We start from the raw sequence: 141,038 nt of genomic DNA on the forward strand, positions 1-141,038 counted from the left end.
GCAGGTGCTGAAGACCAGCGGAAAGCCTGTAGCTGCTTCCATGTGCATCGGACCAGAGGGCGACATGCATGGAGTCACACCTGCAGAGTGTGCTGTCAGGCTGGTTAAGGCCGGTTTGTACTTCATCTAGCCTGAATTATCTTCTTTTCTTCAGATTTAAATCCATCTCTTGTCTAACCGGGAGTAACCGGGAGATGAATGACAGAATTGCCTCACCCTCACCCTTGTGACTCTTCTTTTTTTAATTGTTTTGTTGAAAACTCAGAACTCTGAACATATTGATTTACCTATTAACCAACAAGTTAATAGTTAAATATCTCTCTCTCTCCCTTTTACCTACCAAACGCTCATGCTTATATGGGTCTGTGTGATTTGAAATGGTGGCAATAGCGTGTGCTCTCCCTGTTCTCCAGGTGCCCAGATTGTGGGAGTCAACTGCCACTTTGACCCCATGACCTGTGTGAAGGCAGTTAAGATGATGAAGGAGGGAGTGGAGAAGGCCGGGCTGAAGGCTCACTACATGGTGCAGCCTCTGGCCTACCACACCCCCGACTGCAACTGTCAGGGATTCATCGATCTGCCAGAGTTCCCCTTTGGTAAAGCACACTGTTTGGACAGTCATCAAGCATAACAATCACAACAGACAAGAAAATATATATCATCTGATGCAGCTTTGCCATTGTCTCCATTCCCTCCCTCCTGCTCTCAGGCCTGGAGCCCAGGATCCTGACCCGTTGGGACATGCACAAGTATGCCAGAGAGGCCTATAATGTGGGCATCCGCTTCATCGGTGGCTGCTGCGGGTTTGAGCCTTACCATATCAGGGCCGTGGCAGAGGAGCTGGCCTCCGAGAGAGGGTTCATGCCTGCGGCCTCAGAGAAGCACGGACTGTGGGGTTCAGGTCTGGAGATGCACACCAAACCCTGGGTCCGAGCCAGGTGAACCATCCAAAATTATTCAATTCAAATGCGCTGAAATGCACGAAATGTTAGGAATACATTGCTAATACTAGGAATTTTTAACCTACCGTAGCTGTTTTTAAGAATTTTTATGCGGCTTATGTGATGTGTTTTATTTGTTTGCACTGAGCAGCAGCACTTTATGTCCAAGAAACAAGTTCATCTTATCTTACCTCACTGAGTTGGAACCGCTTTTAGATAATCCATGTCTCATTCGACTCAAAGCTTAAAATTCATCCAGTCAGTTATGGAAAAATGGTCCCTATATTTCCTACATTCAGTGGATACTGAGGTTTGCTTGAGGACAGGCACTGTGTCACTGTGTGTATGCCTTCTCATCTGTGTGTGTGTGTGTGTGTGTGTGTGTGTGTGTGTGTTTGCGTCTCCCAGGTCCCGTCGTGATTACTGGGAGAAGCTCCAGCCTGCATCCGGCCGGCCCAACTGCCCGTCTCTGTCCACTCCGGAGGGCTGGGGCGTGACCAAGGGCCACGCTGACCTGCTGCAGCACAAAGAGGCCACCAGCACCCAGGAAATGAAGCACTTGCTGGAGATGCAGAAGAAGGCCAAGTCCTCTGCATGAGCGAGAGAGAAAGAGGGAGAAATCCAAAGCACCTTCCCTGACAGTGGGTCAACAAGAGAGGGGAGGGAAAGGGACGGGAGGAGGGAGGAGGGGCGGATTCTTTCCCAGTTCAGTTTGGAGACAACAAGCACTTGTAACAGCGCTGCTCTTGGAGAGGAGCATACTGTGTAAACCCCAAAATAATAAACTGAGTTTGGTACCTCATTTTACTGCTGTGTTGTCAATGTGGAATGAGTCTTACTTGACTAAGCAGCACACTTTACAACACCAAAACACACACCATACAAAAAAACATGAATGAATGAATCTCTAATCATTTTGTTATTTACCTGCCAGAGAAATATGTCACACATCCCATACATGAACTGCTTTTCAAGTGATACAGTCCTTATTAGTGTGATACAGTCCTTACTAGTTTATGGAAATTATAGCTGCCCACTATAAGAACTTGGACCTAATGAATAGCATTCTGTCACCCATAATGTGTCTATTCGGGGGCAATAAGATGGAAACCCACAAGCTAACAGGAGCACATACGAACACATCAATAACCATAATTAAACCGGGCCAAACTAGTAACACTTACAATACACTCATTCAGATAGAGAGGGGAGGGTAAGGAGTAAACAGAGTTGTGAGTTGTGTAACTTGCCTCTTGCCAATCAGAACAGCTCCTACTTAGACCCCTCCCCTACTTGAGAGGAATATATAGAGGCCCTCTGCCCCATACTAATGTCGCTTCAGCCTCTCAAAGACACAGCAGTCAGGGGTCCACAGAGCTGCAGGATTATGGCACCATCAGGAAAGGTAGGTGTGAACTTTAGAGTAAGCAGGTCTACACGTTGGACAATCCTGTATTCAGACTCTCCAGGCGGCATTAGCATTATCAGAAGATCTGATCACCTCCATTAATTTCCAATTTCACCCGGTCCTGCGCGACAATCAGAGATTTAGTGGAGATTTTTTCCGGATTTCTATGCTGAAAAGCAATTTTTTTTTTTTTTAATTTTTTTGTATAAATGTCCAGTGCCATGTCAGTAATTTCAGCCACATTACGATTACTAGCTGGTAGGCAGTTAGATAATTACTTCTTTTTTATTATTATTATTAGGCTATTATTATGAATTAGCTTTTAATGCAAATAAGTTTTGCAGGCACACAATCTAAAGTGGCACATTGTAACAGCTAATCTTGGCCTGTTGGAATCAAAAGGTGCAGGTGTAGGCTATCCGTCATTGCGCGCAGCGCCGCTGTTTCCAGACAAGTTACAAGCGCAATATCTGGTCTTAATATTACAGCCGTTCAGATCGACTTCTGAAACTGATTGCAATGTAGACTTGCCATCAGGCCAAAAATAAATGCACAAGGTCTCTCTCCTGCATGCACCCCCTGAATTCCTTAATAAGCCCACCGGCTGGAGGGGGGGCAACCATGTGCCATGGAGGGCAAAGAGTAACCTGCATACTTTGCCTAGCTTGCCTGTAAGCGAAAATTCATTATTTATTTGTTGTTGCTGATATGTTTTCATCATGATGTTGGCATCCCAGTGAGTAAGCCTGTGACTCATTATCACAGGGAATCTTGGAGCGTCTTAATGCTGGAGAGATCGTGATTGGAGATGGAGGTTTTGTGTTTGCCCTGGAGAAGAGGGGATATGTGAAGGCTGGTCCTTGGACCCCCGAAGCCGCTGCAGAATACCCTGAAGCTGGTGAGGACAAGCTCGTATTTTATCCAGCAAGATGGCCTGTATCAATCCAACATCTGTTTCTCTGTGCAAATGTTCCACCTTTCCTCTTGTATTGAGTGTCCAAGTCGAGTGGATTCACAAGTATGTGACCTTTAACTATCACAGCAGTGTCTTGATAATGTGCCACTCAAGAATGTGTTTGCCTTTATGGTTTTCAGTGCGTCAGCTGCACAGGGAGTTCCTGAGGGCCGGGTCCAATGTTATGCAGACCTTCACGTTCTACGCCAGTGATGACAAACTGGAGAACAGGGGCAACAAGCTCGGTTTCACAGTAAGTTAAACGGGACGTTGCACCTCCTCTGTAGGAACAGGACATATTAGCTGTACCTGTAACTTGGTAAACTCACTTGCCACTCCTGCATCTCATTGATTTGTATTTTGGAAAATGCTGTTTATCTTTTACTTGCATCCAGGGTTGCCTGTTTGATTCTCTCCTGCTGCTTGCATCACCCTAATTCAGTATTTCTCTGCAGGGAGCCCAGATCAACGCGGCCGCCTGCGATTTGGCCCGTGAGGTAGCCAGTGAGGGTGATGCTATGGTTGCTGGGGGCGTGTGTCAGACTCCCTCCTACCTGAGCTGCAAGAGTGAGACAGAGGTGAAGGCCATCTTCAAGAAACAGCTGGATGTGTTCATAAAGAAGAATGTGGACTTCCTGATTGCTGAGGTACAGTGATTATAATAGACCAGGAAGGGTAAAACTCTGGCTATAAGGTTCCCTTTTTTTTTGGGGGGGGGGGGAGACTGAAACAGAGGAAAAGTAGAGTAAAAAGTAGTAAAGATGGTAAAAGTGTGTTGGAGTGGTTGGTGTTAATTGAGTTTGGCAGCACTTTCGTATTCACAAAAAACTTGCTGCCAAAGTTTATGACCACATTGACCCTAATCAATCTACTAAATTGAGATCTCTGGCCATGCATTTAAGAGAAAAAACAAATTCAGCTTCTCTTGGAGGCCGATGGATGTTCTAAAAACCCGTCTCTTAATGCAGAAAAAAAACACAATAACCCTGAAGGCTTTCTGCTGAAACGCGTTGTTTTTTCTGTAGCAATAAAAACTTTTTTTTTTTTTTTTAGAACATCTATCAGCATCCAGGAGTGGCTGAATTTGTTCTTCCTTTCTAGCTTTTCCTGGTTCATGTACTTTGATTGTATAGCAAGGTAGTGACAGTTTTAGGTTTTTTCATGCAGTTGAGAGGGAAAGGTGTTTTGACTGAATGCCAATGTCTCTCTCCTGCAGTACTTTGAGCATGTTGAGGAGGCGGAGTGGGCTGTGCAGGTGCTGAAGGAGACTGGAAAGCCTGTAGCTGCTTGCATGTGCATCGGACCAGACGGAGACATGCACGGAATCTCACCTGGAGAGTGTGCTGTCAGGCTGGTTAAAGCTGGTGGGTATAGTGTTACGCCATAGGCTAAAGGAAAAGGGGCTCAATAGATAAGTCATTTTGTCCTGGTGTGACCTCTCTGTACTGTGACTCTGCCCTTATTTTATCAAGATGGCAAGGGCAAGATTTCCAACTTCTAGACACATGCAAATATGACATGACTCTCCTTAGTCTGCTAGTATTCATGACTGGGGCCTACAGGCTGTACTCTTTTATTATTAAAAAAAAAAAAAACTATAAATATTCATTGTCTTAATGTTAGAGACTCAAACACATGCAGGTCATGCACTTCTGAACTACAAACCCTCCCTAGGCCCACAGTAGAAGTTGTCTCTCTCGCTGGTGTATTCTCTTTGCTTATCTGTAACAGTCAGATCACACTTTCCTGTTCTTCTCTAGGTGCCCAGATTGTGGGAGTCAACTGCCACTTTGACCCCATGACCTGTGTGAAGGCAGTTAAGATGATGAAGGAGGGAGTGGAGAAGGCCGGGCTGAAGGCTCACTACATGGTGCAGCCTCTGGCCTACCACACCCCCGACTGCAGCTGTCAGGGATTCATCGATCTGCCAGAGTTCCCCTTTGGTAATGAAATACTACATTGTATTTAAACTGTGCTGTGGAATTCAAAAAATGCACACTATAAATGTGCTGCACATGCACATACGCCCTCTACTGGAGTACCACATGATGTATGCAGTGAGAGCACCCATTTAAAACGTGTGCATGTAAAAACGGCTCATGCAAATAAACATTGTCACCACCAGCAACTAATCTGCAATTAAATGTGTTTAAAATTCTTCTCAGGCCTGGAGCCCAGGATCCTTTCCCGCTGGGACATGCACAAGTATGCCAGAGAGGCCTATAATGTGGGCATCCGCTTCATCGGTGGCTGCTGTGGGTTCGAGCCTTACCATATCAGGGCCGTGGCAGAGGAGCTGGCCCCCGAGAGAGGGTACCTCCCAGCAGCTTCAGAGAAGCATGGCAACTGGGGCGCTGGTCTGGAGATGCACACCAAACCCTGGGTCAGAGCCAGGTCAGTCGAAACTTTTCCCATCTGCTGAAATCTGTCAGTGAAAACCATAAAGGCTTGACTGGCACTCGCATTACATCAGTCAGATAGCAAATCTTTACTCTTTCTCAACTGTGACCCTTGGCACCCAACTGAGCATTAACTTTTATGACGTGTATCCCTCTTTTCCCTTCCAGGGCCCGTCGTGACTACTGGGAGAACCTGAGGCCGGCGTCTGGCCGTCCACAGTGTCCCTCCATGTCCGCCCCTGATGGCTGGGGTGTTACCAAGGGCCACGCTGACCTCATGCAGCAGAAAGAGGCCACCACTCAGGACCAACTCAAGGTGCTCTTTGAGAAGTCAAAGACCCACTGAGTCAGCCCGTCTCCTTCAGACCCAGAGACAGAGCTGCCCTGTCGTGAAGCTACTGACACTGCACATCGAGCAGCATCTGTACACAGTGCTGCACCTACTAAACACAATGTGCCCAAAGGCAACGCATCACCCTGTCCACCTCTGATGTGCAGCACCCATCCACATTCACATGTCACACGGGCCGGATCCTCACTTGAGATTGGCACTTTTCTGTACATCTGTTGATTGTTAAACTGTGGTTTATGTGAAGTTCTTCACAGTTCCATATGTGGTGTGTATCTCAAGTTAGGAGTCAGCTCATGTAGGCTTGGGACCTTTTCCACCCTTCTGGACCAGTTTGTTTAATAAAATAAGACTTAATAAAATATTGAGTGGGTCAGTTGATTATTGTGGTGTTGTAGTTTCCTGCATGCTGTGCTACCTGTGTGTGGTCTGAACTCTGAGGCAGCTCTAGCTTTCTATTAAAGAAATTGAAGCCATGTGTTGCAAAAATGTCAGAGTACTGCTTATCTTCAAAACACGGCACACAAGGTGATGAATAATGATTTGCAGCCCTTTGGTTCGGAAACCCTTCGGTTTCAGTCCAGGTAAAAACGTGCCCTCTTCTTCCTGGTGACAGGGAGTCTGGGCATGTTATGGGAGTATCTCTGCCTCTATCTCCAGTTGCCTGGTGTGCAAAGACGCACGGTCAAGTATAGTTTCCATCATGCTGCTTTCCAGACATTATCAAGACCATCAGCTGTAGGCACGTGGCCATCATGGCACTGCACACATGAACAGATTTATTAGAATAGGAAAGGACAACATTCCACAAATATGAAGAGAACCATGAGGAACATGGGATAGCGGCACTCCAAAAATCCAGAACACATTACACAATACATTTGAATTCCACAAATATATTGGTATGTAGACATGGACCTGAGGTGTTTGTGCAAAGGTGTCATTGCAATGAGCAATGCAATGGAAAATGTTATGTCAATGTATAGAAAGCAGTTGTCAGTAAGAAACTTATGATATAAAATGTATTCTTGGAACAGAAAAAAACACTTTCAGTGGTTAATGTCCCACTGTAGAATACAGTGGGATAGAATAAAGTGCCACTGAACCTTTGAAGAGATGCATGATCAATCTTATTCGTAATTTAGTTTATTTACTCTGCAAAGACCACATTTTAACTAGATAATCAAACACATCAACAGCCATGTGACAGTGTGCACAATATAGTTTCAGAACCTGCCATAAGAAAGTTAGGAGGACAATCCCTTGTTTAGCCCACCTTACATTCTTAACAAAGTCCAGTCTATGGCCCAAATGTCAGGGGCGGAGATGAGGTTTATTATAGTTTATAGTAAGAATACAGAATTTCAAATTGCTTAAGATGGAGAATTAACATTACCAAGTTTTTGAAGAAATATTGTAATGAGTTAGGAATCCAGCAGATGGCGATGATGTGACTTACATGCCAAAACACCAAGAAGCGTGACCCCATTTCCAAAGAGCCTTAAAGGAAAGAGGTCAGAGCAGCTAGCACTAATCGTAACACTTCGGGAATGCATTGCAGTAGGGTTCATACACCGTGAAAACATAAAATTAGCTCAATTCTGCTTGTTTATCTTGTTGTTCTTAGATTAGAGACTTTTTTGGACAGTTTCATGGCAGTTTCCCAACGTTATCGGACGCGCATGCACCGTCACAGCGGTTGAAATGTGTTTACAGTGCGCTATGGTTTTCCGCTGGTGACACATCTCCACCTATTTAAACAGTCTCTGCTGCGTCCCTCCGCTTCTGATGGACGTGCACTGACCACGTGATCAAGTTATCCTTCGCCAACCCCCCGCTTTTTTTTTTATTCTAGGCGGAGTGAAATTAAAGACAGGTAGGCTACGTTATTCGTCTTTGCTAGCACAGCTTGTCATTGACATTTTCTGTTAACACACACACACACACACACAAACACACCGTGTTGTAGCCAAATCAAGGCTTTATGTGGTGTATAATAATGCCAGGTTTGCTGTAGCGGGCTCGGTAGCCGAATCGATCCTCGGCACCTGCTATTTTTTAATTCGATTAAGGTGTTTTATTATTCTATTCTTAGATATCCTGTCTTGAAACATAGGGGTAGCATGGCCTGAGCACTTGACCTGGCAGGACAGGACACTTGGGAACAACAGATCCACCGGCTGCCTGCCATAATCGCCAGAAAGGTACAGACATGTTTGTTCTAAAATAAACTTCAACTTTTTTATATTGATGTACGCCTCATTGTGTAAAGTGTATGCGTTATATAGATGTATAGCCTTGCTGTATCACCTTGACAACCCGTCTGCTTTTTGATGCCTCTCATCATCGGGCTTTCACTGGGATGTTGGATGTTCCCCCTGCCCCCTTTACCGCAAACAGTATCCTATGGACCATTGCATGCTATGGTATGGACTGTTTTAAAATTACAACAGCTCCCTCTTGTGGTGTTTTTAGCAGCTGCAGTTTTTTTTTTGTACCCGGAAATAAACCTGTGAGGTCGTCATGGGGAGCAAAGTCAGTTCCAAAATGGCAGCTCCCACCGCCCGAATAATTCAGGTACGGTTATCAAACAGGTTCCACTTCTCAACCACAGCTGTATACTGTGCTCAAATGAACTCTGTGAACGATAATGTTGTTTATTTTTTGTCAGTAAATGTTGATGATTCATTTTGGCGTGGCTTAATTTTAGTGTCAAATCCGTTGTACCCTTGCTAATGCCCTTGTTGTTGATGGCAAAACGTTAAATCATCCTGTTTACAGTTGATGTTGAGACTAGACCCGACAAGCCTTTTACTAACTGAAGTAATTGTTAACGGTAAATTACATTTCTGTTGTTCTGGAATCGGCCACCACGGCAGCTTTGTTTACGAAGTATAGTTACCCAGAGTTGAAATGTACCTAAAAATAGCTGTTCGACAATGACACCTTATTGCCATGTTATTTACTCCCTCGTCCCCTTCTACCACCCAAGACACAGAAACCTGACAGTCTCTATCGGCCAGGGTGTCACTTGTAAATTTCACCCTAGCAAACCTATAAGCATTAACATTTTTATGGGTTAAAACTACTGTCATCCTCAACTGACATGACTTGGTCTGATCTGGATGTTGTTGTTTTCTCAGGCTGTGCGGCCTCATGCTCCTCTGATCAAGTTTCCCAACAGACATGGCATCCCCAAGCCAAACGGTGAGTATGTTAGAATGTGAATAATAGGCAGATATTTGCTTGATGTTATGACTTCCAAAAAAAATCCACCCTTAAACATGATGTAGCTTGTATTTCTGGGCCCATTTTGTTGTTTGGTGATGTGTTTTTCATATTCCTGTGGATAACTGGCCAAACGTAGACAAGTAACTTCATGTTGAGATATTTGTAGTGCAGCTACAATGGAGTTTAATAGCAGAACATTTTTCAGCTATCTAAAACATCAGGTGCAAGAGCTTCTTTCTAGACTCATCAATTTGCACCGATGTTCAACAGTCATACAGGTAGAAATCCATGGCAGAAGAGGCAGAGAGACCAATTTCTCCACCAACAGTAGCCTCAATAGACCAGAATGCAATGCAGCCACAGCTTGCATCTTTGCAGGTCTCTTGTCAGTAGTGTGTGAAGTACAATGCCCTTTTCAGTGGCTGTTTTGTACTTTGACCAACTGGGCACAACGCACCACAGCATTGTTCTCTCTCCAGTCCCACTTTTTCTTAACCTGAAAAACTTACTATGCTATTGCTGTCGCTCTCTCCACCTACACACATACAGCGCAGAGGAACCCCTTCTCTGGGGGTTTTCGAAAGTCACTAACTGAAGTAGAAGTAGACAAGGCAGGTTGAGGGAAAGTGGGTACACCAAAAAAGTGAATTGAAACTCTTGGAATGCATTGAACATCACAGATTGATGATATATAACAGTGTAAGAGTATCCGAGGGTGGATTTTTCCTTTAGCAATCCTTCTGTGAATCTACACCTAGGCTTGTCACACATTAATCAGTATATGTAAATTATTTGGGACAAACTGGAATGGGTCCGTTCTTCACAATGCTCCGAATGATGGAAAACCTGACAGTCACAGTGAGAACAGACAGCAAGCGTTGACTGAATGTCCCTCTACAGAATTTGCTTCAGGGCCTGAGCAGTTGGGTTTTTATTCATTTCTGCTTCTTGAATTGCTTTTGCCGACAGTGTTGTTCTTTCTTTCTTTCTTTTCCAGCCCAAGAGGCGTTGAAAACATTAGCAGTTAACTTTCCACAGCAGAACTCTCCCGGTTCCCCCTCGGCTGCAGCGTTTCCTCCACTATCAAGACCTGCGGGACTTGCGACCCGACTTCCCGGCACACCAGACACCCTGGCCTCGATCCATCTGCTCCCTCAGAGATACCGCAGGAGACCGCTGGCAGTGGAGGAGATAGACTACATCCAGGTGAGGGGAGAAGCTGACTGTCTACATCCTAGACGGAGCTCAGAGCGTTTGCTGCAAAGCTAAAGAGCGGCAACTGTGTGAGGAGTGAAACTGAGAAAAAGTACTTCAGATTTTATCCGTTGTCTGGCCAAAATGATTGCTTACATTGTTTGGTAGCATTTATCAATTGGGTTTTTGTTGATGAATTTTTCATTTAAACCCTCATCATGACCTTTGACCTATAAAACACTCACTAAGTAGTTACTACTGTTTGCCTTTGTAGGTATAGATATCATATTCTGTTTCAGTGCTCTACAAAAAGTACATACTGGTGAGATGGACTGGATCACAGCAGAGTTTCAATTTGGTTTGACATAAGAGTTTCCAGCAGGAAAACATTTGACACTGAACAAGTTAATCATAATGGTAGAGCCTCACCTTATGTAGATATTAATGACAAATAAATATGTTTTTGCTATTCTTATGTAGGCACGGCTGGGATTTATATTCCTAGAAGTAATTACTTGGAAACATAAACCTAAATGAAGCGTTAGAAACCGTGTGCATTGCAGTGTATCGAGACATATCAATTATCTACCTTATCGATATTATGCACCACTGACATCTTACATTTTTGTTCTTTTTATTTGATCTCTTTTCCGCAGCGTGGTGGACCAGAGTGACACACAGCGACTCAATGAACACAACCAAAGTCCTTATCTGTGGAAATCAGTACGTGTCTTTGCTTAATCCTGTTCCTCAGCACAAGAGGACCTACTGCCACACCACATCAGGCATTATCTAGAATAAAGAATTACATTATTCATGTTGAAGATGTACATATGAAGTTTATTTTTAAACATTGTGTAGATGTTATGCTTGATTGTACTGTATCTTGATATTAAGGGACATCTTCACTGCACTCTGTGTTGTATTGGACACAGCAAAGCCATCCCAATAGCTTCTTGATTGTTATTTATAAGCAAAGCAACCATGCACTTCATATGTCTTCTGTTTTCAAACCTTGACCGTTGATAGGATTACTTTGACAAACATTATACCAGCACAGCACAACATTGTTCTCTGCTTTTTGTTTTGTGTCACTCAATTTGTCTTTGTACTTCACTTGTGAAGTCACTGTACGCAGATACAAGGGCCAGGCTGGAGCGCATAAAAGATGGAAGAAATTTACCCGAAGGTCCCTTTTCCTTTTTATGGCTTCCAGTGCAATAAATTGACTACTCTGTCTTGTGGAGTGTGGGGCTGAACAGGGCTGCAGGGATGCGAGATATCAAGCTACAATAGATACTGAGTGGAATGGTATTGAGTTCATGTGAACTACTGGGTTTGAATGATTAAAAGGCTCTTATAATTTACTGTGTTGTTCTTCATGTCACACCTGATATAGACATCCATGTGATGCTTGATGTAGACCGACAGGTAGAAGACCAGCACAATTTTATAATAACTGGACATGATTGTCTTCAACAGATGAATCAGACCACATTTCCAATTAATTTCAGGTATTTATTGTACCTACCGAGTTGCTGACATGCAGTATATGGTAAACATTAACAACAGAAATTTCACAATAGTGCAGTATGACTGGCCACCATGAATGTGTTCTAACAGTGGGAATTCAGAACCGATTTTCATTACCTAGAACAATATTGGCACAAGTAGTACAGCATTACAGACACAAGACAAAGGCCAAAAGAAACTATGCATTGGCTGTCTGACAGGCAGATTGTCTTAGTCTCTACTACAACTGTAAAAAGCTCACCCAGATTTCATGTTTTGTTTTTTTTCTCTTATTGCCATTATTACGATTCTTAAGGAAAAGTCTCACACCCAGTCAAACACGTATAAGAGAAAATAATTCTCAACAAGTTCTTTTCTGCCTTTTGGCAATGGGTGAGCAGCCAGGTCTGAAACACATCATGGACTGATAAATGGCATGACAGAACAATTCACTGCTTTACAAAAATACCTTTGAATATGCAAAGCCTAATATCAAACACAACCTATAAACTCGTTACGAACAGGAAAATGCAATATATTCATAGGAACACAAACGGTAACGAGGGCCTGTCTAAAGTCACAACTGGGCACAACACTAGAAGCAATACTGAGGTATTATTATGCACTGGGATACTCTGAAATCTTGTGTGGAATATTCTGTCCTAGGTGTGTCCTGTTCACAAAATAAGTGGACAATAAAATAACACACCACCCAATACCCTTACTAAGTCAATATCTTAAAATACATGGGGCATTCAGTTACATAAACAGCGCCATGTTATGGGGAAACAGAAACAGCATCCCTTTCGATTCTGATAGCCTTGGATGAGATTGTGCTTTTTGCAAATACAGGAACAACCATTGCACTTAGAATGTAATAGAAGTAATCTAATGTTCCATACAAGAAGCAACAGCGACACTAATCAGTTAGTCCAGTTCCTCAAAAGCAGGCAGGAAGTCTGCGATGGTGTCCACCACGTAGTCGGGCACCAATCTCTGTTTACTGGAGTGCTCACTGTCTCTGTACTCCTGGGCCTCCTCCATCTGAGACACACCGGTCAGGGTGAGCATGGTTTCCAGGCCGCAGTTCGACCCGAACAGCATGTCCGTCTCCAGGCGGTCCCCCACCATCAGGCACTGGGCCGGGTCCACCCCGCTGAACTGGCTGGAGATGCACTCGAACATGAAGCGGCTGGGCTTGCCGATCACGGTGGCCTTGCGACCCGAGGCCACCTCCAGGGCCGCAGTGAGGCACCCAGAACCTGTCAGAGAGGGGAGAGGGGAACGGGCAGGTGGTGGGTGGCAAGCTGGATTCAAGTTAATGCGAGTGACATGACACCCCACCCCTGTGTGTGTGTGTGTGTGTGTGTGTGTGTTCCTGTACTTCTATCTTTGTGAGAACCAATCTTCAGAGTGAGGACATTGTTAAGAAGTGAGTCCTCACTTCTTCAAGGGGCTATTTTAGGGTTAGGACTTGGTTTTAGGGTTAAGATTAGAATTCGGATTAGGTTAAGGTTAGGGTAAGGGTTAAGGTTAGGGGATAGGGAATTAATCTAGTCAATGGATGGTCCTCATCAGGATAGAAGTACAAGAATGTGTGTGTGTGTAAGTGAAAGAGAGAGAATGGATTCCATTTTGAACATTATTTACTACTGTAGGGACTACTGATAGTGGTGGAGGGTCGCAGCAACCCAGATCCTCCACTATCCTCCTTCACACACACACACACACACACACACACACACTAATACAAGGGAGGGGATACAATTTATTTTCTGAAATGTTGATCAGGGTTGGGGTCAATTCAAGAATGAACTCATCAATTCCAATTCAACTGAGGAACTGGAATTGGAAAAAAAACCAAAACCCTACAAGAAACAGAACTGGAATTGAACTGGAATTTCAGGAAGTTTAATTTAATTCAATGAAATTCTGTGATAGATATGTGGTAAGAAATTACTTGCCACATATCTGAGCTTACACATAGTGTCATATATTATCAACACTGAATATCATAAAATGTTAAAGGTACCTTTCAGTTGGTATTTAATGCACAACATAATCGTAATGCATACATTATGACTGAATGCATTTGATTTTTTTGTCTTTTATGTGATTCATAATGTAATGCAAGTCAAGAGAACCTCTCTTAGAAGTGGAATTTAATGGAAATCAATTCTGTTTCATTTCAATTCAATTCCAATTCTGTTTCCTTGAGCTGGGTGCATTTCCAATTCCAACTCCAATTCCAGGAACAGAATTGGAATTTACCATGCATTCTCAATTCGATTCATGAACGGCCCCAAACCCTGATGTTGGAATTGGCAATATTGCTTGTTTTTGTAAGCTCTCGTGCAAATAAAGCCCACCGAACTGGGGCTCAGCAGCATCACCATACCTGGCAGTATTCTTCCACCTGACAGGGGGTGCCAAGGGTCATTGTCGGTGGCCAGAAACAGACAGTCCGGGTCCCTCAAATAGCACGAAGCTTTGGCTAATTTGAGAAAAGTCAGTGTATCGTCATGTCCAACCAGCACTGCCTTGACATCTGGAGCCAAGGCGCAGTTATAAATGGTGGCGTCTGGTGCGTCGACCTCCTCCACGAAGGGGACGCCGGCCTCCCGCAGCTCTTTGCGCATTCCCTCGCATCCGATGACAAACACCTTGCCCTGGACTTTGGCCACGTCTCTCAGGTAGAGAGCCGAGCAGTACGAGGAGCTGAAGATCTGCTCCTGCATTACGTCGGTGAAGCCCAGCCGGTAGAACTTGCTCACATAATTCTCCCGCGGCCTGGTGCAGTTGTTGGTGACGAAAAACACATATTTACCGTGTCTTATCAGTGAATTTACCACATTCGGCGCGCCCGTTATCGCATCTTCTCCGTGCCATATTACCCCATCACAGTCGAAAAGGAAAAACTCCTTTGCCTCTAGCAAATTTCTAATCTGAGGACCGCGAATTTTCTGACACCCTTTGAATCCTAAAGCGCCTGCCATCCCGACTGTCTCCTCGGTCTGCTGTGCTTCACCTGTTAATGATTCCCCATGTCGAAGGCAGCTGCATACTGCTGTTAGGACAACGGGTAAAATATTGTATTTAAAAAAAACAATGTCAGGAAATCACATTGCAGAGTCCTTGGTGCTGCTGCTGTTACGCACGGTCAGCAGGCTAGGCTACATAAACACTGACGTCTAACCCCGCCCCTTTTGTCATTACTGACCAATCAAACTGCAGCGCTCTAACCAATCAAGATCGTTTCGATTATAAACCTGTTAAATCAATACACTCCCAGTATTAAATGGTGCCTCGTGGTTGCCAGTGGACAGGTTTAAGGATGGCACTAATAAAAATCAGCACCCAACTCATAAAGTGGTACGACGACTAACAAGCAACAAATCAAACAATACTTACAGTATCAGTTGATATATTTCATACAGTAATAGTGAAACACATTACATTTACAAGAGGCCGTTGACAAAACTCTATGACAAAATATATGTCAAGGCATGAAATGATGTGAATTTTACCATTTTATTTTCAGTCTACTGTAAAAATACCATGATATAGCGTTAAATAGATAGTAATAGCATGATGTATAGGCTCTACCTACATACTGTATTATGGAGAAAGACATTTCAAGTGGCGTAAAACATTGTCCTTGTGTGTTTATATTTATTTATTTGTGAGAGCATTCATATACAAATGGTATGGTTTGTCAGACAATTTCACAGTCAGTTACTGACAGAGAGAAGAGGGGATGACGGCACAGTAAAGTCACAGTAAAGTCACTCTTAAGCCTGTCTGTCTGGTCACTAGATGGCGCTCTAACCCACAGAAGATGTATTAAGTTTTGAACAAGGCTGGTTAGAACTTCAGAGCACAACACTGCACTGGATTACACTAAACTAAACTAAACTAGAGTAGACAATATAAGAGAAATACAGAATAGAATAGAATGCTGAAATGGATGATGAATATTTCTTAATTTCCTAATATTACTCGGCAAAGATTATTATTTAAGATCATTTTACACATCAACAGATTAAAAGGGATGGAAAATGGATTTTACACATCAATATACTAGACCAGACCAGACCTAGAACAGAATAGAATAGAATAGAATAGAATAGAATAGAATAATTGAGGTGTAACATCTATGAGATAGATCTTTGACTTTTGTTTTTCCTATGGTGGCTCACATAAATCTGCAGTCTAAATCTTTTTATGTATTCTCTGCTTTAAAATTCCCAACTTACAAATCCAAAAGAATAAATAAATAAACAGAATTGTAAAAGTGCAGTTCCACCATTCTAGTTAATTCATTCAAAACCTAGTTACAATTTTGTGCACATTTGTCTTCTGCTATGCTGTCTGTGTTATTCTGTGCTATTCTGCCCTCTTTCTCTCCTCCCTTCTGTTCCTTTCTGCTTTGTTTCGTCCTGTCCTTTCTCTGCTGTACTGCTCTGCTCTGCTTTGTTCTGCTTTGTTTGATCTGTTCTCTCCTATTCTGCCTTGCTCTAGTTAGCTTGTTTATAGTCTTTTTCTTTTTCTTTTTTTTGTCCGTTGTCCGGTCTTGTCATGGACTCGTCTGTTTCGCCCTGCTCGTTTCAGATTGCGTGCGAGACAGAGGAAGACTCACTGGCACCTGCAACTGCCAGACAAACAGACAAATGAAAAGCAGAGAAAGAACCAAGGAACAGACAGCTGAATAGGCAAAGAACAAGCCGTCCTAATTGGTCATTATTTCCTTGCTAATCTATATTTTCCTCCCTGCTAACCCCCAACACAGATGCAGGGAGAGGGGGGGAGGACGGAGCGGGGAGCGGAGCAGAGGGGGTCCTGCAGGCCCGGTCAGGCCGGAGCGCTGACCGTGAACATCGGAGTGCTGCTGCCTTTGTGCTCGTGTCTCGCTGAGGAAGGGGAAGGAGACTCGGAGCAAGGCAGCAGAGGGGGAGTGGGGGTCAGAGTTGGGATTTGCAGGTGGTGCTGGTGCTTAATAACTGAAGAGCCAGTAGACCATAATGCTACCCAAAACACACACACACACACACACACACACACACACACACACACACACACACACACATATACCGGCCTTTGCAATGTAGAGCAGATTATAGAAGGGTCAAGTGTGTCCTGTTACTCACATACATATACACACACACACACACAAAGCATGCAAGCAAGCACACGTACACAAACACACACACACACACACAGTCACCCTAACCGAGCCATGCTTCTGTGTTGTTGCTTGCTTCAAAATGGCATCAAGCCATGATAGGGTAGTGTGTGTGTTGTGTATCTGTGTGTGTGTGTGTGTGTGTGTGTGTGTGTGTGTGTCGGTGTACAGCCAGCCACCCCTGGCTTGCAGCACAGCCAGGTCAAAGCAGCAGAGAGGTGTTGGACAATGTGGCGCTGCAGTACAAATGAGGCGACTGGTAGACACAGTGGCGCTGGGAAGGGAGAGGGCAAGACACTTGGCATAATGACTATTTCACTGAGAGTGAATGTGGTACAAAAAGTGCTCAGCATTAAAGGAAAAGGTTTCAGCAACACTAAAGGTTCTGAAAACTGTTGTTTTTTTATGTTGACTTTTTTGCAATAATAATAAAAGTGCCTTCGCCTTTATATTTTCAAGTTAGATTCATGGAAACATTTTCTTAATTGTTTTTGCATCTCAGCCCTCTGTTGCTTTATTTTTCATGCTAAAAACTTTGTACAGTGTATATGTATGTATGTTACTTTGTATCTATGTATGCATCTATCTCAAAATGGGGACAGAGAAAGGGCGACCCTTTCCCTAAGCTTAACAATGATCAGAGAAATGACAAAGCTGACCCCAGATCAGAATTGAAGGGTAATTTTGCTCTATGCTGAACGAGGGAAGAGGAACGGAAAAAAAATCCTTACTCAGTAATAGGCCAGTAAAAGTAATCTTACTTTAACTCTTACATGGATCCGGAAAATCGTTTGCAGACTGTGGAACACTTTTACCTGAAACCAAAAGCAGCTTTTTATGGTTGTTTTTTCCCCCTTAACATTTGTCAGAAGAGAGCAGGCCCATTTCATGTAACACTGTATTGATCCCTTAGGGATTTTTTTCCCTAAGCTTCCCCCAGGTCAGAGGTCAGGGTCAGCTACAGAACAGGACCCTTGGACCTGGTAGGGATCCGGTGTTTTGCTAAAGGACACTTCAGTAGGGCAAATGCTTGCTGACAAGGCAGCTTGATCCCAGGTCCTGTGGTAAAGGGAAGGTCTCCCAAATCATTATCCCACCCTGCTACCCCTTTATTATTTGATGATGAATGAGTGAATTATATGATTCAACTACTATTTATCATCAAGCATGGATTTATTGATTGATCGCCTACAGCATTTTAGAGCAGCAACAAATTAGATTTTAAAAACAGTCATAATTTATACAGTGTTCATACAGTATGCAATACAGTCCCCGAAAAACAAGTCACACAAAACTGAGGTATAGATTTGAACAGTGTCCCTGAGTGAGAGCTTTGTGCCATTATTGTAGTTTTTTGTGTTCAACCCTGCTATTCCTGCTCCTACATAGAGCCCAGCAGAGAACTACAGGTCCCAGCAGCACCAGGGAGAAAAGCAGCACCACGTCCAGCAGGCATCTCTGGTACCAGGACTGAGTGAGTGAGATGGGCCGCAGGTGAGTCCCACCTCCACTGTGCAGGATGTGCTCCACCCACTGGGTGAGCCGGAGGCCTGGAGGGACAGGATGTGATCGGTGGATCCTGCTGAGGGACAGGGCTGAAGACTTGAACCTAGGGAAGGGGAAAGGAGAAGGAAGGAGGGAGAGAAGAAGAAGAGAGGGGAAGCAAGTGGTTACAGACTTCTCTATACTTCCTAACTGCATCATGAATGGCACCCATCCATCCCTCTATCTATCCATCCTCCTCTATCTATCCATCCGTGGCAGTTCCATACCTGTTGTCCTGTGTGAGCGTGTGAATCGTGGAGCTGAGCAGTTCCCTGGTGATGTGTGTGGGACTGATGGTGACGCCCAGGCCCTTTGCCTCGGCCCTCACCACATTATCAAACTGGTCTCCAAACAGAGGGATTCCCAGCACAGGAACAGCATGGTACACCGCCTGCAGCAGGCTGTTCTGACCACCGTGGGTGATGAAGAGACGGGCTTTAGGATGGCCTGAGAAACAGAGAGAGAGAGAGAGAGAGAGAGAGAGAGAGAGAGAGAGAGAGAGAGAGAGAGAGAGAGAGAGAGAGAGAGTTTCATTAGGAAGTAGATGCAGCAATACTTCTCTCTATAGAAAGCCAAATGGGTCGTATTTTGCCTCTCTTCCTTCACCATATTAGCTTTTCATAACTCACTGGTCTGTTTTGTCGAGAAAGAGAGAGAGAGAAAGAGAGAGAGAGAGAGAGAGAGAGCGAGCGAGAGATGGGGTTTGCAGTTTATTGATAACTTTACAGGACAGAATGTCTTTACTAGGAAGAAGTTACATTACTGAGTAAAGGAAGAAAGAATATTTGTGTGTAGTACAGACTGATAACAGCTCATACACTCATACAGATGCAATCGTCATAGAAATCTCACTGTTTTCCTGCATGTGTTGCAGTCGCCCAATACTAGGCCTACTGCAATCTGCCTGACAGGACACATTTCTAAAATTCAACACTTTGGTCCCCTCTCAATCGTTAGAGGCCACATTGAACAGTGTGGTAACTAGTATTTTGAGACGTGAGTTTTGCATATAAGCTGCCTATCTAGTTGGAACCAGGAGCTAAGTTTAGAAGAGTTGGCTGTTAAAAGAGTAAAATGCCAGACTGATTCAGAAAAGATGTACAATGGTGACTTAGACAATGACGCCTATTCCCGGCCCCTATTCCTACCCAGCAGGTCATTCAGAGGCAGCCAGTCCACCAGCCTGAGGTTGGGAGGAGTGTCCAGGTGAGACGGCCATCGCTCGGGGTCATACCTAGGTTTGGAAAAACACTGCAAGTTATGGGAACTACCTGGAACCCTTAAATAAATAGGAATACTGAATTTGTTTCTGTCTTTGTGGGACAGATTTGATCTTGTCATAGTTGTCTAAGTGGTGAAAAAAAATCAGATTCTATGTGCTTTTTTTGGGTTAAGGTTAGGGTTAACAATTAAAAATCCAATTTCTTCGTATCTGTGTGAATCTCATAATGGTTTTACCTCCAGATGACGCCCTGAGGGACCCTGGAGAAGCCCGCAGTCAGATCCACCAACAGACGGTCCACAGAGACGGAGGAGACCATGGACCCCAGGGTCACCACAATGAAACCTGCCTCGCCATAACCTGAGATCCACAACTCCAAGTCCTGAAGTGTCAGGAGGGGACGGGGAGTCGGGGATGGGGGGTGGAGGGGAAAGGAAATGAAGGAAGTGTGTAGAGGGAAGCAGGGTGGGAGAGAAGGGGGGGGGGGGGGGGGGGGTAGTGCAGAGAAGGAAGGGGGGGGTGAGAAGTGCAGAGGGAAGTGGGAGAGGGAAGGAGAGGGGGAAGGAGGTCAGTTAATTTAAAAACTTGACTCTGACTTCATATCAGCTTTTCTATGTCCAAATCTTACTGACACAAATAGAATAGAATAGAATAGAATAGAATAGAATAGACCTGATCCAGAGGCTTGGCAGGTTTGTTCAGCAGGCCTCCCACCAACACAGTGTAGGGCATAAGAGGCTGGGGGAACTCCAGGGAAAAGTCGGTGTTGAAGGCCCAGAGCTCGGCTCCATGGTAAAACTCCTCCAGACCGCCGGGGGGCGAGCCTGAACCTAAGTGGCGCTCCGCTACTTCCCTAAACTTCGACCACACCAGTTCTTGGCCTTGGGGGGGAAAACCAGGAGGAAAGGTAGGCAATTAGAAAGCACAATATCTAAACAGAAGTTGCAACAGTAAGAAGCCTCCAGTCACTCAGATTTGACCTGCTATAACTATTTTTTTGTCAGACAGTATTAGCCTCCACGTACTTGCTAGTTGCAACTAATGCTTCACTGGGAACTCTATCAGGATGCATTGGAAACTATATGGGTGACTCAGGAAAATGCCATTAACAGTAAAGTTTAATCTTTAATGATCTCCATGGAGAAATTGGGCTGTTGCAGATGCAAATAATAATGGGATAGATCAATGATAATAGCACATAATAGAGCGAACGGGGGTAATGTAAACATTCACAATGTACACGCAACCAACAACCATCTCATCTTTGACAGTATGTGATCACCTCCTCAGTAGCACCATTCTTACCTATGGGAGCCAGGAGAGAGTAGAGGAGGTTCTTTGCACGGTCCAAGAGGTCCATGTGGTCGGACAGCTGGGAGTTGAAGACCGGGACACAGGAGAGCGGGCTGGGGAGGGCGATGGACAGAGGGCCGTTCAGAGTGCCGGGGTAGAAGGCTACATAGTAGACACCTGGAGTAAATAGAGTAAAAGACATAGAGGATTTGAGCTGATGTTGCTTTATTCATGACTGTTGATCAGGGATGGGACGATATGTTTATTTCACGATACGATTCGATACACAATATGGGCTTCACGGTTCGATACAACCACGATACGATGTAATAAAAGCATTGCATTTCAACATATTATCCCAACCCTACTGTTGATAGACTATCAGCAACCTTTGAAATTCAGAGAATATGAATCTGTACAGTAGATCTACCAAGTTTGCGTGCCAGGATGAAGGAGCAGGGGTTGAAAGCATCGAGGATGGCGATGTCATAACGTTCCCCCTGCAGGAAGGCCATCATCTCTCCATCCCCCAGCAGCCTGTCACACTGGTAGGACAGATGGCCCATGAAGTTTAAGAAGTTAGTGAAGTTATCCCTGAGAGAAAGAAAGAGAGAGAGAGAGAGAGAGAGAGAGAGAGAGTGAGAGAAAGATGAAGACAGAGGCAGGCGGAGTGAAGAGGGACAAGAGTCGGGTGAAGCTAAAATAGACCATATGCTCCACTTATAAAGGCAGCAGGTGGATACTCAAGCTTGGTCTACTCAGATAACACAATATTATCACCTCCTTAGGCTACTATCATATTCATAATACTAATCATCCTGGTTGATATAGTAGACAGGCAATTAACTTGGACAGAAATATCATGAAAAACCTATCAAAGAAATGTAAATGGAAGAATGTAACACAGCATGAACAGGCTTTACTCACAGCCACTTCCTCATTCAGGCCAAGATCATTTGGGGTCAAATCCAAGACCAGAGCAAGTATTATTTGAGAACGAAACAAAACAGTTACCATGTCATTCAAAACTGATATGATAATATGATAATGCTGCTCTGGAGTGCTATAGTTTTTGAAGCAGAACTTATATCTCACAGAAAGATCAATAGGGAAAGTGCATCTTGTGATTTTCACATAATTGTTTGAGATTATTGTCATTGGCTCCGGCAGATTCAGGAGTAAAGTCCAACAAAGACACAAACTAGGTCAAATCAGGTACGAGTTTCAAAATGCTAATGCAAGACCGGACTCAAGTTCAAGACCAGATTTGAGTAGTAAAGTTACAGCAGTGATAGTCAGTGTTTCTGAGCTACAACTGGGGCTGTAAATCAACCCAAGTCTCCTATCTCTACTAACATAAAGCTGTGTCAATGTACCTGCCCAGTAAAAACTGTGTTTGTTGCTCCAGGAACCAGCCATTGTATTCTTTAATGTAGCTCTCTCCTAAAGACCAGGTGCTAGTCTGGTAACTGTCTGCACGGCCTGCATAGGAAAAACCTGGGAGGAATTCAACAGTTGTTGCCAAGTCAAGGAAGTGAATGTAACTGTGTATCTGCATTATGGATGAATATGATTAGGACACAGAAAGAAACAAAGATCTGTATGGCATAGTTGCAGATACTGTAGGCTAAATGTAAGAATGTAAGAGAGACAGAATCAGAGAGAGAATGAGAAAGAGAGAAAGTACTGTAAAGTGTGTATGTGTGTTTGAGGGTGTGTGTGTGTATGTTTACCCGTAATAAGAGGGTTGCCCAGCTGCAAGAGCATGCGGACCTCATGGCCACGCTGGTAGAAGTTATGAGAGATCTCATCCAATAACAAGTAGTGACTTCCCCCTGGAGACAAGAGGAGACAAGAAACAAGAAGGGAAATCTCTAACAATCATTATACTATCACTCTGCCATCTAAAAGCCTTATTCACTGTTTGTAACATATTATTTTAATACCCATGTCATACACATCGTCTCATTTCTTTCATTTCAGTTCTGCTACAACAGAATTTACCCAATCTGCTCTACTTGATCAGTAACTTAAAAAAAAAAAAAAAAAAGCAGATCACCTGCTATACCTGTCATTGTACTCTCACCTTATATAAGATTAAGTGTGTGCATTCACAAAAATGCGTCTGGGAATGCAAAGCCAAATAATAAAGTTGACTTTTATTACTTGACTCACCAGTCTGGAAAGTGCATATGAAATCTTTGTCATATTTTTGAACAAATATTTGATATCAGTATTACTACACTGCTCCCCTACTCACCAATGAGACAGACAGTCAGGATCTTGGCAGACTGAAGGAAAGGGAGAGCCAGGAGAGAAAACACCAAAAACACAATCCCCATGTTGTTATTACAGTAACACACACTGACAGGCAGCCAAAGCCCTCTCAAAGTTCCTAAAATAGTCTTCCAATGGGATGAACTTTGAAAAAAGAAAAAATACACTTTCCAAAAATAAATTGAAAAGCTTTCAAAAGTCAATTGAAATGATGTGAATGAGTAAGTGGGAGAGATGTGAAAGGTTCCTTGTGTAAAGAACAGATATGGGGTATTCTCTCTGATAATATGGAGCTGGATATAAAATAGAGATGTGATCCAGACAAGGCATATGAAGTAGGAAATTATGGAGGGAAAAGCAAGAAAACTAGAATCCCCAAAAGAGATCAATAGGCCTGGTGTGTACAAAGCCCAGGATTACCAACATAAAGAAAAGAAAATCACATTCCTGCTAAAATCGTTCTGTACGAGCGGCAGGTTCGGTCTTGAAAGTCTTCTCTCCGATGGAGTGGTGGGATCTCAGATCCTACTCAGCCAGGAGTCCAGGTTCTTTTACACACTCTACAGTGTCAAGTTGGCAGTGAGGGAAATCCAAAATCCTCATTTAGTGCACTTAAGATGGATCCAAAATTTTAAGTTTAAATGTAAAAGGTCCGGTGTTCGGGTGTTGTTTTAATCCTTCTTTAATCAATCCCGGTTTTGAGTGCAAGTTTGCGAGTATGAATGTGTCTGTATATGTGATGTGTGAGCAGCTCTGTTTTCTCTAGAAGTCAGAAGTCCAGGAGCACTGGACCTGCAGCGATAATGAAAGGGAGGGAGAAATGGAGGGAGGGAGAGAGAGAGAGAGAGAGAGAGAGAGGGTAGGGTCCCACCCCCCTTTGTATCAGAGAAAAGACAAAGGGAAAAGTTACACTGGAAGAGAAGTTACACTCTGTCAGGGGAGCTGTCACTGCAAAGGTGCTTGTTTGATTTGTTAAAATGAAGTTGTCTGATCGTTGTACACTCTGCAATCACACTCGACAGAAAGTTCAATTTCTAATTCTGATCTTGAGTCAGTTTGACACAATCTTACCCAAAATTTGAACAGAAAAATGGGAAAAATCACAAATAATATAATCACATTTGTTTATAGGGATGATGGGCATCTGCAGTATTCCAAACATGTCTGCAGAAAAACAGACTTTGAAATTATCTCATGTAGAGGATAACCATATGGTCTAGGGCGAGAGTGGAGAGGGTTAGAACAGAAAGCCCTGAGTTACAACTGGACGGCTCAGAAAGGGTGAGATAGATGTTTCAGTATCAACTGTTTGTGGTAATACTGAAATAAATGCATGTATGGATGACTTCAATCACAATATAGTATACAGTAGCTAGCTAGTGAACTGAGAGAAGATGCCACAAGGAATAAAGTAGAAACTATTTCTCACATCACATCTATCTATATCTCTGGAAAAGGAGATCCATAAATGTGGGATTTGATTGACTGACATCTGTTTATGGCACCCATACTCAAATTAGCAGAATAATGATGCAATAATGCCTTTAGGAATAAGCAAAGCCAGCTGATAACATTAATAACATTTTTTTCCAATCAACATGCACATTGGGTTAATTGGGTGCACAGGCAGCAGTGACTGCTAAATAGACTAGCTAGCATAACACATCAATGCTGAATGGGCTGTGGTAGGGTTATGGGAGTCCTGGCAGGCCGTTGCTGGCAAGTCAGGCTTGACATGTAGGTTAGGCTGGACAATGAACTCATTGTAGTCGAACCAATGTTTGGCTGCGTCAGAGAGGTCATTAGAAAAACAAGTCAGTCAGAAAGACTGCTGGAGTGTATCGGAGAGAGAAAAAGACTCAGAGGGGTCAATCCTGCCATCACTGATGTTATTGTTGTCATTTCAATCATTATGTTGTCATTCCAATCTTCATCAATCATAGACTTTTCTATAAAATGAGACAACTGAATTAGGTCAATATTGAATTACTATGGCTGCAAATTTATTGACTCAATACTCAAATACAGAATTAAAAGAACAATAGTAATCATTTCAAACAAATCATGAGAATATTTTCAAACTTATTTCATTTCGTTTCAAACTGGCTAAATTATCATCTTATTCGTTATTTTCTAAATCAAAGACTATGTATTTATTTTCAACCATGTAATTCTGTGCAGAAAGATAATGCCAGGCCATGATGTGGAGAACGGTATGTGCGTCTTATCGTTCAGCAAACTGTCGAGCTCTGCACCTCTCCTTCATCCTGATGGGCCCGCAGCACTCTGTGAATGTCCTGAGAAAGAAAGAGAGAGAGAGAAATATGGAGAGATAGAGAAAGAGAAAGAATAATGGATGGGGGGGGGGGGGGGAGGTGAGAAGAGGAAGGTGAAAAGGGAAAACACGAAAAGAGAATTCCTTTAGGACTCCAAAATGGAGGTTTCTTAAAGACTTCTTCTGTAGGGCAGAGGTTCTTGAACGTTTCCAGAAACATACCAGACACCATAACCCATTATAGGTCCAAATACAACAAACCCTGCAGTAGAGGAATGGATGATAGATGCATACAGAGACTTACTATGAGCTGGTGGTGTGTTGAACCCTCCATTAGGCCCTGGGTAAAAGGATGCTGAGAGAGGACTGAGAACGGGACATGGTCTTCAGGCCTGTAGCCCAGCTCTCTGAATATACGCACCAGGTTCTAGAGGCCAGCAGAGATGGAAAACAATACCATGAGGACAAAGTAAATGTAATATCAGCTGGTTTATATACAGTAAATAGGTCCACAGGCTTGTAGCCCAACTGTAAATGCATACAGCAGATACTAGATAACAAAAAATAAAAGAGAATGTAAGTAAAATATAATGTAAATTAGTTGAGGTCATGTGGGGTAATTTGGGGTTTTGGGACCAAAGTTTACTCCTGAGCCCATTCCAGAATAACTTGTAATAGGTATTGCATTTTAAGATTGGCTCTTATTTTGATATTTACAGCCTAGAAAAATGACTTAAATGTTTATCTCTTGCCCCAACAAAAGAAGTGCTGGTACACAATTGGACTGTATATCATTCAAAAGCAGATATGGTTGTATCTTTGCTGAGATGAAATCTAAACCCTGGTCATAACTTTTCACCTTTAAAAGACACAAAAAAGTAGTTACTCCTATTCACATTTGTAGGGCACTGCTGGTTCAATGTCATCCCAATGAATTGTTTACTTCTGTGAAACTACTTGGCTCAGCGTTCTACCTCAGTGTGCTCCTCCCGGCTCTCGCAGCCTGGAAGGAAGCGGTTGTATCCTTTTGTCTTGGTGCCTTTGTGGCAGATGACAGTGAGGAGAGCAGGGAGGGACACTCCTTGCTCCCCCGACAAACTGCTTGATCCACCGAGAGTGTCTTCCTCCTCTTCTTCCTCGTGCTCTCCCTCTAGTTCTGAGGACCCAGACGCTGCAGCCTCTTCGATATTGGGCATAGACTGCATGCACAACACAAACACAATAAAAGCAAATATTGCACAGACACAATAGTTTGTAGGGCTGAAGGGAAGCACTCACATGCTTTATATACATGCTAACATACAGTGTGAAGAGTATGAAGACATCAACCACTTGAAAAATCTGATACATACAAAATCATTGCTGGCATTAAAGTAAATGGCTGCTATTAAAATTCTGAATGATCTGAAGACCTTTGCTTAGAAAGTCTTCTAAGTCAACTAAGTTTTTGAGGACAGAATTATCTATGTTTTTGCTAAATTAATTCTATTTCATTCACTTTTCTATGTAAACTCATTTGCTCACCTTGACGAGATGGCCGGTTGAGGGGTGCTTGAGATGCTTTCCCAGCACCACGCTGAGCGCTCTGATGAAGCCCTGGGCAGGGTCAGGGTGGGCCGCCAGGTACTGCAGCATGGACACATAGTTCAGACGAGGAGAGCAAGAGTGGTCGGCGAACAACTGGAAAAAGAACTGAGAAGGGAAGGCAGAGAAAAACGATACATTATTTGATTTATTAATTCCAGTGTGGTTTGTTTATTTGAAGGTACATATGAAGTTTAATGATCCCAGGTTATTCAAGAGTTCAGCAAGCCAAAAGGATGACATGTTGAAGACCGTATCCTCTGCAGGATTGCATTTTAAGGTTGAAAACAGGGAACAGGGAATTTAAAATGTAGTAGCTGTAGAAATGTAGTAGCTGTGGAAATTGTAAAGCTCCTAGTCCTTTCTGTGTGGATGTTCTCCCTGCGTTCACGTGGGTTTCCTTCCACATTCCAAAGACAGGCAGGTCAGGTGAACTGGAGACTCTAAATTACACAAAGTGTGTCTATCTGTGTTAGCTGTGTGGCGACCTGTCCAGAGTGTTCAACCTCCCTGAAAAGCTTCAATCAACCATCCATGATCTACAAGCTTGCCAACCGCTTGCAAAATTATACTACTGATGCTGAGATACCATAAAGGAAACCTATGGTCTGACAGCTGTGTGCATAGCTGTTTTGTTTTTTTTAATCTTTTTTGGCCCAGTGAAGTTTGAGTGGGCACAAATGCTCAGCAGTGCCATGCTTCACACTCACATTGTTGCACACATTCACACCTGGGAGCTTTCCAATACCACCACACTTTTCTACTGTTGGCTACTGAGCAGCTGCACTGGACAAATTGTGGGATAAGTACCTTGGCGTTTCTTACTCACTTTCCCACTTTCTGTTAGTAGTGTGTACCAGTGTTTCCCCAAGGATTTTTCCCTGGTAGGGTGGAAATGCCTATGAATCAGCTTGTAAACGTTGTGACACTGAAGCTCTCTATCGAAACCAATTCAAATTGAAGTGTTTTAGGTGGAGTAAGGGCTTTTCAGGGTAGGATGGCCCAGGGAAAACACTGGTGTGAACTTTGTTTGGCAAGGCAGACTTAGGGAGTGGACGTTAGGTGGTAAAGTATCGTAAGTAGTTACCTTGTGTAGGTTTGCCAGGCGGTCATAAGGCAGAGGCTCAGACGGGTCTTCAGGGACAGGCTGGACTCTCTCATTAGGAAACCACAGCTCACTCTGGTGATAAAGGAGGAGAGAGGTATGACCCCGGGCCTTCTGGCTAAAGGAGGGTTTCCCTACTTGCTACGCCACCCTATATAGAGTTCACTCTTTGTGTGTGACTCTGTGTGTGTGTGTAGGAGACTAACCTGTAGATACTGTTCCTCACTGATATAGCCTGTGTTGTTTGCATCTGCTGTCTGGAAGCGCCGCAGCACGACCAGCAGCTGTTTTAGGGAGGGAACTGGCCAGGGGAGGGCAGCGCTGAGCAGGAACTGACGCCAGTCTAACAGCTCAGAGTCTTGAGATAGTAGAGAGATCATCTCCATCAACTGGGCAGAGGAGAGGAGAGGAGAGGAGAGGAGAGGAGAGGAGAGGAGAGGAGAGGAGAGGAGAGGAGAGGAGAGGAGAGGAGAATGGTCCACTAGGCAGTATAATGTATATTGTTTGTATCCCACACACTTGTATGTTAGGTTGTGCAGTGAAGTAACCAGTTAGCAAGGTTGTAGGATTTGTTTGTGTCGTACTTGTGAATTCCTGTGCAATTTGTTATGGTCAGCAGAATATGTATTATTTGGTTAGAAATGTGTTTCAAAACGTTTTGACCCACATCTTCAACATTTTTGTTATGACTCAAACCGCTTTACAGCTTAGAGGGTCACTTAATACAAGGCAGATTTTACTGGTCGAAAAAAACATCAGCTCGTTCTCCAGAATATATTTTGGGGCACCACTTTTATCTTCTTGTGACCCAGCTTCGGGTCTTGAGACATTCTCTAGAAAACACTGTTTTTAAGTAGCACCCAACCTGTGTTTCAGCCATGCTGATCCAGGGCTCAGGCAAGGAGTTGCTGCTCATGCTGACAGAGATGATGTCCTGGAGCACAATGGAGAACTCAACACTGGGCATCAGACCTGAGAGGGAGGGAGGGAGGGAGGAACAGCCAGAGAGGGAGAGAGAGGACGAAGATGAAGATGAAAGGGAATTGCTTTACAAAATAGATTTTAGTCAGTCAAGTAGCAGGATGGGAGGCTAACGTTTTCATCTGCTGGCTGGTGGATTAAACAATGCACAAACCACTGCAGCAATTTACCGCTCAGTTTTAGAATAGAGAAGAACCTCCAAAGGATAGCTGGTTTCCCACTAAAATGATTGATAGACTAGATGAATTCAGCCACACTGGAATTTCACCTATCATTGGTTGGTATTAATTTCTCCCCTTGAATGTTAATGAGTTGGAAGCATTTGTGTGTACCTGATGGAGCCACATTGCATAGCTGTTGGTACAGTGACTGTAGCTGAGCCACAGTCAAGGTGGAGTGTGTGGGTTTCTCCAGAGGGGCGGGGCGAGGAGGGGGAGGGGGGCTAGACACCACCCGCAGGTCTCCATTCACATAGAAGTCAGTACTTTCCTGGTGGGAGAGAACAGGGGGATTATTCAAGGGGAAGGGTGATGGATTTTTGGGGTGGTACAGGCGGAATGGTGGAGGGGTTTGATTAGTAGGGGTTGTGTCCTGCGTCCATGTAACAGTACACCTGCCCTGCATGTAACACTTGTCCTGCATGTAACAGTAAAGCCTTCTGGAGTTTTGGAGGAAAAAATAGCTCTCCTGTATTTAGTACCACGCTAAACTTATTTGGGGTATACATTTGTCTAATTTACAAAACACTGTACAATTAAAAAGTCATTACACACCAACACCAGCTCATTCTGCAGCTTAGCGCCAGACTCGATGTGGTGGCGCACCACTTCTGCTAGTCGGTCAATACTGGAGACAAACAGACAGACAAACAGATAAACCATCATACATATTGCCTATGTACAATGTGTCTATGTGTATCAGTGATACTTCTAAATGACATGAAATGACTACAAAATACATCTAGCACACACTACACAAACACTGCTCTCTCTCTCTGTGTTTGTATTAAGTGTTCTTCACTTCTTTGTAAACTTCTGCAGAAACATTACAATAGGAAATAAAATACAAATTCAATCTGCCCGCACATGCACACACACACACACCATACCTGTTCATTTCTGCAAGATAATGTGCTGCTAGCCAGTTCTCCATGTTGCTAAAGGTCTGCTCTGCTCTGCTCTGCAGGGAGCGCACCACCACCAGAGCACAACCTCTCACCAGGTCAATACGTACTTTTACTGCATGCTCTGGAAAAAACACACACACACACACACACACACACACACACACAGAAACACACACATACACGGGCATACAAATATATAAGCATATGCAGCATGTACACATGCACGCATGCATATGTTCGCACACATGCAAATATACACACACACACAAACATACACACACACACATATATCCTTCGTATTACACAGTTTTCAGAATACAGGACAGTGTGGGAATGTAACATCTTGATAATATGTTAATATAATAATGTAGTATATTGTAATGCCAAAAACTACTGTGTGCGTGTGATTGTGAGTGTGTGTCTGTATTTGTGTGTGTGTGTGTACCCTCATGGTTCAAGGCGGCAGCATACTCCTTGTGTATCTTGGTTCTAACTTCTCGTTTCTGAATCTCCTCTGAGCTTTTGTCATTGACGGGTGCGGGGCTCGGCTGTGGGGGAGGGGAGGGGGGAGCTGGACGGAGAGGGCGAGGAGGAAGACAGTGAAAATGGAAGAACAGGGGAAAGTCATCATGATAAACTAATACCTATACAAGTTTATCATGTTCTAATGTGACAGCAAACTGTGAGTTTCTATTATTTGCACCATTGGGGATGGTTTGTTTTGACCAACATCTTGATCTAAGCAGAACAACATTGAGCTGACATTTCATTCTGTTTCCAATATGACTTCTTTGATTTAATACGGCAACATCGCTGGTTCAATTTTTTAAAAAGACCTTCCTGTCCACACTCTTTTACTTTTTGCCTCCTTTTCTCTCTTTTTTGTATTGTGGTAGCTAGCAAATTCAGAATGATTTATTAAATGCACTTTTATATGTATTTTAAGTTTTAATTTTTCTTGTGTTCAAGTGCACTGCTCCATAGTGTCCCAGTTCTCTACAGAGGACCTGCCTTTATTTTTCCCTGATGACTTCTTGTTTTTATCCTTTGTGGCACTTGCAGAGGCCCGTGAGGCCTTCTCCATCCTCTCCTTCTCTTGTTGTCTCTGGTTCTCCTCACTCACCTCCACCTCCTTCTGGTTTGCCTCTGCCGACACCTACAAACACGTACAGCACATGCGACTTAGAAAAAAAGACGAATGCATGCATATGCCCATGTACACACTCACAAACACAATGTTACCAAGTTGCTGATGGATGTGAGTGCTGCCTCGTAGATGTTGGAGATCAGTTTCTCGTCAGGTGGCTAGAGAAGAAAAAGACGAGGGTCAAAATGAGTACATACATATCACTATTGAGACAGGTCTTCGAGGTATATTTTCACATGCACTGAACTTCAGTTAGAGTGTCAAAAAAGATAACTAGGGATTATCTTAAGTAGTCTTATCTTAAACAACTAGGGATGAACCTAAAAGAGTTAATTCCTATCAAAGTAAGTTTAGATGATTGCAGCGAATAGAATATAGATACAATAGAACAAATATAGAGCACCGAAGATAATACAACAAATAATTACACCTAAAGAACAAATTGAGGATAATAAAACAAACAAATAAAGATACAGTGTCTTTGACCTCTTTGTCAAACCTGTGGTACCATCCGTTAATAAGTATAGTTTTGTAAATAGTTTTGTAAATAACAAAATCATTTACAGAACTTGAGAAAGTGAAAGAGAGGTAGAAGAAACCCTACAGGAAGAAAGGCAGACAATGTGATCTGAACTGACCTTGTCGGGCTCTGCCTGCTGCTGGCCACTGGGCTTGGAGACAGCTTCCGAAGAGGGAGGACGTCTGGGGAGGAGGGGGATACTGGAGGAGAGACAGAGAGACTGTGAGGGAAAGACAACATCCATGTCATCTGCAGAACAGACGGTAGTACATTTGAAGGAAACATGATGTGCAACGGTGCTTCTCTCTTACACTTTAGTTTTCCTCTTGTCCTCTCCATCATCCCTCTCACCACATGCACTTCTGGTCGCTCGCTCAGTACTGGTGGGAGAGTCATTTTCCACAGTCATTATCCATGCAGACAAAACCTGTTCACATCTCATCATTTCATAGCACTATTTCAGGATTACTATTTAGTCCGAGTAATAATTAGCTACTGTATGATAGCTCTACTACTGTAGTAGTACTATAGTAATAGTCATGTACTAATGGCAGCACAGAAGTACCCATAATCACAGTAGAGAACATCTTCAGAGGTATTATGGCTTTTATACAAGTTACCAACACATGAGCACAGTCTGAACATTTTCCTCCACAGCAGTATACATGCCTACTTTTTGGAAAAATCAAGAAAAATTGCAAACCAGTTCCCTGGTTAGCACATGCGTTGGCATAGCAACCAATACAGCACAGTTAGCTGCTGTGCTGTACTGAAATTATCACCTCTGTTAGAATGCATGTTTGCGCTATCAAACTGCTGTAGAAAGTAGACTTTCTGTATCTGGTGATAGGAAAACATTTTTTTCATGCTTTGTAGTTTTTACAAATTGCTTGTGAGTAAGAGACATTATTGGAAAGTGCCCTTTTGTGGGACATAAGTGGACATGAATGTGCACAGAACCTAATCTTCTGCTATAAAAGTAATGAATGGTTGAGTTCAGTTTAGTATGGCAGTGGTGCAGTGATGAGCTATCATTAGTGTGTTTCTTGCCTCTCCTCCTGATCCTCCATGTCTGTGATGTCCAGTAGGGGGATACAGATGAAGTCTGAGGGCGGCTCAGGCAGCACCTGTCTGTACATGCCAAGATAATAGTCCCTGAGGATACACAGTGTGTCCTGGAAACGGTCCACCTCCACCTACACAACAAATACAGTCCAAGAGGATGATTAGAGGTACCTGTACAACACAAACACAAAGAGGATGTGAAGACAGAATGATTAAACAGACACAGAAGTGATGGAACAGGTAAAACAATGAGAAAAGGAACTAAAAGCACATTCAGAGAAGTGTGATCATGAAACTGTGTGAACATGAGTTTACAAAAAGATAGAATTAGCAGCAGACAAAATGGAAATGACCCACCGGTACTCCAATACAGGGACAACTGAAACATTTTTGCAGCCTATGGTCAAACGGAAATTACTAGAAAAAGTTACCTGCATGAGTGTAGAGTAGTGATTGATGAGAACAGCAGTGTGATCCTCCAACCACCCGTCTCCCGTGAGAGCAGCCCTCTCTTGCCCATCCTCCTCCTTACGCTTGTCACTAATGTCCCACAGACGTTCACGCAGATCCTACGCACATAACAGAACACATCATCATCTAGTATTTTCATTTCTAAGCTTCTCTATTTCACTCGTTATCATCTCTACTCCATTTTATTTTACTGTTTTCTTTTAATAATGTTTCTCGTCATTGGTACAGTTCAGTCCTGTCTTGTCTAGTCTGCAATTTTGTCTTTGTATCTTTGTCTCTACTTTACTGTATTCTGATATAATCTATTCTTACATCCAGTCTCTGATGCAGCTCTGCCTTGGTATCGTCGTCGTCTCTCATGTCATCAGGGACGCTGTTGTAGTCCCTCTGCCACTGAGACACAAACTCCTGCTTCAGGTCTGGACGCCCCAGGTAATGCTTATACTCCTCTCTAGAGATATATTTGATAACAGTATAACAGTTTTTAGAACAGTTTTAGAAACAAAAACTCCTGCTTTGGGTCAGTGACCCAGGTAATACTAATCTCTACAAAAACATTTGCTTTTAATCATTATTTTTTATGAATTTATATTGATTCAGTTTCTTTTGTAAGAGATATCTGACAAAGGATTTATGATGAGAGGTTTTGGGTTACAGACTGTATCCAATAATAAGAATAATCAACACAAACTGCAGCCAAGAGACACTGACTGCAAATTGTGTTAGTGAATGATATTGTAACCAGAGGCTAATTATAGATGCAGTTCTCCATGACTCTCATGCTACAGCAGCCCCAACTTATATGATAAAACAAGAAAAGAGATTAGAGGCTATTGATTGTAGCAAACAAGATAGTAGTGGCTCTGTCCCATTCTGTGGAAGTATTTGGTTATTTCCCACAATCATGGACAAGCCATATTTGTGATTGACTCCTGCTGCTCCTGTGTATTGATTATTTGATTTTAAATATCATCTTATCATCTTCAACCCTATGTTATGCATCTTGGAGATAATTAAATTTGACCGACATATGCTGAAGCATGCAGGAGCAGAGTAGCTAATGAAATCATGAGTGTGTCAGGGAGAGTCAATTTGGTATCTTCAGATTAGATAAAATGAAACCTTAATGATCCCTGTGGGAAAATTGGGTCATTACAGCAGCAAAGAATAGGATATAGATAAGAATAGAACAAATAGAGAATATTGAAGATAATACAACAAATAGTTACAACAAAAAGAATATATTCAGGATAATAAACCAAAAAAGAGAGAGCATCATTGTTATGCTAATTCATATGGGCTATGCTGAATATTGACAGATTGACAGGTTAGCAGATGGTTATAGTTTGCAAATACTTTACTGATGTGCAAAGGTGTATCATTGGCTCAGAGCAGATGTGCATAGCTTTTCACATTATCAGGCATACAGATGTAAGAACATGTACGGACGTGTCCAGACATGCAATTGTGCATTTTCAGCTATTCACATTATCAAATCTGTTTTTATCTGTGCTTAGTGTAAATGGGGGCTGGAATAAACAAATGATCAAACTCTAGGCCTGGCTGGATACCTGATGTTGAATAGGTGGTGAATGATAAGGATGTATTCTGAGCGCAGGTTCTGCATCACAGTCTTGACGTTGCTCACATATGAATCACACACTGTGTCCCAATACGGGCACAGGTACTCTGGGATCTCCTGGATACACAAGGGGAGGAGATGAGTGTGGAAGGAGGAGGTGAAATAGAAGGGAGAGGTGGACAGAAGGGAAAGTGGGTAGGAGGAATTGGAGAGGATGAGAGGGGAGGAGGAAGTAAGCAATACAGATGAAAAATCAGATATACTGTAAAGCAACAGATTTCAGAAAGATGTCAAAAGAAATGCATTTTTGCTTAAAAGCATAGTGGAACAACTTGTAATTCCCAGACTCTGAACTACACTGTAAAAAACAAAAGGCCTTGGAGGAGTGTAGAGAGAGCAGTACATTGGCCTGTCTAACAGGTGCATATCAGGTTAGAGGGCCGCCTAGTGGTAACCCACAGTGATTGCACCTAAATCTAACTAATGCCACCTTTCTAAGCTAAACAAACATGAATACAAGTTCTATTCTACCGGAGGCAGGGGTTCATCCACATAGACCCAGCTGGGTGAGCCTGGGTGAGGAGGGGCAGACTCAGACGGGCTCTTGGAGACTCTCTGAGAGTCTTCATGGGACACGGAGCTGACTGACATCTTCCTGGAATGCCCTATAGATCGACCAGAGGAAAAAACAATTGATTATATCTCTGCTGCAAAATAAAATTAATCAAATCAATCAAATGACTGAATAAAATAAATAAGTGAAAAGGGCTATATTTTTATATTGGTGGCAGCAGTGGGAATTCAGTACTGAAGTGCCAAGCCACCCTAAAGAACAATTTTGCTTTGACCATACACAGCTCAGTCAATATTTGTGAACAAGGCTAGAAACCATAAAATTATGACTGTAAACTGTAAAGTCAAAAAATTGGAGCCAATTTCATTGGCAGTGAATTGAGATTGACTTGGTGGCCTCACAGTTTGTTTAAGTTTGCGTCCACATGCTTTATGTGAATTTGATACAGCTGAAGCCTTGGGTACTGTCCACAAAGTCATTATCAAGAGGACAATAAAAACAAATCTTAGCTTGTTTATGACTTTAAGAGAGGATTATTCATGTTAACAAATGTGGACTGAATTGTCCAAGGTGAATTCAGTGAAGTGAATATCATGTGTGAATTCTCTCTTTCAAGCTGAATTTCTTTTGTGCCAAGAAGTGATTTTAAAAGAACACTGTAAAAATGTAGTCCAGTGACCAGTGATCACCTCCTCCACCTCTAGGAGACTGTGTGTTGGACTGGGAATGTGACTTGACACTGAGGGCAGTTTCCTGGTTGAGGCTGGAATAGGACTCTGTGAGGCCTGGGGCTTGGTCTGGATGTGGAGCTGCGGCTGAAGGAGAGGTGTGTGGAGCTTTCCCACTGTCCGACACTACATCGTCAACAGGAGGAGTGAAGACAGCTGATGAGACAATAGAAGAGTGGAGAAGGTGCCTGACAATCGGTACATATTTGTATATTTTGAGTAAATGTTTTGTTCTTTCCAGAGAAGGCATATTGTCTACTATATACCATATTAGCACATAATACTATATAGACAAAGTCCAAGAAACAATCAAAAATTAATTCCGAGTGAGATGGTGCAACAAACTGTAAGTTTTGTGCGGCCTTTCATCTATTTATCTATCTTTCTATGTTAGTAATATACGAGTATACTAGCGTTCACCTGAAACTAAAATCATAACCAGTTACCTTTCTGTTTTTGCCTCATAACCTGCTGCAGGACAGACTCCACCTTCTTGTAAAGCTCCTCCTCCTCCACGTCTGCATCAAGACGGACCAAAATGCTTTGCTTCCCACCAAACCACTTCTCTAGTTTTGGCCAGGTGTCCTGGAAACCTGTGATCCTAGAGAAGAGGAGAGGAGAGGAGAGGAGAGGAGAGGAGAGGAGAGGAGAGGAGAGGAGAGGAGAGATGCCAGATATCAGACTAGGAGGGCTATACAGTAGCAGTCATGTATTCTTTTCAATCCCTGCCTCCCCTTATCACTCCCTTTTTTACCTGTGTTGTATCTGTGCCTTCTCCAAGCTCTTGTCTCTGGGACGGAAGGCTGTGGCAGCAGCAGTAGCAATATCAGTGCCTGTAGCAGTATCAGTAGCAAAAGTAGCAGCAGCAGCACCACCATTGGAGGCAGCAGTCACAGCAGAAGTGGCAGTCACAGGGTCCTGGGTTGATTTTACTGGAGATCTTTCCACTGCTGGAGGCACCGCTGGCTCCTCCACACTCTCTGTTGTACCTACACGCACATACAAATGTGCACAAATAAATGTACAATTTTACATTCAAATGGATACACATGTATGTATTGTATGCAGGTGTCAAGGAAATCAGGACTCTGCTCCGGTTAGGAGTGTCCAAGAGTATGGCTTCTTTATTGCATGCATGTATTGTTCAGGAAACAGAGTAAGCGTTGTCTAACAAAGTAGGCTGCACACCCTCATGGAGAAGTGCAGCTACGTTTATACACTGAAACAAACAAGGGCCTGGCTACCTGGCCTTGAAACAGAGATAACTTGTAGCAGTAAAACGACCAGTACAAACTGAAACAAAGGATTGTGAGGTAGAAAGCATGACTTCTGACCCTAAACAACTGTAACAGGTTAATGCATGCAAAGAGTAAGGGGCTTAGGCAGACAGGGAACGGGTCAGCACTAACGAACAGAGTAAGCCATCTTTGTCATCTCCTGTCCAGATAACATGAGGACAAGACAATAAATGATCACACAAGTCATCTATACGAGTGTTGCCCTAAAGATTCAAGGATAAGTGATTGGGTCTTAAAAGTTTTAAGACATGACTTTGATTCTAAAGGTAAAAGGTAAATGTTACTCTTGCACACATACACATTCATGTCACACCCCATCCCCACCCGTGTAACCTACAGGTCTGTTTGGATGCGCGGCTGAGGACACACTCATCAGAAATATCCAGCAGCAGAGCCAGGTCCAGCGCAGGGGCTGGGGGTGGGGGCTTTTTGGTCGCATTAAGTTCGACCGCCAGGTTAGTCCTGCTGCTCATAGCTCCATCCCCTAGCTCTGCCGACCCACCTAGGGCTTTCTCCAGCAGACAGGCCTGGGTGATGTCCACCGGAAACCCATCCAGGATCCAACCCGAATAAGCCGGAACCTGCCTGGTAAGGAGAGAACACATATTTGCACAGCATAAGATACTGTATTTGAACATAGAGTACAGCCTACACTTTAGATTTTGCAGGACAAAAACCCCATGTGATCTCCACTGGGAACCGGTCCAACTCAATGGATATCCAATGAGCTGGGACATGCATAGTAGAGAGAAAATAGAATAAAACACAAAATATACTATAGATTTTACCGGACAAATAAGCCTGTGTCCACTGGGACCCTACAGTAGCTAGGGTCCAACCTGACTGTGCTGTGTCCTGTCTAGTAAAGAAACTGAGAATGTAGGCTTACACTAGAATGCAACATAGAATAAAAAGTGACATTTACTGGAACCTCATTTACGATTCACCCTTGGTCTGTTGGTCCCTGTCTAGAGAGAGATCTAGTTTGTTTTTCTGTTCAATCCACAATATATTTAATATACTTTGTTTTGCTTTGTCCACAAAATGTGCACAGTAAAATTGAATAAGCAATAGAAAAAATACAACACACTAAATCCGATACACAATATTATATGGGGATACAGGCTATGCACTTACCTGATAGCCTCCACTATAATGTCCACCAGTAGCTCATCAGGGATGGCTTTGCCTTTCCTCAGCTCCTTCTCTGCAGCCGCTCCCTGCAGGGCCCGCGCAGACAGCTGGGGGTGGGGACACACGTAAGCAGTTAGGATGGGTTAGGAAGGAAAGGTTCATGTAAGGGTGAGACTACTACTAGCTAGCGACTAGCTACAGAGCAGGATAGAAATTAAGTGTTTCATTCCAAATAGTTATATATTCATTTGGGGAAAAATAAATGTCACTTGATGTTTGTTACTCAGTATTTCAAAACTGAAGATGATTACATTCTCTCAAATGTCAGTATTGTGTGAGCAAGGGTATTAAGATAATGATTTCAACAATATTCCACTGTGAATTTTATTTTCCAGCCAGTACTCATTTTATGAGATTCGGTGTGCAGTTCTTGTTTTGGTCACAGAAGGCCAAATAGGCCCTTGTATGTTCTACATTTTGTGGTTGGATACATGTTTAAACTAAAGACAAAATAATATATAATAACAAACATTTGAATTTATGATGTACAAGAAAGAAATACAAAAGTCAGAAAATCACACGTGCAGCATAAACAAAGCCTTAACTAACCTTTCTGTTTCTACTTTCCTCCTGATTGTCCAGACCTGGAAAACAACGTCAAACAAGTCTTTCATACACAATACACAATACAACAGTGCATTTTTCACCACAGGCAAATAGATACACTGTAATTTCCCTGAAAAACAAAGAGCAGAGAGTGAACATATTTGAAATTCACAGGCTGGTGTTCTTAGAATTGAATTATGTTTATAGAACAGAACAGAACAGAACAGAATAGAAAGATTCTGTCTGTAGTAACCCACCAGATTTCAGCGATGTGGAGGATTTGTCCTGTTGCTCAGTGTCTTTCTCTTGCTGCTGCTCTGTGTTCTCACTGGCAGGTAACTCACTGCTGTCTGCGTCCTGTAGACGTTGGAAAAAAGGGGGTATTTTAAAGTGAGTATAGGGAGAAACCAAGTGTATATTACTTTTAAATTAATATATGACTATTTCATTTGAATAGTGAATTATTAGTGGTATTCTATACAAAGAAAAACAGTCCTGAGTGGCTCATGTAGTTACATGTTTTGCATATGTTTTTAACTTTTGTATCTGTGCTGTTTTACCTTTCATACACTTGACAAACAATATTTACGTCATGTTAAGGACCTTGACTTCAATATTTATATGCTGAATCAGAGTACCTGCAAGTCTCAGTTAAATTTAATAAAGTTAAATGTAATACTTTTACAGACCATTTTAATGACAGAATTAAATATATATATATATGTCACAATTGAAATAAATGTGGAGATAAAAAAAAAACTGTAGACTTATTAGAATACAGGTCTGCGTGGCTGGACTGATTTCCTTCTGGAAAAACAGCACACCAAGAAACTGCAACAACTTTAAGATATCTATAAACTATAATGATACATTGTTGCTCAAGCATTCACACTACAATGATATCTGTGATGAAAATCCTCAGCAAACAAAGCCATCACTGCAGTAAGCTACCAAATTATCCTGCCCCCTAGAGCTTTAATTTGATTCATTGAAAATGTTTATCGCTGCCTCTGCGTCCAAAAAAATGGCTCTGAGATTGAATCAAAATTATAGTTACTGTTTTGGATGTTTTTATAGTTATTGTTGTGGTAACGCAGACATTCTATTTACTTAGAACAATTTAAATCTTTTTATAGTAATAGTTATTGTTGTAAATGTGAATAAGCCTTTAAAATGTTTAGCTGTATTCAAGACCTTTTAAGGCCATGAGTTTAGATAATATAACTCAGACTTTATTAGGACCTGCAGGCACCCTGTGAATTTGACAATGATTCAGAGTCACAAGTGAGACTAACCTCCTTACCAGCCTGAAAACACTCCTAAACCAAAATTACTGGACTGGATTAGATGAGACTGGATACTACAGAATTAGACTACTGTGTCAAATCTGACTAACCTCCTCTCCATTCTGGTAAGCAACCAGCGCCTCCTGGATCAGTGTGTCAGCCAATAAGACATGGATACCATAGGCTGGAGAGGAGAACAGGACACACACACACAAATGAAGTTATATGACATTACAATTTTACGCAATTTTTCACATGCCCCTTCAGTAAAGACATGATTGAGTGGAGTGATATTGTGTTTGTGTGTATGTCACATGCTGTGTACCCTCAGCGATCTTGGCCAGGCAGGTGGTCTTGCCAGAGTAGAGCTTGCCCAGGACACAGGCCTTCAGAGTGAAGTGAGGGAAGGAAGGAGGCGGAGTGCCCAGGGTGGGTGGATGGACAATGTTCCTCAACCGCAGGACAACGTGTCCAAGAATCCTGTTGTTGGCCGAGGGGGGCTTGGTCTCCCCTGCTTCCTCTGGCCACGCCCACTCACCTACCATGTTCTGACACACATAACAAATGACTAAGATGAAGAAGATCTTCAGTCTGGAGAGACAGGCCAGGACATGCAGCGTTTTCTATCCATATACATTGTATTTGGTTGACAGGAAGGGTAGAAAAGGAGGGAGAGGAGTACACAAGGCAGGGGAAGGTTGGTAAAGAAGGAGAAGAATGGAGGAGAGATATAACATTCCCATAAAAGATGGTTTAGAGGACAAATAATGGTGAGATCTATCATTCTTTCATGGATGTTGATGCTTTGTAGGGACTGAACAAGTCCAAGCATGAGAATAAGTCAAACTTCATGTCTCAAGTCTCAAATGTAGCCCTTCCCTTTACTTCCTCTCTACTTCCCTTCCCTCTACTTACTTCCCTGAATTTGCATTTGGCTTGTTGAGGTTTGAAAACGTGGGTGTGGCGAACTAGCAATTCTGGGTCCAGACAATAGCTTGTCTGTCCAAGTTTAGAATCCTTAACATGTTCAACACACACACAAGCCACTTGCACACACACACACACACACACACACACACAGACTGCAGATTCCATCTCAAACTCACAGTGTATGCATCATAGTCTTGATTGTTGAGAGTCTCCTGCTTCTCAAGCTCTACAGGGTCTAGCGGGGTGGAGGACTCAAACCCCAGCTGCTGTCTCTCCTTAGTCTCCGGCTCATACAGAGGAAGACCACTGATCAGCAACTCCTTCCACTCCCTCATCAGCTTCTCTGGAATGAGACTGGAGATGGCACGGGACAATGGGACAGGGGGCAAAGCTACATTTAATAACTTTATTTGAATTGTAATTATAATCAGACCTGGACAACAACAGCTTTGAATATGGTTTCACATATTTGAACTATTTGAAGTGGCCTTGATTTACCTCAACAGACACTGAAATGGACTCTAAATTGGACACATCACTTGTAAGTTTATGTTTAAGAGTTTAAAATAAATTCAGTTACTATTTTGCTGTGGTCTGATAATGATTCAAATTCACGTTATTTTAATGAATTATTAATCAATATACGTATATACTGTATATAAAAATGTATCCTACTATTATTTATTGTATATTACAGGAGGAGAATAGCTGAAAAGTGTTTAGTGGATACATACATAAGTCCTAGGCTACCAGGTTACATCTTTATCCTTAAATGGTACAATGAGAATATTGTGCCTGGTTCTGGGAACTCCACTTCAAAATTGCATGGTTCATTAGAATGGTGAGTGCCATGTAACTGAGCCAGTAAGAAACAAAACTCTGAAATTCTCTATACTGCGGTGCACAGTAGTAATCTACAAACATCCACGGTGAGTGTGTATCTGTGGTAATGATGTATTGGGTCATGAGAAGAAGCAGACAGAATGTTGAATTCTCCTAGTTTTATTTGACCTCTGGTCAGGAGTACATAGAATGTTTTCAGTATTGATCATTCATTTGGTCATTGTTCACACCTTTTCTTCTCTCCTCTGCCATAGCAGTGCACTATAACGCTTCAGCTGTTATATAGCAAACATTTCAGTTTTTGTCAATACTGTCCCAAGATGCCATTTAAATGGGTACTCTTTTACGAAAGAAAGAAATAAAGAAAATAAAGAAAGTAAGAAAGAAAGAAAGAAAGAAAGAAAAAAAGAAAGAAAGAAAGAAAGAAAGACCTACATATTTCTGACCTTGGTCTTATGGCATTCAAGTTACCCACTCTGTTTCTAAGCCTCTTGTAAATGGAAAAAAATGTCATCAAGTGCCTATTTTTATCCTGAAAATTGAAAACTGAAAAAGAGTTGGTTTGCTTTGATGTTGGTCTTCTGGACTCGAGTGAGATCTTTGTTCAAGTACAAATATACAATACACACAGCAATAACATAACATAACAGATTCCCTCAACCCCATCCCTCTAAGCGGCCAGAGTTGTAGTTGAAATTACGGATTATGCCTTTACAAGTACATTCAACACCTGAAATCAAACTTTTGATTGATTGTTTTTTACTCCTTGTTAATGATGGTTAAGAGACACAATTGATGGAACATATTTTTGAATTGCCGCATATTTATTACTTGATTGGCCAACAGGTCAGTTTGGAAGTCTTAAGGTCAGATATACATGGTGCTATTGCTTCATTAGTGTGTGACGTACTTTCCAGTGAGCAGGCGGTATTCTCCAACCTTGGTGGCCAGGTCCACTAACTGCTCCAAAACCTCCCGGCAGCTCTTCAAGTGCTTCCTGTGTCTGTTCTGAGCACGCTCAGCAGCGATCCTGTTATACAGTTCAAGCTCCTTCCTGATCTCTTCGGCGTGGTCCAGCTTTACCTGCTGAGCCAAAGCCTATACCAGGCCTCAGCCACAGAGATGGAATGAGTGGAACTGGCATTACCTAAAACATCTACCTAATCAGTACTTTTTAAGTATTAAGGAAAGATGTTTACAGTCCAAGTGCAAAACACATAATCAGGTGCAGTCATACACAGAAAACCAAACTAACAAAAAGATCTGTCTTTGTTGTATGTAGTTTACTGATATTGGAGCTATAGATAAGAATGTCTTGTAAAGATGTCAGAGGTACACTGAGGTGGGGACACTGACGAAGGCTCCCTGTGAGCTGAAACACGTTGGTAGTTTTTATCTTGGCCTAGCCATGCCACAATAAAGTCTTTTTAACTTATTCACCACTTCAGTGAGGCTCAGATGTCTTTACAAGGTTGTCTTCTGTACACCGACAAGATCAGTAAGCTACTTACTACAAAGACTCCTACTACAACTCCTCGTTTTGGTTGGTTTGCTGTTTTAAGTATGGTCAGTGATCTTTTCTGTTATCTCTGTTATACTTTTTGAGTTCTCCCTCTCTGCAAACCAATTTTGAGTCTTAGAAAGTCATGACATATGACCCACGAATTGACTCTGATACAGGTACACCAGATAGTCGAATGCTGGACTGTTTCTAAATGCCAGTTATTCTCATTCTGATTCTATGGCTACAGCAGGGGTAACAGGATTTAAGGCAGATTAATAGTGAGCTAGATTGAGAGGAAGAGATTCAACATTGCTAGTGATACAACTGCTGTAATGTTAATACCTAAGAATTCATTTTCCTGGTTTTCAACTAACCACAACATAAAGACAGAATTAGTAATACCACATCAAAGCTATCATAGTTAGTAATACTCTTTTCTCTTTAAAACATCTAAAAGATGTTCTGAGATTTTAGAGTGCAGGGCAAGTAACCACATATGTGAGACTAATCAATTGCTCAACAATCTGCTCTGGAACTGTGTGATAATGAGGTTAATAACAATGCTACTGCACCATGACCACACCGTAGGCTGTACTACAACACATATTGAACACTGTAACCGTGCCGGACCAGGCATCCTTTGCGAGGCGTTCATCCATGTACAGTATCTCATACTGTCTCTCCCTGTGACATCTTACAAACTAAATCATTAAATCAATCATCTACAGGTGTGATCACTGGAAAGATGCAACAGATAAACAGACTGTAATTTATGTCCTGATTCATTGTCTTATCTCACCACTTCCCTTTCTCCTTCTGAAGTCCCGCACTCTCTCTCTCTCCCTCTGTGATACCAAGTACTCTATTGCTAATATACAAACTACCAGAGAGTAAGTTAATTCTTACAGTCAGAATTAATACACAGACACTGTTTCCTACTTCCTCCTGTCCAATCTCACAGCTTCCCTGTCAAACTTCCTGGAAGTCTATCCCTCCATCCCTCTTCCTATGGCACCACACATCCTATCACTGATACAGACTAATGCAGAGTAGAGTGACTACAGAGAGGATTGGATTTCCTCCTGGCTCATCCTATCTCACCGCCTCCCTCTCCAGAGCTTCCTGGAAGTCCCTCTCTCGCCGCTGCTGGTACTGACGCTCTCGGAGCAGGCGGTTGTCCCGGATCACATCCTTCTCCATGCGCATCTGGAGGAGCTGCACCGCCAGCCGACGCTCCTGCTGGGTCTGACGCGTCAGCCGCTCCACCAGCTGCTCCTCACGCTGCGCCTCCTGCGCAGAGGGAGAGAGTTGATTGATCAATTGATTGATTTGGGGTTGAAACGACAGATGTCAAATAGTAGATCATGTGAGGTCAAAGACAGCATGTGTAAGATTTATTTAAATGCTGAAGAAGAGGGTACCAAAAAAAACATAACAAAACCGTGCACATGTAGTGATGTCATATGATGAAGTTTAGGATTGGCTGAGCAGATTTAAGGCAAGCACCACCCTTGTTGATCCTTGGACGGCTCTAACTCGGCAAAATCAGGACATGCTAGATCACACAGGAGGTGGAGAACGAAGGCATCAGGTATACAGGACGTAAAGTGTATGTTTCACCTCCTGAGCTTCATGGGCCTTGAGCTGCTCCACCAGGAATTTGCGTCGGCGTTTCTCTCTCTGCTGGCGCGCCACAGCGTCCTCCTCGAGCCTCTGTCGGATCCTCTGGATGTACTCGCTGTTGGATTGCAGCATCACCTTAGGCCCCCCTCCAGGAGCCTCACGGCCCTGGCTGCTGCCACCGAGGGGAAAATCTGCAGGCAGGGACTGACCACTGCAATGGAAAACAGACTTTGGTTCAAATTATGCATGAATTCATTGTCCTAGTTTAATATTAGATCCATCAGTGAGTCACTGTAAGTTCAGCTTTGAGAGTAAAAAGAGGAGAAAAATCAGAATCATTTCATGAATAGCTTTGTGTCTTGACTGTCAGGTCAAAGTTGTCTAAGGGGACTTGTGGTTTGTTTGGTTATTGATATGCAGAGTTCTATTACAAAAAGCTATATTGTTGGAAATAATGAATCATTCAACATCTATTAAATTTGTCAACGAAAGCCATAGTTTACCTACAATCCTTTAAAAAGCACTACATTTTGTTTACATTTTGTGCTATCAGTATCCCTTTTTTCAAATGGTGAATATCTATCTTTGGAACAACACTCTTCATATTAATACAAACAACAAAACAAAAACATTTACATGCACTAGATAAATACAATATTCATTTTGCATTCTCTCACCTTGAGGAGGAAGCAAAACCAGAAGTAACCAATTTCCTCCTGTTCTTCTCAAACTGGGCTATTTCAGCCTGGACCGTCTGCATGGACAGCAGGATGGACAGACATTATTGTAATACCAAAAAGCCAAAACAAACCCACTCCTTTCACTGTGGCAGTTTGGATTTGGGCACGTGTAACAAATGTGTCATGTGTGAAGAAATTTCTTTTATTGTTGTCCAATGTTGTCCAATTGGCGACGCAATAGCCAAGAGTTTGTATTGCAATCAGAAGTTTGTTGGCCCGAAATCCCAGAAAATCTAGAAAACCCCTAGGAAAACCTTGGTAAACCTTGGACACAATAATGAAGATTAAAAAAATTATTTCTTCAGCATTCTTTCCCCCTTTTCTTGCTCTCTACATTTCCATGAAATTTTCAAGCAATACAAGCCATGGGGTGAGAGAAGAGAGAAGAGAATCATCTGGGAAAGAAGAGGCTGGCCTATACACTTGATAACAATACACAAGGTTCGTACGCATTCTTGTGACTAGATTTTTACACTAGTGTAAACCTTTTTTCCATAACATGTACTCAATAAATTATGATGACCAGTATATGTGAGCAACATGTTCAAAATGCATGCTGCAGAGTTGACTTTTGGGTGTGCAGAGCTTCAACCTAGACTCAAGCCCCCATGTCGGCGAGCGTCTGCCCTGCTGAGGTACCCTTGAGCAAGACACTGAATCCCTACAAGCTCCAAGGGCGCTGTTCTGTAGCCGATCCTGCATGAGGAGGGGGGCAAGTGAAAAGAGAATTTCCCTCTGGGGATCAATAAAGTATCACATTGCTATTAGATTTGGCTCAGACCTGTGCTTGTTCCCTGCGTCGCTGCTGCTGGCGTCTCTTCTGTAGGTTCTGTAGCGATCTGTTGGGAGGCGGCTTGGGCACCTGGACGATGGAGGCCTGGATACGAGCCATGATCTCATTCTGCCTCTGACGAGATGCACGCAGCTGCAACATACACAATTCCCTATGGTCAACACTATCAGTAGCAGGAACTATTCTTAAAATTCAGTAAGAGGTGAGGGGGTGCTGCTGAATGCAGGGGAAAACTGGTAGTGGGTTGAGTGTAAGTTTCACTCAGTATTAGTCTACTATTATGTCAATGTCCATGACCACAACACTGAGTAGTACCTGCATGAGGAGTGAAACTGAGAAAAAAGACATAAGAGTTGGGCAGAATTGTTTTTATATTAAATCCAAACCTTAGTCATGACCTTTGATCTTTAATACACACAAAAGGTAGTTACCGCTGTTTGCCTGTGTGGGGTACAGCATTAGAGCAAGGCCTGCCCAACCATGTAAAAGACTGCCATCTTCATACAAGCGGCCGGCAAAGGGTGGGAGGGGATTTTTACCATTGGGGACTGTCACTGCTGGATGAATGTAGGCAAACAGTGTTAAAGTGTTTTCCTTTTCCCCGGTCTCCAGTACCTTCTCAATGCTCTTCATTCTCATCTCCTCCTGGACTTTGAGGTGTTGCTGCTGCTGGACCAGCTGAGACATCACAGACTTGTCGTTCCATTGCTGGGCCCTCTCTTCATAGCGCTGAGAAATTTTCTGCAGCTTCAGCTCTGCATCACGCTTCACCACCATATGCAGACGCTGTAGGAAAAGAGATGCATGCCATGGAAATAGATGTTTGTTTAGTAGACATTGATGTGTTGTGTGAAAACTAATGAAATGTGAATTTAAAAAATAAAATAAAAAAAGCCCGGAAGGCCAGACACACACACACACACATACACACATATTCACACACAGCCCCTTACATCAGAGTAGATCTCATTCTCTTTTTTGTGCAGGCCGGCAGTGGCGACGGGCTGCATGGTTTCCATCACTGTCCCGGTGATTCCTGCTTTCCTCTTCTTCTCCAGCAAGACGTAGAGCTGGTAAAGGAGACGTGTGGCGGCCCCCTGCTGCTCCTGCATCAGTGCCTGGGCTGTGTTCAGGTCAAATGGGACCCCCAGCAACTGGAGACTGGGCTCGATGCGGGTAAAATTGTTCAGCTTTGAGTTGGAGGTGCTATGAGGAAAGACAGGAATAACCTTACAGTGGGCATATATGGAAACACGCAACAACAAACAACTATCATAAGTTTAACTTGGGTTTTGAGGTGCAATGAGTAATAATAGATAGATAGACAGACAGACAGACAGACAGACAGACAGACAGACAGACAGACAGACAGACAGACAGACAGATAGATAGATAGATAGATAGACAGACAGACAGACAGACAGACAGACAGATAGATAGATAGATAGATAGATCAACTTACTTGCTCTTCATAAACATATTGAAATCATCCTGCAGCTGGTATTTATGCAGGACCTCCCCAATGAGGTATCCACTGGAGAAATCCTTTGAAAAGGTATTTGGCTCTGTAAAGACAAATCACTCCTGAACAATAAGTATGCAACTATTGTAATGACTTTGATCCGGGCATGTGGCATGCAAATCCATGTGTCCATCCTCCCTTTGTCTGTTTTATGTTGAATACAACTTTTTTTTTCTTCCAGTTCCTGTAAAGGTATGATAGCACACGTAGTTTTGCAAAAGGCCTGCACAGTTAATTCAGTTCATATTGGATATTAACGTTCACCTTTCCTGTTCACAATGTCATAGACAGGTGTAGGAATTGCAGGCTAGGTCAATATTGGATTATCACCACTGGGATCTCTTTTTAAAATATCCTTCACAGATATGAAGAAGAAATGAAGACACTGTCAACCTAAATGTAGCCTACGTGCTTCAATTGATGATTTCACTGATTCACTCTAGCTAGTTAGTTACAGTTAGTTCCTTCCTCCTCTCTGATTGAAGGTGTGCTAAACAGTGAAATCAGCTGGTGGAGTCTTTGGTTTCAATGAAAACCTGCATACTGTTGGCCCTCCATTGCCACATTGGCCACTGGTGTCCTAAAGTAGACAGTTCCTATTCCTAACCGAAACTAGCTTGTGGCTACTTAGCTAGCTTGCAGCTAGTCTGTAACGTTAACGTAACGCTAGTTAACTTCATTCACACTTACCAACGGATTTTGACAGCCGGAGCTCCGCGTTCAGCCACCTGCACAATATATCCGACATTTTCTGCTTTTAAATTTGGTAATTTCCTCTCATACAATACACTACATGGTAATTTGCATGATGTTAGCTAATATTATGACTCTTTAGCTTGCTAATTACGGCTAGAAAACAGACAACAAACAGAGGAAATCCCAACGGTGCACCGTTGCCACGGTGACAAGTCAACAGACTAAAACAGGGAGTGGTACAGCTGGCCCTGGATCAGTTTTTAGTTCGGCAGGCAAATGAAAGCAGGGTTTGGGATCAGTTTGGGATGTAATGACTGGAAACTGATCCGAAATCTGTACAGTTTCGAACTCCAGAGGGTCAACAGGGGGAGAGTATTTTTAGCAACACTTGGCTGCAACCGTCATCCAGCCAATGAGGCACTGAAAGAAGACTCTTTTTTTTATCAGGATGAAAATGAATAGTCATAGTCATAAAGCTGTACAACTGAACTTATACATACACATCATAATAATTATTTGGCCTGCATGTTTGTGTGCATGTGTGTTTTTATATTAATCATAGGCCTATAATACATGGCAATATAGTCTACATAGGACAGTGAACAAGCAGGTGGCCAGGCGATGTGAAACTCGTTAGTAATGTGGTCGAGGTCAGCCTTAGAAAATGGCCAGATTTCTTACACCATTCAACAACAAGATCTAGGCTTCTGGCACTAGGCTATATGTACTTTATGATCAACATTTTGCACACTTTAAACAACTTAAGATATTTACATATATACTGTGTGTGTGTGTGTGTGTGTGTGAATGAGAGAGAGAGAGAGGGGTAATTTTTGCCTGTGGTACCTATACTGATCATATTTGGAACCCAAGCTGTGTAAACCTATAACAATGGCTAAAATTCACCTGGTACATACTAGTACTCACATTTTTTTAGTGTGTTACTGCACAAATTATTCCACGAGTAGGCATATTTATGTTTTCATGAAAGAACATAGTGCTAAATGAATACTGCTATTTTTTTTGTACAAAAATGGCATAATATTGGGCAACTGGAGAAAAAGGATAACGCTGAAAAGTGGCAAGACATTTAAATATCTTTATTGCCTTTAAACAAGTGGCATTTCACCTTGTTAGCACTGTTTACAATTAGTGTTGTATGTTTTGTTCACTCAGTAAAGCATTATTCTCAGAAGCAATTCAGTGTCTCTTTTCATTCAATCACTACTAAAATATTCTCCAAAATATCATGAATTTAAAGCATTTTCAGTAATGACAGCATTTTCAGTTCACAACAATTTTTCAGTCATGTCGTCATGCACAACATTAGTCAATATTAGTGTTTGAAAGCAATAGGGTACCACGAAAACAGATTTAAAAGGTATGAATGTACTATTTGGTAGTATACAACATGCATAGATTTTTGCACAAAGATCTAGTGCTAGAGAGGAAAGGCAGATGTGTAAAGAAGACAGTGTACCCAACTGCATAAATGACAGAATCCTAACTTTCTATTGAATTAATGGGGGCAGGTATGGGACTGAATTGGAAATTGCATCTCTGTTGTTCTCATGTGGGAGTTTGAATAGAGAGTACTCGCTGGCCCAATAGTAAATATTTAGTCTTACAATGTCTCTGGCAAAGCTACACTGCTGTGATAAGATGGTAATGCAAAGCAGGCTACACTATTACAAGACTGTGCTACAGCAGACAGAAAAGACAAGATCACAATTCTAATTCATTTTACATGATTTTTGAGACACACTTTCAAAGTTTCCTGTATAAGCATAGTCTGACACAACAAACGTGTATATAATCAAAGAGGAATGCCACTACACGTCATAGGAATATATCTGGAATCAACACTAACATAATTTGCCTTTACTCCCTCAGAAAAGCTGGTTAGTCACTATTGACAAAGCCTAATGCAGTATAGAGAATATATTTTACAATTTAATAGAGCATAACTGTTACTCTGACAAGGGAAAAAAAAAGACAAAAGATTATGTACAGTTTGTTATATAAAAACAAAGATTTAGAGATAAACAAAGGTGCAGTTTTGTTGACCCAAATCAACATAAAAGTATGTGTTAACACATAGCATTCATAGGTTATTCTCCAAAGCCCTGCTTGTTTGGGAAAGCAGGCTTCAAAGGAAAAGAATCTTGCAGCCATGTTTAAATACTTGAAATGATATCCTCCCTTTATCGCCTTGAAGTGATCACTGATCTCACCCAATTCAACTGGTTCATTCACTTCTAACTTGTTCTAACTTCTCACTTCTAATTCTTCTCACTAACCAAGTCAAAATCAGATCAAGATTCCTGTCAAGATGGAGAGGGGCGGATACATTTTCCATAGTAGTCAAAGTGGACTGCCTATTATCTGTTCATCGCTGAAGCCATCCATTGTAGTTACTCTAAATCATCATTCACGTCACAGTAGTTTTACTTAAAGCTTTTTGGCTGGAGGTTCTGAGAAACAATTGGCCCTAGACTGCCACTGAGACAAACCAGGGCCTGGTTTCCTAAAACACAAGTAAAAATTTCCTAAAATAAAATAAAAAAAATCAAATTTCCACTTGGTTATCTTTTAATCTTAGCATTACGATGCCTTTGGGAAACCGAGCCAAGGATGCACCCTTGTAACAGGAGAGCAAGTACAGCATGAGGGGTTATTAGTCAAAATTACTGTCCCACGTCTGAGCTCCATTATTTTGGCGTTTCCAGAGAGCTGTCAAGTGACCGCCTTGGGCCCTTTTTTCATCAAAAATGTATGAGGAAGGTTTAGGATAGATTTGCAATGACAGAAAAAGTTCACATTTTCTAGATAATTCAAATTCAGTCTAGACTTAACTTTCAGATCTCTCTAAAAAAAAACTCCAAAGCACAGCAAATCCACATCAAATGCATTATCTGTTAACTCTCCAGGATTAAAATCAAAGCAACCCAAGCAAACAATTCTTCACAGCCACACAGATATAGTGTGAGGGAGTAACAATTATAATGTAACCACACTTTTAAAATTTTAGCACTTGGCTAAAACTAGTTGGATTCTGACATCATTTGTACATTGCATTATGCTCAGTGCCAGTGGGATCTGTATTTTCTCATGCAATACATTTCTGATCAGTTCGGATCTGAATTAAGCGATTGTTTTTCTTTAGATTTTACATAACATTTGTGAACAAGGCAGTTTGGGAAAGGTGATATGGTGCAAATGACTGGAAGCATACCATTTATCAAGGCAATACAAACACTGTGTTTTTACCATCCAGGGTAATCCTCATTGATTTGGTACAAGGCTTGTACAATTGAACAATTGGAAATCATCAACTCAACGGAAAAGTTCCTGGCACATCACTGGGGAATAATGCACCACAATGCAAAACAATGTTAAAAACAAAAACAAAAAAAGACCAAAGAGGCCACAGCCTGATTCTGAAATATGTATTTCTTATAAAAAAAAAAGGAGTGGGGTGTGGCTGAACCAGTAATCTTCCATCTCCCCTACTTCAGGAACACACAACAACAACAAAAACAATAAAAAGTAACATGAAAGTCAGTTTGTTCATGTAGTTACATCAGTTTGTATTCATGTTCTAGCTTATATCAGTGTATATTCACTGGGCCCATCACCCAGACAATTCCAGACCATAATAGACTCATGTAAAATAATGACTATTTCTCATTCATAAGTGTGTCTTTCAATTAATATCTTACCCCTCAGTAACAGTCATCTTTCTAAAATAGATCAAGTCTATAAAGATGGCAGCCACAGGGTCCGATGTCATTACCTTTTTTTTTACTCCTGACTTATGAAAACAGGTAATGACAACAAGCTACTGTGAAAATCATTTAACCATCAACATCCACTCTCTCCATTTCAGACAGATAGAAAGAGGTGGAGGAAATGCTGGGTCCATGTTAGGACTGATCCAATGACATTGATCCAGGTGGGTGCCATCTTTATGCACCCGGTCCATGAGGACAACTTTGTATCATCTTTACAACCAAATGCCTTTTTTTCTTTCAGTAGCTCGTCAGCTGTCATTACAACACAGTCCAGGGTTACTGTAACGAGTGAGTTTTCGGGATTAGTGCTCTTCTGTATAGTGAATAGTCTTTGTAGTGTTCTTCCAAGTGTTCCTTTGTTTTTGTGTTTGGTGTCCATGAGATTTCTAAGCTCACATCACAAAAACGACGCATTTGAAATAAAAACCAAAATATGGATACACTATATTGAAACACAGGATATGACATTGCTAAATGCCCATTGTAGAAAGTCACTGAGTGTCACAGCAAAGGCAGTGAGGGACTGGACAGACATCAGACTGCCAAGGGGTGCGTTCAGTAATTTTTTTTAAGAGATATGCTGACAGAATAGAACTTTGTTGACTTATAAATATACAGAATCTTTGCTATTTATATTTGCATGAGAGAGACAACTGTCCTCAGTAAACTGGCATAGGTTTGCATGTGAGATGATGTTTATTTCCTTATGTGAGAAATAAATACCTTGGATAACATTATTAACCTGCTGGTCTGTCAAAGCGTAATCATTAGACTGTAATGTTATATCAGAGGATACATTGTACCTGTTTCATTAAATTATGTTTCTACCTGTTAAGATCATGTGGGATGGACTTCTTTGATGCATGACACTGACAACAGATAAAAATCAATTGAGTATTCAATCTGGAAGATTTGTGAAGGTTTCACCTCCAAGAACGCGACCCCCCGGGCTGGCTGCTAGTAGTGAGGGATGATATCAGGGTTTCACGGATGACAACAGGTTGTGGAACCAGGTCGTTGCCGATGACGACCCTTGACCTTTGCTCTCTGCATGTTCCTCTGACCCGCTGTCGGGGAGGAGGAACTGAGTGGAGGTGACAGAGGTGGGGGAGCCCAGAGAGGGGGCCAGGCCTCCACCTTCCCCGGCCTCCACGGGGGAGTCCAAGTGCCAGGAGCACTGGGGCTGGTAGCCCACGAATGGGCCTCCTCCGGCAGGCTGGGGCTCTGGGAAAGACTGGGGGGGTGCTGGAACCGGGCCTTGGCTTGGGGCTCCAGGTTGCATCTGGGGCTGGTAACCTCCTCCTCCACCTCCGCAGTTGACGGGCAGGTCAATCTGAGGCTGGTGTCCCTCAAAGGGGCCCTGCTGGAGCTGGAAGGCCAAGGAAGACCCTGAGGTCTGGATCCCTGTGTAGGTCACATCGGTGCGCGCAGAGTCCAAAGAAGATGCAGAAGAAGCCGAGGAGTCTGGGAAACGTGGTCTTATGGGCCGGTCATCTATCACTTGGTTGTAGTAGCGTAGTGACGTCGGCTCGTCTGTGTCAGCTGGCTCGTCTCCTGTCCCCAGCCCTTCCTCATCCTCATCTTCCTCGGGGATGACGACTAGCGCTTCCTTACTGGAATCCCACTCAGGCTCTTCTACGATATGGACCATGCTGTGGGGAGAGGGCTTCACATCCAGTGGACCCTGTAAGACACACCAGGGGAATAAGCACTTGACTGAGTTGACTCAATGTAAAAGGGAGAAAATCGTGCAGCCTTTTTCTCGCCACTAATGATCAAAAACACACAAATATAGGAAGACATATCAAATTTGATAAAGAAGAAGAACATATTCAAAGTTCATTACACATTGTCACAAAGCAGACTGACCAAGCATTATCTTGACATGATGATGGTCAATTTGAGTTATGAGTTTTTTGTATAGATTTCATGCAGAAGAAGTTTAGTAGTGCTACTTTTTTCATGTATTTATACCATCAATATAAAACTTCACACTGATGCTGATAAGTTTGGGTTAGACAGATACTGTACCTGTGTCCTGGACCAATCACCAGGCAGTTTGGGCTCAGGTATGTCTGGATAGAATGCCTTCTTCACCCTGGTGACAGTGAAAAACAAAATGTTACCTTACAACATTCATTAACTACTAGCCAGCATCAAAAAGCTAAATAAATTCAAATAGTATCTTCTAATAACTCCGGTGTACAGAAAAAACTGCTGCTTGGACCGGGTTGTAGCTAGTGGTCCCCTATCTTAAGAACATTTCTTTGCATAACAAGTGGAGTGGCTTATACTTCATGCATTATTTAAGGGAAACACACACACACACACACACACACACACACACACACACACACACACAGCATGGCAGTCTCACCATTTCCTCTTCTTGTAGCAAATGAAGGTGACAAGGACCAGGAAACAGGTCATGGTTCCCAGCGAAGTCAAGATTTCCAGAATCAGCCAATCAGCTATGAGGAGAGACAGGAAGTATTAGTGATGTCATTACCCTGTGCAAATACAATTGAATGTCCCCACTGAAACATCAGGCCTGGTGGTCATTTTTACCAAATAAACCACTGGTTTCAATGTCTTTAGGGGTCTTGGGACAGTATTATTATAAAGGGGGGTCTGGTGATTGTAATTGTTACCTGACAATCTCAATGAATTGTATCCCATCTGGAGCCAGAATATTAATGATCTTCCTCAGCTACCCTGTTTCAAGTCAAACTACCTACTTTTTTCAGATATACAAATTCCTCTGATTTTTTTCAATCTGTAGCACTATCTAGCGGTTTGGAATTTAAGAAAATATTATTTTGATGTTTTTTTCATTTTTGCAATTGCACAATATAAGCTGCACAAAACAGTGGTTTTAGATTACCTAGGGTATAATCAGATAATTTTATCTTTGATGATTATACATTAATACAAAAGGTGCAGGCGTGCAAGTAATTTTTTACAGTTTTAACAGTTGCTTGGCATTTCAAATCTTGGGTATTTCTGGTAATATTAAAAATAATTTGGGACAAAATCTACGTTGACTGATGTCATGATGTAACCATCATTTTCCTTGACTCCAGGTGAAGCTCATGTCACCCAAAGAGGGTTTTAGGGTGTGAACTACAAGATTTTGTTCATTTTAACTAACTCTGGTTACTGTTCAAGCTAAGTTTTCTTTATCAGGGTGTTGTAAGAAAACTGAGGAAAAAAAAACTATGATGTGGGATTTTAACCTTGATCTGTTACAGTTTTGTTTTGTGATTTTTGTGAGCCAGGAATTATATGGTTCTATCTGACATTTTTAGGCAGACTTTAATCAAGGCTAATTGCTGGTTAACCAACATTGTGGCTATGTAACATAGCTGAGCCTTCATTTATGTTTGTGGGAGTATCTACTGTAGTCTCAAATAATGAATTAAAAAGTAAACAAAAACCTAAATAATGCACAAAAAACACATTTGTGAAATAAGATTCCAGTCTCTGTAGGCAGTCGGAACTACGGGTACGTACTGTATGTCTCCATGGTGATGGAGGCTGTGGCGCCTGTGTCCTCGCCTGCTGAGGTGAAGGCCTTAACAGTGAACTTATAGGAGCCTGCAGAGAGACCCTTCACTGTGTAGCTCCTGCTTCTAGGGTCTGACAGGTTGGCTGGAGAAAGAAGGAGAGGGTGAACAAAAAAAGGGGGAGAGGAAAGAAGGAAAAGAAGGAGCGAGAGGCAGGAGAGGGAAGAATGAAGAGGAATGTGAGTGAGTGATGTGTTTAGTACAAAGTCAAAATATTACACAATCCATTGTTTTTTGCAAAATCATGTGATTGCAACATAAATTGTGATGCATATGTATGACATATGAAGTAAAAAAAATAACAATTTCTTTCTCAGTGCTTAAAAAATAACTAGCAGCTGTAGTGTATACAGAGGTAGCACTTCACTTTCACATTTAAAAACATTTACCGAGGAGTGTGAGCTGGGAGCCATTACTGAGGTAAATGTGGTAGCCCAGGAGGAAGCCCCTTCTGTTGCCCAATGGGATCTCTCCCCAGCTCAACTGAATTTCAGAGTCATGCTGATTGGTTAACAGGTGGGGGACAGAACTGGAAGGGACTGTGGGAGACACAAGAAGGGGAGGGGAAGATAACGGAGGAGAAGGGGAAAGGTGGGAATGAGAGAGGAGAGGAGAGAGAACAAAGTAGTCAGTAACTGAAATGCAGAGCACCATTTCTGAAATCATGTTTCCTCCTCGGTGCTCCTCTCACCCAGCTCCTGCATGTATCCCTGCCAGCGCTGCAGCAGCTCTGGGGCCTCTGAGGAGCAGCTGTAGAGGGAAAAAGTGTACCTCACGCCCGGCTGGAAGGTGCCTGATGGCAGAGACAAAGGTTATCATGAATCACATATTTTACAAAGTAAAAAAGAGAAATGCTTTCTCCAAATATTGAAAAAAAAGCTCTCTTTTCACAGAACTATAATGTGGTTTTTGGATGAAAGGAAGTGTCTAGGCTGGCATACCTGACTGTGCGGAGATGTTGGTGTTGTCAGCGACCACCTTGGTCCACTCCACGGGGCAGTCCTGCAGGCAGGAGGCATCGTGCCACTCTACCACATAACCACAGCTGGCGTTGGCATCGCTCTGCCAGGACAGAGGGAAACCTCCATCCATGTAGACGGCCCTGGACACAGCAGGGGGCTCCACGTCTGTACAGAAAACAAAGACAGGTGTCATGCATGTCCACGTCTTCAATTTCTCCTTTTTTTAATAACTTAAAAAAGTGAGTAAAATGCATTGTTAAATGTCAGAAATGTATAGAAGTCAATGGGAAAATCATCTAGTTTTTCTCAGCTCTTAAAAAGGTGACTGTTTAGCTGAAAATATTTGTTTGCAACAAGAAATAAAACATGTGCCTTTGAGAATAAACAAGTAAACTTTAATCTCCCCCTTCCCGAACCTCCCCCAGTACTCTCTCTCTCCATTCCCACATACCTGTCAAACGTAGAGGTATGACTATACTTGCAGGCGGAGACACCCCAGCTGCATTCTTGGCTATGATGGTAGCTATGACCTTGTTGTTACCGCTGCTGGTAGTGATGTGTGTGAGGTTGATCGGCACAGTGAGGGTGTTCTGAGGAAGGGTTTCTGTGTGCTGTACGTTCTCCTCTGGGCTCCAGACAGTCACCTCATAACCTGTGATCTGACCGTGGCTCTCTCTTCGTGTCAGAGGCTGGAAGAAATCAAGGGAGAGCGAGAGAGAGAGTGAGAGAGATAAAAAGAAAAAAAGAAGCGGATGGGGGGGATGTTAGGAGACAGACTTCTGTCATCTGATTGTGGCTTAGGTTTACCATTTACATAAACACGTTTTACCACAGTGTCCCTAACCACTGAAAAGCAAATAGCCTATTTTGTAAATCAAACCACATCGATATACCTGCTGCCAGGTCAAAGAAAAATAAAAAGTAATATTCACCTTCCACATGACCCGCCCAGTGTTGTCTCTGTCCATCCACATCCACACATCAGGAGCCTCGGGGACTGAGAGAGGGAAAACAATTGTGAATACTGAAAATAGCATCGCCATTGCTGTTTAATAATTACTAATTTAATACTGAAGTAACATTGCTTACTATTGAAAACAAATGGAAATAATTTACCAATTACTGAAAATAGAATGGTGATTACTGAAAATAGCATAATGATTGTTGCAACAAAAAAAAAATACACAGTGAATACAAAAAAAACATGGTAATTACTGAAAAATAACTGTCAATGCTTAGAATATTTCCAGTATCAAAACTCTGTTTTCTCAACACCATGCTGAAGGTGCATGGGGAATAGCACCACCTTGTGAAGAAAAACATCTGGCCTTCAAGCAGCAGTCATTCCAAAACTTTAGAAGGTCCCACACTTTCACTTTCAAGTCATTCTTCATTTTCTCTTCAAGTGCTCCATATTAGCAGCACTGAACTTGCATGTGTATATACAGTACGTGTGTGTGTTAATGAAATATCTATATATCGTGTCACATTTTTTGCACTTGCTTTATTTTAAAGTCAATATGCAGCTAGATTGGAATGTTTTTTGGATAATTTCATTTTCACTTCCTGATGTTTGCATTCCTCAAGATAAAATTAGGTTCAACCGCACATCCCAAAAACCTTTGTAATGGATACAATGTCTACATAATTTGTTGTGATGAAATGTCTACATAATTTGTTTCTTAAATGACAAAATATTGTTGTTATATTTGTTGCTATACTTCAGTGTAATGAGTGAGAATGAATCATTTAAGATAAAGTCAATATGCACTAACATTAATTAGTTGCTACCAGTCATTAAACATGAACTCCTTGGGGCATCCTGGTGGCTCAGTTGGCGGAGGCGTATCTGCGGTAATCTATCGAATAAAACGGAAATACCACAAATAAGATAAAAGCTCCTTACTGTCGATGCTGGTTTTGAAGGCCAATGGGTTGCTCCAGTCGCCCCACTTCCAGAAGTTCTGCTGGGCTCCACAGCGGACTTTAACACTGTAGTCCTCATCAGGATGCAGGTCCAATAGGACCACCGACCGCAGACCCACACCGGGGAAGGTACGCTGGAGACATACATTAGATCACATTACTGTTTGTTATTTTGGTGATCCCACAAATGGAGAGAATGGACATTCTGATACAAGTCAGCATCTGTGGGGAGTAATTTGGCTGCTGCACTTATGCTGTTATGGAAATGTGCACATGAGACAAAAAGCAGTTGGTTTTTTTCCCAACATTGATAAGATGGATAAGATTTGACTGAACTTTTCAGTGACACACACACACACACACAGAAACCATTAAACTCAGACCCAATTACGGTACACTGAAGAGACACACTGGCTTATAATTACGTATAAACACACAACATTTGTACTTCCGCTGTAACACACACACACACATTAACACACACAAAGACAACTCACCGTTGTACTGTGCCAGTGGGAGGTGAGCTCTACCTGGCAGATGAGAGCCAGTGAGTCGTAGCTCATGTGCTTCCAGTGCCACAGCACAGTGCCGTTCCAGGCATGGATGACAGAAGTCAGGTTAGCCGGTGCCACTGGATGCACTGGGGAGAAAGGGAGAGACAATAATCAATAAGCAGAAGAGGAAATCTAATCTGTATCTAGATTACACTATACCAAAAAAAATCACTTCTCTTCACAAATTCTACAGCGGAAGAACAATAATGGACCTCTTTGAAAATTCACAGTTCTGTGACACTACATTAACATTATTCCTCACTGGTTTGCCCTTGAAAACTGCGCTGAAAGCAGGGAAAACCCCTAGAGCATTTTAGTCAAATTACAGTCTACTACTACTGTCTACATGTGTTTACAACTCTGAATAACAGTTCAATATGGAGCCAAACATTATTCAGAACATGAAACTTGTATGTCAAATGTTTCTTTCTTTATTTATATCCATCTTGCTTTGATGCAATTGTTTCTTGCTTTTCGGCAATTGAACTGTGTGCCACTGCTGTAATGATTTTTTTTTTCTTTTCTGCTATCAGTATTATTTTATGCTCACTGGCATTCATTTCCACTGTTCTTGATGTATTTATTACCTACTTTTCCACTGTATCCTTATCATTTGAAAAGTGCTAGACCTACCTCTGTGACTGAGTTCAGCAGAGTCGCTCAGGCTGTATTGGCCCAGTGTGTTCTTAGCTACCAGGGTCCAGTTACCATCCCACTGGGCCAGACTGCAAACCACCTCCTTCTGGTTCTGTTTGGCCTCCGTACAGTTCCTTAAAAAAAATAAAAAAAATAATAAAAATTTGTACTACCACTGCAAAAAATAAAAACAATAATATGGCACATTACCAATCCAATCAGATTGTCTCACCCAATCTACAGACACAGGCCCAGACACATTCCTGATGTGACTTCTGTTCTGGCCAGCCCCCTGCACAATTCCTGTAAGAGGTTTGGCATGCAGCCAATCCCCTGTCAATGTTAAATGGATACTAAAAGGCAGCAAGTGGTTACTTAGGCTAAGTGCTTTATATTCCTTGTAACCCTCTCTCTATCCTGATCTTTTTTTTTTTGAGGAGAAAAATGTTTTTAAAGAGAAGCAGGATGAACAACCATAAACAATGCAGGGATATCTTCTCTGAAAAAGTCACCTAAGGCCACTTCCTGGCTTGTGCATTACCCCAATTATTCACCATTCCATCACTGGGATCACTGGTTGTCTAAGACAAAGTCCCACCAGGACCTTGTGTGTGTCTCTAATATACTGCGTCTCTTTCACCCTTCCTCACTCATTCCATGTTAAAATGGCCTTTTGGATTTGAGCCAGGTATAGTTACTGTACTGTGGCTGTGATTAAATAGGCTTATTATGCTGTGTGTCCAAAGAGACAATTAATACTTTAGTTTGTATTACACTTTCAGTGTCTGCAAATAAAATTATAAAGGAAAATTAATTCAACTTTTTTTCCCACAAGTGTCTTTCACAAAAAAATGATGTCAGAGCTGGATTGTCATTGACTACATAAGACATGAAGAACAGGACCTACAGATGTGCAAGGAAGGTCCAACACTGATCACAAATAGAGCGAAAAGCAGCTTACAAATCAACAATTATGAATATTTAACTATTTCTGTAAACAATGTCGACAAAGTATGCAGCGCAATTGTACGGTAACAGGCTGATCTGCCAATCCTGGGTTCTGATTTAAAGGTGGAACAAATGTGAAAATATGTTTGTCTCAGCAATGTACTGTAATTCACTGCTGGGTGCACCAGGTTAAAGAAATGTGATGCCTCCTATTTGCTGATAAATACTGCGATATTGTGATATGCTGCCGAAACATTTCTTCATGACTCTTCTGAGTTGTGTAAGTGAAATGTACATTATCATCAAGTGTTTTTTCCACTGATGTTATATTCTGCTGGAAAACAATTTTCAATTTTCAGCCTTTGCCTGGCATGCCTTGCTGTACCGTAAGGTTGTGTGTGTGTGTGTGTGTGTGTGTGTTTGTGTGTGTGTGTAGTACCTGCTATTCAGTGCGTAGTATGTCTTTCGTTTCTTGCCATACAGGTGTGTGTCTTGTCCTCTGTTCCACTGGCACACAGCTGATGTCAAGTCACGAGTCTCACACACCAAATCACTGGGCAGTGGAGGATCTGGTGGGGGGGGGGGGGGGGGGGGGGGGGGGGGGCAACAAGTAGAAACCTGATTATTTATATATTCGGGATAAAGAAATGTTTGAAACATTAAATAGATTCAAATGCCATACCAAAACCTATTTAAAAAAACAATATGTGCAAGCACATTCTGAAATAATTTGATTGAATAATTGATTTGCTGTTAATCATTACCATGTATCAGCAAAGTTTTCAGATAAACGAAGTCCCATTGTATAATAAAATTGTTGTTATCTTTACTATGGAAAAACACATCACAACTTTGTATTTATCTTTGTTAAATACTTCCCATCCCACATTGACCGATCTATTCACACCTATCATTCTACAGTCCTCTGCCTGACTGACCCACTTCCTTATCCCTCAGTCTCTCTCTCCCACCACACAAGCTGCATCCATCCATCTCAGATCAGACAGCCATCACAGCTCCACTCTTAACCATGCACCCATCAATCCAACTTACATCCGACAAACACCACTGCTCCGGTCAGTATTGTCTTGTGTTCGCTGCTACAGAAGACATTGGTTCCTGAGACGCTAGAAGGTCCCTGATTGATCCTTGTGGCGGCATAGCTCCGCCTACTCAGGCGCGTCACACTCATGACTGTGTCTTTGTAGCGAATGCTACCGAAGAGCATCCTCTCTCCCACAATGCAACAGAAGGTGGTGTTGGTTCCCACGCTCACAACTCTGTCTTGAGGATACATCTGGGATCCCTCGTTCATGGGGAGATCCATTCCTGAAGAAGAAGAGGAGATGAAGGAGAAAGAAACATGAAGAGACAAAGATGTAGAGAGGGAGAGAGATAAACATCTAAATTTAGGTACTCACGAGAGTAAGACACAAAATTTCAGGGAGGAAAAAGAAATCAAATTGGAGATGGACTTAATTTCTCTCATGTGGAATAAATGTATTCTGTTAATCCCTGATTGACGGGTCAGACCTAACAGATACTGTTGTTCTAGTCACCGATGTCTTGTAAATCCTCTCTGGAGTCAGACTTGCAAACCTGACAGCTTAAAACTATCTGTGTACTTGTTTGTTTATTGGCATTAGTCTTCATTGTACTTCCTGACTTCTGGAATTATAATAACTATTGGCCCTCTGACCTTGCAGTATCTGAGTGTCGCTCCATTCACTTGTTGTCTGCCCATCTCTAGAGCGGATTCGGACCGACAGTGAGGTACACTCCAGAGGTTCGACTGAGGTCCAGCTCCACTGGTGCCGACCGCTCACCTGGTCTGCTGTCACTGACACCGTCCCCTGTGGTTAATGTAGAACAACAACAACATGAGGATGGTAGGACGATTATGGCTATCTTTATAACAATGGCCATAGCTCAAGCAGGAAAGAAACACAACCTATTCTCATCTATATCATCTACATAACCTGTGATATAAAAACAGGTACACTGATAACCATGTTTTGCTGACCAGCTTAGTTTATGTCACACAACAGATAAAAACGTCTAGTGCAGCAAAATGTGCAGATGAGGCCAATAAACTAAATATATCAAAAAGAAAAGAAAATATATAAGAACAAATACAAAACAATAACAATGAAAACAAAAAAACATAGAAAAGCCCTTACGTGGAAGACAGTTTCACCGAGTTCAGTTCTTAGAATCATGAGGTCAAAGGTTGTGGCTGCTCCTCCCAGCCAGGACAAAGACAGTTGCTGTGTCTCCATGTTGGCTGACAGGCTCACTTGCTGGGGTACAGTGAGGACTGTAACACACATACACACACACACACACGATTACATTACATAAAGGGTAACATATATACACATTGTTATACAGATTCAACTGGTGGAGCAGAGATTGAAAGACACAGCACAGCATTGCTTCTGAAGCCTCTTACTAGATGGACAATATGAGCCAATGTGTACTGGAGATTTAATTCCATTGAGTCATACACTCATCACAAGAAGAATGGTCAACTCTTTTAGTCTTTGGGCAGGGGTTAAGGACATAGAACAGCTATCACATAACATATCCGCTTTGACTTTGGTTGTACACAATACAAAGAAACCACATACACACGCAGTGACACTCGGCGACAAACAATACACATGATGTCATACCCTGGCTAGGACCAGGAGTAGGGCATGACTTAAGTGGTAAAGGAGCCAGACATTCAGGTAAACGTCAGGTTTTGGTAAACTTCTTCCTACACCATTTAGCATCAATGTTCAACAATCATACAGGGAGAAATCCATTGTAGAAGAGGCAAAGATACACATTTCTCCATTGACAGTAGCCTCAATAGACCATAATGCAATGCAGCCACTAGAAATGTTGCTTTTTGCGTAAGGGGCATTCTGAGAAATGTAGGAATTCACTAACTGAAGTACAAGTAGACGAAGGAGGTTGAGGGAAAGTGGGTACAACAAAACAGTAAATTACAACACATCATCACAAAATAACTCCTGGAATGCATTGAACATCGGATATAACAGTATAAGAGTATCCAAGGGTGGATTTTTCTTTTAAGGGAGTCAGAGTCTTACCATCTTTGGCGTGGGTGTGTACAGTAGAGAGGCCCAGAAGAACACAGATAAGCCAGACAGGGCTAGAGTCAGGCTTAGAGCTGGGACTGAAACTTGGGCTAGGCATGGTGATCAGCGTCTGTAGATCCTAATGTGGTGGTCTTCCTCCTTACAGCTACAGCAGGCTAGACATCCTGAGAGCCAAGACACGGACAGAGGGCCCCCTGTGGGAAAACACAGCAAGAGAACTTAAGATAAATCCACTAAAGATCTGCTAAAACTTTGGATAAACAAACACAAAATAAAAAGCAAATAAAGCCTAGGCTGCATGGCAAGTCATTCCCTTTTTCAAGACTAATCAACAAGACAAATTTTGATTAAACCAAACTTCCTGACTGCCTACAGGTCTAAAATAATAACATAACAAAACATCATCTCCCTTATCCATTCGACCCCTCATATCAAAGAGTGCACCAATTAAAATAAAAACACATTCCACCCCGTCACAATATTTTTTTTGCAAAAACAACAGGAGAGACGAGGCTAGTTTATATTTCCGGTTCCCTTGGCTACAGCTGTGTGCACTGTCGTTCAGGCTTGATGGGGTGTAATACGGTGAATGTGTTGAGTTTGTTGTTTAGATCATGCCTACTTGTTGTAGTTGTTCCTTATTCAGGGAACATTCTTGCATGTACAGTAATCTCATCAAATATCTGTGGATACTTGGCCAACTTGCTGGATTCTTTCACTGCTCTATTCTGGGGTGCAGCTATAATCTGATGTGCTATTTTGAATTTCTGCAATACTGTTTTTACTTTGCAGGAAGAAACACATAGCCATGTCTAAACTCATTCTGTCCTAGGTTACTGTTGTGGTCTAATTTTCTGATAGAGTGATCATGATCCCAGAACTGGGTATAAAATTGTAAACTGAGCATATCACTCTGGGCATGTTTCTATTTTGGTTGTGAGACAGAATGAGTGACTTTCTGTCTCACAACCAAAATAGAAACATGCCCAGGTTGAATATCTTTCCTGCCAACTTATTATTGTGATAGGGTTGACTAGGCAGATACCAGCTCACCTCCAGGCAGACTAATAGTTAACTATGACATCTAAGATCACTGACTAAATATTTCCAACAAATGCCCCACTCTTTCAGCCCAGAGAAACCTTGTGTCTGATGAAGAGAATTTGTGTGTGTGTGTGTGTGTGTGTGTGTGTGTGTGTGTGGGCCCAAAGTCGCATGATGGTCCTCTTGGAACTAATGAATTCAAGTTTTTACACCCAGTATCAAAAAGAGCTATAGCCAAAGACAAATTTATTGTGTTGCATTAACAGACAGACTCTGGGTCTTCCACCTCCGAAGATAGATTTAAAGACCCCATGAAAGAGAAAATTGAGTTCACTTCAAGACGTGTGTTTCTGATTAAAAGTAAATATGAGTGGGAATTCTATGGGCTGAGCAGGAGGAGGGCGGCGGCGCACTGCCTGCGTATGTGTTGACTGTGAATGGTCTTCTGCAGAATATTCTTTCAGTAAAACGAGAAGTGCAAAAGATCCTTAATGCTGATCCCTGCTTCACAACTCAGAAGTGCTTTTTTTTTATTTTATGGGGTCTTTAAAGTCAAAATCTAATCTAATCTAAGGCACGCCCATGTCTTATCAAATTCCTCTTTCTCTTCACCTTGTGCAGTTTGTGACTCAGTGGGAACTTGGCAAAGGTGTAGGACTAAAATTTACACATGACATAATTATTGAAGGCGTGCTCTTGCTACTTAAAAAATAGCTTTGTGAAAAGCCAGACTGGGAGTAGGCGGACAGTACAGCTGGGAAAACAGCTGCCAGCGGTGGGCTTTCCAGTACATGTGCTTACAATAACGTCAATGAAATACTAGTTTTATCACGGTTTGAATCAAATGCCCAGAAGTATACAGACAATGCGTAAAAAGACACACCACAGTGTGGCTTAAAGGCAAAAGACAAAGTTACTACAGAAGTGAATGTGAAGCTTGACAGATTATCGAATTAAGGCTTCAGTCTACTGTCACAAGTTAGAGTGGATATACACAGGGGGTTCACTTTGAGGATACAAATTCCTTTCAGGATACACTAGATGCATATAAAAGATCCCCAGACAGAAATACACCAAGTTAGGAAGGCTGCTGAGGTACTGCAGAGCTAAATGAATTTGCCAGACTTTCGTTTGCAAACCACATGAGCCTTCTTTTCCTCATGTTTTATTTGGCTAGCTTCAGTAGTGTAGTTGAAGATACACACACGTATATATGGAGTATGCCCAACTTTTTCTCTGGGGCATAAGAACTATTCACTTACCACCAGCATAATTACCCCTGGCTTATATGGGATGGTGGGGTCAGTGTACCCATCTCTACTGCCAGCATACCCACTTCCTTCCACTAGCACCATTAGCCAGTGTGGTGGAGTGCCATTAATCCTGCTCACTAGCTGTGGCTGGCGGTTCATTACAACCACCTGTTTGTACAATTACCTCTTGTGCTCCTGCCAATTTGCCATGTGGTGATGTTATGGAATACGATAAACAAAGTTACACTGACAGGCCATATTGCTGCTCACTGAAGCTTTTCATCCAGGTACGGTTGACTGCACTATGCAGTTTTCCAGTAACTCCTATTTCACGCACTTCCGCCTAAACTACACAGCATGTGTAACATTTCTGTATCCAAAATTTTGCAGCCCAGTTACAGCTGCTACACCAGGTCCATTCTTGTTCCGCCACGATCTGCTGGTTGTGTTGCACCATTTTACCTATGTGTAAGTGAACACATAGATCCATATTTTGATGGTCATAGATGCTTATTTTTCCACAGCAGGCTGCACTGAAGTAAATGGCTGTGTATCTGATCCGACCCTTACACAAACAAGTGAAATAGAAACAAACTCGTCTCGAGCCGAGCCGTTGCACACACTCACACCAGTTAAAACTCAGTGTTCTACTGCTGACTACCAAGCAGCTCCACTGGAGCGATTAGGGAGTCAAGTGCCTTGGTCAAGGACACTTTGACAGCAGTGGTTGAGGGAAGGGAGAGAGTTTTTCATGCACTTTCCCTGCTCAGATTTTTCTAGTTAGATCAAACAAAAAAATAAATCAGTTACTATGGTAACTAGGGTTGGGCGATATGTCAAAATTTTCCTACCGGCCACCGTCAGCCCAACAACCGGCGATTGCCGATATATTCGCCGGGTGTCAGAGCGGCTAAAATTGTCACTACAATAACAATAGCTGGTCCACCTTAAAGGTCAGTCCACCTTAAGTGAGCCTGGTCAGGTTAGCCATTGTCGCTAACTTTGGGACTAACCCCCTTCACTTTAATCAAAAACTAAACTGTACACACTGTCGCTGCCCGATCTGAGTCAACCGTAGATGTGAGTCGCGCACATCTCACAGCGACAGTCAACTTCTAGTAGGCTATGTAATGTTAGCTAACTAGAGAAAATGTCCGCTAGCCGTGATGCTAATTTTCGCTATGTTCAACTCCATTGACTTATGCTAAAAACGTTAGCGATCTAAAAGTCCGCTAGCTGCAACGCTAATTAGTGCCAAATCCCATGTAATTATGTTAAAGTGTTAGCGACTTAAAAACTGGATCTGAAATGGGTTTGTCGCTGCCCGATCTGAGTTGAACATACCGAAAATTAGCATCACGGGCTAGAAGTGTGACGGTGAGGTCACACACATGCATATATTTATGCTATATATAACTGGTTCTTCGGATCACGTCGGAAATCAAGTGTGTTTATGTTTATGGTTGTACTAAACGCCACTCTGGAAGGTGGAGTGAAAAGGCAACTGTCATAGAGAGGGTGGAGACGTGATGTCGTTTAAATACGGGATAACGGCGCCCAACTCCAACTGCCAGTTCCTATTCGCACACGCTTTGAATTGCGCTTTACAGGTTAATTATTTACCATTAAAGCAAAATAATATGACAAAAATCGCCCAAAAAATCGCCCAAAAAAATCAACCGGCGCTGGACTCAGCCAATCGCCGATAGCCGATATATTCGTCCTATCGCCCAACCCTAATGGTAACACAAATATTGTCAAAATACAGAAGACAAGCAGAAAGCTTGCACATTTCAGCTATATCATACGGCTATTTTGTATACTTCATTGGAACATTCAATGACAACAACTGCAAGAATATACTTGGATAAGACACATGCTTAATCAGACAAGCTAATAATCTAGGCAACGAACTACAAACCTATTTTCAGGCCACCATGGATTCCATTACTCCTGCTAAAACTGCATATTGCAAAAGAACGCACTGGACAAATCATTGCAACAATAATGCAATATTGGGTATTAGGGATGGGACGATATGCATATCTTGCGATACGATTCGATACAACCAAGATAAGATGTAATAAATTAAAGTTCAATGACAACAAAGTATGACTGTGCAGATTTATGTTTATTTTTGAGTCACAAATCTTTCTAGTATCTGGCATTGGCTTGCTACAATGTAAACAACAATTAAAAATGTCATTACAAAGTGCAAATAATGTAGTTTCAATGGAGAGCTTGTGAAATTGTGATGGGCAAGCCATCTCATTTGTGATTACTACAGCAGAGTAAAATGGAGCTAATATTGCGATTCATTTTTCTGCCCCACGATACGTATTGTCACATTTTTATATTGCGATATATTGAATTTCAATATATTGTCCCATCCCTATTGGGGATACAAAAGGTTACAGATTGGCATACTGAAAAAAGTAGGTTAACTGCATCTAAATGTTGTATCAATATAGAAAAGCTGGTGAGGAATGTAAGGCCAAGCCTCAACCACTCGCTAATGTGTTTGTTATTGTCTTTAAGACGGAAAGTTAGACAGAAACAAAATGAACATGCCTACATAAAACATGAGAAGAAATGTCACAAGAATTTAATTATTTGAGCTTATTTTTAGTAAGCCTAAGCCTGGATGAGCTTGTGTGTGTGTGTGTGTGTGTGTGTGTGGGTGTGTGTGTGTGTGTGTGTGTGTGTGTGTGTGTGACCAAAATGCTGCAGTGCAGTTGGTCTGGTTTCCACTGAGACAAGCTGGGACAAGCCTTGAAAAGTTTGGAAGCTTGATAAAATAACACTCTCATACAAATAGGTACTGCCAAACCCATCACTTGCAAAACATGACCTGGAAGATTTTTCTGAACGCAAATTACACACAGACACACAGAGAAGCCAAGCCCATTACAGAAAACAGAGTCACCTGGAGCTACTTCATGAAGCAACACACAAACACAACAGCCAAACTATTGCAGAAACCACTGCATGTGTGTGTGTGTGTGTGTGTGTGTGCGTGCGTGTGTTTGTGTTACGCCTTCATGCAAGCAACCTCCTTTCTGGTGGTAGAGCGACAGACTAGCTTAGATAATAGGTAACAGTATGACCCTAATATAATCAGAACAGGCTATCATTTCATTTGATTTATGATTTGGCCACTGCAGGCTTTATAAAACACATGAGAAAACATCTCTCGGTCTCCTGGCCTCTGTTTATTAGCTTATCTGTCTCTGCTAATACTCTAAGCTATCTATCGATGTTCATCACCTTATCCCAAAACATCATCACCTCTCACTTCCCCTACAACAGCCCAAACTATGAGCAGAGGGCAGTTACAAATGTTGTAGCTAGCATAAGATAACAACCACTCTCTCAAAAATCCTGACATATTCTCACAATTTTTTTGAAGAATCAGAGGGCCGGTATACTCTTCAAAATTTATAGAGCTGCTACGAATGCCAAGCACTTCTAGGCAACAATGACACTGCACATGAGGCTACACAAACAAATCCACACTGAGAAGTCAGATTAAAGCAAATTAAAGGGAAATCAGAACAGTAACAGTCTGTCTCCAATACTCCAGTCTGTTTTTACTTATCTAACTATTCATTGTTCCATTCCAAAACATAATTTAGTTTAGTTTCATTTTTATTTTGACACTGATAAAAGATAGGATCTTATAAAAACACAGGGATAAAATTCAATGATAAAAACACAGGAAGAATGTAAAGAAACTACTTATATGTGCAGTTGAAATAAAAAAAAATCCAAGGGGCTTGTGAAAACAAGACAAACAAAAGAAACAAATAAACAACAAAACAATAAAGATGGTAAGTAAAGACAAGTGAACAGGATAACAATATTAAAATGACAACAGAGCACGACGTGGTGGAAAAATCTTCCCCTCCAGGCCATAAGTCCACAGGAATTCATAAAGAACATCTTGATAATCATTTTTCTGGACCACTACAACATTTTCTGTCCTCTTGGAAATTTTGTAGCAGTGGGGAGGCAGGGAGTAATTTAAATTCTGGGACCTGCGCTCACTCCTGGTCCCACTGCTAGTACCAAGTTCCAAGATAGTACAAATTCCACATACAGTTTGAAAATAGCTCTGTAGCCTACATGGACAAACTTTGCAGTATGTACTGTTCCTTCTATTTGTTTGCTTTGGGTGCACAATAACACCAACCGATTTTCAGTGCGCAATTTCCTGATAGTGGGGACAATTTTATGACAGTTGAGAGCCTGCTACTGCTGAATTAATGAGTTGTAAACACTGCAGCACCTCTTATTAGTTTACAGTATTGGTTTCTTCATCTGGCCAATCTAGCTGTTCAACAACTCATTCTAAAATACCTTCACCTCCAGATAAAATTCAGAGGCAGGGCTCAAGCAAGAAAAGACGTCCTCTACTACTGCCTAGTCCAGTGTTTCATAAACTATGGGCCTGGACCCAAAATGGTTTCTGGGCCTATTGTAGGCCTAGTGGGTCCCCACATGAAAAGAAAAGCAATAAGTTTTAATGGCCCTGGATCCCAGGGAAGGTTACTTTTCCAATCCGGGCCCCAGGCTGGAAAAAAGTTTACAACCTCAAAATCTACAACCATCTGAGCTCTGACAGAATCAAACAAATCCACAGCACACTGAGGGGAAGGGGGGGGGGCGGGGCAGACATAGATTCTGGGAAATCTAACCAAGAAACTGATAGCTACAAATGCACACAAACACGCCCGCAAATCAATACTTCTTTGCTGTTCTCTGGTCCTTGTCCTTGCAGCAATAATAAGTGTGACCACAGACAAAAAAGACAACAAGGATACTGTCATTACTTCAAAACCAAAGAGTAGCAGGCCAATTTGAGGGAAGAACAAACTAGCCTAGACTACACAGTGTCATCATTTGGAGTTTGTCTCCTCTGTCCAGGCTGGACTTTGCCTCTGTTCTGTTTGACTATGGGCGAGCGGCGCTATTCTCCCGTGTTAACGTGGCCTTTTGGAGTGCGTGGCTATGGAAAATGCCATCATGTCTCCGAATCCTACGAGCCTAGTAATTAACTCAACACAATGGGCCTGGTTTATCACTTGTTTGTATGTTTTAAACATCCGAGGGCACTAAAATACTGGGCTAAACTAATTCAAAACATGTAACACACAATGCTTCCAATATATTAATTCAGGGATTGTGCTAGAGAATATGAACAGTTAGAGCATTATGCAGAATTGTGCGTGCGTGGGTGTGGGTGTGGCATGTCACTCCACACAAAAACAATGTCATGTTTCTGTCATAAAAGTATCTAAAAGTACAACAGTGGAATGATATACTCCACTAGAACCAAAACTGAGACAAAAATAGGGATGGACTCGGAGCCAAAACCAAAATTACTCCAAACTACCAGTGCTTGAAAAAAAATGATATGGAAAACACTGCAGCACACATATCCAAAGGTTTTAGCACTATCTAATGAGTAATTTATATGTTTTAGATTACCGTTATGAACTATGCTCTTTGTACATTTTGTACATAACTCTCAAGTGTTACGTTTACTTGTCCTAGAGCAGGGCTATTCAACTATATTGTTCAGGGGGCCACATTGTCAGAAAGCTAAGGGCCCGGGGGCCGGACATTTCCCTGAGCTATTATTCTCATTATGTATGTACACTTGACACAACACGCCACCACATTTTCAAAACTTTTATTTCGCTACATTGTGTGGTGGATATGGTGGAAAAGCTTGATGCCTTTGGGAACAAACTTGATCTATTCCACGCAGATTTGTTATCAGGGAGGCTGCTGCACTTCAACACACTGAAGACAGTGGGTGAATATGAAGAAATTCATCACACAGCTGAGGGCGAATTTCTCTGCTAGATTTGATGACTTTGCCATTTCCAGGGATGTCACTGAATTTGTGCATGACCCATTCACGATCAGCCCAGGCGGAGAATTCTCCGCTAATGTGAAGAAGGTGATGCTGTTGGACGAAGCGGTGATTCAAAGTGAACTAGTTGACATCCAGGCCTCCAGCGAAATGAAAGCTGCTCTCCGTGGTGGTGAAAGCTTGAGCACTTTTTGGGTGGCTTGTCCCCAAGACTATGGCACACTGAAGACGTTGGCTATGTATGTGCTCACCATGTTCGGGTCCACCTATACATGCGAACCTGCGTTCTCAAAGATGAACAGTATCAAGACGCATGAGAGGAACCGACTGTCAAACCAATCTTTGGAGGACTGCTTGCGAATAAGCCTAACAGCTGTCAAGCCTGATGTTAAGAAGTTGGTGTCAGAGGGGAAATGTAATTTCTCCCATTAACCAAATGTAGTATTTCAGCCTTAGGATTTTATTCATGGGATTCATTGTTAAATGACATGGTCTACTTAACGTTTTATTTGATGTACAGATGCCTTGCAGGAACCGTTCGAACCGTTCCATTCGACTGACTCTTGAAAGCAACATTTCTGGCAACTAAGGTCTGTCCGTTTTATTTATTTATATCCATTTTCTGTTGTCACACAAGGCTGGCATTTGCCATAATCTTTTGTTTTTTAAGCAATGTTAATTAAACCAATTTTCTTCTTTTTCTTTTTTTGACTGAGAAGTTTTGGTTGTTATTATGAGTCACCGTTATTGTGCATGTGAAAAAAATAAATAAAACGAAATGTTAAATAAGAGCATGTGAAAAAAAATAAATAAAACGAAATGTTAAATGAGAGCTATGAGTTTGTCCCCATTCTTGCATGAAGATACGGCACAAGCCGCATTCCATTCATAAAAGACGGGAATTCATTTCAGCTTCACCTATCCTAGGTTGCTGCTATTCAGTGCACAACCAGCGAAGCAAGCACAGCTTTGTGAGTGAGGTAGGCCTGACTCCTGCATCGGGTTGTGTAGGCTACTCGCTAATAATAAGCTGACAGATGGATTTATAACGTCTTTAGAACCCGCGGGTCGAACGCACATATTTGGGGTCGGTAAATCATTCTAGGGCTGCAACTAACGATTATTTTCATTGTCGATTAATCTGTCGATTATTTTCTCGATTAATCGATTAGTTGTTTGGTCTATAAAATGTCAGAAAATTATGAAAAATGTCAATCAGTGTTTCCCAAAGCCCAAGATGACAAATGTCTTGTTTTGTCCACAACCCAAAGATATTCAGTTTACTGTCATAGAGGAGTAAAGAAACCAGAAAATATTCACATTTAAGAAGCTGGAATCAGAATTTTGACTTATTTTTCTTAAAAAATTACTCAAACCGATTAATCAATTATCAAAATAGTTGGCGATTAATTTAATAGTTGACAACTAATCGATTAATCGATTAATCGTTTCAGCTCTAAATCATTCCTAATAAAATTATTTCCATCTCAATTGTTTTTGGGGTTGCTTCAATATTGGAAGAAAAAAAATGCTAGATATTCTAAATACCGGAACGCATTTTTTTCCTGCTCTTATTTTCTGAATTCATTAATATTCTGCGGCCCGTGGGCCGCCAGTTGAATAGGACTAGAGGGTGCTTAGTTTTGCAGCCGAAGAGCATATAAAACAATATGGAAGACAACAGTACAAGATTGTGCTATGAAATGAACCCTGCCTTCCTCGATGATGGATGTTCAATGATATTCATCTTCATATTTATTTCTAAAGCCAATGAACACCAATTTTACTGTAACACCCAAAGTTTCAAAACAAAGAAAAACTCTGGAGTGTGTGTGTGTGTGTGTTTTTCTCTCACTAAATGTGTGGGATGGCCTACTTGGAGCCAAATCCAGTCAAAAACTTGTGTGTCTGTTGACTCTATTCTAAGCCTACACTCAACAACTCTGTCATTAGGCCGTCATACTATGACCACCAGAGCCAAAGAACTAAGCAGACAGAGGCCCCAGTCTACTATATGTGTGGCGACATTTTGAAACTGGATCTGAAAGTAGCCGCTAATTATGCTTGACCTTTGAATGGGACGAGAGAGAGACCGGATGTTGGAGAGAGAATGAGTGAAACACAGAGGAAGAGCGCGCGAGAAAGAGAGAGTGTGAAAGAGTGAGTGTGTCTATGTGAAATGTTAAGTCTCTGGCCTCGGTGGAGAAAGGACATTCAGTCCTCAGTGACTGTAGCTTTTGGATCTCAACCAAACAGTGTTTCCTTCCTTCCCTTCTTTTCCTCATTGTGGATGACAAACCCTTTCTGACTTTAGATGTAAATCACGGAAGCGTCAGGAAGTGAGTTAAATAGTCCCAAGAAATGACTGGCTTAAAAAAAAAACATGGAACATTTAAAACATGCACACAACCCTTCACCCCAGAAAAATATACAAACCAGTCTGATTTCTCTCAGCACAGACACAGCAAGCTGACTGGTCATAAAGAAAATACACCAACAGGGCTGCCTTTGTCCTGCCAGGTAGTCGGCTGGCTCTTCATGTCCATGCAACTTGTTTTTGTCTGACTAATGTTCTCAGTGTTTCCTGTACATTCAGCACTGGCACCATGACAATGTGTACCATGAAAACTAATCATTTGGACATATTATTCATAGTTCCTTTGTACTGCTCTGTCTAATCACATCACATTTAGTCATGATATAAAAATCCTGCCTGGGAGCAATTCCAAGATACAGGACAAAATAGCACCTGTCCCTTACTGCTGAAAGCCTTAAGGACAAACACTTACCCCGGGGAAATCGAGTGTAACACATGATGCCGCGGCCAATATACACCCTATTTGACTTACATGCAAATGTAAGTAAACACATGTAAATGTACAATATATAACAGAACAGAACAGAACAGAGTTATCAATAGGCAAAGCATCAACTGTCTCCACTATTCTACTTATCCAGATGCAGACAGACAACTGATGACAGTGATTCTGATCAAATAGCTTATTTTCTTTTGCTGCTCTTTCAATATTGCCATTTCAAAACACTATGCTGCAGTTTTAAAACTGCTGTATAATAAAGGTTAGAATTATTATCAGTAATACCAACCGATCAACCAACTATGAGTAGATCTAAAATTAGAGGTACTAGCACTACCACCCTGTCTGTGAGAATAAATGTTGACCAAGCCTTGAACAAGAGATATCATTCAACACGATGAGGAACACAACTCTTCCTCTGTGCATGTAGACCGTAGGTCGGGTCGTCCAATATATTTGCACACAACTCGGTGTAAAAATGAACATGGTCGTGACATTTTTAAAACACGCACAGAGAGAGAGAGAGAGAGAGAGAGAGAGAGAGAGAGAGAGACCAAGCGAGCCAATAGCTGTATTATTCCAAATTAACGTATTACAGTGAGTGCCATACTGTATCACATTAGTTTGTAATAAAAAATAAAAAATAATAATATATTTTTTAAAAAGAATAATAAAAAGACTGCGTGATCCTCTTTACCCTGATGACAAGACCAGCATCACGACGACGAAAGACACATCACGCATCACACTTCGGGTCCTATGCACAAATAACGACTAAAAATGCTTGCAAGTCTGTTCACTTAACATTTAGTAGGTGATCATATCTGTTGTTTATGCTTCTTATACTTCCATTAAAACACGTGGGAAATAACAGATTCGACAGCAGACATCCCCAAGCACATCATCACAGGACGGGCTTGCATCATTAGCATTAGCAACTGGACAACATGATGGATACAAATAATTCTGATCACAGTGATGGTGGCAGACAGTCAATAATTTCACAATACATACAACCTGTTATAAATTATGACTATCCTCTGTATCTTAGAGCGAATGTAGGCTGAGCTAGCTAAGGTGGCAGTTACAGGCCATTTCGTAGTTACATTAGCAGCACCCTACCACACCAAATTCATGTTTGGAAAATTTCTGCTAGCTAGCTGCCTACCGCTACTCGGTTATTATGGAGTTCAAAAATAGCACCACAATTACCTCTGATGTAGGTAGATATCCCCTTCACCACAACTTCAGCCGTATATTCATCAATTCGTCAACAAAAAAGACGGGTCAATTATTTTTTTAACGAGTCGATACCTTCACGTTGTAGCCCAGTACCCGTGTGTACACAATTCCCACTGAATCCAGAATAGGTTGGGATTACTGGAAAAGGGCGGGGCTCAAACCAGGCCTGTGAATGGCATTTAGTTTGACCAATGAGCCACGAGAGGCGGTTCTTTGCACAGTGTGATACCATAGCCATTGGCTCTGGATTTTACGACAGAGAGGCGTTATTGTGCTGCATTCATTTCACATGGGAAAGATGGGAGATAAAACCTTTAAAATACCGTTGACGTTTGGCGATGGACCCGATGGACGCCGATTTCTCCGACTTTTTGAATTCTGACATAACCATTGCAAATAAAAGGGAATGGCATATTTATTTCAAATAAAATGAGCTCAATTAACGATTTTCATCATATAAATAATTTTGTGACAACTATTTCACGCCATGGCATAGATTGGTTGATGTTACTGTTACGGTATGCTGTAAATTATTACCTCAAATGTGGCCTATCACTCACTAAGAGAATGTGTGTTAATGTTAAAAAGGCTGAGAATAACAATCATCAAGAGCAGCTGAAGTTTATAGAAAAGTTCAATCGTTGTGTTTCACGGCTTCGAGCGAGTTTGAACGCATGAACTCTTTGCTTTTGACCGTCAAACCCATCAAACTATTATTCCCATGTGAAATGAAGGCAACATAAAGTACTGCGTCGAGTGGTTATTTTTATGAGCTGTGATTTTTGGTCAGGGCTATCTATCTATCTATCTATCTATCTATCTAATTAGATGTTACAAAAATTCTCCTCACTAATTGGGGAAAAAACATTAGGCTATCTATCATAGTATGTAACGGATTTGTATAAAACATGGAAATGATTCCGAAATCATTCACATTAATAAAAAGATATTGGTATCGGAATGCTCCTACTGTCTATAGCTTTTATAAAAGTAAAACCTATTGTACACTTCCGTAGGTCCGTGTCATAGGGACAACACACTTGTGTTACTTTTCAGCATAGTATGATAGTATACTATGCTGTATAGTAACATTTATGTTACTATCAATATTTCTTTCTTTTAATCTAATTGTTGTAAACTGTGCAATGGGGGTAATTAGATAGTCAGAGCATGGCGGATGCTACTGAGGTTTCTGGGTATCAGTGACCGCTGAAAAGATCCTGAGAGTAATTGAATTTAGATTTAGGCCTAATGGTCTAAATGATGGTGGATTATCTTTGAAGGAGTCGTGATGGAATTATAATAGAACTAGAAAAGCAAAAATTTTTCAGGGCTTGTTGACACCTGAAAGCTTCCTTGCTTAAGCGTGAAAGGTTAAACGATTAGAAAGGTAATTAGAAGTTAATCATACATGTAAGTAATCCAATTTATTTCTCCATATTTCCCACCCATACAGTCCGCTGAACATGCACTATTGTCAACAGCCATATTTTTATATAATCCCACAACTATTATATTCTGTTTTATTGTTTTATTATTTGTTTGTTTTCTGCATCTACTGTTTATATTGCTTGTTTTATATTCTATTACTGTGCCTATATTCTACTTGGGAATCGCATTAGTTCTGCTGTTGCATTGACCCAATTTATCCATGGGGATGAATAAAGTTTCATCTTTCCTTATCATATTATCTTGGAAAGAGTTAATATTTTTAATGTTATCTTAAATATCTTAAATGTTAACTCTTTTTTAAAAATATCTTAGTATCATCTTATAATAGGTCTACATAGGCTATATATATTTCCTAAAGTACCTGAACATTGTTGGAAGTCTGTAGCTGAAAGTACGTAGAGTTAGACATATAATCCAAAATTTTGGAGACAATAATAATGATGATGATGATGAAGAAAAAATAGTGGGAATAACATGGATGTAGCATGGATGATACAGGAATAGAAAGGCAAACTGTGGTTATCACAGAGACAAGAGTGTTACTGTGGCAGGTGGCAGTAAGTGCCCAGCTACAGTTTATGTAGTTTACAAACCACAAACGCAGAGAAAGAACACTCGAGATTATAGGAAAGCATCCAACTATACGTGATCACTGTCAGGTTGAGGAATCAGTCGAACATGTAATTATGCAGTGTGAAGAATATAAGGAGGAAAGATAACAAATGAAAGAAGGATTTAGAAAGACGGGAATCCAGGAATTAAAATTTCATATGAAGACAATAATGAACTTATCAAGTGGCACATGTTGCAGAATTTTATTTTATTTTATTAATCAAACAGGATTAAAAGGTAGGCTACAGTCTGGTGTCTGGTCCACACTCCAACAGAAGGTGGCGGTAATGCACCTATGATGCTGGTTGCCGCCGTTAAAAGACGCAGAAGAAGAACTCAGAGGAAAGAAATGTGGGCGGGGCTTCAGTGGCCCAACAGCGCCACTTTTGAGCGCTCGTTCACAACAAACATAAGTGCTGGAAGGTGGGCGGTAAGGGAAGCCAGGGAAACGGCCCCTTAACGATAGAGCCATCTCTTAGATGTGGAAGGTACCGATATTCCTTGGAGTCCGATCAAAAGTAGTTAATAAGGTATTAAAGCATTGTTGAACACCTTATTATACCTGGCTAGTCATCACTTTAGTGTGCTGCTCTCCTCCAGCACTGGTTGCTAGGAGATTAGCTTGCTAATGCTACTAGCTGAACTACCGTTGGCTGTCTGTAAACAGTTAGCTAAACAGTTAGCTAACGTTCAGCAACTGTATACTTCATTTGACATTTTAGCTTACTATCAAGTTAAAGTTAGTTGTGAGTTAGTTAACTGTTTGTCAGGCTTTACGATATGGTTTAACGTTAGGATTTACGACCAGAGGTTAGTCAACAAGACCTAACGTTAGTTTATTACAATAAAGACTTTTAAGTTAGCCTGTTGACTTTCACTAGTATAGTTAGTCATTATCTTGTCCAAGGTCACACTGGAGCTTATTAGCGCAATACATGTTCAAAACCGCAGGAACCAAGCATTCGATTAGCCTACAATTAATTGTATAACTTGGATTGGTGTACACATTTTTTTTCCTAGGACCAAGATGGTTCAAGACAATGCTCAGATTCGGCGGCGGGGCGCCCAGGACTTTACGGCATACTATGATTATGCCTGTGCCAGACAGGACTCGGTGCCTCTCCCGGCTGTCAAGATGAACCTGGCCAAAGGAATGCTGGACTTCAATGGAGACAGGGTCAAACTGACAGACTGGCCACCCATTCTCAACTCCATCTCCATCAACAAACACATGCAACACATTGCAATAAGTAGCACATACCAAGCTAGTTTGGGTGCTGGAGACATGGGTAAGGCAGGAGTAAAGCCTGACACATCAACTGAAAATAAAGAAAAAAAGAACATAACAGTATATGTATACACTATTAATTATGGTCATGCACACAAGTGATCAATATATCTAGCTGGTATTTAAACTGGTAGGGAAAATGTAGATGTAATTTCCCACCCACCACACGCCTGTACCTTATGACATTTGTTATACATGTTCAGTATAGGAAAAGCCAAACTAGAAACTTAAATGACTTTTCAATTGTGTCTATATGAACATTAATCATATCTTCCTTTCTCCTTCCATTTCAGATGGTAGGTACTATAAGTCTAGCTTCAAGAAGAAGATCCCAGCCATCCGCTCTAAGGACATGACACTGAAGTTATGTAAGGCCCTGAGAGAGTGTCTGACTGTCTCTCCCAGCCTCAAGACTCTGCAGCTTAATGGGCTTCCACTGAGAGAGAGGGACCTCATCGCCTTGACAAAGGTAGAAAGCAACTGAAACAGGAGAAAATGGAGATTAAGAATATTGACTGATGCTGATTGATGGCTGCACCTTTGTCATTCATGTCTATGCTCTGTTCTATTCTATTCTATTCTATTCTATTCTATTCTATCCTAGGGTTTGGCAAAAAGTGTTTCCTTGGAAAACCTATCCCTGGCTAACTGCCCAATCACTGATGAGGGTTTAGAGGGTATGCATACTCTCTGTTTAGATTTAATTTGTTTTCTTTTCATTGGACAACAAGCTTTCATTGTGCTTTGCTTTGCTCATTAGGGTTGTACTGTATCTGAGTTTGTTCTCTCTCTCTAATTGTCATTTTCATTTTTTTTAGTCATTTGCCAAAGTGTGAAGTATTCTGCAAGCATAAGGACAGTAGATTTTACAGGATGTAATCTCACCTGGAGAGGGGCAGAGCATATGGCCAACATCATCAAGGTGTAATATCTAATTTCTACAAGACATTAACTTGCACATTGTTTTTTAATCTATTCTGGAAAGCAGCAACAACATCTTTCTGCAAATTCAGTTAACTCTGTCTCCATCTAGTGTTGATTATTTAAACATGAATTATAAACTTGGGCCCCGTATGGTCATCGCTGCAACTGATTATTTGCTAAGCATTTAATACTAGAATGTGGGAAAAAATACTCTCCTGCCTTTTACAAGAATGCAAATGTTCTCTCAGCATCAGGGAATGCAGAGGCACGGTGCAGCATGGGCAGAGTCTTTGAGGTATCGACATCCACAATTTGAGGGAATGGGAGGTCTCCGGCGTGTCACCCTCAACTGTAACACTTTGATAGGGGACCGGGGGGCTGCAGCGCTTGCACACGAATTGGCAGAGGATCTTTGGGTTAAAGGTTAGGAGGTGTGTGTGTGTGTGGTGCATGTGAACATTAGGAGAAGAGCTCTTCTCCACTCCTTGTCTTTGTTACGTGTTGTATTCAAGTTCTCCCTCCCTGTTTTGTGACTGTTGTTGAACAGCGGTGGACCTCCACAAGTGCGGTCTGTCCAATGAGGGAGCTCGTTGTCTGCTGGAAGCCTTGAAAACGAATTCTACTCTTTGTGTGCTGGACATCCGGAGTAACCCTTTAGTTGGTGAGAAACTACTACAGCAGAATTCATAACATTTTCTTGTCTTGTTTTCTTGACACTGCATGGAAGTTTGGCTAATATGGTGCATTGCCTCTAGTCTAGATAAAGAAGTGCAGATGCTCTACAGTCCCACGGCGCCTACCTAGGTGTGCAGAATTAGCTGTTGCTGTAGTTTAAGTTACTACGGTCTTAGAATAATCAGGATACCCACATCATTGACCGAATGTATTGTCATGAAGTATAGATCCACTCTACTCTATTATTCTATGCTCTGGTAGGTTAGCTGTCTTTCAGTATCCCTAACATAGTAGCGTGTTTGCCAAAATGTTTCATTAGCATTGCCCAAACATAGCATAGCTAGAGCTAGTTGTAACAAAAAAAATGAATGCAATGCTGTTCAGCAGCCAACTTGGAAGACCTGGATATAAGACTTTCCCACCTTATGTAGCTCCTTCCAACTTCATAGGCGGAGGTAACCCATAAGGTTTTTTGTTGTTGTTTTTTTATTATCACACAACAGGTAGATGCTTTATATCTGTTTTTCATGCGTTTCTTTGTCCTCCATCAGACAAGGTCCTCATTAAAACCACAATAGAGAAAGTTCTGATGAATGCTGATGGCCAGTCATCAGAGGTGAGTGTGAGTGTTTTGGGTTAAAGGAATAGTTCACCCAAAAAAAATGTTTTTTTTCATTATTTACTCGAAAAACACCGGTGAAGTTTGTATGTTCACATAGCATAGCAAGCGGGAACTGGATCTTTAAAAAGTTCCAAAAAAGGGTGAAGAATGACCACACAATTTCTGGTAATAGCTTGTGCTTTATAATATAAAGCTTTATAATAGTAAGTCTTCTGAAGCCATACGATTGCACTATGAGTCCAAAAGACCTATATTTACACCAGTGAGCGCAAGTCTTCACTAAAACTGTTGATTTTGAAAGCGTTCACACTTGCATGCACCCACACACTGAGCAGAGCGTGATCACATGACCCTTCACCGGTGTTTCAACTGACAGGATGAGTAAATACTGACAGAATTTTCATTTTTGGGTGATCTATTCCTTTAATGTCTAAGAAAACATCATTCAGAGTCTAAAATGTGTCTAAAATGAATGAGGGAGGTCTGTGCATGTGTGTTTCCCATTTGATACATAGCAGTGCATCTGTGTTTGATGATACGTGTTCCCTGCTCTGTATTGCAGTACTACTGGATTAAGCCTCCGGCCCTCAAAGAGCCACAGAAACCTCCTGGTCCTAAGAGGCGAGCACTGTCCAGTACAGTCAGAGGGAAAGCCACATTTAGGATAGGTAGGTACTTTCTACTACATGCTGCTACATTAAAGAGTACCGAGAACCTCACATTATATATACCAACCATGCAACCTCTACAACAAGACAATATGTATTAATAATAATAATAATAATAATAATAATAATAATGATGATGATAATAATGGTGGTGTTAAACTATTTCAGATTCTCCCCTGCTCTTCAGACTGGCACCACAAACCTTGCAGTCCAAATTTATTGTTGATTGATTGAAGCTTTTTGCACTTAAAGTTGAATTATTATTATTATTATTATTAACTCCTTGTGCTGTATCTTCTCGGCACTAAAACCATGTCATGAAACAAAACATGTCAGGAACAGTGCATGCTTTTCCATGAACTTCAAGAAGAAAAAGAAACTGGCACTGTAAAAAAAAACAAAAAAAACATGCACCTTACACCTCAAGCAGAGTAACATCTTAAGCACTGCTGTTATCTCTTACTCAACTGTTCTCTCTCTGACTTCTTACCTTTTGACCCTTTAGTAATCTGGAGACATGGTAAGAATTCAGGTCACTGTCATCCTGTCCTCCCTTTTTACTCCATACAGCCACAACTCAGCAGACCTGCGCAAAAATACATTTGAAAATGGTCTTAAATAATTTCCTTTATATGGATCAGGTGTCATAAATACAATGTTTCAAAGTGTTTTTAATTATTTATCTTGCTGGAATCTTGTAAATCCTTGCCTGACAAGATCTAGTGCTGCTTATATTTTCAAATTTTTAAACTTTTTCAAATACTTTTTTGCTGGTATGTTGATAAGACAAGCACACGTACTCCCATTGTGGTTAGCCTGTGGTAAATTATCATAAGCAAAGGAGGTAAAGTGCCACGCTGTCTCAATATCAGTAACTGAAAATATTTTCAACTGTTAAAGATTTATTCTCTCTTGCTTGTGATAGTTGGAACCTGCTTTTTTTTTTCTAACAGCAGAGCCTTAACTCTGTAAGATACTTGATATGCCATTACTGATGCTGTTCCTTTGGCTTGAAGTATTTGCAAGCTTTGCATTGTTTAATTTTCAGTTCTGTGCTGAAACCTTGTTGATTTCCAGTCTGGTTTATGTTCCATACATGGCTCTCTTTCTGGTGCAGCCCCTCGAAGAGCGATGTCAGCTGGGAGGCGGAGTCCAGGTGTTGCGCAGCAACAGAAGCCTCATTCCCGCTCCAGTTATGTGCCTTGGCGTGCTGCTGCTCGTGCTGGACGCCAGAGGTGAGGAGATGTTGGTTGGCCAATTCACTTTCAGTTTAATCAATAAAAGCTGCAATTGGCAAGGATTTGGGTTTAGCACAACAGCATGGCCCAAATTGATGGATGTTTTCAGAGAAAAAGCATTTGGTCCAATCACTGAACAGTCTTCCTCGGCCAACTGGACAGGTCTCCTTGGCCATTCACTGTCACGTAGAAGGCAAATCCTATTTTAGATCAGTTCTCCTGGTCGAAGAAGCTTGACAGATATAGGACAATGACATGGAGCATGTAATATATGAAACATGGCTACTTATGCCCTTGAATACAAAAGCCCCAGGTTGTGTTCTATGTCTAGTTAACAGAAGCCAGTTATGAGAGATGCAAGCAGTGGAATATTACCTGGCAGTCTTTTCTTGCCATTCATTTAGAGGAAAGACCCCTCCCCCCTTCCCCCGAAACACAATTTTCCACACCCAACGCATCTACAAAAAATTCACAGGTAACACTGACATGGCATTAATGATAGGAAGACTAATATATTGTCTGCTTTTGTTCCAGAGGTCTGCCTCCTGGAGTTACTGTGGTGGAGCAGAGCTTTCAGGTGAGGAACACCTTTTCTTCTCCAGCTATTTACATCCAAACTGCATAATCCTCTGAATAATGGCTGGTCTAGATAAGCAGCAATATCTTGGCAAATTATGAATTGTATAACTTTCTATTTGTTTATGCATTTGCTATTGGCAGTCTGGAATAGAAGACGGACCAGATTTGCCACTTTTGGGAGAAACCTCCTAACAACTCAAATTCAGAAAACTAATTGAATTACTTTAAAATGACAATTTCACCTTGGTCTTATTCTCATACTGTGAAATCTATGTTCTTCATCAGGGTGCAGCTACTGTGAAGGTTACCGTGGAGTCAGATTCGGAGGGAGAGGAGGATGATGAAGAAGAGGAAATTGTGGTGGAAGTGGAGCAGAGACCATCTTCTCTCAGTCTGAGAGACAGGATAACCGGACGACAATTTCAGCGTATGCAGGTACGACACATCCCAAAGTGGGACTTTTAATTACTTTGAATTTGTATCTTTGTTAAAAAAGTGCTATCAGTAGGAGAGTTATGTTTTGTTATGTATAAAATCCTGTAGACAAGTTGTCATGGTCATTGAACTCCTACTCTGAGATGGTTTGTGAATCATGTAGAGTGGGCTACACTATCCAAGACAAGAGAACAAAATATGGAATACTAAATCATTCAAAAAGGTGTACTTGTACACTTAGGTTTGTGCTTGTAAACTTAGTTTTGCAAGTTTGTACCTTCAGGTCCGTGGTTGCAAGCTTAATTTTGCAAGTCTGTATATTCAGTTCTGTGCTTTTAAACTCCGTTTTGCAAGTCTGTATATTCAGTTCTGTGCTTGCAGTTTCAGTCTTACCCGCTGTGAGGCAAAAAATCACGCGCGGATGTCCGTCTGCACGCTCACAGACTTTTGACAGGTTTACTACGTGGTAATGTTTTGTAAACGGTGGTTTGTAAAGGAAAAAAAAATCTGCAAGGCAGAGGGGGCTGGACCTTCAAATTCTGACCAATCAGTTTCCTTGGGATGGCTGCAAACAATACACTTGGCTAGATAATTCAGTCAATCAAATCGTAACGGCAGTCCGCTCTTCAGCCTTCTACCCGCTTCCATTGATTCGTGCTTTTTACAGCAAAAGCTAGATAAATTATGATTTTAAAATGTGAGAGCGTGGAAATCTTGGCTCAGTGTGCAAAGGGCTTTAAACTGTAGCAGGCAACATCCATCCCCACTACTAACTACTTCTTTCAAAATAAGAAGACTGAAAAGACTGAAAGAGTCTTTGTAAGACTGAAACTGCAAGCACAGAACTGAATATACATACTTGCAAAACGGAGTTTACAAGCACGGAACTGAATGTACAACCTTGCAAAATTAAGCTTGCAACCATGGACCTGAAGGTACAAACTTGCAAAACTACGTTTACAAGCACGAACCTAAGTGTACAAGTACACCTTTTTGAATGATTTAGTATTCCATAACAAAATGGCTGAGTTTCCCTAAACATGAACTACACAAAGTTTTGACACTTTGCCAGTTGCCTAAAAACACACACAGACACACACACACACACACACACTCACTTACTCGCATTCACACATGCAAACTGTAGATTATGACTTTCAACATTCAACATGCAGTATATGTTTGTGTGTGTGTGTGCCTGCAGATGGAGCTAGAAGAGTGTCGTCTGAGGCTAGCTGAAGAGCGCAGAGCCAGACTGAAATCTGAGTCAAGGCTCATGGAGGTACTGACAATGCTAATCTAGGGAATGCTTTTCATATCCAAAGTATACAATATTTTGGTCTACTTCTCTATGCAGCATTAGTAGCTCACAAACAGGTCTCTGCTGGATTAAGGAATTCACTCTGTACCACTGAAGTTAAAACATGTTCTGAAACTGGCTGATAATAGCTTATACATAACAAACAAGTGGTTATTGATCTTTTGGAATCAGTCAGCCTTTGTGGCCAGTGGACTGAAAGGTTCATTTCCTGCCCTGGTGATGATGCCTTTCATGTGACAACCTGAATGGGGAAAATACAAAAATGACCATAACAAGCAGGCAGTACAGAAGTACAAAATTATTACAAAAGTACTTGATAGCCCCGATAGCCTAATGAAAATTAGAATAAAAGAATGCTTAAAGAAAAATAAGTCAGTCAGTTTATTTTTAGTGTGTGGTAAACATACCTACCTATGGACATTGTTTACTCCTGCAGTCACCAGCACCTTAAAAAGAAATGAATAGCTGTGCACAGGACACATATAGAGTTTGGGAATTAGGGGATATTTGACCATCAGCATCTTGCTTATAGTGTAACCAGACTTAGTGAAAATACTTTTAAGAACATTCACATTTTGTCCAGATGAACAATATTAATCTCTGAATTTTAAGTTGATAATTAAAGCTGGAATCAGGATTTTTTTCCAGTAATAAATGGTGATTTTACCTATCTGGACCGTGGAGTCAGGTTACTCAATACCAATTCTTAGCAGTATTACCATGGTTGGAGGCGCTCTCCATAGACACTATTGAAATGTTTGACCAGGTAGGACGAACGTCTGCTAACTAGCCAACACAGGTTACCTGCACTGGGTAGCTGAGTGCCACTAGCTAGTTAGCATACTAGCGTATGCAAAGAGCTTACACTGAAAATATTTTTTTGCCAACCTGACTGATATGCTAGCAGCACACACTGTAGGCTGCTGTTACTGTCAAGTCACAATATTTGCACCATCATAAGCGATGTTATTGCCTAATTTCATTACAAAAGTTACAATCATTGAAAGTCAAATTACCTGGTCCGGGGCTGCCATTTTTACTAGGGTGGGAACTGTTTACTGGTGAGCTGACTGCTTTGATAATAAGATTGATAATATAATACTTCTGTGGTTGTTTAGTTCTAGCCCGAACATCATTTCAAATACTTTTCACCACCAGCGGAGGGGAGACAAAGCAGGGAAATCAGGGAAGTCCTGGATTTCAGCTTTAAGATTTAAACAATTAATTAAAAAATCTCCTATAACCTCCTATAACCAGCTACTGTAAACTTTTTTTTAACGCTCAGTTTTCATGGGCTTTTGTAGCCTCTGAATGAGAACCGTGTACAATGCCAACGCCCTAAAGCTACCTTAGTTCATAACCTGTCAATCCTGTGACTTTAAAGTTCACAAGCATTTCAGAACTCTATTGGCCTTTTGCAAGCAGCTATAATTTGACATCTCTTTCTGGCCCAGATAGAAGGAGCTCTGGCATGTAGTAGCAACAGTACTAAAGTTTTATATTCATATATTTGGTACTGTGAGTGAACAAGCAAGAGACCGGCTTCAAGATAACCTTTTATTCTGTCTTTTCCTCTTTCCTATTCAGTATGAGTTGGAGAATGCCCGTCTTCGCAGCGTCAACCTCTCCCTGTCAGAGGCGCTTGCAGCTCCTCGCTCTGCATCAGCAGCAGCTGCTTTCAGTGCTCTTGAGGACGAGGCAGTCCTCGAGAGCATTGAGAGCTCATTCACCAAGTTCCATTCTTTCCTGGATCTCCTCAAGGATGCTGGGTAGGTAGTCTTAGAAACCTGTCAGTACAAGATTTCTATTTTCACTTGGACTGTGCCATTTTGGTTCTGGGTCTAGGTGGATAAAAGAAAAGTTCCTACATGAGTCTGGAACTTTTGGAAAGACTGAAAAAGTATGGAATTTGATACATTCCAATGTATGGTTATTGCAGGTCTTGTAAAGTATGGAAACATCTCTCTACCACAACACCTTCTATGGGAACAAAACAGTCTAGATCCCTCTAGATCTGCTGAAGTCACTAAATGACTGCAAGATATTTTTTTAGGTTTTTGTTGAACTGTACATGTCTGAAATACCTGTGGTAATTACCTCTTATGGTCCAGCTGATGGCCCTCATGTAAGATCAATCTTAAGACAAAACATTGTGACACGTGTCCTTGTAAAAAGACACAACATACCAATGCAGTCCCTGATAATGATTCATACAACTTTTTGGCAAATTTGAATTGCCGTGCCTGAACTTCAGTAATACTTATACTTATTTATACAGTAATAAACAACTAATGTTGTATTTGGCCTCAACACAACTCAAAATGAACCATCATTGTTCAGTCAGTATAGTAGTAGTGCTTTGTAACCAGTCGATATGGACATTTGCTCATGCAATGCAGGACATCTAGTGGTAAGTGAAAAAATTGCACCTTTAGTATGATCACAAAGGATGTTTTGTTGAACATGCCTGCAGCTTTTTTCAGTTAATTTCAATGGTTTGGTCGTGCCTCTGTGTCCACCTCCTCCCAACTATGTGCCTCTACAAATATGTGTTTTGGACGCAGTGTGTTTTGGGGTGTTCCCCTGGGTGCTCCAAGTTGAACATGTCTCAACTTTAGCCATGTCGCACATTACGTGCAAAAATAGCCCTTGAAATCTGCAATCTAGGCAGAGCTCTTGGACGAGATGATAAACCCCTCCATGTTCTGTTCTTCCTAGAAGCATGTCATGTACCCAAATCCACAGTTTCAGAATGGGTTACTCATTGTTTTCTTTAGGAGCAAGCAGAGCAAACAAGTTAAGTCAGGTTTATTTGTATAGTCCTTAATCACAGTGAAAGTCTCAAAGGGCTTCATAACGCCCACATTATGAAACAACAAATGAAAATGGCACCTTCTAACCTCAGACCCTCAATCAGAAAAAGAGAAAAGAGCAACTCCAATGAAAGCCTCATTAGGAAAAAGAATGGAAGAAACTTTGGGAAGGGTCTCACAGAGAGGGATGCCCCTTCCAGGACGGTCAGGCGTGCAATGGGTGCTGAGAGTGGGCAAATAAAGATTAAATATTGATAATAAAGTGGAGCATAAAATATACAGAATAAGCGTGCTTGCATGAGCATCTAGATCTGGTGCGGGGCATCGATGCCACCACCTCTGTCACCATCGTCATTGTTGTCACCAAGGTCATCATCAGAACGACACCTGGTGCAGGGATGTCAGTACAGTCCCAGTCATCAGGGAGGAAGAGTTGAAGTCCACAAAGGACACCGATACTGCCCAGCCACAGCCACAACCTGAAATGAAAAGAGATAGGAGAAGCACCCATACACATAGCAGACAAACTCAGTTGCTTACTCCATTTACCACTCACACAAACAGACACACACCAACATTAATGAATAGGTGCACCCAGACCGGGAAACAGGACACAAATTGAATTCCCTTCAACAAGAACTACTGCTAACAACTTTTACTAATAATCACTAACTTTCTCTCAAATAGAACATCATAAAATAAGCTGGCTCCCATCCCACAAAATTTTATGGACTGCCACCACAATTACAATCAATGCATAAACTAATTAACTCTTCACTTAGGCAAATATTTGATACATCAGAATAATACACTACATCTTTATCATGAAAGCCTTAAAGAGTTTGAAAATACAAATTCCAAGTAAAACATTAATTTCAGAAAATGGCCTATAAAACAATCACAAACTCCTCATCAAATCTTCTCACCTTATAGTCACAATCAGTTAAAATGGTTATTTAAGGAACCTTTAATAAACATTTAATAACCAAGGTGTGTAGGTTTATTATTGGAGGTTTTCCTGGAACTTAACTCCCAAGTTTTCCTAGAAATGGTAATTTGTGTGCCAACAAACATCAAGGACAAAGACACAATGTGCCCCATATAAAAGTAGCCGTATTCCTGATCCAGGACAAAGCATTTGACCAGACACTTACCATAAGTGTGGGGTTTGATTTCAGTTTCATGCTGAGGGCCTTCTGGCAGTACACTTTGGTTCAGTTTCATTCTGAGGGCTTCTGGCCATGCAGTTTGGTTCTAGCACGTGCATGGCTGTTTGGGTCTTACTGTCTTCCAACAACTGTCTTGGCACTCAGTTCAGGTCAAATTAGAGTTTCATTCTGACCGAACCACCAGAGAAAGTTGTTTTGATTTATTTTAACTCTGAATGTTTCCCCTTCTCACATGTTTCTCATCTACTTTTGTCTTTAATGTTTTTCTTTGGTGTTTTGCCTTTTATTCATACTAAAGTAACATTAAAAGTATGCAGAATTAGGCTGCAGTGTGGTTTACAACCCAGGTCCATGAGGCATAGGCATTTAGTAGGGAACATAATCCACTCCATGTTATCCTTGAAGGTGCAGAATCGGCTGCAGTCTTTCTTTCACTCTGTTTCGTTCCTACCGGAGTTTCCAAGTTATAACTCAATAGATTTGGTTACGAGCCATATTTTTTAATATTCTGAATGAAATCATTCCGATTGAAGATAAAATTATCGTACAAGGTGCATTTACATGCTCCAAAGTATGTAATCAGGATAAAAGTTTCTGACATGCGCAAAATACTGATTCCAGTCCACTCTAGCATGGGCTTACGTTTTAAAAGATGTACCTGCGTCAGGCTGGTGCTTGGCACAATTATTACTTTACTGCTGTTCTCTCTGATGAAGCAATAGTTTTATCGGAACGTACGACTTCAGCACTTATTAAATGGGAGAAGGCGAGCGCAGGATGAGCTTTACCACAGCTGCTACTTATTGACATGTTTCTAACAAAAAAGTTGTATCAGCAACAGACCTGGGGTATTCTACCATACTAAACATGTTCCATAGAGTTGCATGTTGCATGTAGTGTGTATAGTGTGAGTAGTATCCCATTCTTAACGTAGCCCAAGTTTGGCACCCGTCATCATTCAGATTCTCCCGGGAACTAGTAAACGTCACTGACGTCACTTATCTCAATTAGGCGAGCATGCACAGAAAGAGTATAGATATTCCAACCAAAGAAAGTGATCATAATGAGTGTTTACATGATGAATTTGTATCCATCGAACAAATTATAAAGGGTTTATACCACCCCTCTCAAATGGAATGAAATTTCTTTTGGAATGGCCCGGTTTATTCAGATTGAGGTGGTTACATAGGCTTTTTCATTCTGATTGGGCTATTAATCTGATTATTGGTTGAATAAAAGGCTCCATCAAAACGCAGCTAATGATGCCCTTTAACCTTCTCAACATGCCGAAAATTGAGTTTTGTGTTAGTCAGCATTAAGAAAACACTGCTATACACATGCTCCTTTATTACACTTTTGTAGTTAGCCAGTCTAACCATCCTAACTAATATTTTGTCAAGGAAGTTTGGTAAATTAGTTTGTTTAGCTGCAGGACGTCCATGTTTATTTATCATTTGTCTTCCAGGTTTGATTTTCTGACAAAATCACATTAATGCAACACTGTTAGGCAGCCAACTTGGAAGTCCCGGATGTCGGACTTTCCCACCAGCACAGCAATGTAACAATGAGTAGGCCATTTGGTGGTGCGCATGATCTCAACATTGTCCGGAGTAGTGCAGTGAGCTAGCCAAAATGACGACTCCCTCTAAAGTTGTAGTTGTGTGCCACTGCTGTTGGGTGGGATACTGTGTTGTAGCAACTTCAGAGTTGATATTTAGTGAAGAGCACAAACCTGCAGCAAAACTTTCTCCATTGTGCTTTGTAGTAGAGTCTAACAGCTTAGCGAGTAGCTAGTTGTTATATCTTGTTCCTTTTTGGATGACAAAGTTTGACGGACCAAACTAGGAGATGCGCTGATTCGCTGTGAGAGTAGCCAGAGATGGTGGATTCAAAATAAAAAAGTCTCTGGAGTAGCGTACCACCAAACAACTGCTGGCTCCCAGCGCTCAATTAAAACGGCCTACAGAACACAGCATTTACCAGACTTCCAGCCAAAGCTAGTACGCTTGCAAGATTGCATATTTCTTGGTAGAAAAAAAATCAGAAAACAGATTAAAGTGTACATTTGTATACAAACTTGACTCTCTGGCTACCGTCACCTGCCATTTTTTCATCTGGACGGCAGTGGATCGGGACATGCCTTGATGCCTCCCTGCCTCCGAATGCTGCCTGATCAGGCAGCATTTTTTCCGTTTGAGGCATAGGCTAGGTCTGACTTAACAGCAACTTTTAATTTATCTCCACATTCTCCAGTTAACTTAAATCACCATAGTGTATAGCTCCATTTCCAGGGATTTTCAGCAATGACTGAATCGATTAAATCTCCCCCAAAAAGTCTGTTTTGCAAGGCCTGAAAGTTCAAAGTAGGGGCAATAAAGTGTTTTTGACAACTTATGGTGGCCCAGTATGAGTCATTCATTTTCTTTTTTAGAGTTTCATTCTGAGATTTATTTAAAAAAAAGTTCCATTCAGTTCCATTCTGACTCTTCCTCATTCCCTTCTGTATACAGTTTCATCCTTTTAAGTGTGGAAAATCAAACCAGCATCCTTGCAGTCACAACCCTGTCTGTGTAGCACTCACTTTCCATGAGCTAACCTTGCTCTGGCTCATTCCCACCAGTCCAGAGTTCTGTTTTGACTTTCATTTTTAATAAAAGTTTAATTCTAACTCTCACCTTTGTTCCAGTCCTGGTAGTGTCCATGGCCACTGAGATTTACAGGGCCTGGTCCTTTATCTGTGTGCAGATGATTGATTGATTGATTTGTCTGTCTGTCTCTCTTTTTTCCCTTATTTAACCAAATAAGTTGATGAGGAACAACAAACAGCAGTTTTAAAATAAGGCCCTGAAAGCTGATAAAGAAGGGAGGGTTGCACACAGCTGGAACAGTTGGGGGTCAAAAGCCTTGCTTAAGGGCACTTCACCATTGAGGGAGGGGAGATTGCTTCTCATTCATTTCCCCCAATTTTTTCTCCCTGTTGTATATGAACAGTCTTGTAATTTTAAAAATGCCCTTTTGCCATTTTGATTCCTTGCCATTTTGATTCCAATGAATTCCTTCTCCCCTGTTTTCTAGCCTAGGTCAGCTAGCTTCCATTGCTGGAATTGACCAGTCAGATTTTCGCCCTCTGGGGAGACCTCAGTTCTCCTCTACAGTAGGACAGCCCTTGGATGGTGCAGGGTCACTGACTGGAAGTGGAGGGGAGTATCAGGATATTCGGGCGAAGATTGACGCTGCATCTTTGGTAAGAATATGTATAGCGTTGTCAGGGAATGGTTGGTGAAAACACAGGTGTGATGTGAATTTTGTACTCTATTGTGTTATGTCTCTATTGGTTGATGCAATTCTGACCAGTTGTGGATTTGTATCTTTGATACCACTAATATTTGAGTATTGCCTGTGTTCATGTCCTCTGTGGATATGTTATGGTCCTATATGTTGTTTATCTCTGGCACTAGAGACTCAGTTGAGTGTCTGTTGCACTTTGTGACATGTTTTCTTATCAGATCTCTGACTCCTGTCCCCAGGTAGGTAGTGCCCTGCCTGCTCCCTCAGGGGGCCCAGCTGACACAGCCACCCCCAGACCTCCATCCTCCGCCAGAGAGTTCTTGCTTGAGGATAGGCCATTGGAAGCACCTTTCAAGCAGGCAAGTGGACCTGCCATAGACCCTTGTGTGGATCTGGAGGGTGGAGGAGAGGAACCAGATCAGTACTCCAAGCCTGAAGCCCAGCATGAGTCTGGGTCTGAGCGCAGTTTCCGCAGCCAAAAATCCTATGGCATGGGTTCCCTTGGCAACAAAAGTTCCCACATTGGTGATTCTTGTGAAGATGTGTCTCAGCCAAGCCACCACCACAGCAATGGCAACTCTCACCGTAGCTATGGCAGTGGCCACCATAGTGATGGTTCCCATGGATACAGCTTCAACTACAGCAACGTTTACAGCTCTGTCCACAGTGATGCTTCCCGTAGCAACGGGTCCCGTGGTGACTTGTCTGTGAGGTCGAGCCTTAGTGACATCATGAGTGAGAAGGCGGAGTCTGTGGGATCATTGGGGTCAAAGAACAGGGGAGGAGGGAGGCGACTGGTGGCAGGTCATTCAGGGTCAGAAGGATCCAAGGGGAAAGCCTATCGAGGGCAGGAGACTCTGGAGCAGATCAGATCTCTGGGAGGACAGTCAGATGACAGATCCTTCTGACCGGCTAGCCAGAGAAATATTACAAGATCTGTTGTCTCCTGGTATCCATTCTCTTTGCCTTCTCCTTGAAGTTCTTTCTCTTACTTCCTTCTTACGGTTGAAGTTATCTTTATGTTTAGAAATAGTGAGCAAAGCAAGATTGGATTTGTGGTTCTGTAAATCCTTTCAATTTTAGATTTTTTATGAAGGTCTACGGGCAGAAACCTGTCTTCAATCTCAGTTTTTGCCATTATGAGGGGTGAACATGAGAAATTTGAGTAAAGGTTTTTTTCATTTAACCCCAAACAGGTTAAGTAACACCAGCCAAAGTCCATATCCAATAAAACATATCCGGACTGAGAAAACACATTTCAGTGCTAGTTTTACACTGGATATTTCTGTTTTTATGGTAGTTTTATGCCTGTTTTTAAATTTAATGAGACATTAAATGCCAAAGTAGAATCACTTGATGGTGACATTAAGTTGGTTTTGTGGGTTTTTTTGTTGTTGTTTTTTAAACCATCATAATGTGGAATTGAGACATTTTTCATTCCTCTTTTGTTATGCTTAGATTGCCCTAAAATATATATTTTGCAATAAATGTTCACATTCTGGCTCCTAACAAAAGTGTGTTTCTGAGCCTCTAAGTGCAGAATTCACAAGACAGCTTTTTCTAAAAAATTATAAATTTTTATTGGAGACTTTTTAATGTGCTGATGCTCTGCCTAGGCTTCAGCAAGCTTCAGCAACACTTGCAATACTGAGACAAATATATATATTCGTGAAACCAACACCTTTCGGTACGTGGCCTTCATTGGGGTTAGTGCCAAATGCTGGTTTTACTAGTATTTGTTCTCAAATGTTGCTGCAATTTCCTCTTTCCTATTGTTATCTGCCCATTCCACACACCTTGTCAGTGGGTGAAGTAGAGCCAGAATACTCTTTCCATGTGCCTTAAGCCTCTACAGACAAGTTGCAACAGGGCATGTCTGGATGGATAGCATGTCTTTGACCTTGAGAGATGGAATTGGTAGGTGTGAACATCATACTGCTGAGAACTATTACAAAGACTGACAAAGTTTTGAATAGCTGGGATCCAAAATGAGAAAAACTGTCTCACTGAGTTTCATACCGGTAGTCTGATTTTGATTCACTGGTAGGCCAGCTTTCAAAACAAATGGTGATTAATTTGTCAATTGCCATGCTTAGGAGAGATCATTGATTAATTAGTGATTGATTGATTAATGCAGCCTCTAATCTAGCTTGAATCCCAAAAAGAACAGTATGCCACAGATATGAAGAGTACTTGCAGTAATGGAGGACCCTTTAGCAGGACCAGAGTCTATGTTTACTACATTGTCTTGTTTACAGTCTTTTTTTGTTGCCGTGTCCAGGGTGACAGTAATGGGAGCAAAGCATGATTTGTGTGCGTTAGTGGCAGTCAGTCAGTCAGTCCTTGGACAAAGTGTTCTGTTGGAGTATGCACATGTTTTCCATTCCCAGTGACCATCACACTCCAGCCAGTAAAAACCAAAAGTATGTCACCACAGCTCTAGGTGACAAGGAAGGAGGAAGCATTCTCATCTCATCCCATCCAATGCACTGATCTGGGAACATCTTTACACTGCTTTGGTAGTGCTGTAATGTTTGCAACCTTACAGTTTCATATAGAAGGACTACTTTAATGAGTCACAGCTTTCTTGACTTGCTTCTATTTATGTATAAGGATTGGCAGTTTGCATAGAAATGCCAGTAATATGTATTGAGACACACTATGTGAGGTGAAATGGGAAGCAGGAAAGAACAGAAGTTATTTTAGAAATAAAAACAGTTTCTCTTCCCTCAGTATTAAATGTATGCCCAATTCTCTGGAAATCACAGCTTTAATCATCACAGTAATTGGCCTGGCCAGTCTTCTTTGAAGTTTGTTGCACTTGTTTTGTGGTCAGCCACGTAAGGCAAATCCAGTAGAGTAATGCACCATGACAGTAATCAACCCATAGTGTGTTTAACACTGTCCTACATAATACTATAGAAATACAGAGATAAATAAATGGGGAAATAAATGACTACATAGATCGTTTATGGTGTTAATGTATTGTCTTATTTAATTATTTATTTATTTTATATATTTCTGGATTTCAATGCATTTTTTTCAGCTATGGATGCTGACCCAGGTTGGAACAAGTGGAGAGACAGAGTTAGAATGAAATGAATAGAAGAATGAATGATATAATAATCTCAAAACTAAACTCTTAACTGAGGTGCTGGAAAAGAGCCTGACCCTGACCGGGTCATGGAAGTACTGACTAAGCTGGAGTTATACAGGATTTCGTCCTAGTGTGAATATATTTGTGTTCAGTGCCTGAGGCAGTTACTGTTAATGTGTTCCTAGTCAGTGTGATTGGTTAGAACAGGTTAGTTGGCATCAAGGACGGAAATTAAGTCTCCTGCGAATTCTCCAACCTGTGTTTTTCAGTGGTGGACTCGTGCAACTTGTGAAGCCCAACTTTTAATCCAAAAGTTGAATGGGTTCCCACTATAGAAAATCCAATCATGGAAACTAAAATTAATTTAATTTGTATGTATGTGCCCAACCAATTAGAGTTTGTATTTACAAAAGCAAGATTGCCTCATGTTCGCACCACTTTTATCTGGCCCTGTAGGTAGAGAGCAAGGGCATGTAGCCTACTTTTATCACTCTCAGTATTTACAATGGACAGACATGCCACACAATGTTGATAGTACTGTGTGTGAAGAGTGAATGAGCGTTTCACTATCAATGTACTGAGGCAGCCTCGATAAGTAAATTGTCAAGGTCCTGTCGCTTCTCTTTGGTGTCATGTAAGATTCAGTAACACTGGCTTATTGTTATCATCACAGGACAGAATCCTAGACTTTACTTTGCACTTTCCACCAATCTCAGCCAGAACAAAGGAAGGGGTTAGAAAAGGAGGGTGAATATTGCAATTATGCTTTATGTTTACTGCCATAACTAGCTTCTGTAGAGATATGATACTGTAGAGGGGTTGCAGAGAACAATGTGTACGTGGCGAAGAGGAGTGGTTAAAAAAACTCTGGATCAATTTGACTAAGTGGACAAAATAACAAACACCACCTGAAAAAGTACTTTGAAGTAACTAAATCACAATTACAATGGAAGCTATATAGGCATGTCATATTAAATTGAATACCAATATGTGTCAGCTAAGAGGTCTGACAACTTTTATATGTGAGTTCCAAAGAGGCCAAATACTCTGCCTGAATTGCAGGTGGATCAATCACAAAAACTGCAAAATTATTTAACATGGCAGCAATGGGAAAAAGTAATATGGTCTGATGAGAACCCTTTCCTATGGGCGTTACGTTTTGAGAAAGGTAAACAATGCCTTCAGCCCACAAAGTTACCAATTCTTAAACACGATGGTGGATCCATAGTGGTTTGAGCAGTCACTAGGTTCAGTGATTGCTCTGGATGGTTGTGTAACGGTCGGGTGCAGCCGATGGTACCAACACTGTTCCCTCATGGTGTTCCCATATTCCAAGACAATGATGCTCCCACACACTGCTAAACAAATTCGAGAGTGGTCAAAGAAACGATCGTTTTGGGCTTACATCTGAGAGAAATCACATTTGTTTGTGGGTGGAACAAGGCAGCGTGAGCTCACCCTGCTGCATTTGGTAGGAGATGGGTCTGTTTACTAGTAGGCTATTAGGCTACGAGACTTACACTAAAAAACCTTTCACATACTTGTACTACAATCACAATATACAGGTCAGACTCAATCACCCCGTTTCCCAAAACATGACTGCCATGTGTGACACCTTCATTCATGACCCTTAAATTACATTACATGCAAGCAGCGCATGTGTAGCATCTCTCTGAGTCCTATTGTAGTTAGTCCTGAATTTAGCACTGACTGACTACCTGTGGATGGATAACATCCAGCAATGTTCTGACTCTACATCCTATGAGGGGTCCTTCCTCTTTTATTCTGGGATGAGTGTTTTGATGGGTAATCTAAGCTATTGCCCTGCACGATGTATGAGCCAAACACGCTGATGACAAACTATATGGGTCAAAATTTTGCCACCTTAGCTCAAATTCTGCTTCCCCAGTGTTTCAAAACCTTGTGATCACCAAATTTATATAATGTATCACAATGTCAGACTTTGTCATCAGATGAAAGTCAAGGTTGCCCTGGAACCTGCCCATCTAGCCTGGCACTATAACCATGGCCTTCTACAAAATAGGTGCATAGCTGGGGCAATCTGGGCTGTGCCTTCATTATTACATAACACTGGCTGTGGGCCATCCCATGACTGACCTGGTACAGAGAAAACCAGAACAGGTTTATTTAACAAACTCGCCTCACCAATACACTGTGTGCTTTCATCAAAGAGATGTGATGATGAAATGTAACTGATGACGTATGTTTGTTGTTTGCAGGACTCACAATTTCTGTCAATAATTACAAAAGAAGCTGGATCTTGTAGGGAATATCCCAAAAATGAGAGATGAATGCAGGCAGTGTAATCCAGGGTAATTTTACTCGAAACTATGTATAAGATTTCCATTTTGAACGGCTCACAATGGGTAGATATTGTATTGGCTGCCTTTGTCTACTTTTGTAAGTATTTTGGAAGCCACAAACCTCTGGCAAAACTTCCCACGCTTCTCTGCTTGTGGTCACTGCAGGCTTTCTTTATCATTGGTGAAAACAGAGTGAAAAGAGATCTGAAGATTTTCCTTTCACTTACTCATCTATTGACATACAGCTAATTTTACATATTCAAGCTAATTCAAAAACCACAAATTGCACTGTGCACTCCTGACTCATTCATAGTGTGATATGTGGTCCTTGGTCCTTGGACTTGATATTGACAACTCTCGTACCTGGTCACTAACTAACTCCTGCAACTTGGCAACACTCTAGCTAAATAGGTGTAATTGGCACAGTGGACTGGGTAAAGTATTAATACTTTTTGTTGCTCTAACCCTAATCTATTGATTGGTAAGGTAATGGAGTGCTTGGCATGCACACTCTTGCACGTCTCTCTTTCTCTCTCTCTCTTATCTTTCTAATACACACACTATTAGCAAATTAACAACCCATTTGTTTGCTTGCCAAGCGGATGCCAATTGTGCACAAACTTAATCGGTTAATAACTGGTACCTTAATACTGCAATCAGGGCACCATTAACCATAATGTATTTATTCGTCAAGGTAATGATCTATTGATCTATCAATGACCCCACCCACCCACACACACACACAAACCAAAGTACACATACACACGCCATTAACCAAACGGATGGCAACACGCGTGTGTTTGCTTGCTAATGCCATCCACACAAAGAGCTAATCTGTTCACAAATTGCTGCAGTATTTGCTTAATTACTGTATTGTAGGGATCGCAAACCTACATACTTAGACATCAGTGAGATAAGTTTGAAGCTAACATATTTAAGATAGCCTCACCCAGCCTCCTACACCAACACACACACATAACCAATGATTTTGGTGTTTGACACTGTAGTGTGTGGTGTTCAGGTATATGTCAAACTGTCAAGTGTTCAACTACTGTACACTAGCACTATAAAAATATGTCCTGTTGAATATTCAGCTGAAGCCTTTGTCACAGGTCTGACACAAACTACATGGAGTTTTGTGTTTGCTGCATACATGTTTGTAGCAAAGCATGAATTATTGTTGTTATCCAGTATTAACAAAATATTATGATTACTTCTTGATAGACTATTATTATTATATATATTATCAATATACCAGAGACAGAAGATATATACCATGCAGGCAATATGCCATAGAGACAGAAGATATATACCATGTAGGTAATATACCATAGAGACAGAAGACAACACAACACAATTTTCTGTGAAAGGGTAATAATGTTTAATGGTCTACAGTCATGGCCAAATTTATCATTCACTGTATCATAGAAATCATGCATGCAACTGACAGCGCTATAAGTGGTGCTATGTTGCAAAACTACAAACTATATAAATACAACTACAATCGAAACGACAGGCCAAAATCCTGAGAAAAAGTGAGTCTTGTCCTAAAACACAGTCTACTTATCATACAAAATCTTCCCTCCCCAAGACTCTCTTGGTCACCTAATGCTTGAGTCTGAACACATGTAGGAGTGACACTAAAGTAGCTTGCTGATTAGAAGACTCCTTATAGCCGCATGAACAGAATACTCTGCAAATAAATTACAGGCATCGCACTTTTAAAAACAACGCATCTCTAAAGCTTTACATTTTTGCCAAATGCAAAAGAACATCGCAATTTTTCTAATTAGACTGTACAAACACATTTTATGTTACATTTCATCACAATGTTCAACAGGTGTTAGACAATTTTGAGTGGTACAAATCAACAGTAAATACAGCTATAAAAGTGCTCCATTGAGTGTGAAACTGTTGATCGTAGAAAGTTTTCCTTTTCTTGAGATATATAATTGAAGAGAAACGCTAAAGTTATATTTTTCCCTCTGAAATGCTAAAGCTCTACTCTTCAGCTATGGGCCGTAACAGTACAAAAGTGTGGTTACACAGGTCATGGACACACAGGAATGTTGTTATTGGAAAAGGGTCTCCTCAGGCCTAGCAAACAAAAGGCAGATTCAATCCGTGGCGGAGCCTATTCATGCATTCGTCCTGTGCTCATCAGTATTTGCCAAGCTCACACTGGGCAGCGATAAAGCCATTCTAATTACTGGCTTGTCCTTTTGAACTGGCCCGCTCCTGATTTTAAATGGGTTGCTTAGTCATAGTAGGTCGACATTTCGCCCCCTCTGCAGTTTCTCTCGACTCAATTTTACAACATTGTCACTTTAAATGCAACTGTCTTCATCTTCTGCCTCCTCCTTTGGTGACCTTAGTTGTTCTCTTGTGAGATTGTGGTCTCCTAAGAAAAGAGTGAAAACAAACAGAGTGAGTTAGACCGTGAGTCCAAATCTGGTAGATGATATGCATCATGGGAGACTGCCAAGTGAGGCTTGTGAAGAGCCAAACCAAGGGTTTAAAGAGTCAGTTTGCCATCATAATCTAATACATAATCTGTTCTCCTGAGAATCAGAAGGTCACCCATTGAAAAAACAACCCCAGACCTCAAAACAACTGTTGATAAAAGGCTTATGGTGAGGTAAGCAGGTGGAGTTCATTGTGTACTCACACTATCTTATCTTATCTCCTACGTGTGGTGTTGTAATCTGATGCGCACACTAGACAGCAGTGTGGTCAAGGTATACTTATGCAACTAGTAGATTTCAGATAAGGCCACTGTTGTTGGCAAGGTGGCCGAAACAGGTAGATGTTCACTGTAGGTGTTCTTAAACTGAAAAGACCAACCAGCATCTTGGCCTGAACATTAAAAACAGGCTCTCACATGCTCAATAAATTATTTGCCTTGTGGAATACAGCATTCCAGTCGAAACATCTGGCAACAACTGGAAACAGATTTCATGACTATGAAATGGAAACTTTCTATTGGTGTCTTAAAAGTTTACTGAAAAGTCTTGGGTGTTGCTATAATTGCTTATAGAGCAGGGCTTAATGAGAGTGGCAAGACGCTATAAAAGCCACCACCTTCCTGCTCACAAAGCAATAAAGTCTTTGGCTGAGGAACTTCTTGTGTTGAATAAACTAACGTTTATAGCGGTTCTCCAGGTAAGGTTATATATCAAAAAGCATTAAGATCTAGAATAACAGGTGTGTGCTTGTGTTTTGCCAAGCTGATATGAATAGCTAGACTGACTCAAATATGATCTTCCTATCTTAGCTTACCACTAAACATTAACTTCTGACACCCTGCATTCCAGTGAAATATACCACATTATGACACTTTCTGCCATGAAAGCTGTGCAAAATGTTTTATGGGTTTAGAAAACAAGTTTGTCTTTGTCACTATGTCTCAACTGCCAAGATAAGCTCCTTTTTAGTCTGAGAGTGAGCTGTTCAGTGTAATTTCATGAGCCAGTCTGGGAGTAAATAATAGTTGAGGTTAAAATAATATTCCAGAATATTCTCTTAACGCATACTGTGTTTCAATGTCAGATGTGAGTCTACCTTACCAAGTCGACTATGGACTTTTGAACACAGAGACTTGTGAACTGGCTATATAAAAGGATCTTTATGGCTCTCAAGTGAACTTCATGAACTGCATCGCTTATCCTCTAAAAGAGTGAAAGTTTGAGGTTTAAAGAAGTTAAGTTTTGTCTCTTTCTGTTCACTGGTAGCTATTAACTATGTTGAGAGTACTTTAGCCTGCCTTGCATGCAAAGCCATCAATAAGGTAGTGTTCTGTATTCCATATCGTATGTATTGCCATAATCACTATGTTTGATTTCCTCCATTCAACATTTCATAAATTTAAATTTTCATAAATGTTAAGCCTCAGAATTGGTCTTAAAAATGACTGAAGTCTCAGGATGCTTTCAGACTGGGTCCACTTGGCTAGTTTGTTTCGAAACAGAGTACGTTTACCTCCTTGTCACGGTCACTTTTGTGAAAGTATCCGTGAGTGTGAAAGTGAAATCGCGACCTGTTCCAAAAGAAACAAGCGGGACAGGATCCACCTGATCTGGGCTTAACTGCAACCAAGACGTGTTTTGTTTCCCATCAGTCTGAGACTGAGACCGAGACCAGCGCCAGATAAACATCAAAAATGTAAACACCCATAGTTACTGCCTTGGTGTGCCTTTATCTATTCACACAAACCCTAAAAGAATGTCACGTTATGAATCAGAACAGGACACTTGACAGCTGTCAGTGTGCAGCCAAACGTGACAGCTGTACAAAATACTCAGGGTTAGAATAAGAAACACTGGGCCTTTTTCAAAGACATGGATCAAGCCAAGTCCTAGATCCATTTTCTTGTTCAATGGCGATTTCCATTGAAAAGTCTTAGTTTAATCCTAAACCGTACTAGGCTTAATCTTAAATTGGCCCCTCAAGTCTTATAAATGACTGGTAGAACTGTGTAAAGGTTCCTTACAAATGGAGTCCTCTCTCCGTATTTGCTCCAGAAGGTCATCTTGACAGTGTTCCTGTGTCCCGTCCGCTGGTCAAAGGTCTGGCAGGTCTTGAAAGGAGGGCTATACAGGTGCAAACTGGCTGCGCACTCCGTATGGCTGACATTCTCCACCCGATGCAGGCCAATGGAGTCTAAGATATGCGGGCGCACGCACACGCACACACACACACACACACACATCATACATTTAGACACTGTATGCCATTGGAATGCTAAGTATCCACATAGAGAGCTGTGAGATGGGGGGGTCACAGGGTTAGGTGTAACAGCCAGTTACTGGCGGTGCAATAACCAACAACTCACACCAAACATAGCACCGGGGCTCTGTGGGCTTTGGGCCAATACTTAGTCAGCAGGGTGTTGGGCAGAGACCTGAACACCATTCATTGCAAAGTCACATTACGTTACATTACATAGTACAAGGATTGGAAACTTTGGTGGCACTGCAGGCCACAAAAATGATATACGTATTGCAATGTCATACACATTCACCACTAGTGCGCTGACTGGACTGGAGCCAGTCCTGTTAGAATTGCAAAGAGAGATACCTCACATCAGTATCGTGTCAGAAAGAACATGCAAAGTATGTTTGTTCACTTGCACTGAAGAGAATGTGGGTTTTTTTAACTACATTAGCACAATAATGTGGTGAATTTATCACCATATTAAGAAGCAGTCTGACAGATGCACACATGGCCCCCAGACACATAAACAAAATATTTAGGAAACTAAGTGGTATTAACACTGAAGGAAGGCTGAAGAACGGCCCTCTTTAATTGGAAAGGGGGAAACAATAATCAACAGGCAGTCTGGTTTCTCACCATTTATGTAAGCAACCTGGTTTTCCTGTAGAATTCTCTGTGATTTCTGGACCATGTCTCCATGGGTTTTATTTTCCGGCCACTCAAACAGCGTCTCCTTCAGCTGGCCCTGCAGCAGCTTCATGAAACAGTGGGAGTCTGTGTGGTCGTGGATACTACTGCAAAGCATTTAAAGAATCACACAAGTATACAGTGTCAGAGTTTCTGCTTAGTCAACTCAACTGGCAAATGTGCATTGCTGCTGAGGAGTAATCGCTGCTTTTTGGCCTCTTTTTTAAGGTTTAATGGTATTCTGTGAGCTGATTATGTTTCATGGCCCTTGGACCCAGGAACAACATTCAAAGCCTATCTTCTGAAAAATATGTGGGATTCAGTCTAACGGTAAGATCTTTTTTGTTCCCGAGAAGTACGGAAAATACTGTGTCCACTATGCTACAAAATGACAAGCTCACATCCAGGCTGGCGGGAAGGCCATGACACAGGAACAATATTGCCATATTGCCTGCAGTAGGAATGGAGTGAAACAAATGTCTCTGCTCTTGTGAAAAATAATGACTAATCTTGTGCTGGTGTGGACAGCGAGTCCGAAAATATCTCATTATATAAACAACACAAGATCTTATCAAACCTTACAAGATTTGAATCTGCCCTATCTCTCCCTTCTGTCTCAACTACAGCAAATGTCAGTTCAGGTGACAAAGCGGCATTAGGCTTTACAAGTGGGGCACGCTCATGCTCATGCTCATGCTGCAGGTACGATCAAATAATGTCTATTTACACAACCTGTCTGTCTGTAGAACATTGGACTCGCTTATCTGCATTAACGTGATGCAGCATCATTATAATTGCCAGGGGAAATCACTTTATATGAATATAAAAAAATGCAGTTATTCTAATTTTGATAAGAGTAATGGTGTCAACTGCTTAGTGTTTCAGTATGGACTATGGTCATTTTAATGCTTCTATTAATATGTAGCCTATTTGGAAGTAGTGAGCTGGTTATAAATGATGAACCCTTGACCAGAGAAAACAATTTTACTATTCCATAATTGCAATACAATACCAGGTATAAAACTATATTTTGTTTTATCAGAAATCAATTTCTCAGTTAATTGGACTATGGTTATCTGAGTCCATACTGATATTAAGTTAACTTTTGCAACTTATCATTTGACAGATAATCTATTCTACAACCAATAAGGAATACTTTAATCAAACCACCTTAATTATTATTTTACTTGTATGAACATCTCACCTGCCATGACCTTCTCCCCAGCACAGGATCATGAGATTGAACTTCCCATTACCTTCATCGACCAAGTTCCTTGTGTACCTGCGAAACACAATGATTTATTAAAATGATCAAAGAGATACACAGCATCATGTCCTACTCTTGTTATTGTTACCCTGAAAACAAGACTGGAAGACTCAAGGAGAACTTTAGAGCTGACGTGTGAAAAGTCATGTAGGAAGTGGAAAATGTAAGTGTTTTGGTAAAGCTGAGATGTGAAACAAGTAGAGACACATATTTTAAGACATGCGCCGCTTATTATAAAATAATTAATTCCAATAATTCATGCTCACTTGGAACCTTAAAGTCACAGTAAGTAAAACTCTGAAGGCCTAAATCTCAAAGTGAGTGGCAAAATTCAAGTCTCTCCGAAACAGTTGCTTCTTTTGTAACATGTTAGGAATCCTTTCATAAGCTGTAAGTGATTTGTCTTGCATAACAACAACCACCTTCTCTTTTAACAATACATTTGTATCAGTTGATTCTAAGGATTTTCATATGGCCTGTTTTATTTTCTCCACAGCTCTACCTATTTTAGGTAGGCCTATAAGAAGGTTGGGGGGGAGGGGAGTTGTTCAATTTTACTTCACAGATGCCTAAAGCTACTTTTATCAACACCCCAAAGTCATCTGTACTGAAAACCAACTACACCCAAGTATGCCTGTAGCTGTATTGCTTCGAACAGGATAGACAATAAAAATCAGTTAACTTTCCCATTGCCAAACTTGTTCCTTGCTCGTAAATCACACTTTGAAATCGAAAATCTACTTCATCACATATCGGCCAGCTTGCTTGGTGTGCCGAGTTCTTCTGCTCTGTGCAGTACCGTCAGCCCCTAAATATTTTCGAGGCAGCTGCAGCTCCCTGGTGGGCGACGGTCAGTCACACCACAAGCATACAATTTGGGAAAATCAATGGGTGTGTATCCGTTCTTAATGCTGATTGGACAGCCCACCAACCCACCCTCCATTGATCCCTCACTAATCACAACACGGGGACGGAGGAGCTCTGGGAAAATTGGGATGGAAATTAGTTTGAAGCCAAGGGGCACTTTGCAAAACACATTTTCAAAAACTATTATGTTTTGTTATCGGTGCGCTGTAAAAAATAAATAAATAAATAAACACTGCATTTAAAAAGTATGGCTTGGACTAACATTCATGTAAACAAGTCGAGTCTTTTTTTTTCTTTTTTTTTCCATTCAGGCGAACTGTAACAAAAGCTTCTATTCAGTTGCAAACGACACGCATGTTTTAATTCAATTATAGGTTGATATTGTGCATGGGATGGATAGAAATAAACATGTTTTAAGAGTTGATTTGTTTGATTTTAAATGCAATTTGTGCAATAGTTTTCAAACTTATAAATAGCCCAGAATTGGGCTACTTACATTACATTGATATTCACCGCCTTATTCTTTTCAAAGGTTATAGTAAAAATAAGTTATAGTGAAAATAAAAACATAATAATGATAACCCCAAAATGACAGACTAGGCCACAATAAGTACCACAAAGAGTGTGAAGTGCATCAGCTTAATAAACATGCAATACATGATAATATGCTGCACACATGAAGCAGAATCATCATTAAACTGTTTTACCTGTACTGGTCGAATTTGGCAAATTTCATCCATTCCTGCGGCTTGCTCTCATATGATTCCATGATATTTTGAACCTCCTCCACATTAATGTTGTCACTTTCAAAGATCTTGTGCAGCATCTTTATCAGGTCGTCAAGGGTTTCTGGCTTCACCAGCTCGGTTTGCTCCATGTCTGTATTGTTGGGTTTGATATTTCTTGTCTACTTTTCTTCAGTAAAAGCAAAAGGATTCTCTAACCAACTTTCCAGAGCTGTATACTTTTTATAGCGCCGCAATTTGGGGGCGAACTTGTGTCGGACCGTACCATTATGGGAAAAGGTGACGCCCGGAGAATAATGTTATTTGAACCAACTTTGTGGTGAGTGCATAATGAAATATTGCTGAAATATTTGCTAACACTTTCCACAGACTTACTGCATAGCGGTTATTATTTCCTTTGATACCAAATTGTAGTTTTTATTTTTATGTTTATCAATGTGGCCATTCATTTCTCAGATTAAGAACTTGGACTAATCCTCTTTGAGCCCAATTCCACCACGTTGTCACCCACACAGCCTCCCCCTTTCTTACTGTGGTATTTCGTACAACAATAGCTGTCCTGCCTCTCTTTGTGGGGCTTTTCTTCAGACACTGAATGAACAGTGTCCAAGGTGTATGCACGACCGAGACCCAAAAAAAGTGGAGATGATTGTAAAAAGTAAATAAATAAAGTGTGTGTGTGTGTGTGTGTGTGTGTGTGTGTTGGGGGGGGGGGGGGGGGGAGTTGAAATGGAATCAAGAATGTATTGAGAAACACATCATCTTGTTTGCTGGCAAGTAACACCTAATTAGGCTAAATATGATTAATAATAACCTGTTTTGGTTGCATTTAGTCAATAAATTGTTATGACATGTTTGCTTTTTAAAATAAAAAACACTAAATACAACAGTTTGCCAAAAACTTACATAAAGGAGTACGTACCCTATATTTTCTTTAAATATCCCATACCTTATGGGAACATATTAGATTTTTAAAATATTCAAAGGGCAAAAAAATGCTTCCTTGATACTGCAAACATTCAAATATATTTTTCACTTAAAGTCTTATTTGTTCATCTGTCACTTCATGTATTACTCAGGAAGGTTGTATAATATGTCGATAATATGATCAGGCATGGAAGTATGTTCAGGCATCACATCCTTTCTGTACACTTCCCAAAGCTAACGGCATGTTGTCAGAGCTGAGCCCCGTCCACTCACCTTGCAGTCACTAATAAATCATTTTTATGGATGCAACACATTTTTCCCCCCACATAAATATAGGTTATTCACTCACAGTGGTCTGTTTGTTCCCCTGCAGTAAGAAGAAGCCTTACTGTATGTTCTATACAGAAAAACAAACAGGCACTGCAAGTCTAGTTAAGGGTATTGTGGATGACAAAAGGTACAGATAGAGAGTACAGAAAATACTTTCCACATGTTCTCCTGTAGCAGTTACACAGAAATGAGTGCAGAGTTGCAACTAGCAGAGCGGTGCCTTGCTCAAGGACACTTAGGCAGAGATTTTGGAGAAATGAAGAAGAACCTGCCTGATAAATAACAACAGCACTACTTAACAAATGTATCCAGGGAGGCTTAAGGTGAAGTTGTATGAACACTGGGGACCCAGATGTGATGTTTAGGCTGAATGGTGGTAACAAGCCAGATTTGAATTGGGCTGTCCCATGAGGGGAAACTGTACTAGCATGTCTCCTACATGTCAGTCAGTCAAAGGAAAATCCTGCCTGGCTAAGGGAGATATTCAGGCCTATATGTTTGCTAGTTGACAACGTCCTTTGCATTAGTGGTTGAGCCAAGTTTTCCTCTGGACTGCCACATCATCAATACCAGATGTACTTTTGCTCCACCTTGTGGCTCAGATGCAGTTAGAAAACTTCAATTGACTTTACCCAGCTATATGTGGACGATTCACTAGACACAATGATTTCACTGCCATTAATTAAAGCTTTGTTATGACTGCACTTTAGATTAAAATAGAAAATAGCATTAGTCACCATATTTTAGCAGCTCAAAAAGAATATGTATGGCATCAATATGAGATTTCTCTGGCTGAAAATCAAAACAAACAGGGTATACAGCCCATAGTAGGCTAAAAGTCTTTGAATGAATAAATGTAATGAAACTGAAGACAAATAGGGTAATTCCACCTGAAATGTTAATTATCTAAGCCTACTTAGTGCTGTAAGCAGTTTTATGCAATGCATGTTATTCATCTCACTTTCCAGCCCACACAGCACTGACAGGTCAGATGGCGTGGCCACACGATCTGGGTTTCCATGGCTATATTCATAAGAAATGTGTTCAGAATGAAGCAATTCCCTCTTCAACTGTTTTGATTAGCTTCCTAGCAGCCTAAGAAAATCACTGTAATATTCCTATGTGGATTTGGTGTGTCTGTGGTATGCAATAGTGAATTTATAGTATCCTTATCATGTTTTACAGTCTATTTTTTTTTTTTTAAATCTCCAATCGTCTCACTATGATATTCCTGTAGTTTCCCTATAAGATTATGTAGCCCATATAGCCTTTTACTCTTGATGTACTAGTTATATGGAAGTCTTCTTACATTTGGATTATAGGATTGTTAGTATTGCTTTAGTTCTATTCGTTGGATCTAATGCCACTGGATGGATAAACCACTGAGCATCACCTATGTTGTACCGACGCGTATACCGATTCAGAATCTATCGGTTTGAACCATCGCGGCTGCTGTAGGAGGAGGAAAATGCACGGGTCGCTTTGACGTGGAGTATTTCCGTAAAGAGACGATGGAGAAGTAGCGTGTAGCTTCAAGCTAGCCCGTATTAACCTTAAATCGAGACGGGATTTAGCACCGATTCCCAGTTAGAACTGGGTTCACGGGGGTTGACAGACAACAGTCTTTCACAGACTGAGCCGTTTCTGTTCCCCCGCCTCCCTCCGTTCAACTACAATCATGATAAAAGCCATTCTAATATTCAACAACCATGGGAAACCAAGGCTTTCTAAATTCTACGAGCATTATGTGAGTAATAACGTTATGTTTATTGTTTTTGTGTGTTCTTTTTTGCCGTCTATACAGGTTTGTTTGGAGTTTATCAAATCCTAATATACGAGTCATTTATGATTGATAGGCCGACGTAAAAAAAGAATTATAAATACAAAAAAAAATCTAGTGTTTTACAGTAAATGGCTGTTCAGCTACTTTGTTTCATGTGTATTACGCAATCAATTGGACGGCTAACCTATATCAGAACACATGTAGCAGGCTATCTTTAGAAAACATTTGTAACATTGTTGCAAATTGAAGAAGGGCTGCATAGGGTGGGTGTACTTTTACAACCATAGTGATGTGGTGTTGTGTTTGCGAGTGTCATTGATCCTGTTGTATAAGATGTCAGTCTGAACCGTGCTGTCCTTTTAACTATGAATAATTGAACATGTGCAAGACGAAGCGAGGCTAGCCTATGATACTTCCGAGCTTTGTGCCCCGGTGTTTTTATTCGGCTCTGCAGACCGACGTTAAAAGTGAGCTGTCATTACATGAATGCATTGTAGCGAGTTCAGTCTGTTTATGTCACATGACTTAATTACGCCCTTGTGATTGTCTCGTGCTCTTGCACACGCTTCAACCAGTTCTACTGGAATTAATGTTATCGGCCATTCATTTAGACTGACACGGGCCTACCTGTCGTGGAAAAAGTGAATGAATGAGCTCCGTGTAGCAAATTACAGGTTATGTAATGTCCTTTGCTGGGCAAGCTGTGTTGGCTTGTTCTAGTAATTGGATTTATATCTCAAGGTTGCCTGGCTCCCCTACTAATATTTGTGCTGTAATAACAAGGGGGCTCAAACAGTTCTTGTCCCAAACAACAACATTCTCATAAACTCATAAACACAAGGAATAACAGGAGGAATAATAAAGCGCAGCATTCTATCAATTGAGATGGACATGGATGTGTTTTCATTTCACTAGGCTACATGGAAATTGATTGGATTATAAGCAGGCTGTGTAGACACCATCTGTGGGCTTTATATTAAAACCTGAGGTGTCGACTTACTGGCTGCAGGATATAATATTTCACACATGCTGCTACTTGTGAGGACATATTCTAGAGTTAGGTGTTGGAATAAGGGTTAGTTTAAGGATAGGATTGGGTCTGTGTGGGGTGTCTACAGGTTGAAGTTTGTGTGAGGGGCTTTGGAAACAAAATGAGTCAGTGGAATATGTCTGTGTGTCTGTGTGTGCCTCTTGTTTGTGTGTGTGGGTGTGTTGAGAGAGAGAGAAAATTGAATGGCAGAGCTGAAGGGGCGTTGGCCTATCAATTATAACCCGTCGGCTGGCTGAGATGCATATAGCCAAAGCATCTGTCGAGGAGAGTGAACGGTATACTCGGCAATATGTGTACACACACACACACACACACACACACCCCCACACACACCATTAATTGATGATCTGCCGACATAAATAAGTAGCTTGGCAGGAAGAACAGCTGTGTGTTTGTGCTACGACAACAAGGCCTAAATTGCTATGGGACAGTCTAGAGATTCTGGTTCTGAAATCAGAATGTGGTTTAAACAAAATGTGCTTTTGCACATATTGTTCATTCATGTGAAAGTTTGTAGATTACTACATTTTAAACCCATAGTTAAATGGAAGAAGGCAGCCAAACTTTCCAGTTGATGAAACAAAGAAAACACTGAAAAATGTTGCTAACCTCTATGTCAGTGTATTGTAAAGTGTATTGTAATTTTCTTGTGGTGCTGTGGAGCTCATTGTGTAGAGCATGGCATTACCATTGTCAGTGTTAGAGGTTCAATTCCCTTTTCGCCCACCCATGCTAAAAATAAATGCACTTGTAGAACTGTAAGGTGCTTTGGATAAAAACGTCCGGCAAACTGCTTATATAATGTCCCCCACAATTAAATCGCAGAGGGGAGGGGGCCACTGCTGATCGGATTTTGCCAAAATGCAGGGGAACAATGCAGGGTCAAAACAAAGTGACATATTTGTTAGTGATTGGCCCAGAGGGGGACTCCATCAGTCGTGGGGGAGGACTTACTGGTGCCTCGTTGCATATGAATTCAGTGTTGCACTGCGGCCAATGATTATTAAAACACTCAATTGTTTGTCTCCTGCAGGGTCCCACCAGAAACATTTTGAATCCCAAACTGTAGTATTAGAGATGCTGGTGTATTGTCTGTTATTCCAAGTCTCACTGTACTGCTTGTGTGCTACTGTATCCTCAAACTCTTACTGACTGCCCTAACTCTGCTAGCTACCCATGCTTCAAGTCACTTGACCGATTTAGCCCTCTAGCCCGCTACATACTTGACAGCCTCCTCTCTCTTTGTACTCACTGACTTATTACAGACCCTGAGAGGGCATTTACACCCTCTGGTAAGGCTGACTCAGTGTTGGTGCACACTGCAAGATTTTATCCACATTTACCTTTTGATTGTTCTGCTCAAATTGAGAAGATTAGGCTTAAAATCCCAGATCATCTATTTTTTTTGTCTATGACCTACAACAAGTTTGCTTTTTAATCCCTGAATCATAGTGAAGTTTGTCTTTGTCCCAACTGGTTATCCCAGAGCTGCAGTCCAATTAGAAACTGTATAAAACTGGACGCTAGCTTTTCAAAGTGCCTGGGGATTTTGGCTCCTTATTAGTTCAGGAAACCTTGAAGTGTGAGTCCTCCTTAAGCCTTTTAGCAAATGCTTGCCAAAATGCCTAAGGATATTGGAGCCTTTAACCAGAATCTCATCCGTTAGCAAACAATCAGAAAAACCTAGCCTCATTCAGTTTGCACAATGGAATCATTGACTGTGTAGCCAGTGGGCAATTTGGTTAAACATGACAAGGACAATGGTGTGCAGAAGAAGCATGCTTTTTCCTTAGATTGAAAGGCATCCCTCTTGTTCATTATAGATTTTAGGGGAAAGGAAAGGTGAGAGAAATCAGCAATTTACCTGCCAAATATCCTCCTTGCTAATAGTGATCAAATGGCTCACTGGAAGCAAGGAAGTGCATATTATTTGCCTGTTCTTCTTTGTTTAACAGTCTTTATTTCCTCATTCCTCCTGCAGAGTGAAGACACAGAGCAACAGATCATCAGGGAAACCTTTCACTTGGTCTCAAAAAGAGATGAGAACGTCTGTAATTTCCTAGAAGGTGGAATGTAAGTGTTGTGGTCTAGTGAATAAGCAAAAGGCTCCCCCTGTGTGTGGATCAGTGTGTCTCAAAGTCAAAGAAGTAGGTTTCAACTCAGAACTCGATGGCATGGCCTCCTCAGGTAGACTCATTATTCTCTCATGCAACATCACAGGAGTAAGTTCACACTATTAAAGGAAAGCTCGGCGGGCTTTCTGAATGACGATCAATGGTAACAGTGGTTGTTTGATATTCATTTATGATTCATGAATGAGGTCCCAGGTGTTATTTTACAGTGGAAACCTCTCTCTGTCTCTCTCTCGCTCTCTCTCTCTCTCTCTCTCTCTCTCTCTCTGTCACTTCCCTGCTCTCTCGCCATTCTTTCATCACAGGAAGTTACATGATATCAAAGACTACCGTTGAACTGTGGAAATGCACACCTTTTACTAACATACCATATTCATAGCGATTACAGTTACATTCTATCACACTGCCAACAACACATGACAAGTGAGGATTAAAACAACAGTTTGGTAATATCACAAGCGGCTAGTATTTAGAACTATTAGAAGAACCACTTTATTCACAGTCATCTTCAAATGATCGCACAGGGCTATGCAGTACACAGACATAGCTCATGTTCAGTCTACTTGGTCACACATTCTTCCTGGTGCTCAAGCTGCTTGTGTGTGTGTGTGTGTGTCAGTTCTGTGGGAAAGGGCCCTCTGCGAAGGGGGAATATGTGATAAGACTAAGGTCAATGAGGTTTTATCAGACCCTCTAATAGATTGGTCAAGGATTATTTTCCATATCTGTCCCTGTTAGTCTATCTTGTGCCCTATCTTTGCACATGTTGACTCAGGACTGAAGACAGCCAGTGTTTTTCTGTGTTTGTTGTGGGTTTACAACCTGTTAATTATGTCTTGCTCAGGTTAGAGTGCAGCGTTGTGTGTGTAAATATTCTAGAAATCTAGATTTACTTATGTAAGTGTACTGTAGACATCAGTTGTCTTGATAGTGGTGGTGTTGTGGTTAAAAGTAGACATTTTTATTGTATGTGATCTATTTAAGTAAGAACGGTTTTGCTCTAATATCCTGCTTTATTTTGTCCTGTTTCCTGTGTGTTAGGTTGATTGGAGGGTCAGACAACAAGCTGATCTACAGACACTACGCCACACTGTACTTTGTGTTTTGTGTGGATTCCTCGGAGAGCGAACTAGGAATTTTAGACTTAATCCAGGTAAAAGCCTGGGAAATCACAGTATCTATTACCATGGTTGGGAAATGACTCGGAGCGTCTTTCTTGATTTGTGTTTGTGTTACAATCAATGGCAACTCTGTTTTATGCAGTTAATCCATCCATTTACAGGTATTTGTGGAAACGCTGGACAAATGCTTCGAGAATGTCTGTGAACTTGACTTAATTTTCCATGTAGACAAGGTAGGACATACAAATATCCCTCAGTCTGTTTTCCCCTTTGTGATGTCACATATTGATTTACTGCATGAATGTCTGATTTGAGAAATTCCCTCTGACCTTTTGTGATTTCACAATTTGCTTGTAAGTCTGAGCCATTGTGATGTCTCATATTATGAAGTTACACCTATCTGATGACATATTTAATCTGATTTATTCTGCTATCACAGCTTCACTGTTGTGACATTCCCTCTCACCCACTGTGACCTCACAGATTGTGTAGCTGAACAATCTCCACAGTCGTAATTGGTCTGTCTGAATGACAATACATCTTTTGTGGTATCACAAGCAGCTTAACAAATACATTCTGCAATTTTGATTTAGCCTATTACGATCTTCCAGGCATAGTGCGTTTGACAGACATTCTATCTGACTAACCCAATATTCTGCAAACCTAAATGGAACAAGTTCACTTTGGCCCAAACAAGGACCTTCTGTTATTGGATGATTGTAACGGATGCATGGTCTTCCTCATGGACACTGACTAACCAACAGTGTCATTTCTTCAGGCTGAAAAATAAATAAAACAAATTATCATTGAGAGCAAGCAGTTTAACTTGAGGCATACATGAGGCAATCAGAATTTTAGTGCTGCCAATGAGGGTTTGAAAACTATAAAGACATTTTGCAAACATTTATGTACATGCAAATCATTTTGACTGAAAGAATGAATTGTTGAATGGTATTATAGTATGCATCACGTCTCGATTGGCAGGTCCACAACATCCTGGCAGAAATGGTGATGGGCGGGATGGTCCTGGAGACCAACATGAATGAAATCATCACACAGGTGGACGCCCAGAACAAGATGGAGAAGTCCGAGGTAAGCGTGACCCCGCCGGTCCACTGTACTGTATGTATGACCTGACTCTGCCTTACCCCTCAAGGTATTGTATACAGTATGCAGGCATGTGTGTATGCTGCACCCTGCATGCGACTCTCCAGTGCCCTTGTGGATGCTCCCTACCTACTCTTGAGTGTTTGTGCTCTTCTCTGGCCTTTCCTCTTGCTACTGCACTGCTCTCAACACAGATCAGGACTCAACATATTCTCTCTTATATTTGTCAGTGTAAATACAGTATCAAAGTCATCAATTTTGTCATTTCATTACTATGGTGGCTTGACTTTGCTGTTGTCCGATGCATCTCTGAAATCTTTGATCATTAAGTCTCTCAATCACTATCTTATATTTGATATCTTGTCCATCCAAATTTGGCTTATAGTATTAAAAAAGGGGTGAGGGGGGGTTGTAGGTTGTGTTTAATTTTTGAGAAGAATGTGAATAAGCCCTCCATTTTCGAGTAAATGCATTATAAATGTGTTTTGTGACATCTGTAAGCCAATATTTTGATCTACACCATACACTTGATATTTGCTCTAAGCAAGGACATTGCTTTGCTTTCCATACATCTTCTGCTAGTCGATAAACATTATTCATTTAGTTACTGGAACTTGTTGGCATAGGTTCATCCATGACTGTACAGCACTGTTACAGCCAGAGACAATTTTATGAAATCATTTCTGTTTTGCATAATGTGGATTCCAGCCCCTGATGGCACATAAGACTTAACTGTACTAATGATTTGGCGTTGTTTTTCAATTTACCAATAATGTTACACATTAGCTTCCCTACGCTCTGCCCCTAGTTTGATGATGACAAACAAATCATAAATTGTAACTATATTTAAACAAATTTTTAGGGAATATTTTTGGGGATTCAATTCACTTTGGCAGTGAGTAGTCTCTGCAGAGAAACACTGAAAGAAAGCCACAAGGTTGTATTTAGAAAATTTTAAGTGGGTTTCATGGTTGTTTTGTGTGGCTTATGTAATGACAAAGTGAAGGGTGAGATTAATTGGATTTCTAACTGGCTGACAATGAGCAATGCATCTAATCAGCTGTGTGCTCGAACGTTTACAGAAATTATAAATTGCAGAGTCATGTGGCAGTAATTAACAGAGTCAATTTTTAAATAATTTGAGCTGCATTGTGTGTTTTTAATCAAACAGAATCTCCTTTTTGACCGATGTTGTGTAAGCCGAGTCTTTTACTGTTCAGCAATCATCAGAACTGCTCTGTCTCTTCCCTCTTGGACCTACCCTAGACCGCAGTGTCTGTTTTTCACCACGGTGATGGTTATTCAAAATGACATTGTCCATTTATAGGGCAGTATCTGGGGAACAGAGAACGATAAATATAGCTGTTCTTCCCAATTGGCAAGGACTGATTAAATGGCATTTAGCTTTTTTCATTGAGCTGATGTGTCGTAATAAATATCTTTTGTGTTCAAATTGTTGTTGGAGAAGCTTTAGAGCACTTATGGATGCGGTCTACGATTGGTCCTATCACTATTTCTGTGGAGATAAACTGTAATTACTTTGATCTGCTTTAACATTCCTCATTCCTCTCTTTTTCCTGACCCTTTCTAGTTCTTTCCATTCTTCTCTCTCTTTACAGACGTTTATCTTTCAGTCTACCAGGCAGGACAGGTAGACACAGGTACTGCTAAATTTACAACCGAGCACTGTAACTTTAACTGAAGTTTACTCCCCCTGAGTCTCTCCATATGGCCCTCCATGTAATAGCAAACTGACGTCACTAACATAGGAATCTTTCACGACAGACCCAAAAATGTAGCCATTGATTTATGTCCTTAATTCACTACACCTGCTGTTACTTCAGGGAGATGAGCTTCAGTGAGATGTAGACTGGACAGACTTGAAAGGGTGCAGCATACAGTATGTATCACAGGGCTCTGCGCCTACAGAGACGTCTCATAGCAATTTGGCAGAAGATGAAAGTTTCAACTCACACCTTGCAAGGTCACTTCCTACATGTTATTAATCAGCTTTCTGTTGCTTTGTTATTTTCCCGGGTTCTCCATCACTCTGCTGTGCTTTTGACTTTCCTGCACTGCAGTCGACTGCTTCAAAATGCATCTTTTGCAAACGTTTTCATGATTTTTATAAGTTCTTACCTGTGTGGGAGACGTTGATTTACATTTATATATATTTTTCTGCTTGGCTGCTCCCTGAAAGTGACAGTTGGATAACAATGCTGTTTAAAAGTGACATATCAGATATACTTTGATGTGCGCCGTTTAGCTGTATTAACTCAAATGCTTATAACTGTGACAGCATCAATAATTCTGCGACCTGACATGGTGCTGTGGTTAAAGTCTCATCTTTAGAACCACATGTACTTGTGCTTGAAGCAAGGATTAAAACCTTCCAGACTTAAATCCTGTGTCTGTCCTGCTCTGCTGTGCCTCTCAGACTTGGGATGGCGGACTGCTCACTCTCCTTAAAAAGAAATCTATAGGCAGAATGGCTTAATATAGAGTGGAGTACAAAAGCATGGCCACGTGTTACACAGCTGGAGTGATTATTTACGTAGCCATGACTCACTTAGACCAGAACCCCACCATACTGGATTTACACAGTAGTCTCCAGGCTACTCGCTGTTAAGGAAAAAATATCTTCAGTCTGACACCTGAATACTGTGCTGGATCAGCATTCCTCTCAGTTAACACTACGGTCGTCTTTCCTTCTAACCCCGGTCTCCTTGATACTTGGCAGTGATAGGAATGCCCAAAAGACAAACGGTCCATTGAAATAACCTTGTGAAAATAATTCAAGTGGATAAAAGTACATTCCAGACATGCTTCCTGTCGTATCACCAAATGTTTGAAAAGGCTATTCATGTGAGTGTGATTTCCACTTTCCCGGAGAGAACACGGCCAATGAACATACAGTTCCCTGCTTTAGACTAGTCGTCATTTTTGGGTCTGTCCGCTAAAGATTCTGTTGGGGGATCTCTAACCGCAGTGATTCTCAAATGTCTGTTCATATTTTAGGCCAAAAAGTAAATCATTGAATGATTCCAGATGTGTTTACTGCTGCAGAAAACCAAATTACACTGATGGTTTCAATAGAAATGCTATATTTAGGCTATTTCTCATACAGTTTCACATTGAGATTCATTGTGTTAGAGTGAGTTGCCTCCTCTGTCCCTGAGAATAGATCTCCCATTGTAGTCCAGTACTAGGCTTACAACCTCCTCATGTCATTAGTAATTAACACCATAGACATCTGTAAACAATACAGTATTCCTGTTCCTCTAACAGCAATGATGTACAGAGTATTTAGACAGCAACATGATAGTTACAGTTATATGTAGTCTTGCTTTTTGAAGTGTTAGTTCCAGCAGTAGTGAACCATTTCAACCCACTAGAGGTATCACTTGTGTTATAATTTCTAAAGCATGAAGGCCTAAATTGAAACACTTTTGCTCATTATGTTGAGAAGGTTTTCTAAATTCTACACAGACACTCTATGCATATCTATCTATCTAAAACATCATTTCCCTTTTCATATCCAAATCCATTTTTCTGCTTTACCCAATTCTCTCCTTGCATTTTTACCCTTATCGGTCCTCAAGAGTCCGGTGGGTTCACTTTCCAAGCAATGCTGCCTATATCCATTGATAGATGTACAATTCTGCTGAGTACTTCAAAATTAATGAATGATGTAGTATGTCCTCACAGTTGATTCATAATTGGCTCTGGTTGTGATGTAAACCATTATAGAACCAAATAATGCATGTGCATACGAAGCTACAAAGGCATCTGAATGTACATTTGCACATGTCTGTCTTAGTAGCTGTCAATGCTTTTGCATTTTGTCAGCAGTTGACTGTTGTTTGTTTAGTATTATGTTTAGCACTGTGTTGTGTGTGTATGTCTGTCCGATGTTGAGTGTCTCGTGTGAGTCGTGATCTGTAGTCATGTATAGCATGTTTGTTTGATGGGATTGAACCGGTGTTACTCTTATCAACCCTGCTTGTGTGTGTTTTGTGTGTGTATATAGGCCGGTATTGCAGGAGCGCCTGCTCGTGCCGTATCAGCTGTAAAGAACATGAACCTGCCGGAAATGCCCAGAAACATCAACATTGGTGACATCAGCATAAAAGTGCCAAACTTACCCTCCTTCAAATAGTGGCAGCGAGATCCTCAGCCTGCAGACGTCAGCCAATGTTTACTGCGATGCAATCTGTTTACCAAAACCTCACAAAATGAAGTTTTATCAAAAGTATAAATCTTGAAGGTACTGTGTGAATTAAAACTCCTCCTTTTGGCGTTATCTCTTTGGTTTTCCTGTTATGAAATGAATGTGTTTTATGTGGCTTTTTTTCTGTTTGAGAGAAAAATGAAGTATTTATTTATCAGTGGTACATTCCTTCTGCCTCGCTGGAGGCCCGCCCTTACGTTCAGCTGCTACAGAACAGACCTGGGCCAGTTTTTAATTGAAGTCCTTTCAGTTACTTTAGTGTTTACTTTTAAGCCTGATAGTGAAGATCTGGGACACTCCTGATTGGTTTGGTTGTGCCAGACTAGAGCAATCAATCAATCAATGGTGGCATATAAATGCAGCCATTTTAAATAGCAAATTGGAACAGGTCTGCTGCGCTACAGTATTGAAGAGTCATACCTTACAGATAGTTTGTAAAAACAATACAAATGACAAAGAATATTGTGGTATTGCAAATATGCTGATGATAATAAGGATATATATGCTGAAATTGTATTTTTCTTTTGTCTTATCTGTATGCAAAAAACTATTTTAAAACGATTATCAAATCATTTTCTCTTCTTTTTAATCTGTGCATGCCATTTTATCTCTCCTTTTGCAACATAATAAACTGTTCAATCTTAATGTGTGTTTATTTCTTAATGTGAGTTAAAACTGAGAAGATGTTTGATACAGTACGATTTAACACAAACACTTTTCATGTGGGTAGACCAGTGGTTTTAGGCCTGATTTTGATTAGAGGGGTTGCTTGGATAGTGCTAAAAAGAAAAAAACACAAGTGAACACTGTACAGGGATTTGTTCCAGCAGTGAAGGGCTTCTGTTAAAACTTGACAAGGAAAGTGAGCCAAGTTGAAAGGTATGTGAGGTTGTGTTACCACACTATAAAAGTAAGTCCAGTATGAAAGGGTCAGCCAGTGCACTGTCTCTGGATATGGTGTTAAATGTCTTGTTCTAGGTATGACCATACGAGGATCGAACCTGGGCTAGAAACTTTGTAATTCAAACATATTACATTAACCTCACAAATACTAATCAACCCAGCAACAGGCTTTACTAAATTACTACTGCAACCAGTTGCTGGCAGTCGTGTCGCTGGCTGTTTGTCCATCGCCCACTGACAGATGCACCAGAGAAAATTCACAGAATCATTATATGCAGCTTTTATAAGACTCTGATTAGATGAAGACACAGTTGGCTGAACAAATCATTGAATATTATCGGGAAATGTCCAACAGGTATCTGTGATTATTGTCAGGAACAGGACACAGTCAGGCATGTTTTAATTCACTGCGGGAAGTATCGTGCAGAGAGAGAGGGAATGGAGAACAGCAATTAACAATGAAAACAGTAACATGTATCCTTAAAGAAATCAATCAAACTCATACAATTCCTTGCATTCTCTGATAATTTAACTGGAAAAGAATGACATCAAAGCTAGTAATGACATGATTAATAATTTGTAAAACCACTAGATGGTGGTAATACAACGAACGAGGATGTGAACCGCCGGTAAAAGTCAAGAAGAAGAAGAAGAAGAAGAAGAAGAAAAAATAAGTAGAAGAAGACGAAGAAAATTATGCGCAGCTTTTGCGCAAGCAACGCTGCCTTGGTGTGATCACAGTAATTGGTTTTTGGTAGTATTGTTAGCAGTATTGTGTAAATACTTACATGATATACGTTTTCGTTCTTTTTGTACAATTTTTTTGTATTCTGAATATTGCGCTTCAGTGTGAGCGTATTTTTACGCAGCTTTGACTATCACGTGCATCGTCTTGTGACAACAGGAAGGGAGAGATGACAGCAGTGTTGTGAAGATGCTGCTCTGACAAATTTAAACTCTTTATCGCTTATTTAAAGAAAACAAAAGGCAACCATGGCTGCTATTATTAAAGAGACTCAAAGGTAGGCTTGTGTGTAGTGTTTTTTTTTCTCCTCTAAAAGAAAAAGAAGTCTTGCAGTAGCTACCATTTCGAGTCACGAGAGCATCTTACAAGTCTCCATAAAACTGACCGTTACTTTGATTTGATGCATAACGTTAGACATTTTAGCCTAGCTAAGCTTCATATACTCCTGCTCTCTTTAAACTGTCTCTTCATCAGGTTTCTTCCTCTGTCATTTGTCGTGACCACGTTTTACTCGACCTGCCTGGACCCCAGGGCTGTTTGAATACACTCAGTATTATGAAACATATGTGTGCGGTGTTATTTTAGGGTGTATGTGGTCGTTAACGTTGACGCTTAATCCAAACAGCATAAAAGAAGCGGTGACTTTCATCAACGCGATTGACGTGAGCAAGTTCTCGAGGCTGATCTCCCGCATCATACAGAAGCTTCATCTGAAGGTACAGCAGCCTGCAGTGTTATCTGAATCAAAGACAAGAGGGTTTTTCAACGGAACAGAGATAGTAGTGCATACATAATGACTGGAGCATCAGTCAGGCTCAGCTCTAATGAACCCACACATGCCTGGTTGGCCCTGGGATAGTTGATCACACCAGTCTAGCTCGTTTCACAGGACTAGTTGGCTGCCATAGAGTGTCACTCATTCATCCCAAAAACAATTTGTCCATTTATTTTTTTATTTTTTTGGCATGCCAAGAGAAATAATTCATCAGCAGGGCAATGGTTTAAAAGAAAATAATGCTTTTGATCCTATATTATTAATATTTTGAGTCTTGCCACTGCTGTAAAAGTGGCTATGATGCTGCTCTGTTGTCTGCTGTACAAGTTGATTAAGCAGAGACACTTCAAACAGTTTCCCTTTCAAAGTGGAGCGGATAGTCAGAGGAGCAGAGGGGCTTATTACCAATTTAACACTAAATAAATATGCAGTATGTATTATGCTACAGTTGTTGTTATACCTTCATGTCTAGTAAGTCATCCTTTCCCCCATGAGTCTCTTGCTACTTGTTGGACTAGCAGTAGACAGTGACAGCCATTAAACTTCTGCCTTGGCTTTGGGGAATAGTCAAGTCACACAAGGAGGAGGACAGAATTGGCCATAGAAATGAATGGAAAAAAAAACTGATCATAAATGAATAAATAAATGAGTAAGACAGTGCATTAACAAGAATAATGCTTGTTTTATTTCCCCATTTACATATTTCCCTATTTATTTGTGTGTTTGTCCCTGCTGTGTTAATGGGGCTGCATCAGTTAAACACATGCAGGTGGTCATAACTTCACAATTAGGCTTATTAATATTTTGAGTCTTGCCACTGCTGTAAAAGTGGCTATGATGCTGCTCTGTTGTCTATGTGTGTCCTTGTTCAATTACCTTTCATAAAGTTTATTGTGCATTACTTGTTAATACATGCTCCTGCCATCGAAAAAAAAATCCCATAACTCCATTGTTGATATCCTCTTTTTCTCAAGTTGTATTGAAACACAATGTGGTTCTTTATGTGCTGGGCCCTAGCACCCACATAATCCATTCACAAGCCATTGGATATATCATTAAGTGTATGTTCCTCAATCAGAAAAAAAGCCTTTCAAGTATTTATTAATTCTTGAAAATGTGACCTTTTGAATTACTCACAAGATAGCAATGATTTGTGTCTTTCTTCATAGGGAGAGCGTACGTTCAGCGAAGAGGAGGAGCAGAAGCTGCAGGCTGCTCTGTCTTTGGACAAACAGGCTCTCAGTCTCGTCCTGGAGACTGCTGCCTTTATTCTAGAGCAGGTGAGAGCTTCTTACAGCCTTTGTTCAATTATTATCAGGGTTTTTACCTGTATAATGGGTTTTGTTTGGGAATAGGTAGCTCAGCGTTGTCTAAGAGTACTCAACAATTATAAGGGGTCAACATTAGGTGACTGGATCTCATCGAGGAGCCCTAAGTAAGCAAAACACTCTATGTAAATGAATTCAAATGCCTCAGATAAAATATAGCCTAATTACTAAGATAGGATGTTTACATTTAGACTGGGAAATCCTTGACCATTGGTGCCTGTTGATCTGGATCACATAGTAAGTCCAGTTCTCCAGCTGGGGTCGCTGTTGTATTTGTATTGTGAGTGTGTGTGAGTGGTAGTGTTGTGTCACTGTTATGTTCAGTGTTAGTGTAATATGGAGAGTGTTGGTGCCGTTTGAGTGGCTGTGAGTGTTGCTAGCATCATTGTCACTAGTAAAACATAGCTTTTATTATAAGTATATAACTACGGTACCCTCAAAAATGGATGTTTAAAAATTGATTGTTGTGTTAGTGTTAAAGGGAGTGTTGGTGTTAAAGGAGTGACCGTTTGTGTTTCTAGCTGATAGAAAGCAATTATTATATGTATAATTGGAGTACAATCATCTCTCCTGTCCTCTCCTCTCCTCTCCTCTCCTCTCCTCTCCTCTCCTCTCCTCAGGCAGTGTATCAAAATGTGAAGCCGGCCGCTCTGCAGCAGCAGCTTGAGGCGGTTCATCTGAGCCCAGACAAGGCTGAGGTGTTTTCTCAAACCTGGGCCACCGCAGGTCCTGAGCTGGTGGAGAGGCTCAGGCACAGTGTCTTTGCCCCCAAAAAGGTAAGGCTGATGGGAATATTTAACTGTCTCTTGGTCCTAGTCCAAACCAGACGTCTTTCTCAAAGAGTCTGGGAAGCTGCTTGGATGCAGGTGACAAGTAGGAGTCTGTAACAGAGAGGTTTGTTTTGCTCTTGGATCTGAGCAACTCATTTAGGAATTAAAAAAAAATTTTTTTTTTTGCCAGGTCCTGTAGTTAAATGGATGTCAGCTCCCACTCTTCAGTGTCAAATTATTTACTAAGTATTTATTAGTTAATAATGCTCAGAAACTTTGAGCATAATTTAATTCTGAAATAAACGGTTTTGTGTAAATCCTTACTCTTTGGATTGACAGTCACACCTCGTACAACTCACGAATCTTATCACTATATTTTTTAAAGTTGCTCCTCTGTACAAGTTGATTAAGCAGAGACACTTCAAACAGTTTCCCTTTCAAAGTGGAGCGGATAGTCAGAGGAGCAGAGGGGCTTATTACCAATTTAACACTAAATAAATATGCAGTATGTATTATGCAACAGTTGTTGTTATACCTTCATGTCTAGTAAGTCATCCTTCTTTCCCCCATGAGTCTCTTGCTACTTGTTGGACTAGCAGTAGACAGTGACAGCCATTAAACTTCTGCCTTGGCTTTGGGGAATAGTCAAGTCACACAAGGTGGAGGATAGAATCGGCCATAGAAATGAATGAAAAAAAAAACTGAGCATAAATGAATAAATAAATGAGTAAGACAGTGCATTAACAAGAATAATGCTTGTTTTATTTCCCCATTTACATATTTCCCTATTTATTTGTGTGTTTGTCCCTGCTGTGATAATGGGGCTGCGTCAGTTAAACACATGCAGGTGGTCATAACTTCACAATTAGGCTATAAGTTGGTCACTGCCAAGAAGACTGGCCAGGCCAATTACTGTGATGATTGATGTTGTGATTTCCAGAGAATTAAGACATTTGGCTTCTACTGCAGAGACAATAATGCTTTTCACTGTAGAGTCAGTGAACTAATAGTTTCTTCACTATGCCTTAACTAGTGTCGGACACTATGGCTACTGAAGAATTATTAGCATATTATGGAGCAGGAAATGCAGAAATACAGAAATAAATTAATAAGGAAATCAATGTTCTTTTTTGGGGGGGGATTACGTATTGTTTTACTCATTTATTAAATTATATTCACGTTAATTTTTTCCATGTATTTATTGACAGGTTTCTCTGCATATTATCTTATACATGTATTTATGTATAGTATTTAATCATAGTTTTATATATTTATTAATTTATTTCTCATTATGGCCAATTCTGTCTACTTCAAGTAAAATGAAAAACGCTATAGAGTTGGGATATTTTCAAGCAACATCTCTTGCCAGTGTGGATGTTGTTGTTGCTGTGAGTGATGTGGCACGGCCCCTTCCCCTTGGAGTCAGACTCCTCACACCTGTCTCCTGATGCTGTGGAAGCATCTACAGCCTATAAGTCACATTTGGTTTATTATTATGGCCTCTCTCTGCATCATAAAACACTTAACTGCCCTACCTCAGCTCAGTGCTGCTAATCTATCACACTGCTACAGCTGACTGATGAGGTATCACTCTGTAAATCAGCCAGACAGTCAGTGAATTGGTAAGGTTGGTGAGAGGAGACGCTACAAGGTTTTTGCCTGATTTTCGCATCAAATAGGCCTTCCCAATTTTAGGTATTTAGAGGTAAAAATGCAATTTCTTTGGAATTTCTGAATTGAAAATGTGTCTTGACAGTGGCAAGTAATCTTGTAGCTTGCACCCATCTTCAGTCAGCTAGGCCTGCTGTGATTTACTATTTGTAATCCTTGGGCAGATTAGTTAGTGATAGATTGTATTCTTCAGGTCTATTTGACTATTTAGATTTGTTTACTAATTATCTTTATAAAGTGTTTTTGCATTATCTAATCTTGATTTAATTTGATGTACTTCATTCATCTCCCAAAGGGGAAATCCTCTTTTCACCCTTTTGTTGGGGATGTAATATCTGGGGCCGGGCTTGTAATCGAACCCAGGTCCGTCTTGCCGTGGCCTCAGCGCTAACCACTAACCACAGTGCCGCCACTTTCTGAATCTTGAATCGCTAAGTGCTATATTGATTGTGGGTGCACATGCTCATGGGTGTGTATTTGTGTGCTGGATGCAGGGTTTCCTGTAGAATTTTTTAATTGTAACTCTGAGACCCAGGTTTGCTCCTGGGCCCATTCCAGGATCTGATCCAATAGGTGTTGCAGTTTAGGAATGGCTCTTATTTGAATATTTATATCATTATGTATGGATATCCTCTTCTTTTCCTGCTGTAATTGCAACTCTAATAGTTTTTTTTGTCCAGTATAGCCAAATCATGACTTTTCATTGTATCTACACTTATCTCTCAGCGACCGCCCACAGTTATCTACATAACTGTGGGTGATCACCGCAGCTAAATGAATGTAAAGAAAACACTGGATGTGTGTGTGTGTGTGTGTTCCAGCTGGAGCATGTTGGCTGGCAGCTGAACCTGCAGATGGCCCAGTCCAGCCAAGCCAAACTGAAGGATCCCAGTGCTATCCTCCAACTGGGGCTTCGCAGTGAAGACTCTGAGGTATGCACACACACACCTGTGTATGTGTGCACAGTACACACACACAATGTAAATGTCATTCTCTCTCTTGCTCTTTTTCTCTCACAGACATGCAGATATCTACACACACACACACACAAGTAGAAAACAGGTATTTGTTATCAATTCTAAGCAGAGAACTGTTCAGTGCTCATTCCTCCTTGAGGAACCTATTCATCCTTCATCCAATCTATCCCTCCTTCTTTGCCAATAGATCCTAATCCCTTTGGTGTCTCTCTTGACCCTGAGGTACATCTGGGTCCAGAGCAACTGCAGTGTAAAGACCAGAGACCAGGGAGCTTGTTATCCAAAGCCTCCAGGGTCTCTTTATTCTCTTTAGAGGCTTACACTGTGGCTAGGATTGGACTATATGTGCATTTATTGGGGGCTTATGTTGTAGCTAACACTGCACTGTCCCTTTATTTAGCCCTTGTGTTCCCATTTTTTTTACATAAACATTTAGGGCCTTATTCAGCTCATTAGTTATTGTTTCAGTATTAATAGGCCTACTCTTAATATTCACTGTTTTGATTTAAATATTATTATTGTTATTATTATAAGTAGTAGTAGTAGTAGTAGTAATAGTATTTACATCACAACAGAAAGTATTAAAAGTTTTAATACAGAATATAAACATAAAAATGGAAACATGATAGACCACCCAAAAAATGGAAACGCACACAAGTATATGGATTTGCATTGCACTGTTTCCATTCATTTGTATTCTCCAGAGTTTGTTTGGATCCCTATTAGCTAATGCTGCCTAGTTACTGTAATAGCCGGGACCTTGAGGGTCTGCCTGGCTCATTTCTGTCTCGTCCATTGGGAGATAGATTGTTCTCTAGTCTAGCTATTGCACAAATGAGGACCTCAAAGCTTTTAAACCTTGGCAGTTTTTTTTTTTTACATTAAATTACATTAAACATTTCTATGAGAGTGTAAAAAAAAGTATGTGATGTGTGAATAACTCATTTTACTAGATTTGGTGTTTTGATTCTGCTATACACCTTAACAGCCTCAAATATTGACACAGCTTATGTACGATAAGATTAATCAAGTGTTGTTGATGTTTTGTCAGATATTTGAAATATATTCAGCATTCTGGCTTAATAGTAAATGTGGCAGCAGGCCAGACTCACCGGTGGTAATATTGATGCCCAGTGCCAGGGTTTCACCTGCATATTAAACTCTTATATCATGTAACAGAAAATTTGAACCTCAGAATGTTAAAATATGGTGCATCTTTTCATTGCAACATGAGGGCTTCAGAAAGGTTTTTAGGTGCCTTATTTATGCCGCAAAGTTAGTTGTGTGATCTTAGAGTCTCCGCCTTTCCCTGTACAAAACCCATCCCACTGGCAAACTTCATCACCTTTGGCTGTCACAAAACAAAACAAAGCAAAGCCAAGGAAAACTGTGCCAATAGGCTTTTCTTATTTTCTTTGAATATGCCAGAATCAGCCACAAGGTAGTATGGTGGCATTCTCTTTAGATTGCTTTTAGGCATTTATATGATGCTGTAGACTAGAGCAGCTTAACATAATTACAATTTGTGTGCCACCTTCATCTCAAGCAGATCCTAGTTCCCAGTTATTACTGTAATATTCCTGTTGTCAAAAAAATAAAGCATCATTACTACAGATTCTAAATACTAGACAGGACAGCTGGTTGTTAGCATAGACTGCAATTTTTTGTCTAGGCCTTTAGGCAATTGACTGGTCTACTTTAAAAGATTTTTTGCCACAAAATGGTGGGACTGATTATTCCCCTAGCCTTGTTCTAGCTGACTAGTCAAGTGTCTCTTTTGTATGCTGCTTAGTATTCTGTCCCTAGAGAATGCCAGCCCAGCTCAAACATGGAATTAGGGATGACATATTCAAATTGCTGCTGTCCTTAAGTGTGGGCCTATAGGCTTAAGCTAGAGAAAATATATGTTTTTCTTTATCTCCTTGGATGCAACAACGGGAGGATTTTACTGTTTTTCACCATATTCTCCCCAGGCTAGAGAAAGACGAATTAATTTATTTAAATCCACTTACACAATTCCCCTCGTGGGTGGAGATAGCCAGGGGGCTGAAGCAAGACTAGGTTAATAGTGTAGAGGGAGCTGCCACAGTTCACCAACAACTTCACTTAACAACACTGAGGCGCACTTCCTCCGGTAAGCAGCAGGGGGCACTGTTGTCCCACAGGTAGGAAAGGGTCTCTCAGCGCCAGTGATAGCTGGATAGGATATCTCGTTTAAATTTGTATTTAGGCAGTCTGAGTGTGCACAGTTTTTATTTCCATTGGTGTTTCCTGATTAGAGTTTCCTGTCAGTAAGTTTGTTTTCTCCAAACTCTGTGAATTGCACAGTGTAAGTTCTGGAATGTCAAAACATTGTGGTGACTGAGAAGTAAATTAGTTGCAAATAGCAATGAAACCCCACTGCAAGTGTCATTCTAATTACAATGCAGATTTATAACGCCTTTGCCGCTAAGTGTCTAAAAGAGGAGAAGAGAAAACTGCGAATAGGGGAAATTAGAGGATTAAAGGTGACAGAGGAGAGGAGAAGGGCGAAAGGGAGGGGAAGAGCAAGGAGATGAGAGAAAATATGAGGGTGAAGGAGAAGAGGTGAAAACAAATAAAATAGGACATAGAGCAAAATAATGAAGATAAGGAGGATAGAGGAAAGGAAATGAAAGAGAAGGAGAGGAAGGCAAGGAGGGACCATCTGTATATTATTGATTGAATGGAAACCAAGCGGAGAGTTAGAGACTCTTCCATCTGACCAGCCTCCTGCTTCATTAGCACGCTCCCTGAGGAGGAGGAGGAGGAGAGCCAGGGTGCTTCATATCTCCTTCACTAAACAGTATGTGACATATCCCTACAGTACAGTACAGTGGAGGAGATGTTAGGAGACATATTAGGAGAAATTAGTGGACTGCTTTTTAGGATAGGATTTTTCCATTTCCCTTGAAGGATTTAATTTTAAGGGATTTTTTTTAACTTAACCTTTTCCTCCCTCCTCCCAGAGTATGTGGATTAACAGTACATAACAGAAATTCAATTTAATACATCACTACCATGGAATAGGCAGGGTAGCCACCCCACCTATGGTAGCTGCTACCTGCCAGAATTTAATTTGTATTGGGTTCAGTGGAGAGTTGTTGTGCTTTGTGGTGCTGTTTCATAGGCCTCTGCAGCATGAAAACTGTGTTGGGGAAACATCGCAATACATTTGCACACAAGCAAATATCCTCACACCCATCTCTTAATGTTCCTAGTGTGGACCATAGTTAATCCTTAGAAGGAGAAGTGAAACAGGCCTCCCAGTATGCAACATGTTTCATTCATTGTAGATATAGTGTGGCTTCTGTCGTCTAGTGTAGCACCATCCCTAAGGATAAGCAGCTGAGACAGAACAACTCAGACTCCCTCACCATGCATAAAGGCCCGCCTCCCTAGTGGTCTATACTCTACTTGACTATCAGGAGGAGGAGGAGGTGGAGAAGGAAGAGGATCAGGAGAGGGAATAGAAGGAAGAAGATGAGGATGAGGGGAAGGTGATGAGGAGGAGGGGGAGGAAGAACAGAGAAAAGGAGATGAGGAGGAGCAGGAGAGGGATAAAAGGAAGAAGAAGGCACGAGAGGAGGAAGAAGATGAGGCAGAGGAGAAGAGGACGGGGGGAGGTGACATGGAGGAGGAAAGGGGTGGAAGGAACGGGGGGAGGTCTTGTGTACATTTCCTTCACTGTTCATTGTGGGATGTATGGAGTAGGGAGCGTTGGGAGTAGTGGATTCCCCTGTATGTGGTAGTAGTAGTAGTAGTAGTTTTGGGATTCTAGTGTACATTTCCCTCTCCATCATGTATGGGATGTCCCTTTAGTTCAGGCATTTACAGTTGCAGTTATTAATGGCTTGCAGAGCTTAGCGTTCATCGCAACAACTGTAAATGTATCCTTTTTTTTCAGAAAAAGAAAGAATCTGTGCTGTTTGGTATTTTGAGAGGGTGTTTTCTATGCACGCCACCTAGAATACAGATCACCAGATTTAGTCCTTTGCCAACTGCGCAGACCTTGAAATAGAAGTGCACAATCTACCCATTTTAATTCTGAAGCGTATTGGTTTGGTCTCTGTGAGACAACGCTGCGCTTGAGGAGGAGCAGCACCGACACTAGTAGACTGTTTTGTGCCCAGTATCTGGTGCACACGTCTCTTCTAATGTTGGTTGCTGGACGTGCCTTAGTAGAGTACATATCGCATGCATGTCTTCTGTCCACTCTGTTTTAGGGTGCTGTGCAGTTTCTCCTTCACTTTTTATCAGTGTTGGCCAACTCACGGGTGCCCAGGCCCGGGGACTTGTAAAATTTCAGGGGGTCAAGAGACCTCAGAATTTGAGGCAAAGGAATTACATAAGAGAGAAGAAGATCAAAACTGAGACACAATTAGCAGCCTCCTAGTTTTTAGATGGTTGCCTCTGTTCTAGAATAACTAAGACACACGCCACATTGACCTACAAAGGATAAGGTCAAACCTTGACTGATGAAAGGCATAATGAGCAGAAGGCATAATGAGTGGAAGCCATTCTAGAAATGTTATGGCATCTATTTTATTTTAGTGCTATAGTATTTTGCAAATATGTCCTCTCTTGGGTAGAACAACAGTGCAGCAAGCATGTAAATAGTTGGGATTAAGACAATGATTGTCTAACTAAATGTCTACTGCTACACTTGTGCGTAGTTAAGCTTAGTGTGCAGTCTAGTGTGCCTGTACAGCATACTGTACGCCTGCATGTACAATAAGGAAGAGCACTATGAACTCAGGCCCCCCAAACATCTGGTGAGACAGAGAGCTCACTTTCTTTCTCTTTCTTTCTCTCTCTCTCTCTCTCTCTCTCCTCTGTGTCCCTCTGTCTTTCTCTCACCCGTTCTCTTTTTGTTACTCTGCCATTTTTGCTCCCTTTTTCCTTTACGTCCATCCTCCTCTTTCCTAATACTTGTGCGAGTAGACACTATGATGTCGCTTTGATGAGTCTGAAAGTTGAAACCCCTTGACAGTCTTGGTGTCTGTCTCTCTCTCTCTTTCTCTCTCTCTCTCTCTCTCTCTCTCTCTCTTTCTCCTCTCTCTCTCTCTCTGTCCATTGGCATTAGAATGAGCCACTGCTCTGCCGTCCCAGGGGAGGCTGACATTCATAATACAGAACATCCACTTGCGAGGCAGACACTGCCGATTTCAATATTTATTGTGGACACGCTAGGCCGCAAAGGCCCAGGATAATAGCTAGTGAGCTAATGTAGCTTCTATATGCTGGCTCAGACTTCAAAGGATGTCTGTAGTTGATAGCTTCAGACAGACTTGATCAGAATTGATGAAGTAGTAAGGCTCTTAGAGTTTCAAACAGCAGCAGGAAAAAATTAGGTAAATGTAGCTTTAAAGCAAAACTCCAATCCAAAACATAATTTGCATATGTTCCTCCTATGATCTTAGACAATTTGATCAAAATTTGTGAACATGAACAACTTGAACCCAAAATCTACTTGACGTGACTCTACTGTGACTCTGCATTGTGTCAAGACAGACAACCTCAAGCTACTCTACTGACAGTGAACTGGAGAATGACTTTGTGCACTTCTAGCAACAATTGAGCAATTAAAATGCATCTATTCTACAGACAGTTCTTTCTTGAATGCCAAGTGCACCAGTAGTATGTATTAGTAAGCATACAGTCGAATGTGCAGTAGTTTTACAATGGCTACATCTGTATTTAGTCTCAAACCTCTCATAGGAGGAGTGCCTGCAAGCGTCATAGACAGCCCCGCTGTTAATTGTGCTCATTCATACCCAAGTGCTACTGAATTATCTGAAAGATCATATTTCTACCAGATCAGTAAGCATAGCGGCTTCTTCGATTCTGCTACATTTGCGTCACTCTACCTCAACATGAGCACTGCTTCTTTTTCTACCGTTTTCTTTGTTACAGTTCCCAAAAATAAATGTCATAGTGCTATTTTCCCTTTCTTTTATTTGTGACTTATTCATGAGTGAATCTTCCATTTGTTGTTTGAAATTTTTGTCAAGTTGTCCCCAGCCAGTACCAAATTATAAGCCAACTAATTCTAGTTTGTGGAAACCTGCTTGTTTTTGTTATCAAAGCATCAGACATGAAAGACTTTTCTTCTTGTGATTCTAATTTATTTTCTCTGTCCTGGCTTTCAGCAGCAGTGCTGTAATCACAGAGGAACGGAAGCTCTTTGTTTGAAAGCGCACACACACACACGCACGTACACGAAGATGCACAGACATACACACTCACGCACATCGAGCCCTCACAGTGAAGGCTGCGACCTTATTTATTAAAACTGAGAGATGAAGAATGCAATTAAACATCCCATTTGACTTGTGTGAGGACTGAGGTGCTGTGATCAGCACCTCCCTGAACATCCCTCCCTGCTCCACTCTGCCTCACATCTCCCTGTCAAAACAGCATCGCGAACAGCGGGCCAAACTCTGAACACAACGCAAAGCTCCCCTGAAAAGTTACATAAAGCCTGCTTCTTGCCTCCCACAGGCTCTGTCATGTAGCCCCAACAAACAACACTTGCACAGCAGATCCAACCTTTTTATTTATCATTGGAGGGATTACATGGCCAGATCAATATATTGGAGAGCTCTGATGTAAACGCTACCACATTCAAATCCTCTGCACCAAGCCACCCACCAGCCAGGGAGGACAAAGGCAGCTCTGTCTCAATCTCTCCTTGCCTTGCTCTACATGTCCCAAGATGCTTTGTTGCTTTGTGTGCACATCTTTTTAAGTCTCTCTCTTTCTCTCTCTCTCTCTCTCTCTCTCTCTCTCTCTCTCTCTCCATCTCTCTCTCTCTCTCTCTCTCTCTCTCTCTCTCTCCATCTCTCTCTCCCCCTCTCCCCCTGGTGATTTGTTATTCTCCTGTGGGATTTGGGATCCCATTCAGCGGGAGCCCATTGTTCAGCTCTTATCCATTCCTGAGGATGGGCCCCGCAAGGCAGAATGGCTGGCTGTGGGTGCTTCCCTCTCTCCCTCTCCCTCTCTCTCTCTCCCTTCACCCCACTCTTCGCCTCCTCACTCCTTGCTCTATGCCATACAATGATGTCATGGCTTTTATTTGCTTCAGAGGTACCCACTGATTCTCTCTCTCTCTCTCTCCCTCTCTCACTCTTTATCACGCTCTCTCTCTCTTTCTCTTTTTCAGTCCCTTTCCCAGATTCTTTTGCCTCTGAAAAGGCTCCTGGGGGATTTGGGGATGTTTGGATGTTGTTTAGCACACCCACGGTACATGCTTGACACCCAGATAGGGAAGCCGTCAACCCGGCAAATCCAACCGCAACTCCCATTTAAATCTCATTGATTTAACATCCCTCTTTTATTCTCACATCTCCCACTCCTGTGATCAGCTTTTATTTCTCTCTGTTTATTCAGCCCATTTTGTTTCACAACCAGTTTGTGAGTAATCATTAATCCCCCGATAATGTGGTTCCATTTTGCAGTAGCCGGTAGCACCGGTAAAAGTGTGCTTAAGACCGAGATCGTCAGATGTGTATGTGTGTTTTTTTTCTTCATTTCAGTAAAAAAATTTTGTTAGAGTTTATTTTAGAGAAGCTGCTTTAACTCTTGGCTGAACTATACTGGAGTGAGAAATCTATTCAGCTGAAACAAGGCACACTGATTGCAGAACAGCAGAGCCAAATCACATCCATTCATTCCGGTGAAGGTTGGCTGATAGGCGTAAATGTAAAAAAAGGCTGCATTTTTTTTTTCAAAATATTGTAATAATGCAGACATATTATCATGCCATCATCAGGTTTGGGTATTTATTCATGTTGTTTCTGTTTTGATTGTTCTATAGCATTCTTTTGTTTTCTGAATTGTGCAGCATTTCATAACAACAGTTGTCTTTGTGTGCTTGCATTGTGCTGTGATGGGATATAATCGTAGTGAAATGATACCCAGCTAGGCCTTTTGCTTTTCTTGAAATAATGATTATAGTGAGTGGGTTGGAGCCTGGCGCTGTTGTCAACAGACATGCAATGATAGGGCATGGAGTGCTTCCTCCGCCTGTATCAACAAATTGTCACCAGTGTCTTACAGAACAGCCAACCTCTTTGATGTTGATATTTGAGAGTGTATTGTTGAAAGGTAAAGTATAGCTGTAGAATGCAGCCGCTGAGTCCAGAGTGGCCTGAATTCAGTCTACATGCCACAGGTGCACGTTGCTCGCACCATAGCTACTAGTCAACAGCATTTCTCTATTCAGCCTGCTAGCCAAGGCTGCTCAGTGCAATGAATTTCTACTTTGGAATGAACTGAATAGCCCCGCATAGAAATGGTAAATATATTGTCTTGCATCATAACTACATTTGTTGATGACACCACATTTGTGTCTGGCATTGTGTTGGAGGTTAGTGATTAAATGTATTTGATCTGTTGGAGGGGCAGCTGAAGTTGACCTGTACCAGGCTTCATCTTCAGGCTTCAGCCATACTGTAAAGTGGAACCCTCTCTCTCTCTCTCTGCCTCTCTCTCTCACTCACACACACATTATAACCCCCCCCCCCACCTCACTGAGTGTGAAAGCGACAGTGTCTACATACCATGGGGGTACAGGCTGGCTGCCTTGGCAATCCTCTAGCGCTGCCACATAGTGGAAAAAACGGGTTCTACAGTTGTGAATAGCAGCCATCACCCGCCCTCTCTCCCTTGCTCATGCACATACACACAAACACATACATACACACACAGAGGCAAACACACACACAGCCCCACTGCCTATGACCCCCACTATCTCTGTGCCAACCCCATACATTAAAATGCATACTGTTTCAAAATGGAAGCCCTGGCTGAAGGGGTTGAGTGCCACTTATCCAGGAACCTGGCACACCACTTGTTAGTTAGGAAAGGCTCACACTACAAGATTTTGGCTGGCTTAGCTCTTATTTATACCACCCCACACACATTTAGAAGATTAAGGCGAAAATCCTTTGTCATCTCTTTTCTCAGCGGCTTCCTCGGAGTCGCCTCATCCTAAGCAGATTCTTTTACCATAGAAAGCGGCAAACTTGGAGTTAGTAACAAGGAAGTTAACTTTGTTCTGATTGGCACACCTGATGTTTGACTGGAGCAATCAGTCAGGTCATGTTTGTTGATCAGTGGGATGCAATAAAATGTGGAGGAAATACCTTGGTGTAAAAGGAGTCTAGCTTGCCAGGCTATTCTAAGAGTATTCCTCAAAATTTGCAGCAAATTTATAGCTTAATTAGTTCAAGAAATCTCATAGTGCGGATCCACCCTTAGTTCATGTCATTTTGCTACACTACATTACCTATCCATGACTGCTCTTTCCAATGCTTGCTGCTCTTCAACTACAGCACGTTGTCGGCACTTTCCAGCCCTGTTGGAAAGTAGACAGAGTTCCTTTGCTTGGCAGCAGAGGCTGGTACATGACATGCCGCCTTCTCTCTTTCTCCGTATCAGGCATCGCTAGCTAGCTGCCACTACCATAATCATCTTGTTATGGCTCACACAAGGCTCGTGTTCCTTGGCTTGTTTATCTTGGCGCGAGAGCTATTGAGTGTCTCCATTCTCCATGGCTCTGCAACGTCAAGCCTCTTGATTTAAAGGCTCTTAGGCATGAGGCTTTATTTTGTGTTTTTAAAAAAAAGACCCAAGGACGGATTTTGGGAAATGATATGAGATGTGAGATCACAGTAAATGTGTGAAAATATGGTTAGTTTTTCACCGCAGCTCTCGGGTTATTGGTTAATAAAAGGTGGTGATCTGTTTGATCTGATTTGATTACGGTGCACTAATAACACACACACCCACACACTATGAATTGAAAGATTAATTTAGGTACATTTCTCCAGATAAAAATTATTTAGCAATTTGATTCTGAGTTCCAGGATTGAAACGAGTTGCGCTGAAAGGCTTGTAAACAGTAAGCCTTGCATAAATAGTCCAGAGAGGCGTAGCTTCCTCTGCCTCTGCAAATGACTGCCACCTCTAGTCATTCTAATTCAGGGTTCGTCAGTTTTCAGGTGTTTAATGTACCTTGTCTCCTCTCCATGTTTGCACCCTCCATTTAGGAAGCGTTGTATGTGTGAACATGTGAAAACATGTTGTTAAACCAGGCTATTTTCAGACATTGTTTCTCTTGTCAGGTGCCATTCAGACAGAATATAGCCTACATGTTGCTTTTAAATTTCTCACCAGTGTGTTTCTCCCTCTCTCTGCTTATGTCTTTTTTTCTTGTTCACTCTCTTTATCTCTCTTTTTATCCCTCTGTCCATCAATCATTCTGTGGGCCTCTGCCTCTCTTCTCTCTCCATCTCTTTATCTCTGTCTCTGCTCTTCTTCTTTGCCTGTAACTCTATTTCTCTTTCTTGCACATATATATTCCAAGTTTCTCACCTGTGCACTGTAACACTCCCAACTTTTTCAATCTTTCTCGCCTTCTCTCTGTTGCACATCCTCTGATTCTCTATTGCTCTTTTAGAAGAAGAGAATTGGCGAGTGAATGAGAGGGGGAACATACTGGGTGCAGTTGGTGGAAAAGCTATTTTTGGCTGCTCTAAAGGATGACTCACAGTGACATATGAATAGATAAGAAATGATCCTTCCATCAGTTATGAAAAGCCTGTTTTCCCTCTCCATCGCCACATCCACTCCATCTCTTTCTGTCTGTCTTTATCTTGCCATCTCTGCAATCACTCACTTTCTTTTCAATATTTGACATCTCTCTCTTTCTCTCTTTCCCCTCTCTCTTTTTGTTTCCATCTTAATGAACACCCACCCCTCTTCCCCCCATCTGCCTGGTTCATTTGTCTGAGTGATATTTAGGGCAGGCATCACGTTGATAGCTACTGCCTGTGACACATGGTGGTGTTAAAAGCACCGCATATGTCTAATGCTATTAACCATATGTAGCATTTTAATTACAGGGCATACATATCCCAACAATAATGGAGGTGTTGACAGGAGCAGATGCAAGCTAGGCCCTATGGAGGAATCATGACATTACATTATACTGAATGAACGGAAGCAACAGCATGTTCAGTTGTTGCTATTCATCATATGAAAAGCAACAGCCTGTCAGATGCCGCTAAACCTGAAACATACCGGTTGGGTTGATGTCAATTTTAAGACCTCCAGCTGTAAACATGCAGAAAAATATGTGACTTGGATGTAAGTAGGTGTGCCTTAGACTCTGTGGGTCTAAAAGGTACAAATGGCATAAAGGCTCCTACTGTGACCGCACTGTGACGTCTTTTTCCCTGGATTTTCGCCTGATGAAGTTTGAGTTTCTGTAGATGGCGCTCTTTCCTTTGTCTGTTCAGCCATGATGGCTATCGCTTCTCATGCCAACTATCCAGTTCTTCTTCTGTTTATTAAACTCCTGTTGCTGCTGCTGGAAACATAAAACACAGCAATGCCTGTGCGCCACAGGATTTTTCTCATGAATGACCTACCAGGCACCAGGTGTTTAGAACAGCAAATGTAAAGGTGTTCATGTACTGGGTATAGGTTAAGTCACTGTTGCGTTATATCAGTCAGCGATGGAGAGTAGCAAAATTGACATTCATTGATATAAAAAATGTCATTGTTACTTTACCTTATTTTTGATCTACATAGAAACGTAAAACGTACACATTTTTAGCAGAGAAAGGAGTGATGAGCGCAACTATAGCTTCTGCCCAAGTAGCAGGAGGACAGAACCTCATTGACAAAAGGTACAGTGTTGCATCTTTTTTCTGAAAGTGTATTTGGGCTAGAGTTGTTATCTAAACGTTGCACAGTAGTCATCTAAGTGGGCATGGCTGATTACAGGTACCTACCTATCACAAGAAAAGAAATATGAGATGGTGTTGAAAAGGGCTTTGTTCCAATGAAGCCGTCAGACTGAGTCCTAACGGTTTGTCTGTTTGTTTCCTGATAATGTAGGTCAGAGAAAATCCATTAAGGCAAAAAGACAGACATGACCCAGAGAGAGAAGAGTATCCCTTATTCTACATGTATTTGTCAGCCTGCTTGTCTGTCTGTGTGCGTGTTTCTACTATCACACTATATAATACCTCATGTTAGCTCCAGGTTCTAGCTAGCCAGCTATATGAGGGATTTATTTCTTTTTGTTTGCAGCTTTAGCAACCGTGTCGGTTCCCCTGTAGCATGTCTGATGGGAGCCGAACACTCCGTTCTTTGTTTGGAGCCTGCTCCATGAATTATAGATACAGGAAGCTGCTTCGATATGTCACTTTCTCAGGCTTGGCAGAACACACACTCGAGAACGCTAATGCAGACACACACACACACGTGCACAGAGATGCGCATACCGAGACGCAGACACACGGGTTCATGCGTATATAAATCCAGCCAAATTCACACACATGGATGCACGCATAAACACAGCTGAACACATAGACACAAACACACACATCAGGTGGCATCCTGGGAAACTGTTCATATTTTGAGTCTTTTCAGAGTCGCCCACAGCGTTCCAAATACATCCACTCCTGGAAATCCACTCTGGCTTTGGTTGCTGTTGCTGCTGTTGTCAAATCTTAACTCTCAACAAGCGTAGGAACACACAAACACACAAACACGCACACACGCATGCACAGGCTGTTGTTGACTCTCACCTCAGTACAAGCATAGGCACACACGCATGCACACACTCACTGGATAATAAGGATATCAACACGTTGTCACAACCTCTTTGCTCAAGCGACTTACATCAGCCTGTAGGGATAAGCATGCCTTATCTTGTTTTGTACTGTTACTTGACTTTTTTATATTAACAAGAGAGAAAACTCACACACACACTCAGCAGCACATTTTCGCACACAGTTTCACAAACTCTTTGTCAGGAATTGTAGTGGTAAGCATATGTTTCATGTTTGATAGGCCTGAGGTATTAAGTGGTCACTGTCTAGGTAGGTGAACTCTATTTCTACTCTGCTGCAAAAACTATTGATAATCCACACTACTCCATTGTCTTGTCCTGTGTGTGTGTGTGTGTGTGTGTATGTGTCTGCATGTGTGTGT

General features: G+C 41.3%; 11 protein-coding genes across 17 annotated transcripts in view; 6 read left to right on the forward strand and 5 right to left on the reverse strand.

Annotated features, from left to right (window-relative positions):
• LOC139927201 (betaine--homocysteine S-methyltransferase 1-like) overlaps positions 1 to 1,598 on the forward strand; it is a 3,205-nt gene extending 1,607 nt beyond the window's left edge. The window contains exons 5-8 of the mRNA XM_071919256.2: positions 1 to 113; positions 414 to 596; positions 710 to 938; positions 1,350 to 1,598. The exon at positions 1 to 113 is cut by the window's left edge and continues 35 nt beyond it. Coding sequence (XP_071775357.1) covers positions 1 to 113; positions 414 to 596; positions 710 to 938; positions 1,350 to 1,539 — 715 coding nt within the window. The 3' untranslated portion in view covers positions 1,540 to 1,598. The remainder of the gene's footprint in view (positions 114 to 413; positions 597 to 709; positions 939 to 1,349) is intronic.
• A 688-nt stretch (positions 1,599 to 2,286) lies between these two features.
• LOC139926953 (betaine--homocysteine S-methyltransferase 1-like) lies at positions 2,287 to 6,434 on the forward strand. The gene is made up of 8 exons (XM_071918855.2): positions 2,287 to 2,346; positions 3,115 to 3,247; positions 3,445 to 3,557; positions 3,760 to 3,951; positions 4,521 to 4,668; positions 5,065 to 5,247; positions 5,470 to 5,698; positions 5,872 to 6,434. The coding sequence occupies exons 1-8, from the start codon at positions 2,329 to 2,331 to the stop codon at positions 6,047 to 6,049; spliced, it is 1,194 nt and encodes a 397-aa protein (XP_071774956.1). The 5' UTR covers positions 2,287 to 2,328; the 3' UTR covers positions 6,050 to 6,434.
• A 1,577-nt stretch (positions 6,435 to 8,011) lies between these two features.
• kgd4 (alpha-ketoglutarate dehydrogenase subunit 4) lies at positions 8,012 to 11,844 on the forward strand. 6 transcript variants are annotated; one of them, XM_078285431.1, is made up of 6 exons: positions 8,012 to 8,256; positions 8,528 to 8,629; positions 9,196 to 9,259; positions 10,281 to 10,489; positions 11,134 to 11,200; positions 11,603 to 11,844. In XM_078285431.1, exons 2-5 carry the CDS (start codon positions 8,576 to 8,578, stop codon positions 11,149 to 11,151), a joined length of 345 nt encoding a protein of 114 aa, XP_078141557.1. In that variant the 5' UTR covers positions 8,012 to 8,256; positions 8,528 to 8,575; the 3' UTR covers positions 11,152 to 11,200; positions 11,603 to 11,844. The 6 variants fall into 6 exon arrangements, with proteins under 6 accessions (XP_078141557.1, XP_078141556.1, XP_071775565.1 ...); XM_078285430.1 differs by having other exon boundaries at positions 10,322 to 10,489; XM_071919464.2 differs by having other exon boundaries at positions 11,134 to 11,844.
• A 162-nt stretch (positions 11,845 to 12,006) lies between these two features.
• On the reverse strand, positions 12,007 to 15,105 carry pdxp (pyridoxal (pyridoxine, vitamin B6) phosphatase). The gene is made up of 2 exons (XM_071919681.2): positions 14,388 to 15,105; positions 12,007 to 13,251 (listed from the first exon to the last, which is right to left on the reverse strand). The coding sequence occupies exons 1-2, from the start codon at positions 14,983 to 14,985 to the stop codon at positions 12,917 to 12,919; spliced, it is 933 nt and encodes a 310-aa protein (XP_071775782.1). The 5' UTR covers positions 14,986 to 15,105; the 3' UTR covers positions 12,007 to 12,916.
• A 3,397-nt stretch (positions 15,106 to 18,502) lies between these two features.
• LOC139927422 (UDP-glucuronosyltransferase 3A1-like) lies at positions 18,503 to 21,797 on the reverse strand. Its single transcript, XM_071919561.2, has 7 exons — positions 21,662 to 21,797; positions 21,244 to 21,408; positions 20,611 to 20,819; positions 20,175 to 20,320; positions 19,865 to 19,950; positions 18,944 to 19,163; positions 18,503 to 18,780 (listed from the first exon to the last, which is right to left on the reverse strand). The coding sequence occupies exons 1-7, from the start codon at positions 21,795 to 21,797 to the stop codon at positions 18,513 to 18,515; spliced, it is 1,230 nt and encodes a 409-aa protein (XP_071775662.1). The 3' UTR covers positions 18,503 to 18,512.
• A 3,811-nt stretch (positions 21,798 to 25,608) lies between these two features.
• On the reverse strand, positions 25,609 to 49,693 carry spef2 (sperm flagellar 2). Its single transcript, XM_071919549.2, has 37 exons — positions 49,636 to 49,693; positions 48,886 to 48,988; positions 48,377 to 48,629; positions 48,039 to 48,209; positions 47,412 to 47,555; positions 46,568 to 46,644; positions 45,888 to 46,101; positions 45,369 to 45,557; positions 43,674 to 43,861; positions 42,097 to 42,274; positions 41,316 to 41,538; positions 41,101 to 41,174; positions 39,102 to 39,205; positions 38,302 to 38,549; positions 37,421 to 37,499; positions 37,113 to 37,267; positions 36,637 to 36,822; positions 35,896 to 36,029; positions 35,354 to 35,481; positions 34,095 to 34,233; positions 33,743 to 33,880; positions 33,297 to 33,442; positions 32,558 to 32,626; positions 32,365 to 32,446; positions 31,822 to 31,884; positions 31,636 to 31,735; positions 31,025 to 31,150; positions 30,562 to 30,700; positions 30,227 to 30,299; positions 29,786 to 29,942; positions 29,338 to 29,444; positions 28,679 to 28,861; positions 28,455 to 28,547; positions 27,308 to 27,475; positions 26,758 to 26,982; positions 26,088 to 26,210; positions 25,609 to 25,805 (listed from the first exon to the last, which is right to left on the reverse strand). Exons 1-37 carry the CDS (start codon positions 49,691 to 49,693, stop codon positions 25,740 to 25,742), a joined length of 5,103 nt encoding a protein of 1,700 aa, XP_071775650.2. The 3' UTR covers positions 25,609 to 25,739.
• Positions 49,694 to 50,749: 1,056 nt separating this feature from the next.
• On the reverse strand, positions 50,750 to 77,479 carry lifra (LIF receptor subunit alpha a). The gene is made up of 18 exons (XM_071919671.2): positions 77,344 to 77,479; positions 65,129 to 65,331; positions 64,208 to 64,344; positions 63,727 to 63,880; positions 63,081 to 63,356; positions 62,467 to 62,596; positions 61,077 to 61,213; positions 60,387 to 60,529; positions 59,870 to 60,023; positions 58,896 to 58,960; positions 58,415 to 58,652; positions 57,943 to 58,128; positions 57,693 to 57,794; positions 57,391 to 57,540; positions 56,949 to 57,086; positions 55,813 to 55,906; positions 55,467 to 55,533; positions 50,750 to 55,119 (listed from the first exon to the last, which is right to left on the reverse strand). Exons 2-18 carry the CDS (start codon positions 65,232 to 65,234, stop codon positions 54,412 to 54,414), a joined length of 2,985 nt encoding a protein of 994 aa, XP_071775772.2. The 5' UTR covers positions 65,235 to 65,331; positions 77,344 to 77,479; the 3' UTR covers positions 50,750 to 54,411.
• A 2,368-nt stretch (positions 77,480 to 79,847) lies between these two features.
• On the forward strand, positions 79,848 to 95,854 carry cep78 (centrosomal protein 78). Of its 2 annotated transcripts, none has more exons than XM_071919440.2 (16): positions 79,848 to 79,967; positions 80,458 to 80,726; positions 81,019 to 81,194; positions 81,330 to 81,402; positions 81,544 to 81,647; positions 81,898 to 82,072; positions 82,197 to 82,310; positions 82,876 to 82,940; positions 83,509 to 83,614; positions 84,732 to 84,849; positions 85,387 to 85,429; positions 85,717 to 85,866; positions 87,071 to 87,148; positions 88,775 to 88,956; positions 94,245 to 94,413; positions 94,697 to 95,854. In XM_071919440.2, exons 2-16 carry the CDS (start codon positions 80,465 to 80,467, stop codon positions 95,363 to 95,365), a joined length of 2,484 nt encoding a protein of 827 aa, XP_071775541.2. In that variant the 5' UTR covers positions 79,848 to 79,967; positions 80,458 to 80,464; the 3' UTR covers positions 95,366 to 95,854. The 2 variants fall into 2 exon arrangements, with proteins under 2 accessions (XP_071775541.2, XP_078141339.1); XM_078285213.1 differs by having other exon boundaries at positions 94,701 to 94,963.
• Positions 95,855 to 101,247: 5,393 nt separating this feature from the next.
• Positions 101,248 to 108,390, reverse strand: cdo1 (cysteine dioxygenase, type I). Its single transcript, XM_071919373.2, has 5 exons — positions 108,120 to 108,390; positions 106,483 to 106,560; positions 105,228 to 105,385; positions 104,368 to 104,537; positions 101,248 to 102,279 (listed from the first exon to the last, which is right to left on the reverse strand). The coding sequence occupies exons 1-5, from the start codon at positions 108,287 to 108,289 to the stop codon at positions 102,250 to 102,252; spliced, it is 606 nt and encodes a 201-aa protein (XP_071775474.1). The 5' UTR covers positions 108,290 to 108,390; the 3' UTR covers positions 101,248 to 102,249.
• Positions 108,391 to 110,925: 2,535 nt separating this feature from the next.
• Positions 110,926 to 121,457, forward strand: ap3s1 (adaptor related protein complex 3 subunit sigma 1). The gene is made up of 6 exons (XM_071918988.1): positions 110,926 to 111,162; positions 114,231 to 114,322; positions 115,423 to 115,534; positions 115,664 to 115,735; positions 116,487 to 116,594; positions 120,640 to 121,457. The coding sequence occupies exons 1-6, from the start codon at positions 111,094 to 111,096 to the stop codon at positions 120,766 to 120,768; spliced, it is 582 nt and encodes a 193-aa protein (XP_071775089.1). The 5' UTR covers positions 110,926 to 111,093; the 3' UTR covers positions 120,769 to 121,457.
• Positions 121,458 to 122,643: 1,186 nt separating this feature from the next.
• commd10 (COMM domain containing 10) overlaps positions 122,644 to 141,038 on the forward strand; it is a 48,855-nt gene continuing 30,460 nt past the window's right edge. Inside the window, exons 1-5 of the mRNA XM_071919693.1 lie at positions 122,644 to 122,765; positions 123,114 to 123,204; positions 124,433 to 124,543; positions 125,212 to 125,367; positions 127,854 to 127,964. Of these exons, the coding sequence (XP_071775794.1) occupies positions 122,737 to 122,765; positions 123,114 to 123,204; positions 124,433 to 124,543; positions 125,212 to 125,367; positions 127,854 to 127,964 (498 nt within the window). The 5' untranslated portion in view covers positions 122,644 to 122,736. The remainder of the gene's footprint in view (positions 122,766 to 123,113; positions 123,205 to 124,432; positions 124,544 to 125,211; positions 125,368 to 127,853; positions 127,965 to 141,038) is intronic.

This window comes from Centroberyx gerrardi, chromosome 8 (genome assembly GCF_048128805.1).
Source record: "Centroberyx gerrardi isolate f3 chromosome 8, fCenGer3.hap1.cur.20231027, whole genome shotgun sequence".
Lineage (NCBI taxonomy): Eukaryota > Metazoa > Chordata > Actinopteri > Beryciformes > Berycidae > Centroberyx > Centroberyx gerrardi.

What these genes read in the sequence shown, in the direction of transcription:
- LOC139926953 (XM_071918855.2), top strand. An exon ending in TGGACTTCCTGATTGCTGAG is followed by an intron (nt 3,952 to 4,520) that starts GTACAGTGATTA and finishes TCTCTCCTGCAG; the next exon opens with TACTTTGAGCATGTTGAGGA. An exon ending in TGTCAGGCTGGTTAAAGCTG is followed by an intron (nt 4,669 to 5,064) that starts GTGGGTATAGTG and finishes GTTCTTCTCTAG; the next exon opens with GTGCCCAGATTGTGGGAGTC.
- kgd4 (XM_078285427.1), top strand. Translation starts at nt 8,576, where the DNA reads ATGGGGAGCAAAGTCAGTTCCAAAATGGCAGCTCCCACCGCCCGAATA. An exon ending in CCACCGCCCGAATAATTCAG is followed by an intron (nt 8,630 to 9,195) that starts GTACGGTTATCA and finishes TTGTTTTCTCAG; the next exon opens with GCTGTGCGGCCTCATGCTCC. An exon ending in AGGAGATAGACTACATCCAG is followed by an intron (nt 10,490 to 11,133) that starts GTGAGGGGAGAA and finishes TCTTTTCCGCAG; the next exon opens with CGTGGTGGACCAGAGTGACA.
- pdxp (XM_071919681.2), bottom strand. Translation starts at nt 14,985, where the DNA reads ATGGCAGGCGCTTTAGGATTCAAAGGGTGTCAGAAAATTCGCGGTCCT. An exon ending in AGGTGGAAGAATACTGCCAG is followed by an intron (nt 13,252 to 14,387) that starts GTATGGTGATGC and finishes CCTCTCTGACAG; the next exon opens with GTTCTGGGTGCCTCACTGCG.
- LOC139927422 (XM_071919561.2), bottom strand. Translation starts at nt 21,797, where the DNA reads ATGGGCCATCTGTCCTACCAGTGTGACAGGCTGCTGGGGGATGGAGAG. An exon ending in CCTCAGGGCGTCATCTGGAG is followed by an intron (nt 19,951 to 20,174) that starts GTAAAACCATTA and finishes TTCCAAACCTAG; the next exon opens with GTATGACCCCGAGCGATGGC. An exon ending in GCCTCTGAATGACCTGCTGG is followed by an intron (nt 19,164 to 19,864) that starts GTAGGAATAGGG and finishes TCTGTTTCTCAG; the next exon opens with GCCATCCTAAAGCCCGTCTC.
- spef2 (XM_071919549.2), bottom strand. Translation starts at nt 49,693, where the DNA reads ATGTCGGATATATTGTGCAGGTGGCTGAACGCGGAGCTCCGGCTGTCA. An exon ending in AGGCCCATGAAGCTCAGGAG is followed by an intron (nt 45,558 to 45,887) that starts GTGAAACATACA and finishes CCCTCTGCGCAG; the next exon opens with GAGGCGCAGCGTGAGGAGCA. An exon ending in TATCTTGCAGAAATGAACAG is followed by an intron (nt 30,300 to 30,561) that starts GTATGGTGTGTG and finishes GTTTGTCTCCAG; the next exon opens with TATTGACCGACTAGCAGAAG.
- lifra (XM_071919671.2), bottom strand. Translation starts at nt 65,234, where the DNA reads ATGCCTAGCCCAAGTTTCAGTCCCAGCTCTAAGCCTGACTCTAGCCCT. An exon ending in CTGGGCGGGTCATGTGGAAG is followed by an intron (nt 58,653 to 58,895) that starts GTGAATATTACT and finishes GATTTCTTCCAG; the next exon opens with CCTCTGACACGAAGAGAGAG. An exon ending in CATCACCATGGAGACATACA is followed by an intron (nt 55,907 to 56,948) that starts GTACGTACCCGT and finishes CTCTCCTCATAG; the next exon opens with CTGATTGGCTGATTCTGGAA.
- cep78 (XM_071919440.2), top strand. Translation starts at nt 80,465, where the DNA reads ATGGTTCAAGACAATGCTCAGATTCGGCGGCGGGGCGCCCAGGACTTT. An exon ending in CACTGATGAGGGTTTAGAGG is followed by an intron (nt 81,403 to 81,543) that starts GTATGCATACTC and finishes CATTTTTTTTAG; the next exon opens with TCATTTGCCAAAGTGTGAAG. An exon ending in AGAGGATCTTTGGGTTAAAG is followed by an intron (nt 82,073 to 82,196) that starts GTTAGGAGGTGT and finishes GTTGTTGAACAG; the next exon opens with CGGTGGACCTCCACAAGTGC.
- cdo1 (XM_071919373.2), bottom strand. Translation starts at nt 108,289, where the DNA reads ATGGAGCAAACCGAGCTGGTGAAGCCAGAAACCCTTGACGACCTGATA. An exon ending in TGGGGAGAAGGTCATGGCAG is followed by an intron (nt 105,386 to 106,482) that starts GTGAGATGTTCA and finishes AATGCTTTGCAG; the next exon opens with TAGTATCCACGACCACACAG. An exon ending in ACGGAGAGAGGACTCCATTT is followed by an intron (nt 102,280 to 104,367) that starts GTAAGGAACCTT and finishes CTCTTTTCTTAG; the next exon opens with GAGACCACAATCTCACAAGA.
- ap3s1 (XM_071918988.1), top strand. Translation starts at nt 111,094, where the DNA reads ATGATAAAAGCCATTCTAATATTCAACAACCATGGGAAACCAAGGCTT. An exon ending in AATTTCCTAGAAGGTGGAAT is followed by an intron (nt 114,323 to 115,422) that starts GTAAGTGTTGTG and finishes CCTGTGTGTTAG; the next exon opens with GTTGATTGGAGGGTCAGACA. An exon ending in TAATTTTCCATGTAGACAAG is followed by an intron (nt 115,736 to 116,486) that starts GTAGGACATACA and finishes CTCGATTGGCAG; the next exon opens with GTCCACAACATCCTGGCAGA.